The 140,186-nt window shown below is 51.6% G+C and overlaps 4 protein-coding genes and 1 long non-coding RNA gene across 8 annotated transcripts in view; 2 read left to right on the top strand and 3 right to left on the bottom strand.

The window, feature by feature from the left end:
* Positions 1–35,934, bottom strand: part of ASB2 (ankyrin repeat and SOCS box containing 2) — a 43,841-nt gene extending 7,907 nt beyond the window's left edge. For both annotated transcript variants that reach the window (XM_041758369.1, XM_041758370.1), the window contains exons 1-7: positions 35,629–35,934; positions 23,107–23,400; positions 15,143–15,232; positions 12,055–12,221; positions 11,082–11,237; positions 8,841–9,086; positions 5,531–5,702 (exon numbers count right to left, since the gene is read on the bottom strand). In XM_041758369.1, coding sequence (XP_041614303.1) covers positions 5,531–5,702; positions 8,841–9,086; positions 11,082–11,237; positions 12,055–12,221; positions 15,143–15,232; positions 23,107–23,312 — 1,037 coding nt within the window. In that variant the 5' untranslated portion in view covers positions 23,313–23,400; positions 35,629–35,934. The remainder of the gene's footprint in view (positions 1–5,530; positions 5,703–8,840; positions 9,087–11,081; positions 11,238–12,054; positions 12,222–15,142; positions 15,233–23,106; positions 23,401–35,628) is intronic.
* Positions 35,935–48,609: 12,675 nt separating this feature from the next.
* LOC121493610 lies at positions 48,610–51,928 on the bottom strand. The gene is made up of 3 exons (XR_005988513.1): positions 51,768–51,928; positions 49,960–50,167; positions 48,610–49,421 (listed from the first exon to the last, which is right to left on the bottom strand). It is a non-coding gene; the product is annotated as an uncharacterized LOC121493610 (long non-coding RNA).
* Positions 51,929–58,158: 6,230 nt separating this feature from the next.
* Positions 58,159–67,827, top strand: CCDC197 (coiled-coil domain containing 197). Its single transcript, XM_041757775.1, has 9 exons — positions 58,159–58,253; positions 59,426–59,508; positions 60,429–60,472; positions 60,908–60,980; positions 61,141–61,319; positions 63,222–63,332; positions 64,153–64,224; positions 64,452–64,655; positions 67,630–67,827. The coding sequence occupies exons 1-9, from the start codon at positions 58,159–58,161 to the stop codon at positions 67,825–67,827; spliced, it is 1,059 nt and encodes a 352-aa protein (XP_041613709.1).
* A 12,091-nt stretch (positions 67,828–79,918) lies between these two features.
* OTUB2 (OTU deubiquitinase, ubiquitin aldehyde binding 2) lies at positions 79,919–98,867 on the top strand. The gene is made up of 6 exons (XM_041759020.1): positions 79,919–80,050; positions 88,746–88,841; positions 90,244–90,362; positions 94,148–94,232; positions 94,840–95,034; positions 96,009–98,867. The coding sequence occupies exons 1-6, from the start codon at positions 80,048–80,050 to the stop codon at positions 96,213–96,215; spliced, it is 705 nt and encodes a 234-aa protein (XP_041614954.1). The 5' UTR covers positions 79,919–80,047; the 3' UTR covers positions 96,216–98,867.
* On the bottom strand, positions 94,660–119,977 carry DDX24 (DEAD-box helicase 24). Of its 3 annotated transcripts, XM_041759018.1 has the most exons (10): positions 119,864–119,977; positions 117,478–118,194; positions 111,070–111,579; positions 109,826–109,979; positions 109,032–109,547; positions 107,572–107,647; positions 104,849–105,037; positions 103,177–103,306; positions 100,820–101,102; positions 94,660–95,239 (listed from the first exon to the last, which is right to left on the bottom strand). In XM_041759018.1, exons 2-9 carry the CDS (start codon positions 118,187–118,189, stop codon positions 100,831–100,833), a joined length of 2,559 nt encoding a protein of 852 aa, XP_041614952.1. In that variant the 5' UTR covers positions 118,190–118,194; positions 119,864–119,977; the 3' UTR covers positions 94,660–95,239; positions 100,820–100,830. The 3 variants fall into 3 exon arrangements, with proteins under 3 accessions (XP_041614952.1, XP_041614950.1, XP_041614951.1); XM_041759016.1 differs by lacking the exon at positions 94,660–95,239 and having other exon boundaries at positions 100,554–101,102; XM_041759017.1 differs by lacking the exons at positions 94,660–95,239; positions 119,864–119,977 and adding an exon at positions 118,975–119,030 and having other exon boundaries at positions 100,554–101,102.
* Between the last annotated feature and the right edge of the window lie 20,209 nt (positions 119,978–140,186).

The following is a 140,186-nucleotide window of genomic DNA, read 5'->3' as shown; positions in this document are numbered from 1 at the left end:
CCGACCTGGAAGTAAATGTTCCCTGCGGGACAGGATCTGGAGATCAGTCCGTGCAGCCCTCGCATTTTCTAGGGGGGTGAAACTGAGGCCCAGCATGGGGTGGGGGAGAGAGTGAGGTTGGATTGGAGGTGGTTGGCAAAGCGAGGTCAGCGTGTAGGTGTTCAGAACCTACGTGCAGGGCCGGGCCTTTCTGTGATGTTCCACTACCCTGGCCCCAGGGAGGGACCGTGTTGGCCGCCCTGCCACAAATCATCACTTTTTTCCCCAGCCCTTGATGTGGGATGGAAGGTTGGAGGAGGAAGGTGACCCCATGAGAAGGGCTGGAGCCTCCCTTACTCCTCCCACCGGCAGGTCCTAGGCCCACAGCACTCAAAGTGTCCCTCATGAAGAGAAACGAAGGTGCCCACTGCCCAGGGGGACCGTTGGTGCCTGCCAGGCTCCCTGCTCCCCCTCCCCCCTTCCCCAGCACAAGGGCCACACCTACCCCCAGACCAGAGCAGGCCCAGCTTAGGGCTCTTCCAGAGAGGCCTCAAGCAGCAGCTGGGCAGGTGACCCTGGCCCCTGCCTTGTGTTTGGGACACACCGGTAACTGAAGCCAACTTTCCCTGTCCCAGGCAGCCTCACTCTCTTTTCTCCAGGCCCCAGGTCCCTACCCAGGATCCTGATTTCCTCAAGGCTGTTGCCCTGGCTCTGGTGTCCTACCTGCACTCAGCCCAGTGAGAAGGACTAGAGCAGAGCACTTTGAGTCAAAGGACACTGCTGTCCTGAGCAGTGTGGGGCCCTGCATGGGGCCGCGGCCCTGGGTACACCACCAGCACTGTCTCTCAGTGCTGAGCCATCTGAGGCATGTCACTCGACCTCTCTGAACCACATCTGTAAGGGGTCGTTATCACAAGAGTGATGATGATGATGATGGTGGTGGTGGTGGCCACCCTTTAGGGAGTCCCTATGAATTGCTGCGAGCACTCCCCGCTCCTGAATAATATTGCTGAGCGTTTACTCTGTGCCAGGCACCAAAGTGCTTTACAAGTTTACCTCATTTATCCTGGAAAGGACCCTGTGAGCTAAGTATTTTATCCCATTCACTCTTCCTAATAGCCCAGCAGCGTGGGGCGGCCTGGCCCAGGTTACAAAATACAATTTAATGATACCTTTCGCCGAGGCTGCTTTTGAGGATAAAATGAGGTCACGCTGTTGGGCACATGGTAGGCACCCAATACGCGGTGGCTGTCGGTGTCTTGACCACCACTGTGACTGCAGCGCGCTTCCCTGCTACACCAGACATGCAGGCATTCTGGGTCACAAGGTCATGGTGGCGTGACCTTTGTCAGCACTGGGTGGAAATTCCATTGCAGACTAGACCTTCACAAGGGAACCAGTCACCCACAGATGGCTCGGTTGCCAAAATCAGTGTTCAGCCTGCCATGCACATGTGTGTGTGCATGTGTGTGCATGTGTGTGTGTGTGTGTGTGAGAGAGAGAGAGAGAGAGAGAGAGAGACTACCTCTTCTCTGAGCCTGGGTGATGCTCCTCCTGGGGCCAGAAAAGGCTCTACCGTGGAGAATCTGTCTGAGGGCCTTCCCAGGGCTATAGTGGGACTCTTGCCCACGAGGGATCCTTCTAAGGGGAAGTGCGCAGCTTACCCCAGAGGTCCTAGGAGCTGGAGCAAGGGAGGAGCTTCTCCGTGAAGGAGGAAGAGCCCAAACAGCAGAACCGGGTGCCCTGCTGCATGAACAGGTGCGCCGAGGGCTCTCTGGGCCTTCAGAGACTGGAACCTCACCAAGGCTGCAAACCGCCAGCTCCGTCACAGCTCAGGACGGCTCAGGGAGGCCCCACAGTGCAGACTCCTGGGCTCTGCCAACCGGAGCCTGATTCAGCAGGTCTGGGGCGGGGGCCCAGGAGGTGTTGCAGGTGACCCGTGTGCCCCACCTTGGGAAACTTGGATGCAAACCTTCATCATTTTCCTCCAGAAGATACAGGCAGTAAACCAGTTTCCTTTGGAGGATGGGCATGGGTAAATGGGTCCTGTGCCCACAATTCCCCCTCTGATTCTCTTGGAGGCCTCAAGCTTTGAGCTTCAGGTTCCCTTTCAGCCAATGGGGAGACTAACTTGCTCGTGAATGCGCTTTATAAACTGCGTTTTAACTTACTGTGTTTACTGTTGTTTCTTCTACCTTTCTCCAAAACAAGTGTTAAAGTGGCTTGCAAAGGTGATATAAATTAGAAGTAAAAGAAAAACTATAGTTGAAAACTAGGACGTCAGAAATGAGGCCCAAAAGGCCAGTCTCTGTTATATGCCAGGCACAAGACAGACTCTAAGATCCTGGTTCTCTATGGGGCTGCCTGGTGAAATCATCTGGGCAGCTTTTAGAGACCCTGAAACCCCAAAACCCCAGCCCCAGCCCAGACTGCTTACATCAGAATCTCTGAGGATGAGTAAGGGCCAAACATTAAGAGTTTTAGAGCCTCTGGCAGTGGTGGTGGGGCTTCCAGTGTGTAGCCAAGGCTAAGAATCCCTGGTCTTGGTGCTATTCTAAATTTAGTTTAAAGGAGTCATGGGGCATCTGGTCTTGTCCAACACAGTTTCTTAACAAATCGATGCTTGATGTTGGGTTTTAATCTCATACTGTGCCTTTGCTAAACTGGAAATGAAGTACAAGGTAAGGTGTGCCTTGGAGGTGACTTGGGTGTCCTCTAGGCTCCCTTCTCAGCCATGCCCGAATGTCACACCCTCTGGTTAAATGTGCTGTAGTGATGGCACCATCTGGTGAACCCTGAGACCAACTGCTGGGCGCTGCTTTCCACGCCCTAGACAGGCAGGGTGTTTTGGCAGGTGGCGGAGTGTGGAACGCCTATGGAATGTCACATCAAATCCCCGAGTAGCCTATGGGAGGTCAGCATGGACAGGGCCATTAGTGCCACATGCCCGAGGAGTGAAGTGCCCAGGGCTTGCCTGGCCATGGGCCTTGCCAGGTGGCAGGAGCTGCTGCGAACCCAGCTTTAATCCTTTGTTGGGCAGCCCTCAAAAGTGCAGGCCTGGCCCCTCTCACCCTCTCAGTCTTGGGGAGCAAAGGGAAGTGGAGCCTGGGAATGGAAGGTGAATGACCAGGGAAATCGTGTTGAGAGTCATGAATCCAAAGAAGATTGGGAGGAACACAAACTGTCCAGAGAGAACCAGCCTAGCTCCCTGGCCAAGCTTAGGCACACCCAGTGCTCCTTCAGCGTACCCTCCCGCTGGGGCCAGACTGCTAACTTCAGGGACCATGTGAGGCATTCGGGTGTGACCGAAGGATGCCAAGGGACAGTGCCAGCTCTGCCACTCTGTGGCAAGCCACTTCCCATTTCTCTCCTCTGCAAAATCAGGGCCTGTATTACGTCAGTGATTCCCCCGAAGGTGTGGATGGCTGTATCTGCGTGGCTCAGGGAGCTCTTCACAGGTAGAAGCTTAGGCCCCCTCCCTCCTGGCGATTCTGGTTTAGTGGTTCTGGGATGCGTCGTTTAACAAATAGCCCAGAAAGACGGTGCTGTACAGGCAAGTGTGGGGGTCCAGGGACCCTGGAGACTTCAAGGGCCAGCCCCTTCCCTCTCCTTCATTCTTTGGATCTCTCCCACTGGGTCATGCCTGAGATAAACCACGTCTGCTGACTGATGCTGGATCTTTCTGGGGTTGAAGAGAAAGAATCCATCTTGCCCGGCACCACTGCCTGACGTGGTGCTTTCTTCCGTCTATTGGCTGAATGGAAAAATGAGGGAACGTGCTCTTCCTACCTAGGAGAGCGTGAGCGCACCGACCTGCGGGGTACCTGCTGTGTGCCGGGCAGTCTGCGGGGTGCTTTACTTCCATTCCTTAGCCGTGTATATCCACTTCGCTAACAGTCCTAACAACAACCCCATGAGGCAGGTGTAACTGTCCCCCATTTTGCAGAAGGAGAAACTGAGGCTCAGAAGGGTTTAAGCAATGGGACCAATGGCTTCAAACCAGGGGAAATTCAAACCCAGGTCCGTGTGCCTTGCAGCCTCCTGCTCTAGGGTTCAGGGAAGGCGGGGTCTCCTCTGTGCATGTAACCTCGGGGAGGGCTTGTGGGCAGGGCATCTTTGGTTGGCCATACGTGCAGACAGCCTGCAGAGCGGGGCCTGGGGTCCCGGGGGGTCTTTCTCTTTGTCTCCATTCCTCTCTGCGGGATGCCACTCTCACCCCTATTTCCATCTGCCTTAGCAAACACAGCCAACACCCCCTAACGTGTACAATCTGTGTTCTTCCCTCTTCTCTCTACCTGATGGCAGGTAGATGGGCAGGTGTTGCCCAGACTGTGTCATCTGGGGTGCGCTGGATGGAATTTTATGTGAAAAGCTTTCCTTATTAATTGTAAATTGGCAATTTTGGCGATTTAACCGTGTGATGAATGTTTCCTTTTGAAACCAAATTCATTTTATGTAAACATATCTTCAAAAGAAAACACCCAGCGGTGAACGTATAGGTGCCTAAAATCAGGAAGGAGGTCTGTGAGTGGTCAAAGTCTGGAAAGCACTGGTGGAGCGGCTGTTACAGAGCCCTGTCATCCTTCAAGAGCAGCTGGGGTTCTGCGTCCTTCAGGGATTCCTCTCTGAGCCCACCAGCTAGTGGCGATGCTGGGGTATGCTTAAGAACCAGCTCTTCGGGAGCAAAGGGGACCCTGATATGTTGCACTCACCAATTTCCGTGGCGTGAATACTCTTGCTATGGCCAACATCAGGCTGCCCTGGTGAACAGTCGGCTCCCGTGAGCTGGGACGAGCCAGCTCCAGCACACCTCTGCTGCCAGGCCCCACTAGTCTCTCTCCTCTAGGACTGCCACAGAGCTCAGCTCTTCACGCTCTTTCATGATGTCATGAGTCCATGTGCCTGTGTCTGTGTCTCCCCCTTGCCACCAGATTGCCCCCTGAGATTTAGGCTTCTTTTGTTTTGCTCAAAGTGCCCAGCACATAGTAAGTGCTCAGTAAAGGCTATCTAGCTATTATCATTGGCACTATTTGTGTTATTGTATGGTTGGTACTATTCCTATTATTCTGTGTATCCCCTGCATGCTAGCTAATTGCCTGAGTGGTTATCTTTGCATCCCCCCAAAGAAATAGCCGCTAGTCCAGTCTCATATCTGGCCCCCCTGAGTGCAGTTCCTGTAGATGTGACATTTGTAGCAGGTGAGCTCTTGCCATACAAGATGTGGGACCTTGGGCAAGTCACTCACCTCTCTGTGTCTTAGCTTTCTCATTTGAAGGGATGAAGAGAATAGTATCTACCTCCAAAGATTTGTTAAAAGGCTTGTTAACAGTAGAGTGGTCAAGAGGGTGAAGGAAGTTAATAATGTAACGTGCTCTAGCTTGCCACCTGCTGGAGAGTCTCCTCCTTTCTACCTGGAAGGTGCCCCTCACCCGGCCACTCCTGGGCCTCCCTGTGGGAGGGACGCTTGCAGCAACCCCCCCACCCTGGCCCGCACCAGCAGTGTAAGTGTGGCGGGGAGCCACGGAGCACAGGTGGCGGCGCCCGGGCTGACCTGTAGTTGCCCTTCTTGGAGGCGATGTGCAGCGGGAGCAAGCCGTCTTTGTTGGCCTTGTTGGCGTCGGCCCCTTGCGAGAGTAGAAACTCCACCACGTCCTCGTGTTCATTCTTGCAAGCCTCGTAGAGGGCCGACGCGCTGTCACTGGCTTGCGTGTTGATGTCAGCACCTGGCCAAGGAGAGGCAGATCAAGGAGTGAGCGTGGCGGTCCCCGTCCAGCACTGTGCCAACCACTGGTGATGCATCGGATCGCTTAAGAACCACTCCTGTCTGCAACAGCGAGACCCAGGGGGTCTCAGTAAATGCTGGCATTTACTGAGCACTTACTATGTGCCAAGCCAGCACCATGCTTTACGTGGTGCTCTCTCTTTGAGTCCACAGGAGAGTTCATGCAGGGATCCCTGGGTGGCTCAGTGGTTTGGCACCTGCCTTGGGCCCAGGGCATGATCCTGGGGTCCTGGGAGTGGGTCCCACATTGGGCTCCTTGCAGGGAGCCTGCTTCTCCCTCTGCCTGTGTCTCTCTGTGTGTCTCTCTCTCTGTCTCTCATGAATAAATAAATAAAATCTTTAAAAAAAACAAAACAAAAACAGAGTTCATGCATTGGTCACAACTCTTGTCTGCATGTAGCGGACAAGGACACAGAAGCACAGGCGACCTGCACAACTTGCCCCAGACCACCCAGCTCATAAGTGCAGAGCCAAAACTTGAACCCAGATGGCTTGACAGCAGAGGCCCCTGCAGATGGTCTGATGGCAGAGGCTATGATGCTCTTCACCCTTGCTCTCCACGTCAAAGTGATCCGGGGCCTGTCCTGAGGAAGCCCCTGGGCTCTAGGAGCACGCAGAGCCCCCTAATAAGGAAGGAAAGGCTACCAAAACTTTATTAATAGGGATTTGTTCTTCTCTGCCTTCCATGGCAAGGAGTAAGAGAGGGGTTGCTTCGGGTGTCCTCCGCAGAGGGCATGAGAGCGTGCTGGGAGGCGACGAATCAACCAGGGACACCCTCCATCAGCCTCGTCTCCTACATCTTCTCCATCTCCTGCTGGTAAGGGAGAGACCCATGGGTTTCTCTGCAAAAAGAGGTACGGTCTCTTCACCAGTCCCTCCTTCTTCTGGAAGGAGATAGAGCTGAGACAGTACCGAAGTGTCAGTAAGAGCTGAGATCACAAAGCATCTTTAACCACAGCTCCGCTCCGCCTGGGCGTTCTGCTTATCTCAGGCTTTCTGGTAGCTTTCAATTTTGGTAACTGGCTTCTGGTCTAGTGGAAAGTGCACACAGGCTTTTGCAAGAAACAAGAACTAGTTGAAGTTTCTGTTTCAGGGCTTACAAGCCCTGTGGCCCTTGGGTGGCCCTCAGGGGCCACAGTTTTCCCATCTGTTGACCAGGAAAAAATAGTACCTTACTTCGAGGAGTAAATAAGATAAAATACGTAAATATCTGCTGTGGGCTGGATGCTTGTGTCCCCTGAAAATCCATATGTTGAAAGCGAATCCCCAGTGCAATGGTATAAGGAGGTGGGTGCGAAGGTTATGAGGGTGGAGTTGCCTTCTGAATGGGATTAATGCCCTTATGAAAGAGACCCTCAAGGGCTGCTTGGCCCCCTTTCACCATGTGAAGACCCAGCGAGAAGGTGGCTGTCTATGAACCAGAGATGGGCTCTCACCAGGCAACAAATCTGCTGGCACCTTGATCTTGGACTTCCCAGCCTCTGGAACTGTAAGGAATAACCATGTGCGGTCTCTAAGCCGCCCAGTGCGCGGTGCTCTGTGATAGCAGCACGAACAGACCAAGACCATCTCCTGCACGGTGTCTGGCATAGAGAAGGTGCTCAGCAAATGCCAGTTCTCCAGGATGGGGGGAGCGGGGTGCAGAGGCTGGCTCTGCTCTCCACCCTGAGGGAAAGTCAGCCACCAGGTCCAAGCTCTTGAGGTCAGGCTCCCTGGAAGCCTGGACCCCACCAGCAAAGCCACCCGCTCTCCCAAGAAAAATATTTGGGTTTGAAAAGGGACTCAGCCCACAGAGGGAGCAGACCTTGACTCAGACTGTCGGCAGGAGAGCCGGACAGATGTTCGGAGCTGGCCCGTGCCCCTTGCTGGCTGAGCATCCTCCCCTCTGCCAACCCTCCTTGCCTGGGCTCCCAGGACCCTGCCTCTGCCCCTTTGTTCTCAAGCTGGTCAGTCCAGATGTGTCCCTGGCTGCTAGGAAGTGCCCTGGGTTTGTTTTCCCATCTGTTAAGGCACGTGCTGAGTAAATGGATGTTTATTCAAGTAGAGTCCCCCGGTGATGGTTCTCGAGGCCTGCGGTGGACACAAGAAGCATGCAGCCTCGAGTCGGATGCTGTGGTCGCAGTCTAGGCTCTGATTGTGACTGATCGTTTAACCTTTCTGAGCCTCAGTCTCCTCATCTCCCGAAAGGGATGAGGACACCCCCCCCAACCTCATACAGCTATGGAGAAAATCCCATTGGCTTAGTCCATGTTCACGCTCAACACAGTGTCTGGCACACAGTAGGACCTCAACAAATCCCTTAAACTCAGCCCAAGGGTCTGGTTTACCCCTGGCCTCTCTGTGGCTAGAGAGGGAGGCTCACTCCCCATGGAGAAAGAAAGAAGAAATCCAGTATTGGGGAAGAACAGAATAATGATGCTCTTTAGCCAGAAGAATGTCTGCCATTGTCACGGGGTCTCTGCAATGCAGGCAGTAGTATTTTATTTTCTCCCATTAAGTGACTAAGATGTTTTCCCCAGGCAAAGAATGCCAAGATCCGGGTTCAGATCCCAACTCTTCCGCTACTTCACTGTGTGACCTTGGACAAATCACTTTCCCATCCCTGGTCCCTGGTTTCGTCACCTGTAAAATGAGGAGGGTGACCTAAACGTTGCCTGAGGTTCCTTCTGGCCTTAAAGTGTGACATGGTGGAAGGAGAAGTGTCAGGAGCCTAAGAGTCTGGCTTGTTCCACCACTAATTTGCTACGTGACTGTAAATAAGTCACTTCCCCTTTCTAGGCCTCAGATTCCTCATTTGTAAAATGAGGATGTTGGGCTAGATTAGAGGAGGCAAACATATGGCACGTGTGCCACTCCCCCCTCCACCCCAGGTTTGTGCCGAATTGCAGGCGTCGCTGGTGGATCTCAGCACGTCTCCCACTGAGCCTAGACGCAGCCTCTGAATCCTCAACCCAGCGCTCCCAGGAGATACTGTCACTCGATCAGAGTATGTCCGCAAGGCGACACCTAAACTTGCCTCCCCTGAGACCTCTGTGCCCCTTCCCCTCTGCTACACGACCCAGGGACCCTTAGCACTCACCGTACTTGGCCAGGAAGCGTAGGGCGTCCAGCTGCCCACTCTGGGCAGCCACGAACAAGGGGGTGATGCCGTAGGCATTCTTGGATTCTACTTTGGCGCCTCTGCTCACCAGGATCTCCATGACCTCCAGGTCGTTGCGAGAAACAGACTCGTGCAGAGCTGTCCAGCCTCGGTTGCAGCGGTGGTTGGTGTCCGCGTTGTACTGCACCAGGATCCTCACTGCCTCCACGTTCTTGCGCTCACAGGCTGTGCCCGGGGAGAAGCCAGATGGTCAGCGGGGCCCTGGCAGGACCTGGGTGGCCGAGACTTCGTTCCTTTATTTGGCCGTTCCCCCATTCATCCATCAGCCACTCATTCAACAAATACCCACTGGGTCCAGACTGAGGTCCAGTCCCCGCATTTTACCTGGGATATACACCTAAAATAATAGTAATCCTAATAGCAGTAATTGCCGAGGTATATAGCACTGATTGTGGGCCAGGCACTCTGTTCCAAGCACCTTCCGTGACCAACTAACAGAATTCTCCCAATCACCCTTAAAGGATGTAGTGTTATTATCCCTTTTCACAGAGGAGGAAAATGAGGCAGAGAGAAGTTAAGTGACTCGCCCAAGGTCACACAGCTAGTGTCAGAACAGGGATTGAAGCTCAGGCACTCGGGCCCAGAGTCCTTGTCCCTTGGGAGATTCCAGGGCATCCCTAACTCGTTTCCCTCTGCAGCGCTTCCTGCTTTAGTTCTTCACGTTGCCAGCATCAGAAGAGGAGGAGTGTGGTCATACTCCTGCTCAAAACCCTTCCTCAAAGCCCCCTCACTTAAACTGAAGTCAAATATGTCTTCTGAGGACAGCTCATCAAGTCTTCTCAACCTGCTCAGACGTCCCTGTTAAGCCTCATCGCTTGCGAGAACCTGCTCTGGTCCAGGGTTATCACCAGGGAGGCTGGGCTCTTGTCCAGATGAACCACTTCTTTGAGTTGATCAGGGGTGGTTGCGAGAAGGGACCCCAGCAAAGCTCCCTAACCCCCTTGAAGTCGTGGTTTCCTCGCCTGCAAGCCAGAGATCACGAGACCTTCCTGAGAGGACCCTGTGGGAGCACCAGGTGCGTGGGACACTCTAGCATGGTGCTTGGAGTGTGTGCAACACCAGGGCCGAAGCTGTGGCTGAGCATTGCCCAGTGTTCTGGGAGCTCTCTCTGGGACACCTGCGTCTCCAGACGATGGCTCTGGTGCCCAGGCAGATGTGGCTTCAAGAGACACTTCCACCACGGGTGTGCAGCAGACCCGGCTACCAGGTTCCTGCTTCCCATGGAATGTTCCAGGTCCTGGATACTAGGCACCTGGGAAAATGGGGGCTTTCTGTCGGTTTTCAAAGTGTAAAGGTCCTATCATCTTTGTAAGCCCCAAGGCCGATTGCTTAAGCATGTAGACGTGATCTGAATGCCTTATAATGTCATAGTTCAGAGTGTGCTGTTGGCAACTCGCTCCCTGAGTTTAAATCCTGGGTCTGCCCCTTGATGGAATATGTGAAATCCTGGGTGCCCCGTTTCGTGTCTCTGTAAAATGGGGATACTTCCTATGTAGTGCCTGTCTCATATGTAGTTGGATATTAGGGTTAAGTTAAAGAACAGTGCCTGGCACATAATAAAAACTCAGTAAATGCCAGTTATTACGATTATTCAGATTTTGACTCTGGGCACTTGCTAGAGATGCCAATGTCCTTGGATGATATATTGAATGAGCAAGGGGTTTCTAGGTTTTTTTAAACATCCCAGAGGTACACATTTTCTTTCATACCTCTTTGCCTCTGCCTCTGCTGTCCCCTCTGCTCGTCCAGCTGATAACTGCCTCCTGTTCCAGCTCAGCTCAGGCATCCCCTTTTGTGGGGGCTCACCCCTAGTGTTAGAGCCCTCCCCCATGCTCCCAGGTGCGTCATGCCAAGCTCTTTGCTGCCATTAGCTGGCTGTTATGTTGTCTGTGTGTCTGTGTGCACTGGACTGGGAGAGCGCATGGGCACCGATCATATCTTTTTGTTTCTGGGCCCTCAGGCGCTCCTCAGTGGGCCTGGCTCATGGGAGGACTTGGGAAGTAGGGCCCGAACAGGTGCATGAAGGAACGACTCAATTATACAAGTTACACACCTGAACAAGACTGCCCCTTCAGAGGAGACCCCTGGTTGGGATGGGGGGAGCAAGTGCTCCCTACTCTCTGGGCCCTTCCCCAGGGAAGCCCACCCTGGCGGGCTCACCTTTGTAGAGCGGTGTCTCTCGGGACTTGTTGGAGATGTCAGGCTCAGCCCCAGCCTGGAGCAGAGATTGGAGGCAGTCCAGGTGTCCCCTGCACGTCGCCAGGTAAAGGGCCGTTTCCTCCTGCAAAGTGCGCTGGTCAATGACTGCCGGGTATGCTGGGGAGAACAGATGGGAAGTTCACAAAGGGGGAAGATACCCCCTCCTCCGCAACACAAAGGTAGCCCCAATTTCCGTCCAATTCCAATGACAGACCTGTGTAGCATCCACCTAAATTTACCACCCATCCTCTTGGCCCTGGACTCAGTCGCTTTCACAGGACTGTTTCAGCTTCCCAGTCGTATTAACTCAGCTCAGATGCCGCCTCCTCCGGGGAGCCTTCCCTGGTTGAGGCCCCTCCCTCTGTGAATGGCCCTGTCCTTCCCTTGAACCCCCAGCAGCCATGGCCAGAAGGTCTCTCTCATACATCTGTGCCTGCCCTAGCGTGTGGTGGGCTATCTGTGGTTCCTGCTGCTTCACGACAGAGCAGAGGTAGCTCCTGTCTGCAGGTGCCACCCTTCTCATCTGGCTTGGGGGAAGCCAAAGCTCAGAGAGGAGGCATGATTTGCCCAGGTTCCCACAGCTGGGGTGGGGGGGATGGCCTTGGCGGGGCATAGGCACAGCTGTGGTGTTTTCCACACCAGATCAGCCCCTGGAACATTCTGGAACAAGCTGGCAGTGGGTCTCCCAAAAGAGTGAGCCCTCCCTCATTCCTTTTCTAGGAATTAGGCTCTCCTGTCCCAAGAGGCCTGGAGAGGTGACAGCAGGGTGGGTGGGGACAAGTCACTTCCTTCTCCCAGCTTGGGGTGATATAATCTTGCCTTGTACCCCGCCCTCTAAGAATCTGAGGGGCAAAGAACACAAAGCTCCAGAAGGAAGGAGTTGCTGCCCTCTGAGTCCTGTCGCGCCCCTCACTGTACCTGCCTGCCACCTCACCTTGCTGCAGGGTCTTCAGGCAGCTCAGCTGGCCGTAGTAGGCCGCCTCGTGCAGCGGCAGCCAGCCTTCCTTGTTGGGCTCTGCAAGATTCTTCCCCGACTTGATCATGGCCTTCAAGGCCTCTTCATCACCTTCCTTGATGGCCTTCAGCACAGGGTCCACAGGCCTGTGACAGCAAGTGGCAGGTCACTCCTCGGGACCGAAGCAGGGCAGAGGTGGGGCAGGCCAGCCTCTCTCCCAGAGGGGAAGCAGGGCTACAGGTGGCCCCGGGGGCGATGCTAGCTGTGGGACCACGTGGTCCTGCTTGTCCCTGCTGGTCTGGAACAGGTGCACAGCCCCCCGTGGCCAGTGTCCTCCTCAATAAGGAAAATAATCCTTCCTAACCCATGTGGGTGTACCCTGGAACTCAGCCCCAACCTTGGCCCTGACCTTGGCCCCTCCAGCTTATCCGTCCATCAGCTATCCATCACTGCTTCCTCAGGCCTGTCAGCCTCAGCCTGCAGGCCCGGGTCAGCCTCTCGCTGCCTCTGATCGTAAGGCCTCCTGTAACCTCTGGCCTGTACGTGTCCTTGAATGGCTACTTGACTGCTGTCTCCCCACTGGACTGTGAGTTCCAAGAAGAAGGGAACAGTGTCTTTATTTCTTTATTTTTCTTTCATCTCTTATGATTTCACTCTTAGGGCCCAGCTCAGTGTCTGGCCCATAATAGGTGCTCAAAAAATATTTGTTGAAAGAGAGAGAGAGAGACAGAGAGAGAGAGAGAAAAAGAAAGAAAGAAAGAAAGAAAGAAAGAAAGAAAGAAAGAAAGAAAGAAAGAAAGAAAGAAAGAAAGAAAAAGATCATGGGTGAGAGGGAAAAATTCAGAACCTAGGATCCCCAGCAATTATTTCCACTCCTTCATTCCTTCTATTTCTCAAAAGATGGCCTCTCTCCTATTAGCATTTTGCTTGTTTCTTTGGGAGTTTTGAAAAATATCTTGCTCAAAACCTTCTTTGCAATAGCCTCCTTTGAGCATTTGGAGGACACACTGGCCTTTAAAAGCCACCGTGCGGGCTCTGATCCAGCCTTGCCAGTGTTCAGTCCCCCTGTGAACACCCATGGACCAGGGGTACTTTCATGCCTTTAGCTCCAAGCGGGCGCTCTGCAGGAAAAGACTGCAGAAATGGGGTGAAACACGGCAAGCTCACTCACTTCCACAGATGGAAACTGAGGGTCTCTTTTAGACAGAGCTCCTCGGTGGCCAAAAGAGAATTAGGGAACCCCTCGGTCCCTGCGGCTTTCATCTTCACCCCTAGATGCTTTAGCTGCTGAAGGACTTACATACTTGAAGGATTAATAAATTTGAATTCACAGTTTAAAACTTCTGAATATCAAATAAATAAATAAATAAATACATAAATAAATAAATATAAAACTCCTGAATATTGAAAAGATTCCGGGGCTCATGTGAATGATAACTTCTTTGCTACTTTGTTCACTCATGCACTGAGCTGCCTCCCCCCCACCCCCATCCTTGAATCAGTGAGGACCAGGACTGCTGTCATTCCCACATCTACTCCTGGCGAATGTTCTGCATGAGTGGTCCCATTTCCCAGATGGAGAAGGTGAGGCTGGAGGCAGGTCTCGCTCCCGGGGCTCTCACCCACGTCAGGGGCCAGGATAGGCTCGGAGGGTTTATCAGGCCAGCCCCTTTACCCTCCCAGCTGCTTCCTCCGTTGTGAGCGGCACTTCCTCCTGCCTCTCAGCCTCTCTGGTTATTAATAGCTTCAGAGCACAGATGCTGGTTAAGTTACAGACCCGCGAGCACCATGGGTAACTACCAGATAAGCCCTGAAGTCCCCATCAACGCCCTCACTACCACCTTGATGAGCTCTTCTCCCGAGCGGCCAGAGCAGCCCCCGCTGGTGTCAGGAAAAGCCCCAGTGGGGTAGGTATCCCGTCTCCCCCAGAAGGTCTCCTGTGGGACCCCCGCTGAAGTGGAAGAGAGGAGGGCTGGCTGTTCCTGTGGACTGAGGGGTGCGCGGGGTCACGAGAACACTGCCAGGACCTGCCGCCCAGCCTGGGTCTGGTCCAGCTGTGGCACAAGGACCCTGAAGCTCTCGGGCGCACCCGGGGCTGCTGCTCCCTGAGTTCAGCCAAAGCCCCGCCCCGAGGGCTGGGGAGGCTGCCAGGGGGTGTCAGACCCTTGGAGACCAAGGAGCCGGACGGGACCCTGGAGGCCACTCTGTCCCCTGCGACCCTGTTTCACGGACAGGGGAGATTTAGAGACGGACAGCGATTCACAGGCAGCCACACAGGAGGGGGCAGCGGCGCAGAGACCAGAGCCTGGGGTCCCCCTTTTCAGACCCTCAGAATTTTACCCCCAGCACCAAGGAAGTGGGGGCGACAAGGTTTGAAAAGAGCTGGGAAGAGACGCAAAGCACTGGCCAGTTGCCTCCTTCTCTCTCTAACATAACTGGAGCAAGGAGATGGGGGTTCTGAAGAGGGGGCCCCTTTTTTTGCTCTTAGCTGTTTCTGGAGTCCGTATGGGGGAGCCGGGAAGGGCAAGCACAGATCTCTTTTCCAAGGACGCACCTAGCCCAGCCCCCTTGGGCGAGGCAAACAGAACCCCTCCTGCAGCTTGGATTAATTCTGGATTTTACCACCTGGCGTGGAGCAAATAAAAGCAATGAAGCAAAACAAAACCCATGGGTGTGAGCGTTGTGGATATGCCCCGTATCCCCAAGGTGACACACGGGGGAACTGAGGTACAGGGAAGGCATGGCTGACTCATCAGCTTCAGCCCCGAGCCCCTCTGGGCCTCTGGGATCCTGGGGCCGTCTCCCCAGGGGGCTGCTCCGTCACCTGGGACCCACTCCGGGGCATGGAGGGGTTAATCACAGACCTTGAGGAACTGAGTCTGTGAGCGCTGAGCCCAGCTCAGCAGGAGCAGCTGGGGCTCAAGGGGACACACCTGAGAGGTCCCTCCAGAACGCGCCCCCCTTCCTGGGCCCTGCGTGCCTGCGTCCCACTCCCCGCCCCCCACGAACCCTAGTTGGAAGGGTGAACTTGGAAGGTCTCGGGGGGCCGGGCCGGGGGGTCACTTACGCCAGCTGGGAGTTCTTGTATTTCTGCATGACCCCTTGGAACAGCCCCTTGGGGCCCGAGGCGGGCGGGTTCTCGGGAGGCACCGTCGACCTGGAGGGTGCAGGGCAGGAGTGAAAGAGGGAAAAATACTCTGCATATGAGAAGCGGGTCATGGCCGGAGGCAGGATCGGGGATGGAGGGCTAGCGAAGGGAGACCGAGACAGACACAGGGCTCAGAACCAAAGCAGATGGCCGGGTCCTCTCTGTGTGCTGGACACAGCTGCTGTGTCTCCGGATTATTTTTGGCCCTTGGAGGAAGCCCTGGGAGATTTAAATGACCATATAAGACAACAATGAGGTTAACCTCATCCCCACCCCCAGGCCCCCTCCCCAGCCAACCACGCGGGAGGCAGATACGAAGCAAGGTGACATTCTTCACCCGGGAGGATGTGAGAAGGGGTCAGCAGCAGGTCCCTGGATGAAAGGGGTTTAGCGTCCGGCCGGCCAGGCTGGGTCCCAACGGGGATGGGCAAGAGGTTCTTGGAGGTTGTGGGGGGACAGGGGAGCATAGCTGGGAAGCCAAACCAGGTCTGTACTCCCACCTCCACCTGGCCGGGTCCTGGTCAGAGGGGCCTGCCGTCCCAGAGGCAGGAACTGTAACAGTTCAGAAGTTAGAGCACAAGGCCGTCACGGCCAGGACGAGGAATCAGGATGACACGGGTTCAAATCTGGACTCTGGCACTTTCTGGCCACGTGACATCAGACAGGTTGAACTTTTCTGGGCTTTAGTTCCCTGCATGGCCCAGGGTAGGAAGACTGAAGAGGCTGGAGCCAGTGAGCTTAGCTGGGGTCTGGGCATAGGGGTGTGCAGCGCGTGTCCACCATTGACTGGATCGTTGTTTTGCTTCTGTGACCCTGTTTCCCACCCCCTTGGGCTGTGGTAAGGACGGGAGGGGGTGAAAAGAGGTGTGGCGGTCACTCCACATATCAGACTGATGAGGGTGACCATGCAGATGGGACCACGCATCTGGCAGCTCGGGCCCTGGTGCCTTGGACACCCCTGCAGGCCTGGTGTCCTGTGCCCCTCGGGGTGCCCTGTGGAATGGAGGAGGACATCGCTACTGGGGACCAGCGCCCTGGCGCTGCTTAGAGGGGCCAGAACCTGCAGGTTTTGTGGCTATGCTCAGCGAGGCCAAGTTGTGGGGAAGGGCTGAGTGGGCAGAGAGCAGGAAAGAACACCGACTGCTTTGCTTCAGCCACCTGGGGGCAGGGGGACCGCCAGGTCACCATCCTTGGCATCGTGTCCTTGCCTTCCTCTGTCCCCCTCTCCGTCCCCTTGCCGCTAGCCACTGCCTCCTGAGCACCATGAGCCTGAACATGCCCTGCGTGGGCTCATTTGTTAGTCCTCTGGAGTGGGTGCCAGTGTCCCTGCCCTCTATAGATGGGGACACTGAGGCCCCACGAGGTGGGTGGCCACGCTGGGCTCACATGGAGCTGCAGCTGGGAAGGGAGCAGAGCAGAGCACACTCTTGTCGGTCTGCAGAGCTCCTGATGCTGTCCCCTCCTCCATGGGCCTGGGGTCCTGCTGCCTCCTGGTCCTCTTTCTGGCTTATCGAAGGCCTCCCCTCCGGCAGGCCCTGCACCTGTGAACAGGCCCCTGCCCTGCTTTGTGCCTCAGTTTACCCCTTTGCAGGGCGAGGAGGTAGGACCGGGGGGTTTTCATCGTTGCTGCTGTCACCGTGGAGCCTTTGTTGAAATGAGCTCACGTGAGAACTTTGCGTGTCAAACAGATTTAAGAGACCACATCCTGGGAAGGGGGTGCAAAGCCTGGCCCCAGCGAGGCCCCACTCCTCCACCCGGAAAGGGGAGCATGCTCGGGGTGGTGGAAGGCAGCCTCGGGCCAGGCTCAGCTCGCAGTCCCCACCCCGTGGTCTCGACGAAGCTCTGGGTCTCAGTCCTCACAGGACCCTGGGGTGCCGGCCACCCACACCATGGCCCATGTGTGTGGCCTCCTGTCACTTACTGTTTTTAGGATATTACTAGCAAGGTGATAAGCCCCTTAAAGCCCACCCCATCACCCTAAAACCAGGACTATCTCTGAGGGCAAAATAACAACAGCAAGACCAGGCCAGTGAGGCTGGTAGGGGTGGCAGCCATGGTGCGGGGATGTCCCTCCCGACTGTGCAGGGCATCGCCTCACTTGCATGCTGCCCAGCAGCTGGATGGAGGCAGGGGTTGTATTGTTCCAGCTTCGCAGAGGCAGAAGCAGACACCGAATTGCCCTATGCTAGCACCTGAGATGCAAATCAGTAGGACACTTTGGTTGATCCCCAAGATGTCTGAGGCCAACAGCCAGCCATAGGGCCACCAGGGAACGGGGGTAGAGAACAGGAGCTCCCCTGAGAGCCCTGCAGTTGGTGGTGAACTTGGCATTAGGGGCAGCCAGGGCGGGTGCCCAGAGCAGCTGAGTGCTGAGCCTGGGCCTGGAGGGGGAGCTAGTCCGGTCCAGGCTGCAGACCCCACTTCCCCTCATCCCCCCAGCCTGAGCAGGGGATTCCCAGCAGAGAAAACCACCACGGCTGAGTCATCAGAGGTGAGAAGAACCTGGCAGGATGTGGGCACAGGTCATGCCCTGGAAGAGGCCCAGGTAGGGCCCTTGTCCTTCATGTGGGCGGGCAGATCGAGGGGGTCAGGGGTGCATCACTGTCACCCAGCTCCCCACAGCCCTGTCCTGGAGTCCCGCTGGCCCCTACTTCAGATGTGGGTCAGGCTCGGTGAACGTGGGGAGTCCCCTCATTTCTCAGTGAGCTGCTGGCCCCTGGAAGGACAGACATTACATGGGGCTGGACCTGGCTGAAGATGGGAGGCAAGCAGGTCTTCTCTCTCTCTTTTTTTTTTTTTAAAGATTTTATTTATTTATTTATGAGAGACACAGAGGGAGAAGCAGGCTCCCTGTTGGGAGCTCAATGCAGGACTTGATCCCAGGACCCCGGGATCATGCCCTGAGCCCAAGGCAGACGCTCCACCACTGAGCCCCCCAGGCGTCCCAAGCAAGCCTCTTAATAGGGGATGAGAGCTAAGGGACACGAGTCTACCTCACGCTCGCCACCCTCTATTTGTCCTCTCCTCCGGTCCTCACACTAAGCCTACATCAATACGGGTGACAGAGGACAGTGCCCGGCACACAGCAGGCACTGGATACATTCAAATAAATGAAACAGAACAAACAAAAGCCTTCGAAAGGGTAACATCCCAACTGGTGATCTTGGTGTTGTGGGGTGCCGTGGCAGGACGTCAAATTCCAGGAGAAGCAGCCCTCAACCCTCCTGGGTAAAGAGAGGGAGAGCTCACGTGGTCTAGCCACCTCCACCCCTATTCCCACCGGTCTCTGAAATCAGCCTCCTACCCACGGGCCAATCCATTCTTTCTGGGGCAGCCAGAGAGGAGTCCCATGTAGAGGAGAACGTGAATTCCAAACTGCAGCAACTTCTGCTTCCCACCCATTGCCGAGATTTGTTGAGTGCTTGCTCTGTGTCCAGCCTTGTGACACGGGCACATGGCACAAAGCATCTCATGTCCTCCTCTGTGAGTCCACTTAGTGAAGGAGAGTTAATCCGGCTCCCTTTTGCAGAAGAGAAAACTGAGGCTCAGAGGTTTGCTTCCTCTAGCTCGTGTAGCGAACTCCTGTTCATCCTGCAAAGCCCACCTGCTCCACTAAGTGAGTCGATCCTCTCTGTGTCCCTCTGAAACTGAAGGCAGGCCTCCCTGCTGCGCCCTTCCTGCTGGGTCATTATGTACATCTGGGACCCCCGTTAGACTGCAAATTTGGGGAGGGGAGGGGTGAGGCCTGGTTCACACCCAGGTTATGAGAAGGCAGCTGGCACGTCGGAAGAGCGAGGTAGGTATGGGTGGTTTAATGTGAATTATTTGCAGCTGTGCACTCACCAACCCAAACAAGTTCCTACTCTGTGCTTTCTTCCTTTGTCTTCTTAGAAATATAACCTTAAAAAAATTCAGAAGTTTAAAGACTGGGAAGACCCAGCTTCCTGGGCCCACTCTGTCTGGTCCATCAACATACCCCTTGGGCTCCCTGTTTCATGACTGCATGAACCCTACATCTCCTTGGGATGGGAAGCTGGGTCTGCCTTTCAGGGAGCCCTCAGTGTGAGGCCAAGCCTTGTTTCTGACTTCATCCCTTACATTGTGGTAGGAGAGAAGCAAATTGGAAGAAATGGCTTTAAAAGGGCACGTTCTGTTTTCTCCGGGTCGCTGATGTGGCTTTTATTTCTAGGATCCCCAAAGCTTGGTTGACCTTTATGTCCATAGCTGCCATTTTGGTCACGAGATGATAACAATAAGTTGTATTTGTAGAGCATTTTATTGGTTTCAAAAATGCATTTCTTTGCCTAAAAACATTTCTCGGGCACCTACAATGATCCAGGCTCTTTGCCAAGCACTGAGGTTGCAAAAGTGAGCAACATGTGCTCTCTGTCCCCAAAGAGGTCATATAGTATAGTTGGGGATGCTCTCAGGAGGCCAGATAATGCCTCCCTTAGAGTGGCATGAAGGCTTGCCCATGAAACAGGCGGTCATGAGGTGGGCATTCCGGGGGCTCAGGGAGGAGGTGGGGGAGGCGGATTCAAGCTGTGGGAGGTGAGGAAGGCGCCAACATTTTACTTGCTTTGCAGAACAACACTGCAAGTTGGGCTAGGCAAGGTTTCATGGTGAAGATAAGCCTGCGGTGCTCAGCAAGGCTCAGTAACTTGCCGAGGTCACACAGCCAGTAGGTGACAGCGGAAGGATTCGAACCTCCAAGCCCACTTCTCTTTCCGCTCTACTCTGCTGCCTCTTCATTCACTTTATTCACTCATTATCCGCTCACAGCGATTTGATGATGTCTGTGGGGGGCCGAGTGCTGTGTTCTAGACAGGAGGCTTCACAGGAAGGAAGATGGGTGAGGCCCTGCCCTCATGGTTAGAACAAATACATAGAAACTTCAAGTCGTAGTCAGGGTGATGAAGGAAACGTCAAGAGAGCAAGGAAGGGGGCGACCTGCGTGACCTGGGAGGGTGCTCAGGCGGGATTTGCTGAGGAGGTGATTTTCAATCCACGACAGTGCTGGGGACATGTGTGATGTCGTGTTCCTAAACCTTGCTCCAGGTCTCTGGATGGAAACAAAGGATGGGTTTGTTTCCTACTGGGTCCTGTACTTTCTGAAAGGCCGTGACTGGGAATGTGAGCACGAGCTGGAGTGTTTCTTGTCCCCGGGGACCCTGAAGGTCTGTGGGTACGAGGAGGCTGCAATGAGACCCAAACCCACTTCAAAGTGGAGGAGGGAGAAGAGGCATCTGCAGTATGGGCAGAGCTGGGTACGTGTCTGAACCTGGCTCTGTTCCTGGCCCTGCTGAGTTAGCGGGTGTGTAAGACGGGTACAGAATGTCCTCGTGGGACGCCTGCGTGGCTCAGTGGTTGAGCATCTGCCTTTGGCTCAGGGTGTGATCCCAGGGTCCTGGGATCGAGTCCTGCATCGGGCTCCCCACAAGGAGCCCGCTTCTCCCTCTGCCGGTGTCTCTGTCCCTCTCTCTGAATAAATAAACAAAAGCTAAAAAACAAAAATGTCCTCATTTCGTGGCTTCTGTAAGGGTTCACTGAATGGCTGTGTGCTGGCCACATGGGAAACACTCAGGGTGCATCTGGGGGAGGAAGGATTGGCTTCCCCAGCAGGACCCAAGCCTGCCCTTCTTCCAGAGACGGAAGGGAAGGACTGAATCTGGGAGGTTTTAGCTCCCATCCACAGTGAGCGGATGCAGGCTGAACCCCGTCCCCTACATTACTTGTGCCTGGAATTTAGGTGAGGGTTGCATGACCCTGGGTAAGTCATTTCCCTTCTTTGTGAGCCTTTTTCTCAGGAGGCTGGATCAGCGTTTGTGTCCCATGGTGGGTCTCTGCTTCCTTACCCACCGGAGGAAGGAAGAGATCAGGACCCGGACCCCATGAGCCAACTCAGTGCTAACATCTTTGAGTGTCCCCAGAACTCCACAGAAAGCTCCCACACTGAGGAGAAGGCTGCAGATGCCCCGGGGGTGGGGGGATGCCCTTCTTTCTATCTGATCCCCTCCTGAGAAAGAGGAACTTGTGGTCTGGCGTGGGCTGAACCAGCCGGAACAGGAACCAGGGCCTCCCAGAGCACCGGCCACGAAGAGTCCTTGCTCTGAGTCCTCGCTTCTGTTTCTCAGGCTGGGTTCCAGAATGGGACCCCCTTGGGGCCAACTCCGTAATCTGGAGTCTTCCTACTTCCTCCAGCCGCCCAAGGAGGCCGCCTGCCTTCCCCTTTAGAAGGGGCTCCTCAGGGATGCCTCAGTGGCTCAGTGGTTGAGCATCTGCCTTCGACTCATGACATGATCCCGGGGCCCTGGGATTGAGTCCTGTATCGGGCTCCCCATGGGGAGCCTGCTTCTCCCTCTGCCTGTGTCTCTGTCTCTCTCTCTCTGTGTCTCTCATGAATAAATAAATAAAATCTTTTTAAAAAGTAAAAAGAAGGGGGCTCCTCAGTGTGGGGCATTCCAGATATTTGCATCATCTGCCTGGCAGAAGAGGTCGAGCCTTAGTGAGAGCCAAAGTCACTTGGGGAGCGCCTGGTGGGTATCATCAGGGGACAGGGCTGGGATGCACCACCACCCACTTCATCCCTGCCAGCTGGGACTGGACATTGGAGATGGTCTTATCTCTTGTTGCCAGGAGAGCTTAAGAGACTTGCCCAAGGCCTCAAAGCAATCAGCTGGCTGCTGGAGACAATGAGATTTTTTTTTTTAAGCCGCCCCCAGTACCCAACCAAGAGCTGGAACTCACAACCCCAAGAACCTCACACTCCACTGGCTGAGTCAGGCAGGTACCCCTGGAGACAATGAGATTTGAGGCATGTCCCACGGCCACACAACACCATCATTTCAGCAATGCCCACCCCTTAGCCCACCCACCCCCACATACATACCTGACTTGGACTTAGCGCTGAACAAAAGCATTTTTAAATTTATATATTTCCTTTCTAAGAGCACGTTAAGATCCAATGCGTAATGGCCTCTCTGGCTTCCACCTCCGACAAAGGAGGTACCCTCTGGATCTGTGCTGTCTAGTATGGTAGCCACTGGCCACGTGTGGCTAGAGAGCCGTTGGGATGCACCTAATCTGAATTGAGATGTTCTGCGAGTGCAAGACACACACTGGCTTCCAAAGACTTGATTTGACAAAAAGAACATAAAATCCTCATTCATAATTTTTATATTGATGACATGCGGAAAATGAGAATAGTTGAGACCTAAATTACTTTCACCTGTTGGTCTTTACTTTTTAGTGTGGCTGTTAGGATACTCAAACTTGCACATATGGAACTCCAGGTATGGCCCGCATCCCATCTTTAGGGGCGCAACACAGGGCTGCCCTAGGTGGCCCTGCCACTGGGAGGATGAGGTCATGCTGAGACAGGGGAGCCAGAGCAAGGAGGTAGGGTGGCTTGCCCGGGCAGATGTCACCTGCTTCTCAGACATGTTTTCCCAGGGAGGCTGCTAGATAGGATTGAGAGCTCTGCTTGGACTCAGAACATCAGCTCCACCGCATTCAAACATAAAGCCAGTGGTACAAAGCAAAGCCGTGGGTGATGCAACCCGATTGTTTCCATCTCTGCAACACCATCTACTAGCTGTGCGATTTGGGACTACCTCTTAGCCCTGAGCTTTTGTTTCCTTGTCTATAAAATGGGAATATAGCATAGAGGTTCCTGGAAGGTCTTCGAGAGGGTTAAACAAGATGAAGCGAGTAGAGCACCTACCGCGGTGCTTGGCCCACCAAAGCTCAGATGGTTTGGATAAGAAATGTAAGTCATTAAGGTGTAAACACGCACCCTTACAGACCAGGAGACTCTGGTCTTGGATGAACAGTGTTCAGGATCTACATCTCACAGGTGTCCTAGTTGGCCTCTCCTTGCTCACCTGGTCCACGGGTAGAAATGGGCAGGTTGGCGGTTGACACATGTGGACGCAGTGGCCTCAGCTGTGGTCGGGCCCCAAGTCTTGTCAGCCAGGCTCTGCTCAATGGCCATCTGGACCAGCTCATCCTCGCTCAGGCTGCTATACAGGCTGTATTCCTCATGCCCAATGGCACGCTGTCTGCCCCGAGCACTGATCTCTGTGGTCATCCTCTTCTGCCTCCCACCTCGGCCACCAGAAGAGGCACTCCGTGGGGGTGGGAGGGTGGGGGGCGAGGAAGCGGCAAATCAGAAGGCCCTGCAAGGAGATCAAAACCATCTTGGTCACTAACAGTTTTGTAAGGGAGTTAGGTTTACCATCAGGGAAGACTGTGCTTTCCTCTGGCAAGCTCACAATCAATTTTTATCCATTCATTTTTGTCATTTGATCCATCCAAATACCTATTTATCTACACATCTATCCATCCACTCGTCTACTCATCAATCCATACCCATCTCTCTCACCCTCCATCCAGTTATTCACCCATCTGTCCGTTTATTCATTCTCCCTTGTGTCCATCTGTCTACCCACCCACTCAATCACCCATCCACATTTGTCCATTTATCCAATGACCTGATCATCCATCCATCCAACCCCTGATCTATCTGCCCATTTACCTGTCCATTTATCCATCCACCCTCCCATCCATCCACTCACACCTCTAACCACCCAACTAACCATCTGCTCATCCACCATTCCTTTTGCCATTCCAGATAGCTTGTCTACACATGTGTTCACGCTTCATTAACTGAGAAATTACCTACTGAACACTACTATGTGTCAGGCACTCCTCTAAACACTGGTGATACAATAATGATGCCAAAGGACAAAAATCCATGTCTTCGTGGCGCTTACACAACAATGCTTACATTCCTTTTTCCAGTCATCCAGCAACATCCTATTCTAGCGTTTCTCCTCATCTCTGTGCTGTGCTAGGGCTAAGAATGTAGAGATAAATCAGACACGAGCCCGCCGCTTCAGTTTGCACGATCTACTTAAAATCAATTGTTAAAGTAATTTGCCATGTTAATAATGCCAAAGACTCCCTTCTTTAAAAAAAATTTGCCTCAGGGAGAAATGAACTTTGGTTGAATCCACTGATTTTAGGAAATGAGGTAAACTCAACTAAGCCTGGTTTTTGTTTTGACTGGCTGACATGCACTGTGACTGTAGGTCAATGGTTCTTAGCCCTAGCAGGACATTAGAACCACATGAGGCCATTAAAAAAATACCCAAAATACCAGTGCTATAATTTGGTTTGTTTGGCAAATTTTCACCCCCCATTCCTTGGAGGCAGGGTATCCTCCACTCCCTTTCCCATTGAGATTGGGCTTAGCCATGTGACTTTCTCTGGCCAGTGAAGGAGGTTGGGGGCACCATAAAGCAGCCCCCTGATATGTGCTTGTGCAGTGAGGCTTGCTCTTCTGCATCGCCAGGATAAGAGCTCCCCACTGGAACCACTGGGCCCCAGAGTGAACCGACCTGGGGCAGCCTGAGCCCAACCTGCACAGAGGAGCCCCACCTGGCAGACCGTGCAACCTGAAGCCTACGTCAGCACCCCCGCAGTGACCTGCAGACCCAAATCATGACAATAAATGCTTATTTGGGGTGCTTTGCTACACAGTACCCTTGTGGCTCTAGTTAACCTGTGCCCAAAACGCTAGGCCAGGCACTTCACAGAGGATACCCAAATGGCCAACAACCAAATGTGAGGATGCTTGACTTTTTAACCGTTTAGGAGGACACTCCAATTAAGATCCCAATATGACACCACTGTGTGTCTACTCAACAGATTGGTTCAAGTGGAGGGGCGCCTGCGTGGCTCAGTCAGCTAAGCGTCCTATCCGACTACTAATTTTGGCTCAGGTCATGGCCTTGGGATCCTGAGATCGAGCCCCAAGTCTGGTTCCTGGCTGGGCGTAGAGCCTGCTTGAGATTCTCTCTCACCCTCTCCTTCTGACCCTGTCTCCATCTGTACTTGCTCTCGGGGGGAAAAAAAATAAAAGAATGGCTCAAGTGGAAATGACAAGGAATAGCAAGTGTTGGGGAGGATGTGAAACAACTGGAAGACTCACTACCACTGGTAGGAATGTCAAATGGTACAACCACCTTGGAAAATTGATGGCATTTGCTAGAGCTGAACAAACACATCCCATGACCCTAAAGTTCCACTCAGCCCCGTGGCCAAGAGAACCATGTACATGTATTCACCATAAGATGAGTTCAAAAACATTTCATAGCAGTGCTATTCATTATAAAACCACGTGGAAACTACCCACATGTCTATCAACGTTTGAATGGATTCCTACGTTGTGGTATAGTCACATGACAGATAGTATGCACCAGGGAAACAGACAAACCAGCACTGCTCCCAGGGTGCATCTCACACACCAGAGTGAGCAAAAGAAGTCAGGTAATAAGGAGCATACACACATGATTCAATTCATATAAAGTTCCAGAACAGGCAGGTGAAGCTAAGGGGGTAGGAGTCAGACCTTAGGTGGCTGCTAACTGGGAGGGGACATGAGGGAGACTTCTGGGGAGCCAGTCATGCTGTATTTCCTGATCTAAGTGGTTACACGATTGGTTGGCTCCTTTTGTAAGGAACGTGGTTAGATATGATTTGTACACTCCTCCATGAGCGCTTTACACTGCGATAACACACCTATTTAAGAAGTAGGAGCGCCTGGCTGGCTCAGGCAGTAGAGCAAGTGACTCTTGATCTCGGGGTTGTGAGTTCAAGCCCCACGTTCAGTGTGGAGCCTACTTAGAGATAATAATTTAAAAATTAAAAATAATAATTAAAAAGTACATAAAATAGATTCTAAAGGGTATTGGTGCTTGGACCCGCTCTCAGACCCATGAAGTCAGAGTCTCTGGGAGTGTGGCCCAGCCTACTACAGCTCTTTGAAAAGCTCCGCAGGTGCCTGGAAACCACCACTTTGAGGAGGATCAATCATAAAGCAGGAGTAGAGGTGGGACACCTGTTGTGTGAGGATGGGGCAAGGGGTAGGACCTGACACCTGGCTAAGTTCTTGGTAGATATTTTTCTAATTCTGGTAACAGCCCTAAGAGTGGCAACTCTTGCTCCATAAGGCACCAGCCGAGTTATTATTAAGCAGATCTGGGCTTTCCAAACACGGCCAGAGGAGGCTGCAGGTCTGAAGACAGCGGATCAGCAGCATGGGGCGTCTGGGACTGGTGATTCTGTGCCCTGCCTGTGCCCAGGCTGGCTCAGGCCTGAACTTCCTCCTGCCCCCCTCAGCGGAGGCCTCCATGCGATGTCCCAGCCCCATCCAGCCTCCGTCCCCTCTGTGCCCCACACCGCAGACCTTACCAAGGCCCTCCTCTGCCTGCGCCCATTGTCTGGACCCGCCGGCCCTTTGAATCTGGTTCTCACTCTCGCTTCACCCTCTGCCCCCGCACACCTGATCTTCCAGGTAAGGCGAAGGCACACCTTTCCCCCAACCCACCTGGAGCTCCCACCTCAGTGCCCTTGCTTGTCCTATGCCAGCCTGTCTCCTTCCTTTCGACACTCTCAGAATCCTTTCTCATTCCCCAACGCCCAGAGCAAGTGCATCTTCTTCCAGAACATCTTCCAAGAAGTGTTCTGCTGCTACAACTTCTCCCTCTGGGCTGTCGTCAGTAGTTCATATGTGCACTTGACCCTGGGTCCTCTTCCTAAGGCATAGGGAGGCGAATACCTGGTTAAAGTTTACCACAACCCCTGGATCCCCCACCCAACAGCCAAAGACAGTGGAACCTGGCTTTGTTCAGGCAAGACTGTGTCCTCTCCCATGGACCAATCATGATTGTTCCGAACCCATTGGAACAATCTCACCCCTTTGGTCAGTGACTAGTTTAGGGTGGTTATATAACCTAGTTTTGTCCAAAAGGCACATAAAGAAAATTCTGCTGGGGCCTCCTAGAAACAACTGTCCTTTTCCTAATAAAAGAGAGAGCAGTGAAGAAAATAAGTCCTTGCCTACACCCCTGCTTCGTACTTGGAGGACTTGATGCTTGGCGCAGGGGAACAGTGCTGGTACAATGAGTCTGACAGAGTGAATGGTAGGTCCTCGGGGTCTTTCATCGTATTGTTGATCTGCTGAACCAGAGCTGGTCCACTGACCGTGGCCTGCTTGTTAGGCAGAGACTGAAGATCCTTCTGGTTTTCTGATATATGTAGTCAAAATCATCTTAACACATGATTCTCAGGTCTGGTCAAGAATCTTGAGAACGTATCATGTCTGTCAGAAGTGCTGGTGTCCAGTGCCTGGCATGGCATTATGGTGCCCCCCTCTGAGGGCATCTGTTCCAGGTCAGGGGGTGGGGGGGCAAAAGGGGAAGAGCACTGGAGAGAGGCAGAGACCTGGGTTATAGTGTCCACATTGATGCTAGAGTGCTGTGTGACCTTGGTCAAGTCCATACTCCTCTCTGGGCCTCAGTTGTCCTATTGCAAAAAGAGATTTGGGGTTTCCAAGTGCTCTTCTAGTTCTTTAGCTTCTGTAACTCAGTGAGACATTTGGTTCATCTTTGTGCTATAAAACCTCAAACTCTCTGTTCCCGAGGGTCCCCTATAGCCACCTTAACAGGTCTACCACATGCAGACATGGGAGAATAAGGAACCAGGTGGGAGTAGAAGGATCTCAGATCTAGATGTCAGGAGCCCAAGGTCTAGTTTCAATTTGCAACTTACTAGCTACGTGACCTTGGTTAAATCATTTCTCCTTGTTGGGCCTTAGTTCCTTTATCAGTAAAAATGGGAATGAGACAACCCACATCACCATGTTACAGAAGCCATATGTGCCCTGAGGCAGTGGCTGGGTAGGAGGTAAAGCAAGCATTTGACAGGAACCCCTCCTGCCCCTCACCCCCAGGCAGCCCTTGGCCCTGCAGGCTGGCATGGGCTGATCAGAGGCATAAGGACAGCACTGGCTACCCCCTTCCCTGACCAGATGCCTGTGGACGGAGCCAGTTAACAGTAAATCTCCTACAATTCCAGACTCAGCAGGCCCTGCCCCACGGGTCTGAGGGCATCCAGAGACTTTCCTGCTTGTTAGCCATTTCATGGCATGGCCCTGACAACAGCTCTAGAAGGTAGGATGGTTTTCTGTTGAATTGACATTAATTCTTCTACACCTCCGCTCCCTCTGAGAGGACCTGATGCCCCTATGTGATTGCTTCCATTTTATAGATGAGGCAGTTAGGGTTGGAGGAGGGGAAGGGAAAGGTTTGCACATGGACAGAGAGCTGGAAAGCTGGGATTTGGAACCCCAGGGCTCCTTCTGGGAATTCCAGGAAAACAATCCAAGCAACTGGCCCACACCTGGGCTCTGAGCGGGCAGGGGTACCATTGCCATCCTCAGCCAGCCCGGCCACCTGGCCTGCACCTGTGCACTGAGCCCCCATTCGGCTCTTGACCAACCCGGAGGAAGGTGCACACAGACAGGTGAGGGAGGGAGATGACCTTAGAGAGACCTTGAAGGAGAGGGTCTCTGCCTTGGAGAGGGTGAACTATCCCTCCCTGCCGTGAGACCAGGCATCTCTTGCTTTTCCCACTGAGATCCTCGGCCACTGAGGGTGAGGGTCCTTGGGTGAGTCGTGAATCTTCAGTTCCCACATGTGCAAAATGGAGACACCAGTAGGTAGAATCAAGGACTCAGGCGTGCCCAGGGTGAGCTCCAGGTCCGACCAGTAGTATGTGATACGAGGGGCCTCCCCATCACTGGGCCAGTACAATCGCAGGCGGGCACACCTGCCAAGGACACAGGGGCCCATCTCCTGCGGGGGTGGCTGGGGCTGTCTGGTCGCAGCCCAAGGGGCAGTTCTAAAGCAGCCTGTGGGGTCAGCTTGACCAAGTTCAAGTCCCAGTTTTGCGGGTTATTCACTCTGTGATCTGGAGAATCTCAGATTGTCCATCTATGAAGTGGACATAGTGAGGTTGCCTTTGTCATGTCAGAGGGAGGGGCGGTATCCTGGGCGATGCCCTGTCCTTCCTTCGGCCTCAGTTCCCTCCTCTGCACGCTCTGCACGCTGCCTAGCTTGATTTCTGAGGCCTCTGCCTGGGGCTGGGCCACCTTCTAGGCCAGAGTCCTGGAGAGAGGCCAGCAGTCCCTAGGGACCCTTTAGGAGGCTGAAGGGGATAAAAAAAAAAAAAATCCTTTCCCAGAGAAAGCAGGAGGCCGGTGGCTGTGCCCAGGCAAGCGGGAGGCCTGCAGAGGGAGCAGAGTTCAAGGGCAGCCAGTCCAAGGCCTGCTTGGAATGGGAAGACCAGGGCCACCCCTAGGGCCTCTGGGGGCTCCACCATTACCTCCTTTGCAGTGTCGCAAGCATTGACTCCAGTGAATCATCGGACTAGGGGGCCTCTGTAAAATGGGACGACAGTGACTGCGACAGTTCCTTGAGTTAGCTCGGGCGAAGCACACAGAGCAGTACTGGGTCTATCCAGAGTCAATGCTCCTTTAAGCTGGGCCTCAGTTTCTACATCTGTGAAATGGCCATAGAAAACATGGGCCCTTTGAGGGCTGTGCCGAGGATTAGCATTGGAAAAGTGGTCCTTCCTCCCCCCTACTGCCTGGTTCCTTCCCTCCCCACGAGTCCTGGCCAGCTGACAGCCAGGGTCTGCCTGGAAGACGGCAGTGGGGCCAGGCTCCTGTGCATGGATGGGGTAGGGTCTCCAGGGCTCTCTGGGGGCTGCAGGGGGACGAGTGGCTCCCAGACATCTTATGGGAAAACTGATGGTGGGGGCATGGCTGGGAGGGCAAGAGGCAAGGAGAAGTGACGGCCGTCCTCCGGCACACCGGGCTCCCCCTTAGCCAGGGACCTGGGTCGAGACAGTGAGCCTGGACGAGCCCCTTCCTGTCCTCAGGCTGTGTGTGGACGGAGCGCTGCTCATCCGCTTTCCCATCCCTCTTGCCTGTCACCTGGCTAGTCATTCTTCCAGATGCAGTTCCAGCATCTCCTCCACCAGGAAGCCTCCTTGATCTGATGTCTGAGGCCTGCTCTGGGCCTATCCCCACCCCCCCCCACACACACACACACAGAATCCAGAAACTTCTAAGTTGCAGGACTATGTCGCAATCTGTCATGAGCCCAGGATACAACCCAAGGTCCCTTACACAGTAGATGTATATTAAATGCTGAATGAATGAATGAGTGAATGAGTAAGCGAATGAATGAATGTCAAAGCTTGGAAGCACAGCTGTTATGGAGAAGATCACCATGCCGGGCAGGTGGTGTAGCCTTTGGTGTCCCACTGGCTGGGTCTGACCCTGGCTCTGCCTGCTACCGGCTGTGCCTCACTTGGCGCATCTGTAAAATGGGGACGGGAAGATAATGCAGCCCGCAGGACTGTCGCCAGCTGAATGAGGTAACACATTCACAGTGGAGAACAGCCCTCGGCACGTGGCCAGTGGCCCATGACAGTCAGCTAATGTCATGCAACAGCTCTCAAGATACTGTGATTCTCTGCTCTGAGTTACTCCTGCTGGGACCATCCTTGGACCCGGCTCCCAGCCTCCCAGCCTCCCAGCCTCCCAGCCTCCCAGCCTCCCAGCCTCCCAGCCGGCGGTTTCCCAGGAGGCTCCCTCCTCACGGGTTTGGATTCCCCTACATTCTCCTCCGATTCTCCTACATTCTCCTCCGTTTGAAAAGAGAGGCAGCAACAGCAAGCTGGCCTTCTCTTGCCAGCTGGGCTCAGGAGGTGAAGCCGTGGCTGGGGGTCCCCAGCCTGTCCTGGGGGGGTGACCTGGGACCCCACAGACCCCTCTGAGCAGGGGCCAGGAATGGGGTCAGCGCTGGGAGGGAAGGAGGGAGTGAAGGAGGGGGAGGGTGGGAGGGGTCTCCAGGTGTTCCCCAAACCAGCCTGGGTGCAGGATGGCTTCTGCCCCCTAATGCCACACCTCTGCTCCCCCTCCTCTCTTCCTGCTCACGCCTTCTGCTGTCCTAGGGGCTTGCAAGGAGTGACAACCCATCCGTGCACTGTCCTCTCAGTCCCAGGCTTGAATTATACATTGGGGGGGGGGGGGCGCCTACGAATGATAGTAGCGGGTGTTCAGTGACACTTAGTTCATTTACCAGCTCCGGGCATGCAGTAGGTGCCACGGAAGTACTCCAGGTAGGGTCCACATGGGTCTCTCAGGTGTGGGAGGGGAGCGTGGACCATTCAGCTTAGCTCTTACATGATGCACTGCTGTTCGGACCCATCTATCACCATAGGTCCCAAGGGGTGTTTGCCGAACACCACACACCGCCTTCCCTCGTGAACATTTATGGACTCACATGCGTTGTTAGTTTGAGGCACGAGATAAATCTTCGGTAGGGGTTTTGGTCCCATTCTACAGATGAGGAAACTGAGCCATACCAGGGAAAAACTGACAAGGAGGAGACTAGGGGCTGCCTCTGACTTGATCCCTGTCCTCACACCATATAACCGACAGCAGAGTCCTGGGCTGGTTCTGTGGGTTTGAGGAAGGGCCCGAGTCCCACTGAAGGCTTGACCCTCCTCCTCGCAAAGTCCAGTATGTTTCTGTCAAAACTTCTCTCTAGGATCTGCCGTTCCCCCAGGCTGCAGAGGGGCCTTAGAAAATCTATGGAAACACTTCCAGCTGGAGGGCTCGTGGCTGTGAACCATTTAAAATGTTCTCTCCCCTTCCTGGGTCTTACTGTTTTAAGATCCCAACCATAAAAACGTCTGACACTTGTGGTCTTTTTCCTGCACTGCACCATTTGACCCTCTCAGTACTGGCGGGGCTGGGGTAGGACTCTTCCCATTGTGCAGATGGAAAGACTGAGTTGCAATTGGCTTGGTGGGTTGAGAATGGGCCTCTGCCCGTTTTCATCAGACCCTCTGACGCACATATTCAGGGCAGTGGCCAGGGGTCACTTACTCCGGAGAAGAGGTGAGCAGCCTCGGGGAGATGGGGAGTGGGATCCAGACCACCTTGCTTGGGCCCCAGGAGGGGCTCAGGTCAAAGCCCCAGGGTAGGTTTTTGCAGTGGGGCAGTGCTGGCAGGCCTCGCAGCTGCTGGGAGTCTGGCCCTTTTGTTCAGGCTCTAAAGATTCGAAGAAGCCCCTCCCGGCTCTGCTAATCCCAGACCCTTTGATGCCTGCTTACAAGCTCCTGGCTTCCCCCAGGCCAGGACTTTCAGGCTTCCCAGGTTGGGCCAGGATTGCTGGGAGTTACTGAGGGCAACTGCTCCGGGCAGCAGTCCTCAGCCACCCCCAACCCCCAATACAGGCACTCTCCCCATTGTATGGAGGGGAACCTGAGGCCCCAGGGAGATGTCTGCACTGGCTCAGGGTCACCCAGTTGGGAGGTGAGGACGGAGATTTGAACCTGTCCAAAGCTGGCTGTGCTCCCCCTCGGCCCATGCCCCCGGACTCTGCACATGGGATGGGTCAGGGGCGCCTGGGACTGCATCTGTAGTGGAGGTGAATACCCCCTGCTGACCTGAATCTCTGAATCGTGCATCGCTCCCAGGGACCCTGGCAGTGAGTCTCTAGGTAGTTGATGTGTTGGCATACACTGAAGGAGCCACCCAAAACAGGAGGAGAGAGGGTGAGGAGGAGGGAGGTAGGAAAAACAAGGAGAAAAAATCTTTCTTCTGTTTTTTTTTTTTTTTTTTTTTTTAATGTGGAAAAACACTCTTTCCCAGGGAGACACGTCAATCCCACGCAGGCCCAAAGGTCTGCGATCTGAGGCATTGCCTTGAGCAGCTGCTCCGAGAGGCATCAACGAATACTTCTATTTTATTGCTTTGGGCCTCAAGTGATCGAAACTCCAGGTCTGGGTGCCTCAGCCTCCCAAATGGAGGGTTCTCACCTGCCCAGCCCGCCCCTCCACACCCCTCCTGACCCTCTCCCTGTCCTTCCCCTGCTGTAGCCAGGCCCCTCAACAGGGCTTGGCCACATACAGGTTGAGGTGCCGGATTCCAGGTCCCAGTTTCTGCCTAGGGCTCGCTGAATGCCAGGGGGCCATCTGTGGGGGCAGCCTGGGGGATGCATGAGGAGGGGCGGGGCATCTGGTGCAGGTCTGAGCCTTTGCTCCTTTCCCTGGGCACCAGGACAGGTGGGTTCTGGAAGCTCCAGCTCCAGGCTGCAAAGTGGGAAGGTTTAGCAGGACAGGAGAGTCCTTCCAGCCTGGCTCCTCTCACCTGGGCCCAACCTCAGGACTGGCTGGAAATCTCTGAATTGGGATCACACCAACAGCTTTCTCTTTTCTGTTTTTTCCCCCTGTCTCCTGCCTTGATTTCCATCTTTTTCTCCTCCTCTCTTTTTCCAACCCTCTGCTTTGTGTCCCTTTCTTTAAAAAAATCAGGCAAATTAGGAGTCAGTTCACTTTTATATCAACACCACTTCTCCAGAACATTTCCCTCAGCTGCAGCACTCGTAAGGGCCTCACTGATATTCCCGGGCATTAATTAGTCCAAAGAAGGGGTTAAGGATAATAAGAAAAACCAGGCCTGTGACCACCACCTCCTCTGGGCAGCCTGACCCCCCTGCAGCTCAGACGTGGAAGGACATTGGGCGGGTCCAGAGATATTTTTGTGCCTCCTTTGGGAAAACTCTCTTGGATAGATCTAGCCTGTCCACAATATGCGGGGACCTTATGATACCCTGACTGTGCCAGGGACAGGTCTGTTTACTGCTGGGCTGGGCCCCAAGGGGGCCATGGCCTTGAGTGTGGACGCTGGAGGCCAAGAGGCCAGGATCTGATCCCCAACTCCCAACACCTCCTAGCTGTCTGGCTCCAGGCAAGACCCTGAACCTCTCAGAAACTCAGTTTTCACATCTGGAAAGTGGGAGTAACGATCACGGCTAACTCAGGATGCCCTTGAGAAGAGTCCACGAGAGCAACTGCCTGAAGCACGGGGCCAGTGCCTGCCTCACAGTCACTGCTCACGGGGACTGATGGCCACGTTATGAATTGTAAGGTCCCCGGGGGCAGAGTATCCCAGGACTCACAGCCGGGTCTGTTTGTGCAAGAGTGGATGATGCAAACAAGAACAGCGCCAGGCGGGGGCCGCTGCCAGCTCCCAGGGGAGGCCGAGCTGTAAACAGGCCTGCCACCAGCTGTCGGGACCCATCCAACTGTTTTGGAAGTGACTGGAGCATCTGCCACTGGCTGCTGGCTGTGCTCTGCCCCCGGCCTCTGCTGCAGAGGGCAGGGAGTGTGGTTGCTCTGCTGGCCCCAGCTGCCTCTGCCTGTGCCCTGGGGCTCTCTCCACCCCTGTCTCACACCCCAGCTTTCCCTTATGTGAGGAGAGCTCTGCTGTCCTTCCTGCACAGCGGGGGTGGGGGATTGGGGTGGGGGTGGGAGGCTTGGCCTCCCCACGCCTCATGTCTCCATCCTTTGCCTGGTTCTCTTCCCCCACCCCCCTTCCAGGCCATTCCACTGGTTTTCGAGGAGCCACCTGAAGTCAGATCCCACCTGCACCACCTGAAGTCAGATCCCACCTGCACCCCCTTTGCTCAAAAACAATCCAAAAGTGTTCCATCCTCTTGCCTGGCCTGGTGGGAGCTGCATCTCCCTCTGGCTTCCCTCCTCTCCCTGCCAGTTTTGCCCCCACTTCTCAGCCTCATGACCCTTTGTTATAGCCACTGTGCGTTTTCCACTGTCACCCCAGATCCACCCTGACTGCTGACCTTTGCCCAAGCTGCCCTTCCACCTGGAGGGCCCTTTCTCTGCCACTCCGCCTGGGGACATCCACCCAGCTTTTCAAAAGCTATCTCCTCCCTGGATATGTCCTCATGCACTCTCTGTCTCTCTGTCTCTGTCTCTGTCTCTGTCTCTCTCTCTCTCACACACACACACACACACACACACACACACGCACACATGCGCACAGGGGCTGGTCTCCCATCCCGGCCCTCCTGAAGCGCATTGTTACATAACATTGTCTCTCATTCTTTACATTGCATCACAGTCTCTGCAGACTAATTAGCTCCCCTGAGCCCCAAACAGTTGCAGGTACAGCTCACCATGCCCCTGCCTGCTCTCGCCCCACAAAACTGCGCACGCAGACGCACTCCAGAAACGCCGCAGCACATTGATGCCCACGTGCATAAACCTAGCTCCCTATTCACCTGACCTAAGAGCCTTCCTGAAACTCACCTGTCCCCTTCAGTTACTGCCCAAGGCCCACGGAACCCACAAGAGCTCCACTGCTAAACCCGACCCGTTTCCATGTTTAGAAGTGCACAGCGGGTGATATTCTGAGCCGAGCGTCCTCCAGGAGAATGCATAAGTGCGTGCGTACCGGCTGATTCTCTGTCCCCCCAGGTCCAAAGTGGAAGTCCCCAGCATGCTTCATAACCCAAGAGACAGGAGAGACAGAGAGAGAGAGAGAGAGAGAGAGAGAGAGAGAGAGAGAGGTGCAGGCAAGTAGTCTTGACGATGAGTCACAGACAAGCAGCGCAGTGGTTAAATCCCAGCCAAACAATCTTTCTCGAAGTCCGTGGAAGAAAGTTGAAAGCATGCATTACCTGTTAGGCTCTGAAACAGGGGCACACAGTTCAGGGGTACTAAAAAGGGTTTTCTTGAGGGTGTCTGAACTCAGAACATGCTCCCTGAGTTTTCCTTCTGCCCTGGCCCTGAGGCTCCTGGCTCCTCTGCCAGGCAGTTCTGAAATGCTTTCCTTTGAAGCAGGGAGTTTATTTCGGGCCCACCGCATGACCAGCGATGGCGAGCCAAACTATAAGATGTTGTGCATCTCGGATGTCCTGTTTGGAGATCGCCCGGGGGAGGCCGCCCGCCGCCCGCAGCCCCTCCACGGTGCGTCAATTAGGGACCTCGCGGCAGAGAGCATCTCGGAGCACGTGACGTCCTCATCCGTGATCCTTGACACGGAGGCCATATATGGGTATGTTTCTGGAACTCCCTGGGAGGGAGCGAGAGAGGAGAGAGATGGGAGGGAGAGAGACACAGAGAGGGGGAGGGAGGGTGGGCCGCCAGAGCTGGGAGCCCAGGAGACAGAGCGGGGGATGCTGGGGCCCAGGAGAAGCAGGGTGCAAAGAGGTGATGGAGAGGGAGAAGGAAGGGCAGAGGTGCAGGAGGGGCGGGCGTCGGGCATGCATGCGAGAGGAGAGAAGAAGAGATCATGGGGGAAAAGAGGGCAGCAAGGGGAGAGGGACCCTGGGATTATCCCAGGATGGAAAGGGGAGCGTGGGAACGCAGAGACAGAAGAGGGAGGCCAGGGGAAGGTGGGGGGGGCAGGGAGGCAGGGGATGAACAGGAGGAGAGGGAAGGAGCCAGAGGGGAGTGTGTCTGGGTTGGGAGTAAGCAGCTTGGGCAGACCCCTGCTGAGCGTGCCCCCCCCCCCAGAGCCTGCTTGGAGGTTCAGGGATGCCAGGGATGCTAGGGTGGGGCTGCGCTGCAAAAGGCAAGGCAACAGATACGCAGACAGACAAACCAGCACGTGCACAAGCCCTGGCAGCCGCACCGGCGGAGGGAAGCCTTCCTCCAGGGCCAGGGAAGAAAGCCCCTGTTTCCGGAATAGATCGAATGGCACAAAATGTCACGGGCACAGACAACACCCACAGACACACTCACTGGGCATCCAGGATGCTCCTGGCACGCTGCCAGACACTTGCAGCCCCACAGGCTGGGGTGAGGGAGGGGGCTGGGAATGCCACCTGGTCTGTTCTTCAAATGGAAAATAATTTCCATTTTAAAAGCCCGTTCCCCGTGGAGGGTATTGGGTTTATGATCCCATAGCGTGATTTCTTATCAAGCCCAACTCAGGAGAGCCTTGGGATGCCTTTACAGCCTCTTGGAATATTCCACCTGGAAATAAATCTCAGTGAAGGCAGGGTACCCTGGGTTCTGGTGGAGGTTCTGGACGTCTGACCTGGTGCTGGGGACCGGAGGACACGGTCAGTCCCGAGCTGTCTCCCAGCTACTTGCTCTGGCACCTGCCAACTTATGCATCATCCCAGCTGCCCCACCCCCAGGCTGCTGAGGTTGGTGGCCCCTCAAGGTTAGCTCATGCTCAGCCCCTGCCAGACCCCTGTGCCATGGTGAGGGTGTGAGAGAAGGGCAATGAGGGGCCACCCAGTTCTCTCTACCGTTTGGGGATTTTCCTCGGCGGTTAGAGGTTCCAGTGGATCCCGTGGAGTGCATCCCTGTGGTCCTGCTGTTTCATGGGCTCCCCCGGGGGTGGGGCACAGGTCCCTCTGCTCTCTATCCAGACCCCCTCTCCAGACTTGGCCTGGGAGGGGTGGGCAGTGGGCAGGCACAGCATCCCTTCTCAAGTGGCCCCTTGCCTTACCTCTCCCTCCCAATCCAGACAAACCTCTTATGGTCGAGAGAGCTAGAGAAACTCACAGTCCAAATCCTGTTGCCTTATGCCTTCAATCAGTTTTTGAACATCAAGAGCCTAAATTGTGGGTAGAGAGTCACAGGGAACAGAAAGTGCATTGGGTGTGGCCAGCAGGGGCAGGGGCTGGCCAGGCACGCTTCCACTAATAAATGGCATCACTGCTCGGTGGGAGGATGGGGTAACTGGGTGACGGGCATTAAGGAGGGCACGTGATGTGATGAGCACTGGGTGCTGAAAGCAATGGATGAATCACTGACCTCTACCTCTGAAACTAATGATACACTAAAGGTTAACGAATCAAATTTAAATAAAAATGCATTCTTAAAAAAATGGCATCATTTTTCTGTACCCACACAACCTTCCTGGCACGTGCTGTCATCACCCCCATTTCACAGATGCGGAGACTGAGGCTCAGGGGGTTGGGGAACTTGTCCGTCATCTCATGATGTATAAGAAACAGTTTAGGTCTGAACTGCAACTGCCTGATACAGAAAGTAGTGCCTTTAGCCACAGCTACCCACCGCCCCCGGCCACCCACCCCGTGTAACGGGGAATCCGCATGTTGGAGCAGAACAAGGAACTAACTCCACAACGTTACGGAGGTAGGTTGGTGAACATTTGCTTTTACCCTGATCCTGACTCATCGCAGCTGAGAGGCTTGATGCTGTGGTCAAAGTCCACAAAGCCCAAGCCAAAGACAGGTTGGCCTGTCTGTTGACACCACAGGCTGCTTCTCTGCAGAACAAACAGGCTGGGCTGACGCGACAGCTCCTGCCTGGAGCTTTGTAGTGGAATCCTATTAAACCTGCATCTGCCAGAGTCTACCCTGGAGATTCTTTACTATTATTATTATTTTATTTTTTTAGGGAGGAGACAGAGAGAGTGGGGGGAAGGACGGATTGGGGAGAGAGAGAGAATCTTAAGCAGACTCCCTCTGAGTGCAGAGCCTGGCACGGGGTTCAATCCCACGACCCTGAGATCATGACCTGAACCGAAATCAAGACTCAGATACTTAACGGGCTGAGCCTCCCAGGCGCCCCTCTACCCCAGACATTCTTATGAATTCATCCGAGTCAAGGCCTGAACACTACTGATTTCTTAAAACTTTTTATTAGAGCATTACATACACAGAAAAAGTGTACCTATGTGTACAGCTCAGTCGAATTTTGCAAACGGAACACACACACGGCCTATCCCTTCCAGGCTTCTCTCCTTGTTTATTTTAATCTGAATTCCTATAAATAGAGGTATGTGTACGTGTGTATGCTCGCGGGCATGCGCACACGTGTGTGCATACATGTGATGGGGAGGCCGCTCATAAAGCCCTACACCTAGCAGGGCCCAGAGAGGACGCCAATGCCAGCACATTTCCCTATGACAATGACACCTCTTCCAGGAAGGAGAGAAAGAGGGAGGGGGGGAGAGGAAGAGTCAGCTAAGCAGGGAGGAGGGAGCTGAGATGTGGGTCAGTGCCAAGTCCTGGGACAGCTCTGACCCAGCGATGGAATATCACCTGCTAAAATAAACACCCCCGTGGCCTTGGCATCCTGGCCCTCCGCCCTGGCTGCCTCTTGATATTAGTTTATTTTGGTTTCAAGAGATGAGGAACAGACAAGAGTCCAGTTCTCAACCTGGACAGCATCCTAAATGGGAGGGGTGGACAAAGGGCAGACAGCAGGGGTGGTGGGGCCCATGGAGGCCAAGTCCCGGGAGGGAGGAAGGCAGATCTATGGAAAGGGAAGGAAGGGACCAAGGAGAACGCAGAGCCACATCCCAACTTCTCTTCCTTTCTTTAAAGTGGGCACCGTGTCCTCTGATGTGTGGCAGGTTGTACTTTCCTCTGGACCAATCCGGATCCCCTCACCCTCCCAGGTACATGGGCTCCAGGGAGAGAAGACAGGCCACCTTCCCATTTCTAGAGAGTGGAGTCGGGACAGAGCCCTTACCCCTCAGGAGAAAGGGGCAGGCCAGCCTCATGCCCTATCAACACCCTACACATAGGGGTGACACCCACTAGGATGAGGGCTCCGAGGGACCGGTCAGTGGCTGCCTGGTTCAGCCCTGTTCTCTCCAATGTCCCACATGCATGTAAGGGGAGGAATAGTGGGATCTTACAAGGGTTCCCATCAAAACGAGCTGATCTGTGGTACAAGTCCAGGCTTGGGACACGCTGCTCCTGAAGCCGGCTGGGGCCTTCCTGAGTCACAACTGACCCTTCACACGAGAGTGGTCAGGACAGAAAGAAACGGCAGGACCGTGGGCTCAGCCAGCCTCACCGCTCCCTGCTCTAAACCCCTCGTGCAAACCAGCAACCATCCCCGGCTGGCGGCGCTGAGCTACCCCTGCTCCGAAGTGCAGAGTAAGGGGATCCCTGGGTGGCTCCGTGGTTTAGCACCTGCCTTCGGCCCAGGGCATGATCCTGGAGTCCCTGGATCGAGTCCCATGTCGGGATCCCTGCGTGGAGCCTGCTTCTCCCTCTGCCTGTGTCTCTACCTCTCTCTCTCTCTCTCTCTCTCTCTCTCTCTCTCTCTCTCTCTCCGTGTGTCTCTAATAAATAAATAAATAGAATCTTAAAAACAAAAAAGTGCAGAGTAAGGCCATCTTGCACCCTCCTGGCTTTCAGCTCCTGGGAAAGACCCTTCGGCTGCAGAAACCCCAGAGTCCAGGACCATCCGGGTGAGGGTTCTGACTTTCTCCAGTGGATGTCTTGACCCCCGGAGGGTGTCCCGGGCCTGGTAGGAGGGGGTCCCAAATGGCTGGGATCTGCTTGGCCAACCTTGTGCAGATGGTATCTTCCTTGTTGGGAGATGCCACCCACATGCATTCCCAGTTAGCACCACACCACCCTGTCTCCAGCATGGGAACCAGTACCAGATAATCCCCGCCTATTCCTCACCTGCTGCGGGATCCTGGCCACAGCCCCACACCTCACTGAATCTGTTTCATCTTCTGGGAAAAAGGAGAGAGATGACTCCACTTTCCAATGGCTATTAGGGGGTGAGATGAGATCCGGGGCTCAAAGAGCCCACCTGGGGCTCAGGACTCAGGAGATGATGAGTCCTTAGGACTTCTTCCTCTGTACCTGCTACCTGCAGGGGGCTGTGTGGGAGGCGAGGGCATCTCTCATGGCCAGATGAGCTCAGGCAGCCGGTGGGCCTCATTGGGCTGATCCATCCCAGAGGCTGCTGGCCCTATTAGCTGGTCAGGTCATGTGGCCCCCTCCAGAGCCTGGTCTCACTGGGCCTGAGTCGCCCTTGGGAACTCAGAAACAAAGGTAAACCCGAGTGAGCTGCTGGGAGCAGGTGTTTTATGAACATCACTGTATCCAAAGGTAGGAGAGAAAGGACTCTCCCAAACAAGACCAGCACGCAGACCCTATCACCCATCCTCTTTCCCAGGGATGAGCCACTGGCTGTGTTGGACGCCGTATGCCCTGCTGGCCGCAGCAGCTCCTGGCTGCCCCCTCATCATCTGGCCAGAGCTGAGGCCAGATCTCAGACCCATTCCTTCTATAACTGCAGTGAAGAGGGTAAGGCAAATGCCTCTCAAATGCAGTCCCTGGTGCCGCCACTCTGGAGGCAGAGCTCACGGGGAGCGCGGTGGCTGCTGCACACATGCAGCTGTTACTGATTTGGCTGCTGAAGGGCAGTGGCCTGCTCCCAGGCGTCGGTTTCACCCCGGCCCTGCTCCCTGGGGAATCCAAAGTGGCCAGTGATGTGACATTACAAGGGTGTCAGCCAGCCCCGCTGCTCTGGGGATGTTCCTGGGTTTGCTGTGAGGAGGAGGGCAGGGCTGGTGGGTGTGATGGGTGTGAGCTGGTGGGCAGGGGGTGGACCTGGTGTCCCGCTGCACGGCTGCCCCTGAGGGAAGAGCCAGCATCCCACTGTCACAGGTGGGGGCTCAAAACCCTCCTGGGACTTACCCAAACTCGGTGACGGTGACACCTCCACCTGCTAGCCCCTGTCCCACACAGAACTAAAAGAGCAGAATAGCAAAGAATGTTGGGAAGGGAAGGTCCTAGGGGTTCCTCTGCTCCAGCACCCTTTTCCTGAGGCTAGGAAACCAGAGCTGGAGAGCCATAGGAGCTGCCAAGGCTTTGCGGAGGCCACAGCTTCCAGAAACACACTCCCGGCTTCCGCACACCTCCCTCCCAAGCTGACAGTAGGATCTTAGCGGTTGACAGTCACGTTGTGCTGCAGACACTAGCACCCAAGTTGTTGGGCAAATGGGCAGGAACCCGGCCACAGCAGAGGGAGACGAGCCCGGAAGGCAGGCTGGGCCTCCTCATGAGCACATTTAAGCTGCCTGCTGCCCCCTGGAGAATCCCAGAAATGCTCGGGTAGGAGGATGTGGTTTATAATAGACCACAAGCCCCAGCGAACAGCCAGTGGCTTCAAGCACGGGCAGTCTGGGTGTCTGTGTCATTGCGCCTCGTTGTTCCCACTCCAAGGGGTCAGGCTGGGGCCACTCCCAGCACAGGACCACTTGTAAGGTGACTGCCCTAGATCTCCCGGCAGAGCCCAGTGGCCAAGATCCAGACTCTGAAGTCATCCGCCAGCTCCACCCTTGCTGGCTGTGTGACCTTGGACAGCTTACTTAAACTCTCTGCGCCTTGGCTTCCTGATTTATAAAATGAAGGAAAAATGACGGTACAGATATCTTTTTCTTTTTTTACGATTTTATTCATGAGAGACACAGAGAGAGAGAGAGAGAGAGGCAGAGACACAGGCAGAGGGAGAAGCAGGCTTTCTGCGGGGAGCCTGACGTGGGACTCTCTCCTGGGTCTCCAGGATCATGCCCTGGGCCGAAAGCAGACTTTCAACCACTGAGCCACCCAGGTGCCCTTCAGTACCCAAATCTCATAAGAAAGTATATCTTTCTTAGAACAAGACTTATAAATGTTAGTGGTTGTTATTAATTTAAACTTCCTTGTAGAGACAGAGGGGATGGTGGTTGGCTGGAAACAGTGCTTCTTACCTGGGGACAATTTCCTCCCAGGGGACATTGCTAATTCTTGGAGACATTTTTGGTAGCCACAGTTGAAGGGGCATTGCTACTGGCATCTAGCAGGTAGAGGCCAGGGATGCTTCTAAACATCCTACAAAGCATAAACATTCAAACAAAGAAACAAACACCTTTCACAGCACAGAACAGTCACCCCAATGTAGAGTTAACAGTCCAAATGTCCAGGACGCCTGGGTGGCTCGGTGGCTGAGCGTCTGCCTTCGGCTCAGGTGGTGATCCTGGGGTCCTGGAATCGAGTCCCACATCGGGTTCCCACGGGGAGCCTGCTTCTCCCTCTGCCTGGGTCTCTGCCTCTGTGTGTCTCTCATGAATAAATAAATAAAATCTTAAAAAAAAAAAAAGTCCAAATGTCCACGGAGCTGTGATGGAGAAAGCCTGGCTTGCCATGGAAAAAAAGCCAGTGGGTCTGCACTGAGCAGATGAGGGGAAGAGGCAGGGGTCTCCCCTTCGTTCCTGGGGGTGGCTTTGGATTCCAGGAATAGCTGCCATCAAGAGGGTCGGGGGCTTGGATTTCAAATGCCTTTGACTGTTATAGGAATGGTGCATTAAACGGGCTCGTAAACCAGCCCTGAAGATCACCAGCAGAGGGAAATGCAGTTGCTGCTTGAGTAAAGCAAAAGGAACAGCCCTGGTGATCATCATGAGGTTGGAGTTTCTCCATTTAGCAGGAAAGGGGGAACCCTAGGTGGGTCTCAGCTCTGCCGGCCAGACTCCTGCTGGCCACTGGTGCCGGCAGACACACGCACGCAGGTGTGCCAACGAGGCTCAGCTCACAGGCATGCTACACCCACAGAGCTCACATTCTTCAAGTGAAGAAAAGAGGTGTGCTTAATCCACCCGCTGGCACGACAGCTGGTAAATGAACTAGTCCTGTAAAAATATTAACTAACTGTTGAAGTCTCCTGTTTTCTGAAAATACGGTCCATATCTTTTTTGGTGTGTGTGCGTGTGTATGTGTGGGGCGAGAGGCACCCGACACAGTGAAAAGAGCTCAGACCTAGCCATCAGCATGCTGGTCTTGGCTCTTCTGGAAAGTTCTGTGTGACCCTACACAAATCGTTCCCCTCTGGAACCCTAATGGGAGAAAAGGTGCTGTTAAGATACAGGCACCTCCCAACCCTGGAGGGTCTGTGAAACCAGAATGGGCAGCGACAAGTCGGTGCACCCATGTTATCTTTGTTCTCTGGGATCAAGATTTCTACTTGTCACTGGAATTCAAATCAAGCCTACATTCGGATTTTCAAAACAGGAATAAAAAACTGGGATAAAAATGATTCTGGAAGGTCTCTGAGTCCTGGGATTCCTCTCGTCGCACGTAATTTCCAATGATGGCTGTTGGCCAGAGTTTAGTTAATGTGTTTGCTGCTGGTCTTTGCACAAAGGCACATTCCCACCCATGCACACTCACAGTGTTGGACGTGACCCCCCCCCCCAGGTCCCCTGGGGACCCCTGGCTTGAGCAGACCCTGGGAAGGAGGGTGTGAGTTGTTGCACACCCTGGTTGGGGGGTGACCATCCCCATTTCACAGCTAAGTAGGTGGAGGCTCAGAGACTTTAAGATACATTCCCAAAGTCACTCAGTACAGGGTTCAGATTTTCAAAATTCCTCTCTCTCTCTCTCTCTCCCTTTGTCCCCTACTTCCTGGTTTCCCTGGCACCCCTGATGCCGGCCAGCATCGGCCCCAAACTGCACTGTCATAGCTCCTGGCCTGGCCCCTGCAGAGCGTGTGACCAGGCACACCCCACGGCCGCCGGGGTGGGGGGCAGCCTCAGCTACAGGGCACCGCCAGCCGCTGGCCGCCTGGGCCCGGAGCCGACTTCTCTGTTGACGCAGGGCCTGCTCTGTGGCCCCTGCAGGCGGCCAGCTGGCCCTTCCCTCGGGGCCCCTGGGCCTATATTTAACGGCAGAGCCTGGCCCGACAGGATCGGGTGTCTTGTGCTTTGCATCCCAGCAGAGAATCTTCTGCGGGCTACGGTGCCCACGGCCGGCCGGGGCTCGTCTGGCCGCTCCCCCTGGGAGAAAGGCAGATCCCGAAGGATCTAAACAGGCCCCAGTTCATGCCTGTTGCTCGGTTGTCTTGATGGGGACCCTGAGGCCCCAGTGACCAGCCTCGCACACCTTCCTCGGCCGCTCTCCTTGCTCCATGCCCTCAGCCTCGCCCCACCTGTCGGCACACTCAGGCCCTTGGACCCTCTTGGATTGAACGCCTGTTCGCTGGGGGCAGAGCAGGAGTGCGGGCGATGCGGGTGGTGCTCTGGAGGCCCCGCTGAGCGTCATGCACACGAGGCAGCCGATTTCCCCTTCTCCCAGCAGGCCCTTCTCACTTGTCCCTCGGGAGTCATTACTAGAACCTTCTTCCGGGGGCAGAAGGCTGACATGAGTGAGTCACCAAGAAAGCCTAGGACAGTGGCTGCCCAAGGCAAGTGCTTAGTAACTGTGACTCCTATTTCCATCGTCAAGGCACAAATTAAATGCCACAAGCCCTACTAAGAGCCAGAAGCAGGGTCAGCTGCTAGGATGTACAAGCCCTACCTGTTGGGAGGCACAGACTCAAAGACGGGGCAGGGGGTAGAGAGGAGGAGTGGGGGGAAGAGGCGGGCAAGGAGGAGAGGTAGAAGGATGAGTGGGGTCAGGGAGAAGCAGTGGGGGAGGGGGAGGGGAAGGGAGGAGGAGTGAGGGGAAAGATGGGATCAGGGAGGAGGGATGGGGCCAGGAGGAGGGGTGGGAAGAGGGATGGATCAAGGAAGAGGAGTGGAAGAGGGGTGGGGGCAGGGAGGAGAGGTGAGAGGAGGCATGCATCAGGGAGGAGGGATGGGAAGAGGGATGGATCAGGGAGGAAGGGTGGGAAGAGGCGTGGATCAGGGAGGAAGGATGGGGCCAGGAGGAGGGGTGGGAGGAGGGATGGATCAGGGAGGAGGGATGGGAAGAGGGATGGATGAGGGAGGAAGAGTGGGAAGAGGGATGGATCAGGGAGGAGGGATGGGGCAGGGAAGAGGGGTGGGAGGAGGGATGGATCAAGGAGGAGGAGTGGAGGAGGGGTGGGGCAAGGAGGAGGGGGTAAGGGAGGCCTTCCAACAAAGCCCATGCCTCTTGTCCTGACTCTTGGCAGATGAAGCGTATGCAGGTGCCCAGGTGGGTGCCCGGCACCCAGGCGGAGGGGACCACCTGAGCCAAGGCCTGTGGCACTGAAGCCCGTGGCCAGCTTGGCCACCACGGGAGACGGAAATGGCCACAGTGCGGGCTGTGGGAGAGGGCGAGCGTGGGCTCGAGGCGTTGGCAGGGCTGGAGCAGGAGAGCTTTGTGAGTCATGCCAAGGGCTTGGACTGTATGGGGGGCAGGGGAGAGACAAGGGGAAGTGGGGGTTTGGGGTTTTGTTTTGTTTTGTTCTGCCTACAAAAGACAGACCTTTCCCGCTGGCTCATGTATCAGCCCGAGGTCAGCACACAGGCTGGCGGGCTGCTCAGTGCCCCAGCTCCCAGGTCGCCAGCTGCTCCTTAAAGCCTGTCACTGTCGGTCCGCATGTTGGAGGCAGGGTTGCCATGGGTTCCAGAATTCTGTGGGCTGGGAAGACCAAGATCCAGATGCCCGCCGCCCCACATCTAGGGAGCCCCCACTCCTAGCTCGTGGAGGGGTGCTTTTTCGTTTTACCCTCACTTGGCAAGAGCAGGTCGGGGAAGCAGTGCAGAATGAGTGTCTTTCCTTTCATTCCTACAGCCCAGTGCAAGGCAATGGGGGATGGGGGGGTGGGGGCTGAGAAAGGAGGGAGGGGGAGGGATGCAGGGAGTGAGAGAGGGAGAGGTGGGGGGACAGGGAGCCAGCTGTCTTTGTTGGGAAATACCTGGGTACAAGTGTGGGGTGGAGGTGACTCCGGCCTTCGGACCTTCGGAGAAGGGGGAGGAGGAGGAGGGGGAGGAGGAAGAGAAGGAGGAGGAGGGGGAGGAGGGGGACCTCTGCAGGACAGAGTGGAGAATTAGGGCGGAGGCAGGAGGGCCACAGGAACAGGCGGTGTGCAGGACCAGCCCTGCACAGGTGACCCTCCACCCTGCCTGCACTTCCCAGGAGGGCCAGCTGGGCTCCCGGAGGGACGGTGCTGGGTCTGCTGGGGGCAGGGTCCAGTCAGGTGGAGATGGCAGGGGGCTTGGACGGTGGGAGAGCACGGGCCCACAGTTGGTAGGAATCTCAGGGGAGGGTTTGGATGCAAGGGTCCTGAGCATCCCGTGAGCTTGGAGCCAGTCACGGCCACGCCATGCAGCTGAGAGGCCCCGTGGACATCTGGCCACACGTGCTCGGCCTCCACTCTGCGCCTCTTGCCAGACTCTTAACAGAGCTTCTGGAGGGAGGATTGGGGCCCGTGTGTGGTATCTGTGACTCTGTCCCTGTCCCTGCCCATCTTGGCAAGGAGTGGCCTCTGAAAGCATCATCAAGGGGACAAAGCCCAAGGGAGATTAAGAAACCCTAGTTGCCTTTTCTAGACTGAGCTGGCCTCCTCGGTTGCGGTCAGGTCCGCTCTGCCTCCTGTGCCCAGCTCCGTGCCCGGCAGGCTGGCAGCTCTGCCCAAGCCTCCTTGCCCTCTGGCTTTTGACTGAGTCCAGCCAATGGGAGGCCAGGTGGGCAGGACAAGAGAAAGAGCGCAGGGTAATCATTTCTCCAGCCCCCCCTCTGCTTGGCACCACGGTTCTGTCAGGGACTCCATCCTGTCCCTGCAGGACGCGGCACCTGTCGAGCTGGACTCCGGGTGCCTTGCTCTGTCCTGGTGTCCTTGACGCTGCCCACACCTCTACCAGTGGATTCCTTCTCTTTATTTATCTTACACTTGTGCCTGCGGAGTTTTGTAGTTGGGGTCATCAGCTTCCCTTTGAGTTTCACATAAGCAACAAATACTTTTAGTAGGAGTGTGTCCTAAATACGGCGTGGGACACACTTACGCTACACAATTCCTTGCTGTTTATCAGAAATTCGTATCGACCTGTATGTACATCTTGTCTTTTTCTTTCCAAAAAATCCTACTTGTAGGGCCCCCTGATTGGTACACTAACATGTCCCTCAGGTCAAGGGGGCATTTCTAGCCCCCCAACTAGAGGAATAAGTGAGTCTGCACCCCTTAGACCCTGCCATGCAGAGACGGGACTAGGGGCTGCTTCTTTGTCAAGTTGGGGCAGTGGGAGGCTGCCCTGGGGACCAGAATGTAACCTAAAGATGAGATCGACCCAGACATCTCCCCACTTGCTGGCATCAGCCCCTAAAACGTCCCCAGGAGCACAGAGAGGCATCCAGGTCCTTGCTCCCAAGAGCAGGTCGTGGCCATTGGCAGTGACACAGCCCGATTCTCAGCAACTTTGAGGTCACAGCAGAGCCCCAAGGAGGTTGGCAACCGGGACAAGGACATTTGGAGGGAGAGAAGCCATTAGAAAGATCTGGAGTCCTCCTGCAAACTGTCGAGTGGGTTTGGAATCAGGGTTTGAACGCTCTTTCTGTGATTCTGGGCCTCAGCTCCCTGGGAATTAAATTAAGGACTTGCTCATGGCCCTCAGACAGCGAAAGACAGGGTCAGGGCTACACTGAGGGCTGCCCACCTCCCAGGCCTACCCTCTCGTCCTCTGAATTAGTCAATAGTTGTTGCCGTAACATATCCCAAAACACACAAAGACTCACACACAATAGTGTGTTCCCCGCTCTTGAAAATCCACACGCAGCCGCTATTCTTCATCGACATGTGGCTCTCCGCCCAGAGGTGGTTCAGGGACCCAGGGACCCACAGACCCATGTCTGTGGGTGGCTCCGCCACCACGCGTCCCCGCTGCATGCACACTGAGATGTAAGCAGAGATGGCATGAAAGGTGACACACGGAACATTCTACCCCTGGACCTGGAAGTGTCAGACACTCCTCCTCACGTGCTGTCCTCTAGCCCTCGGTCCCCGGCCTCTTGTCACTTCAGCTGGGCTGGGAAATGTTTCCTGGCTCTGTTCCCAGGAGGAAGGGGAAACAATTTCTGTGACAGCCAGAGGCCTCAGCCCCCCACTTCCTGGCCCCGGGAAACCACACAACTGACAACACCGGGGGGCGGGGGGCGCGGGGAGGCCCCAGGAGAAGGTAGCCCCAAAGAAATGAGGCCGTGGTTCTTCCTTTGGATCCCTCTGGAGCCAACTAGGATTCGAGTTTACACGGTGTATGTGGGGAGGGAGGGCACAAAACGTGGCCGGGGGTGGGGGGGAAGGGGAGCAAAACAGAAAAGGAGGGTCAAGGCGTGTATGGAGTGGCCAGGGAGGGGGGCCCAAGCAGGGTACCTGCCGTGTCTGCAACCTCCGCCAGTTTACAAGGGCCATTTCCACTCAAGTGGCCCCTGGACGGGACAGGCAGGAGTCAGCTCCCAACCTGCAGCCTTGTCCATCACCTGCACCCTGGTCCCCTGGCTCCCAGAAGCGGGGTCAAAGAGCCTGCAGTGTGGCCAAGGGATGAGCACTTGACTTGGAGTCCACTGACCCAGGTAGGCTGCATCCTGGCTCGTGGCCTTGGGCAAGAACGTCATCTCTTCTGAGTCCAGTCCATGTTCTGTTTTCACTTAATGACACTCCCGGGGCACCCACTGAACATGTGGCCTTGAGTGTGCTGGACTCTGAGAACACCGCTGAGCCCCCACCCCCTCCGGGCTCACAGGTACTTAACAGCTCCGTGCCACGGCTGCTTTTTAGGAAAACAGGTGGGTGGGGGTCTGAAAAGCAGATAGAACTCCCAGTCCGTTCTTGGAGGGCAAGTTGTGTTTCTCTGCAACCGAGCATCTCACCAGAGCCTTGTCTGCGGCTGGGACAGCGTGCATTCCAGCAGGTCCCCGTGCTGGAGGCGCCCCAGGTTCCGCCGGGAACATGGGTGTGCTCACTGCCTCTCTGCTGAGAGTCTGGCGAGGGGAGATAGCTGGGTGCCTCCGTATACTGCCTGGTGCAAAATGAAAATGCAAGCCCCGTGTTCAGAGATCAACAAGATTGCAAGGCAGCAACAGCAGAGCACGAGACTAAGCATCCCTGAGCGTGGGCCCCTGCGCGCCTGCACCTCCGTGAGATGTTGCTGCAAAAAAGCATTTGTGAACTGTGAAGTACGGGGTGGGAGAGGCTCCTGAGGGGAGCAGGAGTCTGAATGAGCACGTGGATTAGTGGCACCCGCCCTAAGTCCGAGCCCCGAGTCCTGGCCCCACTCTGGGGTCAGACTGTCCGTCCTCAAAAATGGCCAGCTGGTCCTCCGACCCTCCGAGCCTGGGGACCCGCTGCCCAGCCCCGCACCACCCCCTGCCCCGGGAAAGCGCTGCTCAAATGAGGTGCCTCTGTGCATCCAGAAGCTCCCAGGGCCCCAGCGTGCTCAGCGGGGCTCATGGATGTCCCTCCTCGGAAGCCCCCGGGATTTCATCTGAAAACGCTCTCTAGGCTTTGGGATGCCTGGAATTGGTAGGTTGAATGACGACCTTGAAACCCCCACTGACCTTCCTCCTCATGCCTGGGAGGTCCTGAATGCCCCCCAATCCAGCCTCAAATTCGTATGATGTTTCCTGTCCAGTCCAGAGGTTCCGTAGTTCAGAAGTTGGGGTTCTCGGCATCTCCTAGGGCTGAACTCAAGGCCCAGGCTCTTTCTGGCGCCACTGGGGAAGAACCTGCTTCCAGGGTTGTTCAGGTTGCTGGCAGAGTCGGTTCCTGGAAACCACAGGACTGAGGTCCCATCTGCTTGTCACCTGTGGGCCCGGGACTTGTCCGGCTCCCTGGTCTTTGCTCCATGACCCCTCCATCTCAGCCAGTGAGGACCTCCCTCACTTTGAATCTGTCTCCTACGGCAAATCTCTCGGGATCTTCCTCTAGGGGCCTGAGAAGTTTTCCAGGGCTCCTGTGATTAGATGGGATCCCCCGAGGAGCCTCCCCTGTCTCAAGGGCCACCGATCGTAGTCTTAGTTACGTCTGCAAAATCACGAGGGGGTACCCCATCATAGTCACAGTCCCAGCACTGGGCTGTGGGGCCAGAGCACCATCTGGTCTCCCCCTTCCCTCCCCACCCACCCCCTTTCTTCCTTGCTTTCAGGTCGTGGCACTGTCCTGGCCGCCACCTCCTCCTCTCTCGCTGCTGCTCCTGCTTGGTCTCCTGCACCATGTCCCCCTTCCCCCACCACCATCAGCACTTTTATGAACATCAAGACTCCCTTAAAAAAAAGATACACCCCAGACGGGGACACTCAGTACCCCCATTCCAAGGCTTAGGGCCTTGACTCCCAAGCTCAGCAAATGGAGTCACTGCCCTGGGGTCAGGTAACCCCCTGGGGGGACTTTGGAAAGCGCTGGGTCTTGTCCACAAGGAAGGTCAGCTCTGATGGCTGGGGGTGAAGATGCGGTGGGTGACCCAAACAGGCTGGCGCCTTTTTCCAGCTTGGCTGGAGCGCATTCAAGAGAGGGCCTGGCCTTCACCAGAAATGGCTGTGGCCCCGAGTAGCACAGAGGCCAGATGTGGGAGTGGCCGGGCCCCAGGCAGAGTGACAGTAGTGGCAGCTGGTGTTTGAGCACCTTCTACGTGCTAAGCTTGTATGTCTATCGGCTTATTTAGTTCCCACAAGTACCTATGAGGTCGGTACCATTGGTAACCCCATTTTACAGAGGCTCAGCGAAGTTAAGGGACTTGCCCAAGGTCAGACAACCCACGCGTAGAGCAGAGCTGGGGCCTTCCTTCAGGCTCCTGACAACCGGCTCCATCTGTCCTCCAATGTTGTTAACGTGGTTGTAAGAGCCAAGGGACTGTGTGGGGGAGCGGCTGAAGCAGGACCAAAGGAAAGACGCTGTGGGACACACGTGTGCACCCTGCATAAGGAAGAGCAGATGTTCTGGTGGTCAGAGTGGCCCAGAGGTGGACAGGGCTACCTTGGGAGGGGATGAGCTGCCTGTCGTCAGATAGATGCAAGTGAGGAGGCCACTCTCTTTTTGAGGCTCTGATAATAACAGACCCTGTACCAAGTGCCTTCCACTCAGCCATCTTCAGACCCTAATAGCTGTGTCACTTAGGTACTGCTGTACCCACTTGCAGATGAGGAAACCAAGGCTCCAGGACATTAAGTGACTCTGAGGGCTCTGCAGGTGGTTAGTGGGGAGCTCTACCTATACCCACAGGTCTCCTGAGCGCCTGCCGGGTGTCCAGTACTACTCCTCTAGAGCCTGAGGCTCCAGCGGGGACACTTTCCCACCAGTCCTGGCCCCCATGGAGATCACACTCCAAGGATAGACGATCCAGAGTAATGAGAACTAAAATCGAACTTACCAAGAGTGAGGGGGAGACCAGAGGTACGCCGGAGTCAGGGTTGTTCCACAGTCAGGGAAGGTCACTGTGAGATGGTGGCACCTGAGCTAGATCTGAAAGGCAAGGAGGAGAAAGCACTCGCAAGGGCTAGGAGAACAGCGCTCTGGGCAGAGAGAACCACAGGTGCAAAGGCCCTGGGGTGAGTCCAATGTGGGAGGAATGGCCAGAGGGGACCATTTAGGACCTGGTCAGCCAAGGTTTGAAGTTCATTTGTAGTTGTTGGAGGATTTAAAAAAAAAAAATTATTGGGCAGCTCCGGTGGCCCAGCAGATTAGCACCACCTTCAGCCCAGGGCATGATCCTGGAGACCTGGGATCGAGTCCCACACTGGGCTCCCCCCATGGAGCCTGCTTCTCCCTCTGCCTATGTCTCTGCCTCTCTCTGTGATTCTCATAACTAAATAAAAATCCTTTAAAAGAAAAAAATAAAAAAATATTTATTTTAGAGAGTGTGTGTGGGTGGGGAGAGGCACAGAGGGAGAGAGGGGAACTTAAGCAGACTCTGCTGAGCATGGAGCCTGACGCAGGGCTTGATCCTGAGATCATGGCCTGAGCCGAAACCAAGAGCCAGATGCTTAACCAACTGCACCACCCAGGTGACCCTGGAGGACTTTAAACAGTGGTAGCTTTAAACCAACCCGTAGCAGCTGGAGAGCCACCTGTTAAATCTTCAGGACTCTTGCAAGCAGGACAGTTAACTATTCGCAGCTTAAAATCAGCGGTGGAGGGAGTAGTTTACACCATGGAGATTGGCAAGCAAATTTCCAGCTTTGCCCCCTGGGAAGCTCAGAGTTAAACTTTTGCCTGCGTAGCACTAGTTTGGAGCAGAGAAATGGGGAGGTTAGGTTTGCCTTTGGAGGGGAGCCCTCTACTGGGTGGAGAATGGCCTGCAGGGGACAGAGCCCCGGGATGGCCTGCAAGGAAGGCCTGTGCGTCCATCCACGTTGGAGAGAGGAGAGTGTGGACCAGGGTGGGCCAGCGGATGGGTTCCAATGATTCTGGAGGCAGATCCGATAAGCCTTGCTGACAGGACCCTCATCACCGAAGCTCAGAGCAGGGAGATGGCCCGGCCAGTGGCGCTCCAGGGACGTGGAGGTGTGATTGGATCCGGGTCTGCGGGCCCCAGGCCTACTCCGTCCCCTGCGCCTCAGTGTTTCCCCGTGTTGCCATGAAGATTCTTGCTGGGGGCTGAGAGGACAAGCTAACGACATCCCTGGCTGCCCGGCAGAGCCAGGTGCCTGAGGTCGAGCAGGCCCTCCCCACACCTCTTCTCGGGAGGGCGGTTCCTCCAAGATGCTGCAGGTGGGAGTGAGGGGAGCCGGGTGTCAGCATCACAGACATTGGAAGGTCCGGCCTCCCCTGGGTATCCAGGGGCCACGGCCAGGGTCTGCGTCCTCCCTCCTCAGAGGGCCCAGCCTTCAGAAAGCTGCCCAGAGACGGTGTCAGGGGGTCCCAGGACCTGCTGGGGGTGACCGCCCCGCTCAGGGACCTGGGCCCTGCCCTGGTGCCGGGCAAGCAGGAGGGCGGAAGCTGGGCTGGGGGCCTCAGAGGAGGAGCCGTCATAGCACTGCTTCCTGGGCCCTGAGCTACTCTGGTTTTTTGCCTCCTCAGTACCTCGTGTGGGAGGCCGGGGATAGGAATACATCTCGGAGACCCTGTCTCTTTTTTTTTTTTTTTTAATTTTTATTTATTTATGATAGTCACAGAGAGAGAAAGAGAGAGAGGCAGAGACATAGACAGAGGGAGAAGCAGGCTCCATGCAGGGAGCCCGATGTGGGATTCGATCCCAGGTCTCCAGGATCGTGCCCTGGGCCAAAGGCAGGAGCCAAACCACTGCGCCACCCAGGACCCAGGGATCCCTCGGAGACCCTGTCTCAGTAGGGGAGTGGGACACTGAGAAGAGCCAGGTCTTAGCAAAATTCAGGCAAAACCAATAGGCCACGCTTGTTTTCCTTGCTCCAACCCTACAGCCACGCAGGTTCACACACACTCCACAGCTTCCCTGAAGCCACTTTGCCAGCCAACCCCGGCCCCAAGGCTCTTAGAAAAGACTCCTGTGCTAGGGGGTCACCACCATTGTCGCAACCTGGAGGCAGTGAGAAGGGAAGGACAGGAGCCAAACTAAGGCTGATTGAACACCTACTATGTGCCAGGCACTGTGCTGCTTGCTGTTCTCGGAGTTACGGTCATAGAAAAATTTCCTCTCACCTCCTGCCCCTAAAATAAGCCCTAAAAATCTCATCTATACCCTCCTAGACTTTCTTCCATGCACACACACATAGGTTGTTTTGACAAAAATGAGATGATGCCAACTGTTCAATGTAGATGATGTCATTTTGTTCTAGGTACTATAATTATCTCCACTTTACATTTATTTTTTAAAAAGATTTTATTTATTTATTTATTCATGAGAGACAGACAGAGAGAGAGAGAGAGAGTGAGAGGCAGAGACACAGGCAGAGGGAGAAGCAGGCTCCACTCAGGGAGCCAGACGTGGGACTCGATCCCGGGTCTCCAGGATCACGCCCTGGGCCGAAGGTGGTGCTAAACTGCTGAGCCACCCAGGCTGCCCTTATTTATTTATTTATTTTTAAGATTTTATTTATTTATTTTGAGAGTGAGGGCACAACGGTGGAGAAGAGGAGAGCCAAGGAAGAGAGAGAGAGAGAATCTCAATCAGACTCCATGCTAAGCGTGGAGCCCAAGGTGGGGCTTAATCTCAGGACCCTGAGATCAGGACCTGAGCTGAAATCAAGAGTCAGATGCTCAACCCCAAGGCGACCCTGCACTTTACATTTAAACCAGAGGCTCGGAGAGGTTGTGTGCTTTTCGCTGCACAGCCTCAGTCTGCATCCTGAGCATCACCCATGCACGCTGGGCAAGGGCTGGTCTTGTCCCTACTGGGGGCATTTGGGGCTGTAGGGCAGGCAGGGTTGGAATTCTGGGCAGGAGGCCTGATCTGGCCATCGCGTTGGCTGCCCTGGGAGACTTAAGCTCTGGGGTCAAATTCCATTCCATTCCAGGAGTCCTTATTAAGGCCTTAAAAATGGGGTTCTATTGCCATTTAATTGTGGTTCTGCCCATAATGCGCACCCCCAGTCCCAAGGTTGTCAGCTATCTGTACAGACAGCCTTGTCTTGGATTTTCCTCCCTACAGCACAGGGGAGAGAGGAGGTGTGTGTGTGTGTGGGGGGGGGTCCCTGCCTTTCTCCACCTTGATCCTCTTTTCTGGTTTAAAGTTCCTTGCAGCACCATGAATCTGCCCCTAATCAGGGAACAGTGGGGTCTGCAGCCTGTGGGTGAGCGTAGAGGTGGGGAGGAGAAGAGGAAGAGCCAGAGCCCAGCAGAGGCTGAGGCAGGCTGGGGGTGGAGTTAACTAACAGGTGCTGGAATCTCGAGACCTGAGTTCAAATTGTCGCCGAGCGCCTACGCACGGGCCGCGCTCAGAAGACCCCAGGCCCTGGTTTTGTGTTCCACCACTGCTGTCTTGAAGTTCTTACTTTTTTAAAATAAGGAGCCCGTCCCTTTCAGGTCGCACTAGGCTCCATGAATTATGTAGCCAGCCCTGCCACCAGGTATTAGCCATGAGCCTGGGCAAGACCTCAGTGTTGGCCTCTGCAAAATGGAGCCATGCTGCTAGTGCCTTGGATGATCTTTTTTTTTTTTTTTAGATTTTATTTACTTATTCATGAGGGACACAGAGAGAGAGGCAGAGACACAGGCAGAGGGGGAAGCAGGCTCCATGCAGGGAGCCCAATGTGGGACTCCATCCCAGGACCCCGGGATCACGATCTGAGCCCAAGGCAGATGCTCAATCACTGAGCCACCCAGGTGCCCCCTTGGAGGATCTTTCTGAGAAGTGAGAGACTCCCAGCAAAGCACCAGGCAGCGGTAAATCCATGATAGTTTTCACTCCCTGGACATCATGGCAGAGTCGCTCTTTGGGGCCTGACAGGGAGAGAGGTTTCCAGAGCCCCGGCAGTCTGTCTCCCAGCCTCGTGTGGGTGTGGGACATTTGAGGCCAAAAATAAAATCCTTACGGGAAGCAAATTGTTCCATCAAACCCACAACCCCCTGCCTGTGGCCATCCTGGGTCAAGTAGTTTAGAGCCCTAAGTGAGCGGTCCTAAGGGTTTTTGAGCCTGGGAGAGATGAGGTGGCCAGGCAGCTCCTGCATCTGCTTAGGGCCAGGGGAGGGCAATTGTCACCCTCACACGTGAAGGCATGGGGCCCAGAGAGAGTTAATGGGGGTCCCTCTGGGAGCAGCCCCCCTCTCCCCATGTCCTAGCTTGGGGGATCCCCACTGGATCGGTATCCAAATCCCAGCAACCCAACCTCCCAGACTCTCTGGAGTCCCGCCTTCCTAGATTAACAGCTCAGCTCAGCAATTTCCCAACAGCGAAGTGGTGGGCAGGTGTCTCTTGGGCCTCAGTTTCCCCACTGTGAAAGAACAGCTCGGGCCTCGTGGCATGCCACATGACATTAGGCCCTGCACGGGAAGCCTTAGGAGTGTCCTGACAGATGTTAGTCTCACCTCCGCTGAGCCCGGAGTTGCCTCCAGAACGCCCATCTGACCGTGCCCCTCCTTCCTTCAGCTGTTTGTCGTCTTCAGGATAAAGTCCAAGCTCCCTGGGCTTCCCTGAGCCTCTGTGAGCCAAGCACCTGCTCAGCACCCATTTCCCAGCCTCCCGCCATCCACCGCCTGGGGCTTGCTCTGGGCAACTTCCAGCCCCCAGGGCAGCACCTAGGATGTGACTGTCGGTCAAGCCAGGGGGCGGGCACATGACCAGGCTCAGCCAACTGGCTGCCTTCTCTAAGGCCCGGATTCTTGGGGGTAGGGAAGCTGGTTCTGCTGACTCTCCGGGCAAGCCCAGACCCCAGACCTCTGTGCTTACGACCAGCATTTCCCCTGCGTGAAGCCAAGGCCAGAACCAGGCCCCGCTCACCTTCGTCTCTCCGTTGATGCTCATCAGAAGTTTGAGAGGCTCTAGAACCATGGACGACAGACAGACACAGCTCCCTTGAGACCTGCTCGGGGACTTCTGGGCTGGCGGGGCCTGTGTGCCCCTGCATCGACCCCAATCCCTGCCCCTACCCGGTACCCTTTCACCTATGACCCCAGCCCCCGTCCAGACTCCTCCCTCCTTTGCCCTCACCCTGGTCCCTCTCTGCCCCAGCCTTCTTCCCAATGAAACCCCTGCCTCAGGCGATGACTCCCCAGGCTGCCCTCTGTAGGGCTCTGACTGAATGGGGGCCTTTCTGGGGGGAGGCCTGGACAGCTTATAGTTGGGGCATCAGGGGGTGGGCAGCTCCCCCAAATGCCACAGACCCAGCAGGGAATGGGGCTGAGCCATAAGGCAAGGGCAGGTCCCAAGTTGAGGACCTGAAGCTTCCTTCACCTTGCTCTGCCCCGTGCCTGGGCTGGGGATGGATTATGAGGTCACAGCCCAGGGGTAGCTTTGTGCTCCTGGAGCCACTAGTGAGTGCAGTGGGGCCCCTGCTCCTTCCCCGTGCTCGTGTCCCCAGGTCTGATGCTCGGACCCAGAGCTGACCGTGCAGCCCCTCCCTCCTCTCTCTGCTCTGTCCCTGTGCTGGCCTAGCAGGTGGCCAATGCATGGCAGGCTTAGGGAGACTTTCTTCTCCTTTGGGCCATAACTGGGAACCAGACCTAGGCAAGCGGTCCGGGAGCTCTCTGCCAGGCTGTGCGGAAACCAGCCGTTAGGTAGCAACCTTCCAGCCGGACCACGAGCTCATTCAAAGCGTCTGTCTCGGCCCCCACGCAGCTTTGCCGAGCTCTGCACACGCGAGTACGTGATGTTGCTGAACGCACGAATGGGTGGAGGCCGGGGCTAGGACAGGGACGAAGCTCTCCTCCCCACGAGTGCTGCTTTCCGAGCCAGCCCCCAGCCCTGGCCCTGGGACCGTCTCCGGAACACTACTGGAAATCACCTGTTGGAAGTCCTGGGCGTCTTGGCGCCCTTAGGACTTGTGGTGATGGGGTCGTCCCAGTTACAGGGTGGCCAGCGCAATAACGCCACTACAACAAAGGCAAATCCGGCCTCTCCAGGGCTGGGGGCGTAGCTCAAAGACCCCAGACATTGGCCTCAGTGAGCCTCAAGTCCATATCCAGTCCTGCTGTATGTCCCTGAGCTGGTCACCAGCCCCCTCTGAGCCTCTGTTTCCTTTTCCATGAAGTGGGGATGTGACCTGGCTTCCGGGGGACAGCCGCGGAGATCGGGAGAGAAAGGGACAACCGCCCTGCCGGTTGCCACTGCTGTCCCTCCTCTTCCCACCTGGCCCACGTGGGCCCCATCCGGCAGTGGGACAACGGTGGTGAGGGGCGACGCCGTGGCCATGGACACCTACCAGGGGGCTGGCCCCAGAACTACCGGCGACAACGACAGGGACCTGCAGGTGCTGTTACAGGAACTCTGGCGGCTCCAGGCAAAGTACGAGACGTGCCAGGCCCCGCTGTGCCCCTGCGCCAGGCCCAGTACCACCCACAGAGGGCTAAGGGGCTGGAACTGAGCAAATGCACCTGGGGGCCAGGCAGGGAGGGGACGACGAGGGGTCGATCCCTTGACATAAACAGGAGGGACAGCGGTGGGGAGGGCAGTGGGTGGCTGGGCTCCTGCCCCTCGAGCTCGGACGCTGTGGGCTTAGTCTCCTGTCACAGAGGCAGGCCTGCCGGTGGCCCTCCCCTGCACCTGTCAGCTCAGCCCCTCTAAAGTCAACCCGCGAGGCTGTCCCCCCTCCACCCCTGGGTCCTCACCCCTCAGGCAGCCTGTCAGCTTCGGGCTCCCCATGAAAGCCTGAATCAGATACAAAAGGCTGTGTCTCTGAGCAATTTTATGGAGAAAAGGTCCAACTCTGCCATCAGATTCTAGTAGGGCTTCCAACCCCATTGAGGCTTAGCACCGTGGTGTGCAGGGTCCACATGGTATTTGTGGGACAAGATGGGTTTTCCCAGCCTTCTCCAGGACCGAATGGGTACAGTCCAGTGGGGCCCGAGAGGCAGAGAGGCCTGCCTTGGGGTGCTGAGCAGTCACCCCCCACTTCCCTGGAGGCTCAGCCAGCTGGCCAGGGCGGGTCCCGCTCTGCCTCGGCCCTTGACCGCTGCTCTTGACTGAACTCAGAACAGGCGGCCCACTGGGGACTCGGCTTGCTCGGGGGCTGGCCTGGGCCTGCACGGCTGGGCAGCAGCACACGGTCGTCCCCCCACCTCGGATCAAGGGCTCACTATGTCCTGGGAGCCCCGCGCGTGGTCTGGGCCAGCCTGAGAGGGAGGGGCTCTCCTTACTGTCCTTACAGACCCAAGCACAGGGGTGAGGTCCCTGGCCAGGTCCCACCCGAAGGGCTGGACTCCACCCTCCCCGTGCCCCTTCCTCATGGCCTGACCATGGCAGCTCTTCCTTCGAACTGTGGTTCAGTTTACTCACCAGGAAATGGGGTGGAGAGGCTTAGGTCAGCAGCCCATGGCCAGGGGTGGGGGTTAGAGGCCCGGCCAGCGCAGGTCTACACAGGTGATCCACGGAGAGTGGCCTTGCAAGAGGTCACGGCCTGGGAGCCCCCAAACCACGTTCCTGGGTCTGGCTCTTGCTGTCACGAGATGTCTCTGCAGGCAGAGGAGGCTGAAGAGAGAGGTGGAGAAGCACAAGCTTTTTGAAGACTACCTGATGAAGGTCCTTGAGAAAATCCCCAAGGGTACGTATGGCCCTTCCTCTCCACTGCCGCTCCAGCCTTGGGACCAGAGTGAGCCCAGACTCCGTCTGCAGAATGAAGACCCACGGAGGCCGATGCCGCGGGGGTTTGAGGGGCACAGGTGCTGAGCGAGCCACCAACGCTGCCGGGGGGGCCTGTGGCGAGTTCCCCAGGTCCCGGTTTCTTGCTCTGTGACTAGGGGAGCAGCACCTGTTGTGCGGGTCGGACGAACTCATCCTTCATAAGCCCGTGCTGTGGATCACGACCCACTAAACGCTAGCTACGATTGCTATGATTTTGCGTGTCCTTGGTTTTGTTTTTTGTTTTGCCGTTATCGACAAAAATTGCACGGACACCAGAAATGGGCTTTGTGTTTTGTTTTATCTTGATTAGTCCCGGAGCCTGCTGTTGTCAGTGCCTAGAAGCTTGTTAGGAAAGGGCAGGGGAACAAATATTATTATTTTTTTAAAGATTTTATTTATTTATTCATGAGAGACACAGAGAGAGAGAGAGAGAGGCCGAGACGCAGGCAGAGGGAGAAGCAGGCCCCATGCAGGGAGCCCGACGTGGGACTCCATCCCGGGTCCCCAGGATCACGCCCTGGACTGAAGGCAGCATTAAACCGCTGAGCCACCCGGGCTGCCCACAAATATTATTTTTATTATCATTATCTCAACATCATCAACAATAACTATTCCTGCTTATTAACTATTTACTTTGTGGCTAAGCTCTTCAGTAAGTATTTTTTTACCCCTCTGTATGAGCTTCTGAGCCCTGTGTTACCCAGGCTCAGAGGGGCTAAGGAACTTGCCCCAAATGCCCAGCCAGGAAGTGGTGGCGCTGGGTCTCAGACTCTGGTCTGACATCAGAGCCGCTGTGACAAGTGCTATGGAGATGAGAGGCCCCAAAACTCTGTCCTGAAGCTCAGGAAGGCTTCATGGAAGAGGCGGCCTCTCCTGGGGCGCAAGTGAGTTCAGCGAAGGGGAATGGCATCACGGGCGCAGGGAACAGCACACATGTAGGCCGGAGCCACAGCCCTGCGTGGTGAACTGAGGGATGGCGAGTTCCAGTGGGGCACCAGGGCCTGGCAGGGGTGCTGGGAGATTTGATTAACATCAGGAAGCTTTGAGCACCAAGCCAAGCCAAGGAGGGGTGAAGGCTCCGGGTCAGCTCGGCACTCAGGGCTGCTTCTAAGGCAACCTCATAGTACGGGGCAGGGGGCTTCCTAATTTGGCAATTCAACCCTGCTCAACCCATCCAGGATGGGTTTCCTCCAAAGCTGGGGACCCTGTCGCTCACGACAGCAATAATTCCTCTCCCCGTCTTTGCGGGCTCCCACTTTCTCCTTGGGGACGGTGTCACTGGGCATCCTGGCTCTAGAATCTGGGTTCTCCGCTGCCAGGTGGCCTTTCTCTTGAAGAGGCAGGAGGTGGTGATGGTGCTGAACAGCTGCGGACGGGTCCTGCTGTCCTGGGGTAAGCCCTGCATGGGCTGCCTGGCACCTCTCAACTGTGGGCTCCAGCTGGAATTTCAGGACGTAGGTCCCATCCACGTCGTGGGCATCACCCCTGCAGGGGACAGGTGAGGGCTGGGCTGTCTGTTACCACCCATCCCGCCATGGCCCTGTCTCCACAGGTCACTACGAAGGGGAGGAGCCAGATGAGGCGCTGGTGGGGACCATGGTGGAGCATTACGAGAAGCTCTTCATAGTCAGCCAGGACGTCCAGAAGCATCTGGAGGCCCTCTCCGAGATGAAACAGGTCATCTGCCAGAGGCTGGAGTCTCTAGAGGAGAGCCACAGGGCTCTTATCCCGGTAACAGCTCTCCGAAGCCTGGTCCCTTGCCCTGAGGCCATAGAACTGGAGACAGAGGGTGGCCCGTCCCTCTGCACCCCGGGGAGGCCTTGGAGCAGCGGTGGGCTGCTGAGAGGGTCTGGGTGGGGCTGAGAGGTGACACTCCAGAGCCTTGTCCTGTTGCCCTTTCTCTCCCTACCTTTCCCCGTCTGCTGGCTGGCTCGGGGTTTCTCCAGAAGCTTAGCTTGTTTCAAAGGCGTTCTTGGTGGTAGAAAAGCCCCGAGTCCTAGATTCAAACAGACCAGTTCGCGTTCCATTTCGGTCTCCAGCTGCATGATCCTGCGCAAGTGTGGACCCTGTCTGAGCCTCGGTTTCCCTATCTGTCACATGGCAATGCAACCTAGTTAGTAGGTGGCCATGAGCACTGAACACCAGCTGTACCAAGTAGGTGCCCTGAAGTCCCCCCTCTCTCCTTTTTGGTTAATCTTAAAATAAATAGAACTTGCACCAGGAGGCCTGGGCATTCCAGCCAGGAGAAACTGCCCAGGCAGAGGCCTGGCAGGATGACCCTGCGTGTTGCGACTGGGGCCTGGGACCACCACGGAGGGGAGGGGGCAGGCTGAGGGTGGCTGGGTTCTTGCCAAGGGCCATTTCGCGATGTTTGCGGCGAGTCTCTGCCCCCTGGTGGCCGCACTAAACACCTACAGCACTTTGCACCTGTCTCCCTTGGGAGAACCGGACCCTTTAGGGTTGGGCGGGGCAGGGTGAGATGCACTTTACCTGCTTTTTTGCCTCATTTAAATCTCACCCCAGGGACGCCTGGGTGGCTCAGCGGTTGAGTGTCTGCCTTTGGCTCAGGGCCCGATCCTGGGGACCCGGAATCGAGTCCCGCGTCGGGCTCCCTGCATGGAGCCTGCTTCTCCCTCTGCCTGTGTCTCTGCCTCTCTCTGTGTCTCTCATGAATAAATAAATAAAATCTTTAAGGAAAATAAATAAATAAATAAATCTCACCCCAGCACCTGAAGATAAGTGCTTTAATTCCTAGGGCTGAGACAAGGGGAGACGAGGGGAGCATTCGTTGGATCCCATCTTTATTTAAAATGTTAATATTTTGTCCCTCATGGAATTTTTGTATTAACTATGAGTCTTTAAAAACTATGATTTTTCTATTCATTGGAGAGAGAGAGCAAGAGAGAGCACAAGCAGGGGCAGAGGCAGAGGGAGGAGCAGACTCCCTGCTGGGGAGGGGGCCCAACACGGGGCTTGGTCCCAGGACCGCAGGATCATGACCTGAGCCGAAGGCAGATACTTTACCAACCGAGCCACCCAAGCGACCCTAACTTTGATTTTTTAAAATAAATGTTGGATTAAAATATGATTTATCTTAATTTATCTTCGTTTTAAATATAAGCTGAGTTTTCGATACCACCTTAAATTTCGCATCTTAGACGCAGTTGCACCCTTCTTCCCACTTTCCAGGGGAGGAGACTGAGACGAGGAGAAGTGAGGACACCTGTGTATGTCCCATGTCCAAACCCACCCCACAGGGCCTCGCTGGGGTTGCAGCCAGCACAGCCCAGTGCAGAGCAGGCTGAGCCATGGGAGGCCACCCACAGCCTTGCTCGGTGGTACCCTCCAGGCAGCCCCCCAAGGCCACAAGGGGGGGAGACCCTTGGCTCTGGTTATGGGAGGAAAGGGGGCTCTGGGGGGGCGAGTCAACATGCAAACCCCAGTGAGCCTGGACGCCTTGTCGGGTATTTCCTGATGCCTTGAACAGCTGGAAGATCCAGAATTTCCCCTCTGCCCACCCTCACCATGGCTCAGACCTCCCCAGGGCAGTGAGCACCTGGGTGGGGGCAGCAGGACCAGGCCCAGGGCAGATGTCCCAGCTGTGCCCGGGTGACCCAACCTCTCCCATCGCAGAGCCTCAAGATCCAACTGTGTCAGCTGCAGAAGCGGTGTCACCACCAGCAGAAGCAGTGGCTGCAACTGGAACACCGGGTCACCTCCCAGAAAGACATGGGCAGCTACAGTGTGAGTCCAGTCTGCGGGATGGGGGTGGGGCAGGGCTGGGGGCTGCTGTCTCCTCAAGAAGCATCACCCCCACCACACGCAGATCACACACCCCGCTTGCCTCGCCCTGGTGACTGCTTTGAAGGGGCTTCTCTAAGATGGGGCAGAGATTACAGTTGGGAAAGCTGAAGGCACAGAGAGTTTAGAGCCAAGCTCTGCCAAGAACCAGAGCTGGGATCCCCGGCCCAGTCCCAGAGCCTGGCCTATGCCGGGTGCTCACCCAGTCCTCCTGTGGTTAATGATAGGACAGTGGCATTTAAGTGAGTGGTTATTATGCACCATCGCCAGTAATGGTTAAGTCTCTGTGATCATCACCCGGCACAGCTTAGCCCAGGGCCTACCCTGGGATAGGCACCCCCCAACGTGGGTGGGTTCTTACCTGTTATCTATTTCACAGATGAGAAAAGTAATGTTCACAAAGGTGATGTCATGGCCAAAGTTCATGACCAGGGGCCAGGATTTCTGGGCTCTCCAGCTGCTCCTTCCTGGCCTTTGGAATGGGAACAAGTTACCCTCTGGCCCCTAGGTCCTCACTTAAACCAGAGCCTGTGCCCTCCCAGGCCCAGGGGCTGCTGGGAAGACACCAGGGCCAAGGCCGGGGGTGCACTCCACCGGGACAGAATGTGGGCAGCAAATGCAAGGCCCTCTCAGTCCCCGTGTGATCCTAATTTGGAAGACAAGGGGGTTGGGGTCTACATGTTGCCGACCTCCAGCCAAGGGGCTTAGAGACAGAGTGGATTGGCCACTGTTTATAGAGCCCTTCTGGATCTTTCTCTTCAAGATGGGAAGCAAGGCCGCCACCACTGACCACAGCCCTGAAGACCTGAAGTCTAGGCCTCCAGTGCTGCCCAGAGTGAGGGGCTCCGGGTTCCTCCATGACCCTTCCCAGCCCCTGCCCCAGGTGTGGACCACAGGTGTATCCAGCCAGGAGGACCCCTGGGAAGGTCATTCAATGTCCCTCATGGCTGGGAGAATGCTCAGGCCCTGACCTGGGAGGGACTCATCCAAGGCCCTTGGGGTGGGGGGCGGGGGATAGAGCACAGACTGGGATGAGGAGGTGGCTTCTCCTGCCTGAGCAAGCTGGGGGTCAGGGGGATGCTGGGAGAGGACCAGAACCTCCTCTTCCTCCTCCTCCTCTTCCTGCTCCTCTTCTTCTTCCTCTTGCAGAACCAGCTGCTCAACTACGTGCAAATGGCCATCGACAGCATGGTCTGGCAGTGTTCCCCTCCTGCCCGCAGCACGCCCAGGACCATGGGCCTCTTCTCTAAGCTTGACCTGATTCAGGTGAGGACTCCCTGCCGCCCCAGGCTGGCCTCCAACCTTGGCCTATCCCGGGGCTCAGCCCATGGTGCATTCGCATTCAGCCCCCAGGAGCCTGTCCCTCCATGGCTACACGGGCTCCTGGGGCAGTAGCTCTTGAGGTCTCTATTAGTCACTCAACAAACTCGTAGTGAGCTCTCATCTGGTGGAGGATCAAAGGAAGGCGCAAAGGAACTGCCGCCCAGCCTGGCCTTCCTCTGTGGCCACACCCTGCACATCACACACACGGACATTCATGCGCTCTCTGTACACCTAACAGTACATGTGAAGCACCTGCAGACAAACATACTGAGATGCCACGGGGATGGCCCCACATTTACACTCCCATGTGTGCTCTGGGAGGCCGCAGTTCTGTGACTGAGGGAGCCTCTCTCTTGCAGGGTCCTCAGTTGAAGGCTCAGACTCTCGGTTGAGTTCCCTGGGCTTCCCCGTCTCACTGCCCCCACCTGCCCTGTGTCGATGCTTTGGCACAGGGGACATGTTGTCACACTGGCTTCCACTGACCACAGAGCATGTCTTTCTTTTCTTTTTAATAATGTCTTTACTGGGATACAATCCACATGCCATACCATTTTCCCTTTTATTTTTATTTTTTTCATTTTCCCTTTTAAAGCATAAACCTCCACGTTTGCGTTTTTGGTTCAGTCAGAATCCGGCAACCATCACTACTACCCAGAATATTTCTTCACCCCTAAAAGGTACATTCTGCATCTGGTTTCTCTCACTTGGCATAATGTTTTCAAGGTCGATCCATGTCATAGTATGAATCAATACGTCATTCCCTTTGGGGGCTGGATAATATTCTGCTGTATGGAAACACCACATTTCCTTTATCCATGAGTTGATGGACGTTTGGGTTGTTTGGGGGTGTTTGGCTATTGTGAGTAATGCTGCTGTGACGTTTGTGTCCAGCTTTTAGGGTGGACATAGGAGTTCAGTGGTCTTGGCTAGATACCCAGGAGTAGAATTGCTGAATCGTATGGTGACTGTATATTAAACATGTTGAGGAACTGCCAAACTGTTTTCCAGAGCGGCTGCACGATTTCACAATCTCACGATGAAGTGAGGGTTCCAGTTTCTCTACATCCTGTCCACGCGGGGTATCATCCGTCTTTTGTAATTCAGCCATCCTAGGGGGTGTGAGGTTATATCTCACTGTGATTTCGCTTTGCATTTCCCTGGTGACTAATGTTGTTGAGCATCTTTTTTTTTTTTTTTTTTTTTTTTAGTTGAGCATCTTTAATGTGCTGATTGGTTATTTGTATCTCTTCTTTGAAGAAATGTCTGTTCAAATCCTTTGCTCATTTTTAAATTGGATTATTTGGGTTTTTTTAATTGTTGAGTGCTAAGATATATTCTAGATAGAAATATTATCAGATATATGTGTTTGCAAATATTTCCTCCCTTTCTGTGGGTTGTCCTTTCATTTGGTGCCCTTTGAAGAACAAGAGGTTTTCATTTTGATGAAATCCAGTTGAGCTGTTTTATCCTTTGGCTACTTGTCTTTAGGCATTGCATCTAAGAAACCATTGCAAAAAAAAAAAAAAAAAAGAAACTATTGCAAAAGCTATAATCCAAAGTTGTGAAGCTTTACGCCTAAGTTTTCTAATAAGGAATTTATAGTTTTTGCTTCAATATTTAGGTTTACAATCTATCTTAACTTGTTTATGGTATGGGATAGCGGTTGGATTTCATTCTTTTGCATAAAGATACTCAGTTGACCCCATACCAACTGCTGAAAAAAAACTATCCTTTATCCCTTGAATTATCTCTGCTGCCTTGTCAAAAATTAATTGACTGCCAATGTGAAGGTAGATTTCTGGACTCTTAATTCTATTGCATAGGTCTAAATGTTTATCCTATGCCAATACCACACTGTCTTGATTATTGGAGCCTTGTGGTAAATCTTGAAATTGGGAGATGGGAGTCCTCCAACTTTGCTCTTTTTTTTTTTTTTTTTTTTGAGGTGGTTCGACTCTTCTATTAAGGTATGTTTGCATCATAAGCAGAAGCTCAGTGGCTGGGTGGGTTTCAGGCATGGTGTGACCCAGGCTCACTGGCTGGGCTGGGACTCATCCTCTCCATACTCTGCTGTCGGCGGACTTCAATATTGGCTTCACATTCTAGGTCGCAATTTGCTCTCCTTACTTGAGGCAGGCTCAGTGTTGATGTTCAAACCCAGGATGTTCGGTTCCTCTGGAACACGCGGGGCTGTGTCCCTGCCCCAGGGTTGTCATAGCAACAGCCAACAGTCAGCAAGCCTGCATCTCTGTTGAGAAGGACTTCTCACGAGCTCTCAGACAGCACCAGGGCTGCTCCGCGGCATGGCTCCAGGGACACCATTCACATCGTTGGCATCCCCTGGGGCACAACTCATGTTATTCATATTCACATTGTGATATGAATGATGTAGTTTTCAATAGGGGCACATTTGTCTAAGTAGTCACAGTGCATTAATTTCATCTTCCTCCCAAGAAAAGGGAAGAAATTACACGGTGATGTCAAGGGGTGCCCTGGGTCTCCTGCAACAATCACTCAACTAAGACGTATTGAGTCGCTCAGCATTGTGCTAGGTAAAGAGTTGGAGATGGATGGTCCTTATGAAAAGAATGCCTCTCAGAGAGGGAAGCTGAGGGCAGTCAGGGTGGGCTTCCTGGAGGAAGCAGTGAAAAGAGGCAAGCAACCACATTCCGGAAACCACACCAGAACTTTGACTCCGCCATCCAGCTTGGGCACCCGTGGGCTGTGCTGCTCCAGGTAAGTCGCTTAACCTCACTGAGCTTCAATTTGCTCATTGGCCAAGTGTCACTGATACCATACCCTTTGCAGGATGCTTGTGAAAGTTAAGCAAGGTGTAGGTCACCTCTGATGGTGCTTTGGTCCTTGGGGAGGGGTGTCAAAGCACCAGCAGGTGAGAGAGATCTCTTTTTCCTCCCAGGAATTTATGTTGGACAAAATGGAGACAATGAGATTTATCTCACTGCTCATGGAACCCAGAGTATGCTGGTCAGGGGACAGTCTCAAGGACCCCAGAAGATACCCCAGATCCTTCGGGAAATGCCCAAGGGATCAAGACTCGGTTCCCAAAACCCCTTTTCCAGGCACCCAGACTTCAGACTGCTCCAGCCCGCACTGACCCAGCTAGTGGCCATGCAGGCCCTGCCAGCATCATGACCATCTTCTTACCTGTCCAACCTTCTTTTCTCATTACAGCACCCCCAAGTGGGCAGGAGTCAGCCTTGGGGGTGGGGGTGGGTGCTGTTCCCTGTCCTGAGGGATTAGCAGGTGTGGAGGCTGGGAATGAGGAAGGGGTGTGTGTGTGGGGGGGTGTTCCCTGCTTGGACCCAGCAGCCAGGTGGGAGGTCTACTTCTGGGAGCCAGGGTCACATGCTCACAGTGATCAGTGGGTCTAAGAAGAGTTGTAGATAGATCCCCAGATTTTAGGAATATCCAAATCAAATTCTCATACAGAGCCACCCAGGGCCGTAGGATGCATGGGAGCTGGCCTTGCCCACAGCAGCCTGGGGAGCACAGTAGATGGGGGACTGAATTTTCTGCTGGGGGCATCTCATCACTGGTTCTCAGAAGCTGAATACCGAGTCAGATCTGCTGCCTTCCTGAGAGTCCCAGAGCTGCCTAAAGTGAATGCTGCTCTCAGGTAGACGTTGGCCAGGCAAAGCCCTTCCCCAGGCTGGTTTTGCCACCTGTAGGATTGGGTGAGAGGGTGTCTAAGGGAGTCCCCTCCCCAGTCTAACATTTTTAGGTCAGTGTCAGAAGAGCTGGGTCTGCATGGAAGACACTGGTTTGGTTTTATTGTGTCACTGGTGTAAAATCCTCCTAGCAGCCCCTGCAGCCCTGGAAAGAATTCAGCTCTGGAAGTCTGCGTTGGTTTATCGGTTTGGGTAAAAGGGGCCAGTTACGAGCAACTGATGAGCTGCCACAGTGGTCAGCAAATTGACTTTCAAAGAAGAGTTTCAGAAAAGATGCTGCTATGCAGTCAACAAACACAGAAGGTCTCTGTTTCTCAGGGGTTGCTGGGAGAGGGGTCAGGAAGCTCTGAGGGAGGGAAGGTGGGAGCATGAATGGGTTGTAGCTGCCGAATCAATCAGGGAAGCTACGTACGTATAATAAGACTGAGTGTGGCCGGGTCTCTACGTGCAGCTTCACCAAAGGAGAGCCGAGGAGGGACCTTTGCTTCGAGTTCTGACCTCACAGGCCTTTGGAGCAAAGTGAACATCTCAGGTCGGGCTCCAGTCAGGTTTGAGAAGGCCAAGGTGGTGGGATGGCTCTGAAGGTCAAGCGAACGCAAGGGGAGGGTCTTCCAGTTTGGCCAGAGCATGAAGAACCTGACTGGTGGTCTGAGAAGGTGGACTGTAGACCCCTCATGGGGTCCATGGGCCAGGCTCCGAGGTTGGGGCTTGGGTCTGGAGGCCACATGTAGGGGTGCCTTGGTCCACTTGGGCTGCTATCCCAGAAGCCCGTAGACCAGGGCTTCACACCACAGACATTTACTTCTCATACTTATGGAGACTGGAAGTCCCAGACCAAGGCCCTGGTGGGTGGGTTGCATGGCGAGGGCCCACTCCCTGTTCTCAGATGGCCATATTCTTGTTGTGTCTTCACGTGGTGGCAGGGGCGAGGCAGCTCTACGGGGTCTTTCTTATCAGGGCACTAGTCCCACTCATGGGGGCTCCACCTGCAGGACCTACTCACCTCCCAAAGGCTCCACCTCCTAACACACCAGAGGTTGGGATTTCATCACGTGGATTTGGGACTGGAGGACTCAAGTACTCAGTTCCTCGCAGGGAGGCTCCCACCTTCTTAACCTTTCCCGGTTCTCCCTCTGCCACGACAGTCTGCTCTCCAAAGAGATCTAAGGCATCCCATCAATCCCCTGTGATGTGGGCATGTGCTAGGCCAATGGTTCTTCGATTCCAACATTCATTGGGAAGACTTGTGAAAACACAGAGCGTGGCCCTACTCCAGGTGCTTCTGATCGAACAACCTGGGGTCTTAGAGGCCTGAGGATTTGCATTTCTAATGTGATTCCCAAGAGATGCTGATGCTGTAGGTGCTGGGATCACTTTGGGAACTGCTGCTTTGGAGGAATAGCAAATCCCAAATGCCTAAGCCAGCTCTGCTCCTCCCCCTGACCGGACTTCAGTGTCCCATCTGCATGACAAGACTGGACCTGGCAGCGTGGGAGCACCACCCCCACCCTGTCTAACCTCCCGGGTGGCAGGGGACATATACCTTTCTATAGGCCCAGGGCATGGTTCTCTGGCTTCCTGTCTGTTCCAGGTGTGAGGACACCTGGGGTGGGGGGCTGTTGTCCTCCTGCCCCCTGCCATCCGCACGCTGGGCACTGGGTGTGCATTTGGAGGTCTACTTCAGGTATTTTGTCACACTCCTCAGGGAGGGAAGAGGATGATCAGAACAGGTGCCTGGGGTGGCAGTGGCCTGGCCATCAATCTACATTTGCAATGGGCAGCCAGGTCTTTCAGGAGCTCCCAGCCTCCACTGAGAGGGGCTTGGGTCATGAAATAGACGGATAGGGTGCTGGGCTTGGCGATGCTGCTGCAGGCAGGTACTAGAACGCCGGGGTTTACCCTTTCTGGTCTTTGTGGTCAGACAGAAAGCTATCTCAGCCCCAACCCTGTACCTTTAAAGTGCTTTTTCTTGGGTTTCATGTTAGCTGGAGAAAGGCCTTCAAGTGCATTTGGAAAAAAAAGCAGGGGTCAGGTACCTGATGAAATGTCACCTCATCTGATTGCCCAATCAGATCCTGAGACCCCAAGACCCCAAGACACCAGGTGGTCCAGGGCTTGGACACTTTGTGACACGGTGAGCTCATTACCTGCCAACGGATTCCAGCTTTAAGTAACTTCAAGTGTGAGAAAAATTCTTCCTCCACACCATCCTGGGAAAGTTGGTTTATTGGGAAATGGTTGGTGCTGAAAAGCTTGGACATTTGGTGGGAAAATAAAATTATGTCCTCTTTCTAGACTATACACAGTGGGACGTTCCAGTTCCTTTGAGTGGTCGCTTTCCAACTTCCACATCATTGAAACTACTACGACAGTCGCTAACCACGGAGATGCCTGGAACTTATTCTGGAAAGTGCTGGTTCTGAGGTGGGGCCCAGAAATTTGCATTCTTAGCCAGGCAGTTGCTATGGCAGTTTCAGGTGGTTCCAGGCAGGAACTGGGCAGTTCCAATGAGATGGCTCTCCCAGCATAGGGTGAGAAATACCGGGTGTGCAAATGCCCAAAAAGAAGAAAATCTGGTCTGTGTTGCCCTGCTCTTCAGTCAGGAAGCACTTTGGAAGCACGAAAGCCACAGAAGTGATACCTGAAAATAATTTGACTACATAAAAATTAGAAATGCATCTACCTCAAGACATATCAAAATATCTGAGGACAATAAACTGGGAGGAAATGGTGATAAATTGGGGATCCCTGGGTGGCTCAGCGGTTGAGTGCCTGCCTTTGGCCCAGGGCACCATCCTGGAGTCCCGGGCTCAAGAACCATGTTGGACTCCCTGCATGGAGCCTGCTTCTCCCTCTGCCTGTGTCTCTGCCTCTCTCTCTCTCTCTATCATGAATAAATAAAATCTTTTTTAAAAAAAGAAATGGTGGTGGTTTTGATATTTAAAAAGCTCTCACAAAGTAAATGACCACTGTTCATATTCAGAGAATCACAAAATAAAAATGGTCTATAAACATGAAAAATATTTCACCTCACTAAAAAGATTAAACCATTTAATTTCTGCTGGTAAAAAAATTTAAGCTAATACACTAATGCTTGTCAGATAGGCTGCCAAAAGTGCGATAATGTTTACACAAACTTTGGAAAGCAATTTGATTAGAGGTCCCAGGAGGCTTTGAAAAATGTTTATGTCCTTTGGCTCAATGATTTCAAGCCAAGAAATTTAAGCTAAAAAAACAAACAAACAAACAAAAACGGAGCTACTTGGTTCAAAAATGACAGCGAGCCCAACTCAACTTGGCTTAAGCCAATAAGGGAATTCACTGGCTTATGAAACTGAAAGGCCAGGGACCCTAGGTTCAGGTCCTGCTTGATCAGGTGGTCAGTGTCCACAGAATTCTGTCTCTGTCTCTGGGCTCTACTCTTCTACACCTTGGCTTCATTCTCTGGTTCCATGTAAACGACCTCCACCCTGCATCCTCCAGAGTTGAGGTCAGAGGAAGAAACAATGTCCCCTCAAAGTCTCAGGGCAAGTCCCACGGTTCATTGTGATGGGTTCGCCTTGGGGCAGGTGCCTCTCTTTAAACAAATCCCTCATTGGCCAGGCTTAGGCTGTGCATCCATCCTTAACTAATCTCTGTAACTAGAGGGAACTACATCCTCTGATTGGCCAGTCTGACTCAAATTTTTGAGTTTAAGTGAGGTGCAATATCTTTTATGGCTAGAGTCCTTCCTCTGGAGCTGGTGGTGGGTGCCACATGAACTACATGGGTTGAATGAAGGGGAGATATGGTTCTCCCCAAGGGACACCAGGCTACTGTGATCACGGGGTGGTGGGACCTGAGGCTGGGCGGGCAAAACCCAGAAATGCCCATTACAGATGCCGGCAGAGTGTTTAGACAAAGATGTCCACCACATTGTTATTTATAATAACCAAACTGGAAAGAACTGAAGTATCTCAGAAAAAGAGCTCAATAAGTAATGCCCAAACTTTATGATTTTATAATTCTGCAGCCATGCAATTACATGTTTTCAAAAATTGTAGAAGGAAAAATAAAGGATGTAAGTCAAGTGGGGGAAAAAAAAAAAGCAGGGATTTAAAGAATAGAATTTAAGCCCAACTTGGTAAAAAAAAAAAAAAACTATCGGAATTTGAAAAACAGAACATAAGCCAAATTTGGTCAAAATTATATAAAAGAGTGGAAGGATATGCACTAAACCAGTGCTTATCGGTGAGAGGATCATGATCCTCGGGAGGAGGCAGGTGTTAATAGCCACCTAGTGCAGCAGATTGAATCAGGGGTCCCAAGTTTTCACTGTCCCGCGGTGGTGTCCACTTCCACACTTTTGCCGGACGCTCTTGGTGGGCATCTCTCTCTCTCTCTCTTTTTAAAGATTTTATTTATTCATGAGAGACAGAGAGAGAGAGAGAGAGAGAGAGAGGCAGAGACACAGGCAGATGGAGAAGCAGGCTCCGTGCAGGGAGCCCGATGTGGGACTCGATCCCGGGTCTCCAGGGTCATGCCCTGGGCTGAAGGTGGCACTAAACCACTGAGCCACCCAGGCTGCCCTCCTCTCCATCTCTTGATGATGGGTTGGCCATGTGAATCGCTTTGGCCAATAGGATATTAGTGGGTTATGACATAATCAGAGGCTTAAAACATGATCCCCCCTGGCACCCTCACCCCCCGCCACGGGCTTATCATCAGTGAGCTCTGCTATGGAGGGAACGTACCCCTAGGAACCCCTTGATTCTAGAGGGATAAGAGCCACATGGAGCAGACATGGCTCCAACACACAGTTTGGCTGCACAAGAATCATTCAATCCTCAGCCAACCCTGAGCCAGAAATAAATGCTCATAATGGCAAGCCAGTGAAGCTAGCAGCGGCTGCTAGGTACACCTGCACACTCCTTCCAACGCCGTTGTCTCTCCAACCCAAGGATCACCAGTCGACCTGATGGGCGTGGATTGTGTATCTGAGGGGTGCTGGGATGCTCGGTGCACCAAAAGAGCTGTTTTGCCATGATGATGTGGCTTTGGATCCTAGGACTCTACTCTTTCATTTTCTTCTTTATACTTTTGTGTATTTTTAAAAAGATTTTATTTATTTATTCATGAGAGACACAGAGAGAGAGGCAGAGACACAGGCAGAGGGAGAAGCAGGCTCGCTGCGGGGAGCCCGATGTGGGACTCGATCCCGGGACCCTGGGGTCACACCCTGAGCCCAAGGCAGATGCTCAACTGCTGAGCCCCCCACTTTGGTGTATCCCTACACTTCGGTGTATTCTCTGGAGTTTCTGCAGTGAGCATGGTGCACTTTTATAACTGGAAAAAGAAAGCTTTACTGAAAAGTTGGGAAGATTAATTGGAAACTAACTCTTCTTGGCATCTCATAGATCCTCCCTTTGGTGTCCCTGAGAAAAAGGCTACCTGCCAATTTATTCACCTGCAGGGCCATCTTCAGGACTGAAGCCAGTGTTCTCAGCCCCCTGACTATTGCCTTTCGTCCGCGTTTGGGGACTCTGGCTCTGAATTAGTTTCCACTGGTCTCTAGCCTTAGTTTTCTGGCTCCATGTTACAGAAGGGGAGGCTGCAGCTCCGCGGTTAAGTGGCTGGCCCAAGGCGACACAGCCGCTCAGTGGAGGAGCGGGGACATTAGCCCCAGTCCACGGGCTCCAAATAGAGCTGCCACCTAGAAGATGAACGAGTTTTCATTCTCCTTCAGCAAGTAGGAAGAAGGTGAGAATCAGGAGTCGGAAAGCCGGTCCGAGAGGAACGTGTCCTCAAAGTCCTTCTGGGAGGGACAGGGTTTTTCTAAGACAACCGAAACGAATACTTTAACTCAGAGAGGTGCAGTAACTGGCTCCAGGTCACACAGCAAACAAGTGGCGAACCCAAGCCTGGCTGACCTCAAAGCTAGGGCACTTTTCCTAATTCAAGTTTCTAGAACTTTCCCCCAAATGCCTCTAACGGCAGAGGAGAGTGAACCCAGACTTTCGGGGACCTGGTGCTCAGGCCTGAGGGGAACGGAGCAGCTTTGCACTTTTGTTTCATCTGAAAATTTTTTAAAAGCTGATTCGCATTGTGTTTCATAATACGTTATTCATATATATATATATATATAAAATCATGTTTTCTACCTACAAAATATCTTTGAGGACAGCAGATGCTCCAGGGGGCTGTTCTGTGTGTCTGCTGTCCTTCCAGTTCTGGCTGGCGGAGCTCTGGGGTGTCTGTAAGCACAGGCTCCCCAGAGGCCTAAGGAGTTTCCAGGGATCACCCAGCCCTGAACTTTTCTATTTTTCATGTCCTGGGAGATGGGATTCATGGGATTTGTTCGGGCACCGAGCTCTGCTAACAGCCCGTGCTGTCTCCTGCCGGCTCTCCTACCTGTCGCCTGGGCCAGCAGATCTCGCGTCACCCTGGACCCTCCCTCCTGCCATTCTACACCCAGCCCACCACCAGGTCCTGTCCACACGGCCTTCTCCCGACACTGCACACTTCCCTGCTCTATGGGCCCTGTCCTAGTCCCTGCATGCCCGTCTCCGGCCCGGAGGACCACAGCAGCACCTGCCACGAGCCCCCTGCTCAGTGTACTGTGGTCACCTGGTCCCTGCCCTCTGGGACCTTACCCAAGGCAGGCACACAGGAGGAGTCATGCCCTGTGATCAAGGGTGGGCCGGGAGTCATAAAGTGCTGAGAAAGAGACTAATGCTGGGGGCATGGAAGAGGACAAATGACACCTCCTCCAACCCATCCTTTAGATTTCAGCTCAAAACTCACCTCCAGACAAGGCCAGAGCCCTCAGTTACCTGCTCCCACCGTACCCTATCCTCTTTCTTTCCAGCACTTGCCAGAGTTTGCAATTAGACATTGTCTTGTGTGGCTAAAGCAATAGAGAAGACGGTGGGGTGGAAGCCCCACTGGGCCTCCAACGGGGGTCTGAGGAAGTGATGGGGGGGTCACCCACACGGTTCCCCAGAGATACAAGTATCATTAATCTCATTTCATAGAAAAGTGGACTGTGGCTAAGAGCAAGAGAGGCTGTATTAGTCATCGGAGGCTGCATAACAAGTCACCCCCCAACTCTGCTGAAGATAATGAACATTTATTACCTCCTTATTATTCCTGGGGTCAAGCATCTGGGCGGGGCTGGGTCCTCTGGCTCCAGGTCTCTCCTCTAAGCTTCAGTCCAGCTGTCAGCCAGACCTGTGGCTTCATCTGAAGGCTTGACCAGAGGAGAATCAGCTTCCAGGCTCATGCACGTGGCCACTGGGAAAAGTTCCTCACAGGCTGTGGGACTGGGAGCCTGAGCTCTTCACTGGCTGCTGGCTGTTGGACCACCAGGTGGCCGATGACAGAGAAGGGGGAACAAGCAGGACAGAAGCCACAGTCCTACTCTCAGAGGTGGCAACTGGCCACTGAAGTCGAGCCCATGCTTGAGGGGAGAGGGTCACAGTGGTGTGAACACAAGAGGCAGGTTGCTAGAGGCCGTTAGAGGCTGCCTCTCACAGAGGTCACAGACCTGCCACAGGTCTCCTAACTAGGACACGTCCAGGAGGTGGGCTCTCTGCCCCCTCCGAGGATGGTGAGGCCAGGGCTGGGACTAGCAGCGCCCACCAAGCCCAGGGCCCCCACCCTGCCCTGGCCTCAGCTTCCTGTGAACCATACCCACTGCTTTCTCCTCCCATGGAAGCAGGGAGCCCTTCCCACCCAGCCCCCCGAGGCTGCGGGGGTACAACACTTGCTGTCTGAGCTGAAGACATGTTAGCTTTCAGAGCCCAGGCCTGGGGAAGCACACAGGTGGGCAGCTGGCTGGAAACCTGGCCCATCTACTCCTCTCCGGGGGCTGCAGGCCGTGTTTAATCTGAACAGTGAGCAGAGACTTGGGGGAGCCCAGCCTCACAAAAGGATTTCTCTTCTAGATTTCCTTGTCTCACATTTCGGAAGCCCGAGCAGCCCGTCGTGGGACTGGCTCCCTGGAACCCTCCTGCAGGGTCCAAGAGAGGCCACATGCCTTTTGTGGTCTAACTCGAGTTACCTCTCACCGTGTGTCCCCTCTCCCCGGGCTGCCTGGTGGAAAGTTAAATCTCGAACATTTGCGGGGTTCCCTCTCCATCCTCCGCCAACCCGTTGGGGGTTGTGTGGTCCTGCGCAACTGGTTCAGTGCAGAGTCATTGGTGGTGACGTCCCCGTGAGAATGGAGGCTGAGTGAAGGCAGCGAGTTTTTGTCATTTTTGTGCACAGATGTGCATAGTCGGTGCCAGTCACGCATCTGCCTGTCAGATGTGCAGTAAATCTTTGCTGAGTGTTGAATGAATGGCCTTGGGTCCTGTACCGCCCCCACCCCCGACCTAACATACACTGTGCTTTGAAGGAGGGCACAGAAAGGATCTTTGCCAGGTCGGGATCCTGTGTTCCCTTGGGCGGTGCCAACAGGTGACAGGACAGTGAAGAGCGCCCCTTGTTCTGGGACACCTGCTTCCACCGCTTCCCAGATTCCAGAATGTTCTCTCCCTATTCAGTCAGACCTGCCTACCCATTCTCAACTCTCCCAACTTTCATTGTTTTTCTTGGAAATGCCTTTTCTGAAAAATAAATGGTTTCTCCTCATTCCTGCCCCTGGGAGTGGGAACCAGGGCAACCTGCTACCTCCAGGGCTGGCCGGCAGCTCCCAGGGGACAGGCGTGGGGGAGGGGAGGGGACTAAGTCCAGCTCTGATTTTTCCTGATCTCCCCCATCAGGGAAACAACACACAGGTTTGCACCTCAAGCTTTCCAGCTCAAAGTTCCAGGCTCTGCACGATAACGACGGGGTGGGAGCAGCCTGGAGGGCAGCGTTGGGTTGTGCAAGGAAGTAAAGCACTTGACAGGTCGCCCGGCGTCCTGGTCCCCCCTGCACAGCGCTGGGGCTGGGGTTCACAGGGCAGGGAGAGTGTGGTCAGTGTAAAGAGCAGCAGAAAGATGGGCTTCCGCCACCAGCTCCTGGCCGCACGGTGTAGCCACCTGAGGTCCCAGCTTTGTCTCACTGATCTAGCAGAGGGCAGACACCCCCCCTTGCAGGTGCACAGGCACAAACAGCCTTGGACCTCCTCCCTGCCACGTGCAAGTTCTTACCTTGTCCCCCTCAGGCTCCATCCCACAAGGATGAACGAGACTCAGGCCCCTGCAAAGCCCACATATTTTGGGTACTTCCTGGATACTAGGCACAGTGTCAAGTGCTTTTCAGGGTCAGCTCATTGAGTCTTTGCAACCGACCTTTGAGGTAGGTACCAACACCCCCACTTTACAAACAAGGAAACAGAGGCACAGGGAGGTGTGGCTTGCTCAAAAGCTATTACATGGGAATCATGACACAAATACTCTTGATGCCACTGCCCACACCTGTAATTATCATGTCCTACTGCCCCGGCCAAGTCACAGCCACAAGGGACCAGCACCATAGAAGGTCAGGGACAGGGGCTCCATGGGGCAGGCCCTGAAAGGACTGTTCACATTTTCAACTCAGACTCCACCTGAAAACCAGCTAGACTCTTTCTTCCTTGGAGAGCTTAGATGGGTTAGGAATCAGGAGATTATAGTTTTCCCTGCTCATTCCAGCTGCAGTAAAGGATAGAGTCCATTACGCATATATGGAGATTCTGGGTAAGATTTTTTTGTTTGTTTGTTTAAAATATTTTTTAAGTATTTTTTTTAATTGCTCCAACTGTCCAACCCTCTCAATAAGAGGGGAATCAGAGGCCCAGAGAGGGCCTGGAAGTCGTCTGAGGCCACGCAGCAGTGAGTGGCAGAGTCTAGAGCCGGTCTGGAGCCCAGTGTTCCCTGGGAATTCCAGCCCGACGCTCCTTCCAAATTCGGGATGCCAGCTTAGCTTGGAGCTGCTGTGGCCTGGGGAGGGGAGGAAAGTGGACCAAGGGCTCGAGGCCTAGTATGGCTCAACACAGGGCTCCTAGAAGCCTCAGCCCACTCAGGGTCCTCCTCCCGGAGGCCCTCAACGCCTCAGCTGTGAGCTTGATCAGGGCTAAGCCTGTGCCCTCCCTTCCCCAGCAAAGACTCGTCACCTGCTCTCTGTGGAAGCACACCTGGCTCAGGTATTTCCACACGGAGTGAAGCCCAGCACAGCTTTCAGTGAGCACCGGATGAGGAGTCAAAAGTCCGGGGAACCAGCCTGGCTAGGCCACTTTGTCGCTGAGCAGCACTGGGCTGCTTCTCTTACCTCTCTGACTCCCTTGGCTATAAAAAAAAAACAAGGAGCAGAGCCCTCCAAAAGCAAACAGGGCGTGGTGGTACGCACCCTCATCATCACATGCATGGTTCCTCAGCAGAATGAGTTTGGAACCAGCTCCAGAGTCAGGCTGCCTGGGATCGAATCCCAATGTATGGTGGGCGAATTTGGGCAAGTACCTTAAATGTCTCTGTGCCTCAGTTTCCTCATCTGTAAAACAAGGATTATAGGGATGATAATAAGGCAACCTATCCCTGTAAATTAGTTGTCAGAACATTAAGTAGGATGATACAGGTTGAGAGTTGAGGACAGCGCCTAGTACACAGTGAGTGTTCAATAAAAACTCATCTTTGTTGTTCTCGCTCCTCCAGCTACGATTAAAGCCTAGATTCCCTACGTAGTAAATGATGTGCACTTGGAAGACACAGATGCTTGTTTGTCCAAGAGTCAAGCCTGGTGCCTGGGGCAGGACAGTGAGCATGGGAATGGGGCAATTGCTTAACACACGGACCTGGGAGTTTTGACACCTGTAAATTGATGCATGGAATGCACTGGAGCCCCCCCCCCTTCCCCAGAAACCCTCCCTCCCCCACTGGAAGCATCTCCTGGGGAAGGGGGGCAGGGCTGGTGAATGAATCTTTGAAGGATACATATTCCTGTGTTTGATGTTTTGTAATAATGAGCTTGTATGCAGGCTGAGTCACCAGACCTGATTTACGTCTGTGCCACACGTACGCAGCCTTAGGATTCCAGAGGCACAGCATCAACAATCCTGGAAATTCATTCACTCAACAACCATTAATTGGGTGCCTGCTAACCGACTGACTCATGAGTTGGAAGTGGGTAAAACATTACTTAGAAGCTACACAAGGGCAGGCAGGTAACTTGATGTTATTGGGCACGTGTTCCCCAAGCACCTGTCCTCTGATCTGGAGCAAACTATACTTACGTGGCCTTGTTGAGAAATTAATGAGAGCCGACTAATCTTTCAGGAGGCCTCAATTTGCAGTTTTGGTCTAAAGCCCTTCAGCCTTTACAAATGAAGCCTTTCTGGGTCGGGCTAACTCCTTTGCTAGTTAAAAGCTTTCTGTGTCTTTAAAAGGGGGCGGTGCCCTGTCAAATAAACCCTGAAGCATAGGCTGAAGGCGCGTGGAGTCCCACCCACTTTCTGTGACGTCCTGCGTCCCAGCTGCTGATTGCCCGCCTCAGACGTCAATCGCGGGGCGTGCGTCTCGCTGGGACACAGTGGAGGTCTAGCCCGAGGTTTGCGGAGCGGTCGGGTGCATTCTCCGCTCGCCCCCGCGCCCTCGAGGCCCCCGCCGCCCGGCCCAACGGCGGAGCCAGCCGGTGGCTCCCGCGGCGCCCTCCCGCACCGGATCGCTGCCCGCTGGGGCGGGACCTGGCCCGACGGCTGCGGCCACTATGGTCAGTGGTCGTGGAGGGGGGCGGGGGGAGGGGAGCTGGACGGGGGGCGCGGGGGGCGGGCTCGCCGCCGGGGCGCCTGTGCGCTCGCGGGTCGGGGCACGGGCGCCGGGCTCAGCCCCCAGCGCGGGTCCCGGGGCGTTCGGACCCCTGGGAACGGGGAGTCGCCGCGACGGGTGCTGGGGGGGGGTCCCCGTCCTCCCCGGGGAGGCCCTGCAAGGCCCGAGGCGCGCCCCGCCGTGCCCCGTGGACGCCCGGCGCGGGGACCCAGCCTGGGCTCCGGGCCCCGCGTCCGTGGTGCGCCCGCCCCCGTGTCCCCAGGGTGTCGCCCCGACGGCGCAGTGTAGGCGCCCTCGACGGAAGGGAACCGAGAGGCCCCGGGGCTGCGGGTCGCCGTCTTTGTTAAGTAGCCGCGCAGTGGGCAGCTCCCCGCGCCACCCCTCCTCCCCAAGCCCCGCAAGTGACCCAGGAGGTGCAGGAGCCCCGGGGTGGGGGGGGACGTCCTCTCCATCCCGCGGATCAACAGAGGTGTGTGCTGTTGGGATGCACATGGAGAGGCGCCTCAAGTTGCAAGCACATGAGTTAGGGGGCCGCGGCGGAGGCCGGGGGAACCCTTGATTCAGAGTACGGGAGCAGAAACGGCCCCAGAGCCACCCTGGGCCAGGCCGACCCTGGAACTTGCGTGGGAGGGGAAACTGAGGCCCAGATAAGCAAAGGGCGGGGACTGATTGTGGTAGTAGACCTGGGACTTGAACGCAGGCCTCTGGACTCCCAGTCCAGTGCTCCTTGTGTTACATCAGACCACCTTGCAGGTGGTGGGGGGAGGAGCCGGGCACCCTGCGAGCAACGGAGCAACCTGGTGTGGCGACTGCCTGAAACCCTTTAATCCTTAGCCCCCTGCTCCAGGGAGCCTGTAGAGTGTAGGGGCTGGTGGCCCTTACGGTGGCTTGGGGTCATACAGCTCTGAGTTCAGATGCCATCTCCACCCCTTGGAAAGCCAAGAGGCTTTGGTTGGGCTGCCCCCCACCCCTAGCACTACTTGGCGCATCTGCACAGCAGGCACTGTGAGGGCCACATGAGGTGACGCCCGCGGAGCGCCCGGCCTAGGTAACCAGCTACAGCTGCTCCTGTGGTACCAGGGTCCTGGAAGTGGGTGCACACGCATGCCCCGTTCTTCTTGGTCCCCTCCCTCTCCTGTCTGCGCAGGGAGGTGGTCCATCCCTTCAGGACGCTCCTGGGCTGGCGCATGGGTCAAAGCCTGGTCACGGCCTGGCACGTTGAGTGTGGCACGAGCAGCCAGGGCAGCTAAGTCAGGGCTGCCCCGGACAAAGCAGCCGGCTGCTGGGGTATGGCCCAAGGCCTCTGGGGCATCTGGAAGCATCAGCTTCCTGCTTCTACCCAGTGCCCCAGGGTTTCCCTGGCTCTGCTGCTCCTGGAAGGGGGCCCAGGTGTTTCTGCATCCATCACCCACTACGGAGTGGCAGGAGCTGGGGTAATAATGAGTTCAAAACGCCACCCTGGAGCCAGAGGCCACCGTTGGGAAGCTGAGAACAGGGCAGGGACGGTGGCGACGAGGACCTGAACTTTTGGTCTCTGTGCTAGACAGTGAGGCCTCTGATTCCACCTTCCCCACTGCCCTGGACTCTCAAGACCAGAAGTCAGAGGGCAGATGGGGTCAGAAGCACCAAACCTTCACCCTGTCAGGGAAGGCTTGGGGGCCTTGGAGAGGGGTGAAGTGGTGAATGCACTGAGGAGGGTGTCTGCCTGGGAATCACGGGGTGGGGCAGGGCCGCGCAGGGTCTGCTGGCATTTACTGAGCACCTACTGTTAGCCACGTACTGTGCTATGTGGCAATTTTTATGTTCCTGCGTGGTGTGAATGGGGCTATGTGTGCGGGGGCAGCAGAGGAGAGGAACGTCCTTGGGAAATACACCATCTTCTTTCCTCTTCCATTTCAAAGACACTGGGCTAAGCTAGAGGCCTGTGGAGAAGGCACAGGACCCCCTGGGAGGGCAGAGGCTGCCACTGGCTGGGCTGTAGGTAATAAGTGTTCACTCAAAATCCAGTTAACATTTGGTGAATACATGAGTGTGAGAGGTGAATAGTGAAACCACAGGGCCCTTCCGTGCTTTGTTATTTTATTTGTCAAACAAGCCCCTAGTCATCAGGCCCCATGATGGGCAGTGATGAGAAAGGTGAGGGGCCTAACCTTGCTTAGGAGCTTGATACCTGTTGGTCAAGACAGAGCTGGATGCAAGCAATCCCTGAGCTACTGATCATGGCCTAAGAGGCCTGACTGAGGGCTTGGGGAGCACAGCAGAAAGCTGGTAGTCGCTGAGGGTGCAGGGAGTATCAGGGAAGGCTTCATGAGGGAGTCTTTTGAATGAGGTTTTGAAGCATATGTAGGAGTATTCAGGAAGGACTTGAGGAAGGGTGCATTCCAGGCAGGGTGGGACAGTGTGCTTAAAGGCATGGAAACAGGGTCAAGAATGGAATATTCTGGGAAAGGTCTGTGTGGATGCAGGGAGCTCAGAGGAGGGCGGGGAGATGAGTCTAGAAAAGTAGGGAGCGTCAGGATGTGCTGAGAAGGGCTTCAACATGCTGTGTTGTGGGCTTTGAATTTTATCCTGCCGGTGGGGATGGGGTGAGGACTGTAACAGACTTCTGACAAGTACGGGGTGGTTGACTTGGATGATCTCCCTGGCGGTTTGGTGGACACAGGGTTGGAGGTGGCCAGGCTGGGTGATGAGACTGGCTCATGCATTTGTTCATTCACCCATCCACTCAGTATGCATTTTTGGAGCATTACTGTGTGCCAAGCACTGGGGATTTGGTCTTGACAGGCATGCACAAATACCTGCCCTCATGTTGTTGACATTCTAGCAGAGGGACAGACAGATTGCAAGGAAATGAGTGAACCTACATGGCAGCCGATGTGAAGAAATAAAGCAAGTCAAGGTAGTGGGGGAGGGGCAATTTTACACAGGGCAGTCGGGGAAGACGTCTCTGAGGAGGTGATGCCACCTGAGTCTTAAGAGGAGCATCCCAGGCAGCAGGAGCAGCATGTGCAAAGGCCCTGAGGTAGAAATGGGGATGTCTTGTTGGAGGAACACAAAGAGGGTCATTGTGGTTGGTGCTCTGGGAGGGTAAGGTAAGCGAGGCTGGATGTCGTAGAACCTGGGAGATTGTCTTCAAAACGTTGAGTCTTTTCTTTAAGTGAGGGGAGCCACTGGAAAGAATGGAAGAGAGTTGTGTCCTCCTCTGGCTTATGTGAAGCTGCCTGTGCTGGCTGCTGTGGAGGATGGTGAGGAAGGGGGGCAGGGGTGGAAGCCAGGAGATGGGTTGGGCTGATGCTATTGCAGGCTCCCTGAGGGCAGAGGGTGGCGACTCTGGCCTGACCCAGGAGCAGAGTCGATGGAGAAGAGAGGAGTGCAGGAGGGGTCCTGGGTTTGGCATGAGCTCTGGCTGGATGGAGGGGCCTTTTGGGGAGCTGGAGACAGCTGGAGAGGAGGCAGATATGGAGCAAGAGAGCATTTGGGGCATAATAGTTGAGGGGATGCTGCTCAGACATCCCGGTGGCTGTTTAAAAGTGGGAGCTTTAGGGCCAGAGATGAAAATCAGAGGGTCCTTTAGAAGATGCTGTAGGAGTCCAGACATCAAATGAGAGGTGGCTGGGATCTGAGTTCAGAGTCTCTGCAAAACTAGCCAATAACTGTGACCCAAAAGGGGTGGAAGCCCAGATGCAGGGACTTCCCTGTTTCCTTATCTGCACGGCACAGAAGGGGCATGTGGTGGGGAGGGGCAGGCTGATAGCTCCCTGAGGATGTCCACACCTAATCCCCAGAACCTGTGAATAAGGTCCCTTACATGGCAACAAGGGCTTCACTGGTGTGGTGAAGTTAAGGGTTATTGAGATGAGGGCCCTGGATCACCCAGGTGGGCCCAATGATGTAATCACAAAGGTCCTTATAAGGGAGGGGGGGGGCAGGTGGTGGTGGTGATGGAGGAAGAGGTGGAGGTGGAGAAAGAGGGGGGAGGAGGAGGAGGAGGAGGAGGAGGCAGGAGGGTTAAAGTGAGGAGCTGTGATCCTGGAAGGAGAAGGATCGTGAACCAAAGAGCACAGGTAGCTTCTAGAAAGTGACAAAAGTAAGGAAATGGGTTTTCCCCTGGAGCCTCCAGAAATGCAGGTAACAAATCTGTGTTGTTTTTAAGTCACCGAGTGTGTGCTAACTTGTTATAGCCCCAATAGGAAACCAGTTCAGGGCACTAGGTCTTTCCAAGATCCTTTGCCTCCAAGCATTTTGATCACTCATCAGTAAAAAAAGTGATCATCCTATACATCCCTGTATTCTATACATCCTCTCCTAATGTAGCCCTCGGCCAGCCTACCTCCCTCTGAGGCAGCTCCACCAGCTAGGCTGACCACAGGCTGAGTCAGCCTCGTTAACCAGGCCCAGTACCCCAGAAGCCACGACTCACCGCGTGGTCTGACCTCAGGCTACCAGCTCCTTCACGGTAGAGTCCAGAGTTTCCAGGGGTCACCCACCGACAGGGCTCAGAACCTGGCCAATCTCCTCTCATCTCCTCTCAGAAGGTCCCTGTCACTTCCCAAGGCTTCCTGGAGCTCCAGCCCTGGTCTTGCCTGCCTGGAGCCAGAAGGATCTGGGTTGGGTGAGCCTGGCGTTTGGGGGGTCTGAGGCTGGTGGAGCAATGCTTGAGGCTACGTGGCCAGGTTACCAGTCTGCAGAGAGACTTTGGAGAGACTACCAGAGGAAATTGGGGAATCTGACTCTCCTGCATTTGGAGTGGGTGTGGACTCGGGTTGGGATCAGTTGCAGCACACCAAGTGCTTTGATTCCTGCCCTGGCTCTGAGGCTGTGGTAGGAAAGCAGTCCAGGCTCTCCGCGAGGAGGAGGAGGACACAAACCTGGTCTGAATGCCAAGCCCACCTGCTAGTGCATTTCTCACTTTGAAATATAGGCCTCGACTTAACCTGCTAAATGCCCCTTCCAAGCAGAGTTGCCAGCTGCCTGACTTAATTAGCATCTATTTGCAAACCAGCAATTAAAGACTAAAATCCTTTCAGGTGGCCTGATTAGGGCCAATGGGACATTGTCAGGCTTGTCCTTTCAACATCCTGGAAATTTTCAGGCACAATTAAAATAAAATAAAATAACAAAACACCAATTAGAGTCAGCCAATATCAAACCCAGAAAGCCTTGTACCTGATTTATGGGCCAGTAAACTGAGGCCGTGCCCAGGTTCTCCGTGGAGTTTCAGATCCTCGTTTTCCCCCAGAGCTGTGACCAGGGCTGTGCTGCTGGGGACAGGGACCAGGACAGGAACCTCAAGCTGATTTGGGCCATTCTGGAAATCCTGGTCCCCCTCCACCCCTCCCCCAGCCCCATAAGTACACTTGCGACCACTAAGGGGGCCTTGGAGCTGCCGGCACCTGGGGTGGAGGAAGCCAACCAGGGGAACCATTTATCAGGAGGGGTAAATCTTAAAGTAGTATTAAGTGAAGCAACGTAAAAAGGCCATGACATCTGCAGAATAGTATGTAATGCACATTTAAAACACGTGCATACGTAAAACAACTCTGTAGTTTTAAGAAGACCAGTACATTCCACGTACATGAGGTCCTTAGGCTAGGCAGATTCAGAGAGAAAATAGAATGGTGATTGCAGGGTCTGGGGGTGGGGTGGGGAATGCAGAGTTAATGTTTAGCCGGTAGAATGTCAGGTGGGGTGATGAAAATGCTCTGGGGACAGAAGCTGGGTGATCGTTGCACAACTGTATGTGTACTTAATGCCCCTGGACTGTACACTTACAAGTGGCTATGGGAGTATATTTTATATTTTACCTCAATGAAAAGACAGGTACACACTGAAACACGTACCACAGGGACTACCGATAGAGGGTGGGGCACGGGGACAGGGATGAAGGGAAGCCAGTGTTGACAGCAGGGCTCTCGAACCCCGAGTGTGGTGAGCGCCACCCTCAGTGGCTGAGAGGCACCCCGAGCTGCTTTTTAATATTTTTCCTATAAATTTAATAGCCTAAGGAAATTTGCCCCAAATGCCAAGTTTGATTATGGCAAGTGGAAAACCTAAACTGGCTTTCCTGGTCCAAGGTGGGTGTCCCTTTCTATTAACATTCTCGTTTTGACTGCTAATGGTGCTTTTCTATCATAAGTACTTATCCTTACATCATTCGGGTTAATTCCCTAAACTCCTTTCCACGCCTCCACTATATCCTCTCTGAAGCAACTGAATACACCTAACTACATGTCCTCCCTCCCCATTGTTTGGTTGGGCTTTGTTTGGGGCAGGCCAGGGATAAGCAGCGTTAAATACCAGTTGTACTGCTTTTTAATCCACGTTTAGAAAGACCCAAGCCGACGTTTGCAGTCCACTGTCTATAAAACGAGACTTTTGTTAGTGAGGTGGGTAATGGGACGCTGGAAGGAAGTGAATGTGAGCTAGAGGGTTCTGTAGAGCGGGCGCACCTGCTGTGTTTAAACACACCTGAGTGTCCCCTTGCCTTTCCCTCAAAGCAGCAGAAGTGGATTTTTTATTATGAAACTTATGGGGTCCTGTGGGTAACTGTTTTACTAGCACATAGTAGTAAGAGTGCAAAATTGCATACCAGCAGTTGTTATGCTGATAATGGAAATCCTCTATGATTTAGCAAAGATCAAAACATGTTAACTTTTCCCTGCTCTTGTCATGTCCAAGCTGAAGTGAGGAAGGAGGCTGACTTAATTTTGCAGAGAAGGCTGAGTATGGAATGGAAGCTTCCAGAAATGAAACCCAGAATCTCTTCCCCCACCAACAAGCATTTGCATCCCTGTTCCCTCTTTTAGAAAGCCTTTTCCTCCTGTTCTTGGGATGATACATTCATCCTTCTCCACTCAGGTTTTTCTCTGGGAAGTTGGCCTGACTCCCCCAAATTCAGGAGAGAGCATGTTTGGGGCCACCAGAAAGGGAGAAAAGGAATAAAAAGTGTGAGTTCAGGGGAGAGCCCAAGCCTGACTTGGGTGGGGTGGGGCAAGCAGGGAGTCCTTCTGGATATGGTGGCTTTTGTTTGTTTAACAAATCTCTCACCCTCTGCTCTCTTCCATGCCTTATGATGGGCCCTGGGGCATCAGGTAAATGGAAGGCCTCAGTAGTGTGACAAGCTGTCATCCGCCGAGGGAGGCCTGCGTGGCTTTGGTGACGTTGATGGCAGGGAGCATCCAACCCCCCAGAAATGCCCCCTTCCCAGTCAAAGCTCCTCTCATCTGTCCTGGATGCTGGACACAGGAATCGGAGCAAAGAAGCTCATTGTCAGATAGAAGTTTGAGTCCAATGTAGAGATGGGCAGCCCTAGAAGTCACTTACACCTCATTGTGTGATCTTGTGGTCCAGCTCTGTGCTTCCAGTGATGAACTTTGGTGAAATCTAATCATCAAAAATCCAGACATTTTTCCAGGTGGAAAGGAGCTTGTAACATCAAAGCTCCTCTGTGAGCCCTCAGCCCTAGCCCTCAGTCTGTGAGGAGGTGGAGAGGCTGCCCAGGAAAGGCCCGTGTGGTCAGAGGCATAAAGTGAAAGTGGTGAGCTCTGACAACTCTGTCAAAAATGATAGCAATAGATGGAAAGCTTTTCTATTCACAAAAATCCCAAGTAACACCAACCTTACAGCTGTGCAATGTTGAATAACTGTCTCCTTGGGTTGTGTGCAGACACCAGGCCCACTTCTCTTAAACTAAATGACATGTGGCTTTATTTATTTATTTATTTATTTATTTTTTTAAATTTATGATAGTCACAGAGAGAGAGAGAGAGAGAGAGAGGCAGAGACACAGTCAGAGGGAGAAGCAGGCTCCATGCACCGGGAGCCTGATGTGGGATTCGATCCCGGGTCTCCAGGATCGCGCCCTGGGCCAAAGGCAGGCGCCAAACCGTTGCGCCACCCAGGGATCCCGACATGTGGCTTTAATGCCAATTTCTCTTCCATTGCTTTCATGCTGTGATCAGAGCTGTTCTAGGGATGGGTTGGAGGCAGGGGTGCATCTGCCATTTGGGCACTGGGCAGGAACAGTTTGAGACAGAGAGGAGGCTGGTAGGGAGTTGGCTGTTAAAACAGAGATGTCTCCTGCCCTTTCCCTGGCCCCGAAGCCACCTCCTGCCATGACCTGCTCCTTGTGGATTTCTTCTCAGCCCTCCAGAGCCCTGCCTCTGGGCCAGGAAGCTTATCTCTGGGTTGGAATGGATCCAGGCTCCAGCTGGGCTGCAATATGGACTTTGGCCGGTAGGTGGTACATCCACCAGATGTTCTAACCTCTATTTGCAGATTGTCAAAAGGTGGTTTGTGCAGGCTGGAAGTTTAGGTATTGTTGGCAAATAAAAGAATGAATGAGTGAGACAGGAAGGGCAGGAGACAAGGGGATACCTCATACTCCAGCATGAAGGCTCACTAGGTTCGAGGAGTTATATCCTAAAGTGAGTCCATTCGGAAGTTACAGGATGACATCCCTAAAGGATGGGGCCGATCCTGACCAGGGAACATGACATCCAAGATAACTGGTAGTGTGCCCTTTGTGGATAGGTAACATTTACTATGTCATGTAACTAGCAGTTGAGAGGCTTTCTACCTGGTGGAAGCCCATCAGTTGCTTTGAAATTGTCACACAGCTTTGCTTCCTTTTCTTTCAGAGTGAAACATCTTTCAACCTAATATCAGAAAAATGTGACATTCTATCAATTCTTCGGGATCATCCTGAAAACAGGATATACCAGAGGAAAATCCAGGTGAGATGGAGGTTTGCAGGGGAGAGGATCTTGGAGCAAATGTGCTGGAGCTGGGATTGGAGTCAAAGGTACCACTTTGAAGGCAGAGTGGCTTAGCATTGGGGCCGGGCTCCCGGGCAAATTAAAGGAATCCCACAATATTTTCATGTTGGGTATTTGCCTTAATGAGAAATCTTTTAATTGTCAAAAATATATGTATACGTATATATTTATATAGGGCTTTTTTAAAGCTAGGTACTATCCTAAATGCTTCATATACTCACTGAGATCTCATGACAAGGTTGCAAATCAGTACTTTTATATCCACATTTTACAGCTGAGGAAACCGAGGCACAGATGCTAAATAGCAGGCCCACCATCCTACAGCTAGTGAGTGGACAAGCTGGGGTTTGGAGCAGGCAGCCTGATCTCTAAGCTGCATCCAGAACCACAGTGCTAGGGCATCTCTCAGTGGGGAAGAGCCACTCCAGCTGAGCTATGCAAAAGAGGAGTTGGCCAGAAGGGTGCAGGGACAGCTCACAGAACCAGGGCAGCAGGAGGAGCCTGGGCTCTCTCCATCTCTGGGGGCAGCACACCTCTGCTTCCTCTGCTCATTGGCAGGACTATCTCCTGCAGCCACAGGGAGCACTTCCTGGGGCAGGAGCAAAGGCTGGGCCATAGGGACTCGTGTACCCTGGAACCCTCTCAGGAGGTAAGATGGGGTTCCCAAGGAGCATGACCTTCCCTGTTGGCCTGCCTGAGATGGGCCCCATTAACTCCAAGCCTTGTCATTGCTGTGATGGGAGCAGGGACTTCCTGATGCCCATGCTCTGCTCTCAGAACGCTGATGGTAACCCCATGAGGCAGCCAAGGGGACTCCAGGGCGTTGCAGAGATTGGCAGCTAGGAGCAGAGTGGAGGTGAGTGGCCTGGGGAGGGCCACACCTTTTGAGCAATGTTTGAAAGACTGGCCAGACCACGTGGTTATGTCTGAGGTGTCCTTTTCTAGAGGCTGCAGACTCCTGGCCCACTGCTCAGCCACACTACCCCTGCGCCATGCACATCACTTTTGCTCCTCTCAGTGCTACTCCTCCTGGAAGCCTTCCTAGACTTCTGATGCCACTGTTCCAAGGCACTCCCATGCTTCCCGTCTTGTCCTAATTGTCTAACGGTCCATTTCCCCAGACTGTAGACTACCTGAGGGTGAGCCTTGACCTGTCTGTTCAGCACTGGGTGCTGCCACAAGGACAGGCTCGGCACAGTTTTACATTTGTGTGATGAAGGATATTTGGGAGACTGTGAAGGGTCAGCCGGCCCAAGAGCAGGGAGCAGGTGCTACCTGGGGGAAGGGTGGGCCCTGGCCCTTACAGGACTTAAGGGGTGATGGTGTTGCAGATGTCCACATTTCCTTTTCTGCCCTTCAGGAACTCAGCAAAAGGTTCACCGGGATCCGCAAGACCAAGGGGGATGGGAACTGCTTCTACCGGGCCTTGGGCTATTCCTACCTGGAATCCCTGCTGGGGAAGAGCAGGGAGGTCCTCAAGTGAGTGGGGGGCATGTGGGACCACCGGGTGGGCTGGGGGGAACGGCTGAGTCTCCCAGAGGGGGTTTCCTAGGCACAGCCTGCCAAACCTGGGGAGGGGACAGCCAGGCGGTTGGGAATGGAACCAGTGACCTCATGGGTGCCATTGCCCTGGCCTGAGTGCGCCTAGGTGGGTTGCCTTGGCTGACTTTTTGAAGACTCACTCCAAGGAGAAAAATGAAGCTTTGCCCATTGTGAATAATTTTAGTTGCCCCTGTTCTTGAACGTGTGTAACTGGGCATCTGCCCATCTACCCGGGTCTTGACGTGATGCCGAAGGTTCCTCTCTGTCCAGCTGCTGCTTCCTGGAGCAGTCCTTTAGGCCTCTGCATCTGGGCTTAGGCCAGGGCTTCTCTGGTGTCCCCCTTCGCTCAAACCGCCTGGATCTTGGTGAGGGTGGTCCCAATTCAGTTGGTCCAGGGCAGGCTTTTGTGTCCCTCCCGAGCTCCTGGGAGATGCCGCCACTGCCGGGTCTCAGACCACACTGTGAGCAGCAAGGAGCTGAGAGATGTGCTTCTTGATCTTGGAGCTCTCACTGCCCTGAGAGGATCTGATGAAGGCCACCGCCCACACATGCGGGAGCAGAGCAGAGTAGCCCAAGCTCCCAGAGCCCTCAGGCTTGATCCTTGGACCCTGGTGCCGGAACTACTCTGCAAGGGCAGCTTTCTCAACAGCGGCACTCCCCACATTCTTGTTGTGGGGCTGTCTGGGGCCTTACAGGGTGGTTAGTAGCATCCCTTGCATCCACCCACTAAATGCCAGGAACATCCTTCTCCCCAAGTCATGACAATCAAAAATGTCTTCGGACTCAATCAGGTATCTCCTTGGTTGGGGAGCAAGTCAACCCTGGTTGACAACAGCTAGGTTAAGGCCATTATCTCCTGTTCAAAATGTAGATTCCCTCAAAAGGGACAGAAATTAGGCCACCTGTTCCTTATTTGGAAGGAACCATTCCTGAATGACAAACTGGCTGAGTCTCTTTTGATGGGAGAGTCACCTATCTGTAGTCACCATCCTCCCCCATCTCCCCACAGCTCTGCAGAGTTGAGACCGCACAATCCTGGGCAGGGTTTTCCCCCACTACCCGTATCCCGCAGAGTTGGGCCATGTCGAGGTCTAGGGCTCTAAGCCTGACCTCACTCTCTTGCTTACTTGCTGTGTGACTTTGGGCAAGTCACCCCACCTCTCTGAGCCTCCGTTTCTGTGGAAGGTGGGTGAGTTTGCATACACAAGGTGTTGTGGGTGGTGCTCACAAAGCCCAGCCCATGTGTCTGTACCAGCCCTGCATGCTCATTTCCCTTCACTCCAGCACTCCTTACAGGGCAGTGTCCCTGCCTACAGTCTTCACCCAGCAGGGCACCACACAGACTGGCCCCAGGGATGTAGCAGAGAACGAGACAAAACCCCCCGTCTGTGGAGCAGACATGCTAGCAGGAGAAGACAGTATGTGAGGTGTCAGGTGGTGATAAGCGTTGTAGGAAACACCAGGCAGGGAAGGTGGCCAAGTTGTCCAGGGCTGGGGCAGGAAGTGTTGCCCCAGGTGTTTAAGTAGGGGTTGGAGGTAAGGTCTATAGCTATAAAGACCCTGAATTTCAGCCTGAATGAGACGGAGCCCCTGAGGGTTTGAGCAGAGCATTGCCTGGCCTGCTGGCTGGTCTCCACAGGACAGACTGAAGGAGGCAGAGCAGGGAACACGCTCAGGGAAAGGAGAGAGGATAGTGACCAATCCCCCTCCACTCCCGCCATGAGCAGGTAGGGGTACTGACTGGATTCCAGATTCCTGTAGAGGGGGCATCAACAGGACTCATTCACGGTTAGGCGAGGTTGGCATTACCCCATGCTGCAATTTGAGTACACTGAGCCTCAGGAAGGTGACAAGCCTTGCCCAAGGTCACCCTAAAGCTGGCATACAGGGCAGCCCGGGTGGCTCAGCGGTTTAGCGTCACCTTCAGCCCAGGGACGCTCCTGGGACGCTGGAGACCCTGGATTGAGTCCCATGTCAGTATCCATGCAGGGAGCCTGTGTCTCTGCCTCTCTCGAATAAATAATTTTTTTTTTTTTTTTTTAAAAGCTGGCATACAGCAGAGAGCCTTACCCCAAGTCCCAACACCATCCTCCTCCCCTTCACTCGCCTCATCGGCTCAGAGTTCTGGCCTAGGCTTTTGCCTCTCACGTAGCTGGGCCCGCGTGCTGCGCCACAGTGCCTGGTATAGGGGTCAGCAGTCACTGGGAGGAAGCAGTGTGGGAATGCAGCTGCTGAGGTCCAGGGAGGCCAGGGAGAAGGGGGCCCAAAGCCTGAGAGCAACCGAACAGCAGGGCTGCCAACTGCTGGTGTGGTGTGTTCCCCACACCCGCCCTGGCCAGAGCCAACTTCCACCTCCTGCTTTAGATGTTTGTGCTCCGCATACACCACCCCTCTCCTCACCGGCCCCTCTCCTGCAAGGAGGCACCTGAGCCTCTCCCCCTCTGGCCTAGAGTTCCTGGTTGAAACCCTCTGCCTGTGCCCCACTGGGAGTCTAGCCTCCCTCCCCAGGGGAGGGACTGCAACTCAGCCAGTGCCAGCCGTCCCCCAGAGCCTCTCTACTTGGTCCTTCTTGCACCAGCTCTTACCCTCCCCTCCATGGACCAGTCACTTATTCTGTTTCTCATGTCAGCTGCTAACTGTGTCTTGGGGCCAGGGGCTGATAGGGCTCCTTGCGGGCCTCTGACTACCATGACTGCTCTTGGAAGGGAGCTGTGCCATTAGGGGCCTGCCACGGAGGTAGATAGGGCTGAGCCAGCACTGACAAGAGCAAGGGCCACTGGACCCAGGTGTGAAAGGAGGTCAGTGCTGGCCAAGGTTTAACGGCTGTGGGACAGGGAGGCCTGACTTGTGTTAGCCCATCCTGTGGTTTAAATACTCCTGTCACAACTGGTTTTTCAAGCCACCATCATGGGGGTCACTCAGCAGGGATCAGGGAAGAGATAAACATATGCTACAGCCCAGTCATATCTCCACCATCACACATGACAGACATATGTAACCTCAAGAGCAAAGATAATTAGGAAATGGAGTTTTAAATATTTAGCTTTGTGTTGTAGTATAATTCAAGTAATGGTGTTTAACCCCTGACTGGCAAAATCTTGAAAACTGAACAATTAGCTCTTGTGAATAGGTAGAGGGCACTGGTTGAGGGGACAGGGTGCTAAGGAGTGAAACACAGACGGGGAGTGAGTGGCTGTGGGTGGGAGGGAGGCTTAGAAGGGAGAGGAAATTGGGGAGCTAGGCAGGGGCCCTCCCTTGGATGTTTGTGCTGAGGAGCTGTGTCCTGAGGGAGGAGACTGTGCTAGGTCACTCCAGAGGTCCTTGTGGAGAAGGGACTGGGAGCAGGGGAAGGCTGAGCATGGCCCTGGCCAGAAATGATGATCACATGGCAAGAACCACGGGGAAAAGGAGGAACAGAGTTCAGAAACCTTTGAAAGGTAGAATCAACGTCTGGGAGGGAGTAGTGATTACCTCAACTTCCTAATCTATGAACTGGGTGTAACACCCCCTTCCTGGGATTGTATACACTGGGGAGGAATAGAAAAGTCTGTGTGTGATCCACAGGGAAGTGCTCTGAAAGGGAGAGAGCAGTCACCTGGTAGTGGCACAAACCTCAGGTGTGGGGTGCAGTGGGTGTGAGCGGGAGGACACTGACTGTCACAGCAGTGCTCCATCATCATTTCTCCATGAGCCATCAGTCTCAGTCTTCCTTCCCCCTTCAGGTTCAAAGAACGTGTCCTGCAGACCCCAAATGACCTCCTGGCTGCTGGTTTTGAGGAGCACAAGTTCCGAAACTTCTTTAATGCTGTAAGTTAACCTGGGCAGGATGGCTGAGAGTCCAGGTCCTTCCATGCTGGCAGAGCAGATAGGAATGGGCACTGGCTGGAGCCCCTCACAGCCCATGGTTCTGCTGTTATGCCCTTCTTGCTCCTCCCAGCTGGGGGAAGGACAGACAGCTGCTTCCAGCACGTGGGGACAGGACCCCAGGGCCCTGCCCTCCTATTGGGAAGGGGCACCTCCTTTGGGGCAGCTTTCAGGCTGGAAACATCCCCTAGTTTCCTTCATCCATTCCCTCTCCACCCTGCTCCCCTCCCTTATGAAGCTGGTGGGGTTGGAGGATTCAGTTCTGAATCCCAACAACCAGTGATGGAAGGAGACCCCCAAGTGCTATGCCCTAGATAGGATTCTGGGCTAAGGTACACATTGCGGAGCATTTCTAACCCTCCTACTTAGCTTTGGTCCCAGATATTTATTTCGGTACCTCAATTAGAGGACTTAAAAGGGAAATACACATGGAGGGGAGGGTCCTGTGGAGAGAGTCCCATGGGGGAGGGAAGAGAAGGGGGAGGGAGGGGAGGGAGGGGAGCGAAGGTCTTGCCTGTGCCTCCCTCGACTGACACCTGGCGGAGTGCAGTTTTACAGTGTGGTAGAGCTGGTAGAGAAGGATGGCTCAGTGTCCAGCCTGCTGAAGGTGTTCAACGACCAGAGCTCCTCGGACCAAATCGTGCAGTTTTTGCGCCTGCTCACCTCAGCCTTCATCAAGAACCGTGCAGACTTCTTTCGACACTTCATTGATGAGGAGATGGACATCAAAGACTTCTGTACTCATGTAGGTCCTCAGAGTCTCAAGCTTTGGGGACTTAGCTCCCAGCCCTGGGATCTGCTGTATCAATACCCACCTCCTGGGTTTGTACACACAGGGGAGGATGGTGTGTGGGCCGTGGGAAGGTGCCAGGAAAGCCCCTCTCCTCTCAGGAGACTTTAACACCATCATCCCTCGTCAGGGCAGTTGATGTCACGTCTGCATTTGTAATCTGAAGAACGAGATTAGCAAATCAGAAACTGATCCTACTTGAGCTGCCTGAACTGTGTGGCTGTGGGTGTACATCCATCTGAGAAACAAGGGCCCTGTTTACAAAACTGCAGAGTAGCAGCCCCAGAATCACATTTGTCTTAAGATGTGTTATGCTGTATGGTATTTATCTGAAACGGAGCTGCCAACATTTAAACCTTGGGTAGCTTTCCTATCTGGATTTCTCTCAGAAGATCCAACTCTCAGGGCTTTATTCCTGCATGGCAACAATCAGCAGGAGCAGAGTAGCAGCGCCCTGGTTATGTGGGACACGCATGCCAGCCTGCCACCATCTCTCTGTTGCCTCTTCAGCTCTCGGACTCACTCATTCGCCTAGCCCTCTGAAATCCCTTTTTGATGTCCTCTTCCGTTCTGAGATTCCTTGGTTCTGTGCATTAATAAGTCCAAGCTCAAATATTCCTGCCCCCCCCCCCACCCCCGTTTTTGAAAATAGTGTTCTCTTCTTACATATAGCTAGAGTCGGGAATCAAAAAGATCTTGATTCGAGCCTTGCAGTTCTACTGTGTTTTTCTGGTTGCTCTTCCTCACAGGGTTTGTTTCCTCCTCTAGAAATGGGGGATGGAAGTTATCTACCTAATGAGTTGTGAAGACTATTTCCCAACATAGATGCTTTAAAAGACCCAGGGCCATGAAAGCCAGAGCTGGGATTCTCCTGTGTCCTCTGCCAGGCCTCCTCCCTAAACTGAATTTTTTTATTCTGGCCTTGGCAGGAAGTGGAGCCCATGGCCATGGAGTGTGACCACATCCAGATCACAGCCCTGTCTCAGGCACTGAACATCGCCCTGCAGGTGGAGTATGTGGATGAGATGGACACGGCGCTGAACCACCACGTGTTCCCCGAGGCTGCCACCCCTTCTGTTTACCTGCTCTATAAAACATCCCACTACAACATCCTTTATGCAGCCGATAAACGTTGATTAATTTTAGGCCATGCAGTGGAGCCTGTCACCTAACGGGACTGCATTCTAAATGGAACATTCCGGCTTTTTAATTTTTTAAGCAACTTAAACTATAGCTAGAAAATGTACAGCCTTTTGGGCAGAGTCACTGGGAATGAGGCCTACCCATTATGGACTGTGGTAATTTGAGGATCAAATGCTTTCTAACTCAGGGCTACAAAGCCAGAACCCCTGGCTCTGCCCCCAGTTCCCTGAGGCCCTGGGCAAGTCACCTCCCCTCTCTGGGCCTGTTTCTTCATCTGGAAAAGGTATTTGCCAGTGCTCACGTTCTACTGTATAAAAATAGGCCCTCTGGTTTCCTTTCACCAGGGGCAGAACCTCTGTGGGGAAGAAAAGCTCAAGGTCAGCTGTCGTCTGTGACTTACCTGTTCTACAAAAAGGAATCCAGTCCAATCAGCTGTTAGACTGGATGTTGGTGGATGGTTGACTGAAGCATTGGCCAGTTGAGGCCAACTTGAATGTGAGGGCTTCATTCAGCATGGTTCTAAACATTCGTGATGATGGGGGTGTTTTCTTACCGTAACTTAAGGACAAAATAGACTTTTATGCCAAAGTCTAGAAAGGGGCCTTCAGCACCGAAGCTCAAGTTGTTGTGGCCCCTCTCTACCTCTCTCAGGGCCAGAACTGCTTGCCTTTGGGCAGGCCCTTTAGGATTCTGCTGCTAGCCCCACCTGAACAGAGGCTCAAGGAAGCCTGGGACCAGGAAGCTGTCTCACCATCCCCAACACAGCCTGGAAGTAGAACCCAGGTAATCCTCCAGGTGGAGACATAGCACATGCAGCCACAGACATGGATGGGCAGGGCAGACCAGTTTTGCAAGGCTGTCTGTGGCTTCTTTCCCTTTTCCCCACTTCTGCTTGGTTTTGTGGGCTGGCAGGAAATTAGGTGGGAAAGAACAGAGACAAGGCAAGCAAACTGGCAGTGGGGGAGAATTTGGAAACTGCCTGGAAACCAAGAGTCCTAGCTGGCAGCCTCCTTGTTTATCCACCTGAATGTGCCCCTTAATAACTTTGTCACATTGGTGACCCAGGACATCAAAGAGCCCCAGCTGATCTGGGGTACTGCTTGCAAGCTCTCTTCCTCTGTGGAAGGAAATGGAGAATGTAGAAGTGTGGAACTGCCCATGGGATACTTCCCTAACCCAAGGGGTTTTCTCATAGGTTCCATTCTGCAGGGACTTATGACAATCTACCCTGCGATGTCTGCTGCCAGCCAGACTATGCACAGGGACTGAAAGCAGACTGCTGAGGCTTTGTACACAAACAGCACATTTGTATCACTCTTCTGCCTTTGCAAAGACAGGTATTAAGAGTGCTTAAATGGCAGGCACAGACTCAGGTTTCCCCACTGCCTTAGGTGGAATTTAAACCCAAGGGTTCACAATAATTATGTCACTTTTCCACAGGAATGTAAATGCGACCTTGATTTCTAAATTGGTGATGTCCTACCCTGCTCTGGGTAGGAGTGCTAGGATCTGTAACACACTGGGAGGATGGGGGGGAACACTATGTGACTAGTATGTATCAGGATCTCCATTTTCAAACTGAAGGGTATGAACACAGCACCAGGCTGAATGCCCTTGGCTGCTCCAAGGCACTGCAGGATGGCCTGCACCTCCAGCTGGGCTCTCACACACCGCACAGGCAGCAGGTGCCACTTTTCAGCATGTGTTCACAAAGGCAGATTTCTCTTTGGCAGACTGGCTGGAGAAATTCCCTCTCAGACTTCCTTGCTATGCTTCCAGGTCTGAAGCTCACCAGGGCTCCTAGGATCTCTCCTGGGAGGAGGGCCCCCAGTTTAGGCAAATTATGTGCTTCCCCCTTTTTTCCACAAAATGTCTGGTCAAATCCAAGCCATGGCTCTCTGCCCTCAGATCTGAGGGCAAGCACAAATGGAGAAAAGGCAGTGGCCGAATTCAGGAACTTGTTCAAATCATCTGGGGAAGTCCCTGAATGCCAGCGGGACTGGCTGCTGTAGCAAGCATACTTCCTGCCTGGATAATTCTCCACCCACCTCACCAAGCCATCCATCTCTTTCCAGACCAAAAGCAGGGAGGAGAGTTGCTTTTAGAGCCTATCTTTATACCTGCATGTTTATTATTTTCTTTCTAAAGGGAACTTTATAAATAGGACTGTTTAGTGACAACAAACTGTCCATGCTTTTGACTGGGTTCCTATTTTAAACACAAAAGGGAGTTCTGGGGCCAGACTCGCCTAGGTTTGAATCCCACCTTTTTACCTCTTTGAGCCCCAACTCCCACATCAGTGAAATGGAGACAATACCTATGCAGCACAGGATCACTGGTTAAAGTGGAACAGGTTTATGGCTGAGTACTGAGACCTGACACCCAATGCTCTGAATGTGGGGAAACAGAATACTTGCTGGACCATGGGCAAATATCACCTTGGCAGGAAACTAGCTTCCCACATGGGGAAGTATCAGGGGCCGTTAGAAAAGTCTAAGAACCATTCTCACACTGTGCAAAATGGGGACAGGAGCTATGGCTCAGTGGGCGGCTGCCCAGGGTCAAGGGGGGGGGGGCAAGCCCCATTGCTTCTCCCAGCAGTTGGTGGGAACATTTTCCTAGCATTAAAATGGTTTCCATGACAACTTCTGTCCTGGTTTCTTAGTATTTGGTATCCAGCATGCACTGAAAATCAACACTCTCCCACACTGCTTATGTATGTGAATGGATTAGCAGGGGAGAGTGGGCTCTCAGTGGAAGATCTACGTACTCAGGAAGTTCTGCCCATGGGCTGGAGGTACCAAAGAAACCAGAGGAATGGCCAAAGCTTTACCTCATCAAGTCAGAGCACAGAACTGCCTGTGAGGCTAACCTTATCTTTTAAAACCTATCCCTTTATAACACATGACCTCACCAAAAAAGTAAGAGAATTTGCTGCTGGAGGACAATGGCAGGATGTCAGCAGGCATCAGTGGGTCTGTCTGGGCTGTAGCCAGCAGCCTCAGGCTTCTCGTTACTCAGGTGCTAAGGTTCCTTAAGGCTGCTCAAAGCTCCACTGTATCATTTAGATAATGGTGAGTCTCCTGCCATCTTCTACCAGCTGTCACTCAAGAACTCATCTCACAGACTAGGATTGTTTTCTACTGCATTCTTCCTGGTTCACTGGTGACCCTGGGGAGATACTTCCTGGCAATGATGCTACCCTTTTAAAACTGAAACAGTTTTCTGAACATGCACTGGGCCCACAAGGAAATACCACAGTTTTAATCCCAGGTCTGCCACTTGGTGGCTCTGTGATCCTGAGCAAGTCTTAACTACTCAAGTGTCTGCCTTCTCAACCACAAAAACGTATTAGCACTTGCATCTCAGAGGCTTGTTAGAAACTAAATGATAAAATAGACGAAAATGACTAACAGTGCTGGGTATCTGGTCAGCACTCAAGGATACCCGACGCTGAGTTCAGTCAGGCTGTCCTGTTGTGGTTACCCAGAGGGGCTGAGAAACATTGCTGCCATCCTGCCAACCTTGTCAACCATAAAGCCAAGGGGACACCCTTATAGAAGCCCAGACTTAGCTGTGAAGAAATCTACGCTTCTCTGGCAAATTGTGGCTACTCACCTAGACTAACCTAAACAAAGCTGGGGGGTGGGTGTACCAAGAGGTCACTGGTTCCCTCAGCACACATTTATATCATGCTCTGACGTAAGTTCCAGGGCTGTTAAGGGGTGATTTAAAAGCCTATGCTGTCAAGGAGCTCAGCAGAGACTATACAGTGTGCCAAGTGTTATGGAGAGTTGGTAAGCACAGCTACTATGGGAGCCTACCTGAGGACACTGTCCCCTTCAGGGACCTAGAGAACATGTAGCTGTGCTCAAGGATGGAAAAGGCAAGCAGGCGGAGGGAAAAGCTTATAGAAAGGCTCAGGACAAGAGAAAGGACATGTGGGACTGTGGGCAACAACCACTCTGTCACACAGAGTAGGGGAAGGGAGACAAGGCTGGAGAAATTGTCTAGTGCCAGACCCCAACTGCCTCACAATGCCAGACTCTGCATACTGTTACTGGCTTCCCCACAAGTGGGTATGATGTTAAGGACGCCTGTGTTCTCTTGGAACCCAAGGATGGCAATCTCGCAGTGTGGCTCAGACAAGACAAAAGCTGTGAATAGCAGAGAGATAAAGAGCTATTAGGGTTGTGGAGAAAAGTGGGACAAGTGAAGACCTACCACTCCATCCACACTGTCCAGTGGGATCAGATGCACCCCACATGCATCCTGCAGGAGGATTAGGACAACTATACATTCCAGCCAAAAATTCAAGAATAACATGCTGGTTCTGACTACTGTCTTTAATTGAGGAAAACAAGATGAACATACTAGAAGTCTGTACACACTGGGATACAGAAATATATAAGCTGCTGCATAGAAATTTTACTCCAAAACAACACAGATATGCATGAAGTCTCTCCTGTGATGGGGGCTGGCATGGAAGAGGGAGATTTTTATAACCAGGGTTGATGGTGGAGTGAAAGGCAAAGTGGGAAGATTTCCTGTATAACCAGAGAACACAGAAACAATGTGCAGTCACTAACAGACTGACCTGGAGGGCAGTTAATTTGCACTTGTACTTGGCTGCGGTTGTTCCGGCTGCTGCTCTTTTGGCTTCTTTTTCTTTTTCTTCTTCTGTTTAGCGAGGCAGCTCAAAGCAGACTCACCATTTCGTGGGGTAGACATGAGTGTGGGCAGCTTGCCAGACTGAGTTGGATACTTGGTTTTCAGGTCATCTTTGAACAATGGCTGGGAAAGTAAATGGCGCAGCTCCTTCTTCAGGACCTTCATCTGCTTTTGTCTCCTACGTTCCTCTTGCTGGTCAGTTTTTCTTCCTTAAAACACAATACAAAACAGACCATATTTACTATGATTTGTAGAAATGTTTTGTTCTATCTTGATGGATACTTGTGATGAAAAATGTTTTGGAACTCTTGGGGAATCAAGGCTCAAAAGTTCTCTAAAGATGCTAGTATTGGCTAACTTCTAGCACAGTTTGAGAGGGATACTGGGGGGGCGGGTGGGCCACTGGGTCCTTCACTCTATTTATTTATCTATTTATTTTTATTTATTTACTCCGTGGATCAATAATTTACTATGAGTTATGACAATACTAAATTTGGTCAATTATTCATGGACTATAAAGTATTTATAAATGCTACCTTAATTTAAAGCATTAGCCATTAGAACTCAAATATTAATAAAGCTGGTGCCAACTTAAAGGAGGAAAGGAAGGGCACGGATAACGAGGACGGCTGGGGGAGGGGGAGGGCTCCTGGCTGTTACTACGATAATTCCGGTAACGGGTTGTCCCTGGGAGCCCCACTTCTGGGGCAGGCAGAGGTGCGGGGGCTCCTGGGGTGGCCTGGGGATCCCCTCGGAGCGGGAGCCCATGCCCTCCGGAGGGCCGGGCAGAGCCCCCGGTTGCCCAGAGCCTGGCTCCCCCTTCTGTTTCCTGCTGAGATAAGCGGAGTCTTGCCAGGCCTCGCTGGGCACCTCCTTCTACCAGGTGCAGTGCCGCCATTAGCCTTGTCCACCTGTAACACAGGTGGTTCTCGAAGGGGCCACCCAGAGGCCATGGCGTGGAGGGATCCGGTCCTCAGAACAGCAGGGCCCCGACGGGTGGACCCCGCCTCCTTCACTCCATTTAAAAAAAAAAAAAACCCTCTGAGACAGGAATTCTCTCAATTTTATCATCAAGAGCACTTGCTAAAAGGTCACAGAGCTAGCTAGCTAGCTAGCTGTCAAACTGCGATGAAAACCCAAGGTTCCTGACTTGAAGATCAGTTTTCTTCCTACAATTCACCCATTTGCTACTTGCTAGCTAGGGTAGGGTGACCTGACAGGTACAAAGCCTCCAGGAGACTGTAAACACCATCCGGCAGCCCAGCTCTCCTATACCTCACTACCAACACTGTGAATGCACCTGTGGAGGTGGGTGTGCCCATAAGGGCTCCATACCAGCTGGTCCTTAGGAAGTGAAGCTCAAGTCTCAAGCCTGAGCTATCAGGAGGAACAGCCAACTGTCACCAAGCCCACTGGTCTGGTTCCCAGCTTCTGTGTTGACAGAAGCAGACAACTTAAGTCGGCCTCTGAATTTGTTGGCTTTGGCACTCAGATGCCACACTTGTGGGATGGAAAGAACACTGGATCTAACTCTGGTATTGTCAGTTCTAGATTTGGCTCTCACTTCTTAGACTCAAGAGCTTTCTTAGAGCAGGGGCCACACAGATTCATCCGTGAATCCTTAGGCTTTTGCCTATGTTCAGAGTAGGGGCTCAGGAAAGGCCGGTAATGGAGCCATTTCCCTGTGCAAACTGCTGCTCTTCTGTGAGCTTCTGGTTTCCATTTATAAAAGGACAGTAATTCCTGCTCTGTTTATGTCATGAGACTACGGAAGCCACTTGAGATGACGACTGGTGCAGGAGTAACAATAATGATCATAAATAACAATTTAAGATGTATCAAATATTAGTTAGGCACTGGCACAGGCACTTTATTCTCATTAATCAATACATCTTTGCAATAACCCCATGAGGCAAGAATTTATGACCCGTACCTTATAGATGAGGACAGCCTAAGTACAGAAACGAGGTTAAGGGTCTTGAGCTGGTCACATAGCCAGTTAAGGGAATGGACCAACAGTGGCCACAGAGCCTACCCCTCATGTCACTACCTTTCCATATGAGGGAGACAGCTGAAGGCTCCAGACAAATAAGACAGAAGGAACAAAGGCCAAGGGCTGTACGCTTAACTGGGACTACAGCCTGTCACAAAAACAGAAAAGGTATCTTGCTGATTTTAACAGGATCTGTGGTAGTGGCAAAGTTCCAACAAGACAAAAGTTGAAGGAAAAAACAAATACAAAAACAAATGTATTCTTCAAGTCCCATCCAGCCCACCACTCACCCTTATACATCTCTTCTTCCAGCTCAATCTCAAGGGCAGCTGCTGCCTGTTCAATCCAAGAGTTGTGTAGACAAGCCTGGAAGTTCCGATACTCTGCTTTCTCAATCTGTCGAGCCAAATGGATTCGTTCCTGGGGAAAAGGAATAGAGTGTTCATTTGACAGAGCATTCAGGCCTCTGGGAAGCAAGGGCTCAAATACTTTGTGTCTTTAAAAAAAAAAACTCTGGAGGGCAGCCCAGGTGGCTCAGCGGTTTAGCGCCGCCTTCAGTCCAGGGCATGATCCTAGAGACCCGGGATCGAGTCCCATGTTGGGCTCCCTGCATGGAGCCTGCTTCTCCCTCTGCCTGTGTCTCTGCCTCTCTCTCTCTCTGTGTCTCATGAATAAATAAATAAAATCTTAAAAAAAAAAAAAAAGATTAGCTCCCATCAAAATGAATTTGTTCTGGTTCCTGATAAAAGCAGAGGGCAGTCATCACATGAGTATGCACAAATGAAATCACAAGAGCTAGCTTTCCTAACAACAAATCAGGAGAGCCCCACTTGTTGGAAGCTCACCTTGGCTGGACTGCCAGTCTATAGGTGTCCCAAGGGAACTCTTCCCCAGATACCACAGATAGCTTCCATAGGGGAGCTGGGACCCTGACACACTCCAACAGCCCTGAGTTAGGGCCCCACTGTGACTGATCAGAGGGACTACAAACTCACAGAACTGCCTTCCCTTTCTTCCATGTTGTCCTTGCCAAAAACACTTCAACTCTCCGCTCATGGGTGATGGAGTCAGACCACAATGACAGTAAACACAGAAAAAATGGAAGAGATCTTGTAGTGTGAGGGAAAGGAGCCATGGGAAGAAACAGTGGCTCTCAACCCTACTAATGGGAATTCTGTCACCTTCATCCTTCCAAGCTCATCTCCCACCGTATTTCCCCACACAGCTAACATTCCTTCTGAGCCAGAGGAGCCAAAAGTCCCTGAACTCTTCTATGCTTTTGCTCCCCCACTCCTGGAATTCTATTTTCCTCTCTACCACTCCATATGAAAGAGGCTTGGAAGAAACCTCCTCTCCTACCAATATAACCATAATGCCCACCAGACCCATGGTGCTCCATTTATACCTGACCTTCAGCATGGGCTTGGTCTACATCACAAGCCAGTGGACCTCCATGGAGAAAATCCACCTGGCTTTGGTACCTAACACACGGTGCCCATAGTCAGCAGCACCTATTCCGCTGAATGCTTGCTGAGTTAAAATAAAACCAGCAATGGTAGGAATTACTGGCATTTGCTTTACAGATATGACAAAACTTAGTATCTGCCTCAGCAAGACAAGTTGACCTTACTTCCCTACAACTACCAGGTAGCCACACTCACTGTCCTTGTCCAGTGGAGGGAAGGATGGTGGTGGTGGTAGAGGCTACAGGGGCAGGCAGTGAAGGGCTCAGGAAGAAAATTCCTCATGTTTTTGGCCACTCAAGAAAGTCTTTACCCTTCTGCCATGTATAGTATCCCTATTGATTTTTTTTAATTTTTCTTGTTTTTATGACCTCCCTATTCAGCTGTTGGCAGAATCATTAGTTTTCAAGGGTCCTGCTGCCAGGGCCTCACAGCAAGGTGAAAGTGCAGCAGCATTCCTTCCCTCATCAGTACTAGGTTTCTAAGTTTTTTTTTTTACCTTGACCGCGTCCATGTACTTTGTTTGCACAGGGAACAGTGGGATGTCCTCATCTTTCTTGAGGGTTTTGTAAATCTTCTTAAAGTTGATTGCATCCTCAGGCCCAATCAGCATCAGGCTGAGGCCTTCATTGGTGGCACGAGCAGTACGACCACTTCGGTGGACATAGATCTCTGAAGTACGAGGGACCTGCCAGAGGAACAGGGCAATCAAATGCATGGTTATCAGCCAGCATTGCTCTTCTCCTTAGGGTCAGCAACCCAATGCTGGGTCTCTCTCCCTCCCTGCCTGGTAGCCAGAAACCTCTCCAGCACTGTGGACATATTCAACTCTGTTCCCTTAGCCCTCATGTTTCAGGCCCGTTCACTATGCAGTGTCTACCCTCCACACCCCCGGTCCTGGCTTCAGGCCCTCATGACTACTCAAGAGAACAATGAGAGTCACTTATTTTGTCTCTAGGCCTCCCCACTCCCCTTGACCCAGCCCAAAGCTGCCACTGTAATCTTCCTGAGTCAAAGCTCTGATCTTAATTCCCACTCTAACTAAAGAAACTCCACTGATTCTTCATTACCTTTACATGAATGATTGAACATGGTAATCATAACCATTTACTATGTAATTACAACGGGCCAAGCAATTCCAGCACTTTACACTTTACATGTATTATCCCACTTACTCCTCACAAACAAGAACATGAAATACTTTCATGACTATCCATATTATAGACCAGAAAACTGACAGAGATGTTAAGCAATTCCCCCAGGTGAAGAATTAAATACTGGAGCCAGTATCCGAACTGAAGCAGTCTAGCTCCAAAGACCATGCTTACCCCTAGGCTCCATTGCTTCTACTCTAATACATACTGGGTATTATTCACAGATATGATATAGGTGCTGACAATGCCTCCCTCCCGTGCACCCATGGCAAATACCACTAATCTAGCAGTTTTCTCCACTGAACCCAGATAACACTACCAATTCCAATGAAGCTCTAAATACTGCTCTAAACTGTTCATAATGGTGCTAGAAATGCAGTCTCTTAGCCACTCTTCACTTTCTTCCCCCAACATAACCCCTACTTGTAGCCAACTGCCCACTTCCACACCGTTCTTTCCTCCTTCCCTTCTACCTCTATATGCCCAGATCTTCCTCATCCTTAAATGCAAAGCATCTTTTAGAAAGCCCTTTCCAACTTCCCAAACTAGAAGCTACCACTCTCCCCCATATTTTGCAACCTTCTAGTATCTCCTGCCTTAATTTATGGTTGTAGTCATCTCCTCTCCTTTAGTGGGTCTGAGATTTCTCAGGGGACAGAACTGTGTCTTGTTCATCTGGATATTTCCCACAAAGACTGGCCCAGTCTCTTCCCCAAAAATGAAGAAGATCTGCTAAATTGAATTGGCACCCTGAAAGATTTTATTTGAGAGAAAGAGGAGAGAGTACATCTGCATGCATGTGGGGGTAAGCAAAGGGAGAGAATCTTTAAGGAGACTCCCCAGTGAGCTCAGAGGCCAACACAGGGCTTGATCTCACTATCCATGGGATCATGACCTGAGCTGAAATCAAGAGTCATATGCCCAGCCAACTGAGGTACCCTGGTGCCCATACACCCTGAAAGATTTCTTAAACCATGAAGGATCAGAAGGAAGAAATAATAACACCACAATAGCTACCACTTCCTAAGTAATTAACACTGTGCGAGGGGTTTCATCAGCAGGAACTCATTTAATTCTCATGGTAACCCAAGAGGTTAGGCTGCATCATCACTTCCAGTTTACAAATAATGACAAGTGAAACCAGAGATGTTAAGTAACATCTTAACATCTGGGTTAAGATGTTAGCCCAGCCCAAGCTAACAGACTATGAAGCAGGCTATAAGCATTTGAACCTTACAAGGGTAGCCCTGAAGCCTAGACTCCTAACCACCACTCTATGCTAGGATTTGCCAGGTGCATACACTAATATTGTCAGTATTAAGAGCAGCTAACATTTAGTAAGTGCTCAGTGCTCAGGATGTGCCTGGTGTCTAAGCTGTTCACCCATTAACTTATTTTACCTTAATAAGAACTTTAAAAGGGATGCCTGGGTGGCTCAATCAGTTGTGTCTCCTTCAGCTCAGATCATGATCTTGGGGTCTTGAGATCAAGCCCCACAACGGGCTCCCTGCTCACTGGGGAGTCTGCTTCTCCCTCTCCCTCTGCCTTTCCCCACCCTGCTCATGCTCACTCTTAACCTCTCTCTCAAATTATAAAAAAAAACAAAAACAAAACAAAAAAACTTAAAGTAGATACTGTAATAACTTCCATTAAACAAAGACTGAGGCAGAAAGAGATTAAACAGCTTGCTCAAGGTTACACAACAGGGATTTAAGTCTAGGCAGGTCCTATCACCACACTCTTCTATTTCTCTCTACCAGGGTAACCAATTCACATGCTACTATGCCCATTCCATAAAGAAAATAAGACTCTAATCTGCCAATATCAATTAGTTTGCCCAAATCAAAGAGAGAGGGGCTATGTGGTATCAGAAGTGCCAAGGGGTTTTTTGAGAATAAATCTCTTGAGTTTTCCAAAAATGACAGCAGCTAATCAGTCACAAGATGACAGTGGTACTCTGCTGCATTAGGCCTTGAGACCAACAATTCCTCCTCCCTCTTTCCTCCCTTCCCAAACCTTTGCTTAAAACATTTCCCATTCAGTGCAACAAATTCCCTAATGCCCCTACCTGGTAATGGATGACATGCTGGACTTTAGGAATATCCAGGCCCCGAGCTGCCACATCTGTTGCCAGAAGAACACAACTGTGATAGAGAGACAAAGCTCGTTAATAATAACTAATAGCTATCATTAATCAGATTCTTAACACCTACTGAGTATTTGATCCTGATCAAATAAAACATAGAGGTAAACAGACTTGAAAAATGAACTATACAGAGTCCAGGCTACCATGTGACTAAATACAGACAGGCCTATCAGGTGACCCCACCCCAACATACCCATAGGCTCTAAGTGACCAACAGACTACTTACAAGTAGGCACAGTTACTGAAAAAGGGAGAATGCCGTACATGGCCATACTTCCTCATCTTCTCCCTTTAAAAACATCCCCACTTACTGCCTCATTGCAGACAGCCTCTGCTGGCCTGCCCACCCACTCCCTTGTGGTGTATTCAATAAACTCCTATCGCCTTTGTTCTCCCTCAGGTGAATTCTTTCATCACCTGCACCATTGGTTTCCCCCCGATTGTTGCCCCACATTTGGGGGCCCCCACCTGATCAGACAGATGCCCCACTTAGACACCACATAAACCATTAACTTCTACCTAGCAACATTCCCAGGGAGATAAACCAGACACTTGTTCTAGAAACTAATCACCCTGTAACTTGACATTATACTGGACAAAAGTCAACTTAGGCTTAACCTCCAATTCTCAGGCCCTAATCCTGAAAACATGCACACTGCCCCTCGTCATCAGTCTGACCCAAAAGGAGATGCACAATGACAGCACGGTAGGACAAAGCATGAGCTCTGGGTCTGACTGCTTTGTCTGAGGCCCAGCTCTGTCACTTTCAGGATGAGAAACTGTGGGCAAGCTGATCTGCTTATCAATTTATAAAATGAGAATAATGACAATAAATGATAAGTGGTATTAAAGCTAACATTCAGCAAATACATACCCTGGGCCAGACATTGTTCTAAATGCTTTATATGTATAAATTCCTTTAATCTTCCTAACAACCTTCTCCATTAGCTTCTACCAATATACTATTATGCCAATTATGAGAAAACTGAAACACACTGAGGTAATTTGGCCAGCTAGAAGTAGCACAGCCATGGTCCTGATCTTAAGCAGTCTGGTGCCTGTCTGTATTCTTAACCATCAATCTATTTTACTTATCAAGGATGTTAGAACTGAATGAATGTGGTACTATATCTAAAATGACAGTATGATACGTACTCAATTGTTAAGTGTTCCACAAAAGTAGGTACTATTATCACCATTACTTATAAGTAGGAAAGTTTCTGTTGAGCATTATCAGTAACCAAATGCATTAGATGAGAGTAAGCCTGCTTCATGATGTGTCAAAAAGAGCTATCTTCTATAGCTTCCCACCATCTCACCACCATCCTGGCAACCTTGACCTAATGGCTAGAACCTGGGCTCTGGGTACAGGCCTGACTTACTCTTCCAGACGAGCAAACTGCTCCAGGTTTCTCAGCCTCTGCTTCTGGTGCATGCAGGCATGTAGGGTCAGTGGCATGATATCCAGGACTTTGAGGAGCCCAGAGAGGCGTTTGATACATGAGATACTGTTGGCAAACACTAAGGTGCGGCCTGGATACTGCATCAGGAAGTAATACAGATATAAATCTTTCTCATCAGTCTCACAATGAATCTTGGTCTCTGTCAGTGTCTCCACCGTGGCCTCATTTCTGGTCAGGTCAATGACCTTGGGCTTGCCCCGCATACCAATCTTCTGCACAAAGAGGTCAAGTTTGGCAGTTTTGTCAATTTTCTTAGTGTGTTTCTTGTGAAGGATTCGAGCAGGAGCTTGATGTACCAGGGTCAATGTGGCAGAAAAAATAAGCGTCTGTCTCTTTGGGTTGTACTGGGAGTCACCAAGCATCTCTAGCAGCTGTGAGAGCTCAGCAAAGTGGCCTTTCTCAACCATCCGATCAGCCTCATCGACCACCAGGCACCTGCAAATCCAGAGAGATCCACATAACTTGAGGAGTCATTTATATAGCACACTTAACTACCATCTCCACCCTCAACACAGAAATACACAAACACCACCACCACCACCACCAGGGGCTCAATTAATCTGCCTCATGCAAGGTATTCTGAAGGCCAAACTCTGGCTGGTACCACACCATGGCACTTAGTGATAGGGAGAAGGCAGTGCATACACAATCATGTTACCTCAGGCCCACAATAGAAAAGGAAGTGAAAGAGAAGGGGAGGTATTGTCACTTACCTGAGCTGTCTAAGGTTGCTCAAATGAGGGTGCTTTTCTTTAATTAGCTCCCAGAGCCGGCCCGGGGTGGCGACTACAATCTCTGGCTGGCGGTTCAGCATCCTCTGCTGTTTCTGGGTAGACATTCCACCAACCAAAATAGCAGTTTTAATTCCTATAGTACACAAAATAGGAGACCCTGTTATTCAGTTTGGCTGCCTATTTTCTGCCATGGCTGACACAGGCAACCCCAGATTAACAGAGACAATCACCAGGATAGCTCTCCTCTCTTTAGGAGGTGTGGGGGATGGTGAGCCAAAAGACCAAGCCTGGCCTGCCTCTTGGTACCACTCCTAGAAGACATAATCAAGTCTTCTATGGTCTGGGCCTTGCCTAGTTCCCAAACTTCATTTCTTTGTATTCTCTCCCCTTTATCAACAATAGAAGAGCTGGATTTGAACCCAGGCATACATACATCCAAAGTTCCAGGAAAACAGTAGTGTACCACAATGCTGGAAATGATGTCACTCTCAGCTGTGACACAACTCCCTAGAAAGTCCTGCCCATCTCCCTCAATTCAAACTAATATGAGCCTCCTCTAATGCCTATTGTCTGTTCTGTTCTGTTCTCTGGGATGACTTCTTAAGGTATCCAAAGAGGAAAGAAAACACAGGATCATGTAGGTAAAACACTTAGTAAAGTGCCTGGCACATAATAAGAGCTTGGTAAGTCACTGTTGCTTACTATAAAGTTGCAACTGTTGCTGCTATAAAGTTAAAATTCTTAGGGAGCAGCTTTTCCAGAAAGGAATTCCATGAGAAGATATATGTTAGTGCCCTAAGACAGATGTCGCCAAACTTTTTCTTAAAGGGTCAATAGTAAGCATTTTGGCCTTGTGAGCTAAACCTGTCAGAACTACTAACTTTACTTCATTCCTCCATCGTAGTACAATAACCACAGATACTATGTAAATAAATGGGTGTGGCTGCACTTCACAAAAAAAAAAAAAAAAAGGGTACGTTGCCAACTCCTGCCCTAAGCATCCACCACATCCAATAAACTAACTGCTTTGCATCTAGAATGGCAGAGAAATGTGTCATCCTTGGGAGAATGGAGAAAGTGTCAAACAGTTTTCTATAAGGCTTAATTCTCTGGCAGGTAAGAGAGATGTCCCCTTAAGGGAGGAGCCACAGCTCATTCATCTTTGCCACCCCAGCATCTAGGATCCTCTCAGGAAGTATTTATTAAATCGAATGAAACCTCACCTGTAAACTTGGCCACAGCATCAATGTGTTGCTTGACCTGGACAGCGAGCTCCCTAGTAGGAGTCAGAACCAGTCCAAGGAGAGGGCGCTTTGGATGTGCTTTACAAGTGGCCATTTTGCCACCCAACTCTTGCTTCAACCTTCCAGTCTCTTCTTCATCTAGCTTTTCCTCTTTGTCTTCATCCTGTTTGGGGATGGTATTCTTGATTAGGGAAGAAGGTCCTTCACCAGCATCATCATCACAGAAGGGTAGCATCTGGTCTGAGACAGCAGCTGAAGTCTTGACCTTGCTGGGTGTTGCTCTAGCCTTCACTCCAGCTTCACTGGGCAGGGCTTCACCCTCTATTCCAATCTCATCAGGCAAAACTTCAGACTCAGTTCTAGCCTCCGTTCTGGTCTCACCAGGTAATGCTCCTGTGTTACTTACAGCTGGAGTATGTTTATTTTTCACCTGCCACTGGAGTACTGTATGGATCATTGGAATGGCAAAGGCAAGAGTTTTTCCACTTCCTTAGAAGTAAAACAAAGACAAAAAAGTGTGAATCGATAAACACATTTACTTTTTGTCTAGGCATCTTTCTTTTACACAGAATAAGGGAACCTGATAGCCAAGTGCCACCATGACCAACCCAAAGCTCCTCCACTCAGCACAGGTACCCCAACAGCAGTGCAAGCAGAAGGCATCTGGAATTAAAAGCCTGAGAAAAAGTCTAGCAGACTAACACTGAGTCCTGAGGTCACCAATGTGCATTATACACAAAGTCCAAGCACTAAAACTCTAAACAAGTTTTGTCATTATTTTGAAAAAAACACCACCACATTAGGGTGTGGGGAATGGAAATCTATATATAGTTTCCTAAGACCTTTGGTGGAGAAAATGGGAGTAGAAGACAATTTTGTTAGTTTTTGAGAAAATTTAAAATGACCACACTTCTTTCTATGCCTTAACATTTTCAAACTGATTTTTGAATGTGTATGAAGCCCAAATTCATATCCTCTGGGTGGTTAATACAAACAAGACAGCTCAAGTTGAGAATTTAAAGTAGTTACCATGTTATAATCTCCCAGCTAAAGCAAATAAATGATCTCTGGAGGAAGAACCTTTATCATAGGCTTCAAAGAATTCTCACAAGAGGCACATGGGTGACTCAACTCCTGGTTTCAGCTTGGGTCATGATCTCAGTAATGAAATTGAGCCCCAAGTCAGACTCTACACTCACCGCAGTCTGCTGGAGGTATTCTCTCTCTGCTCCTCCCCTAGCTGGTGTGTGCTCTCCCAAATTAATAAAATCTTAAAAAAACAAAACACCTATTGAAAAAAGAATTCTCAAAAGTAATTTTCAAAGGAAAATGAGCAGCTCTCAGTAAAAAAATAACCCACAAGACACTATAAACAAGAATTATAAGAAATAAAAAGATGAAAGGCCCTTAATACTTCAGATAAAACAGTACTTTTCATCAGAAACCAAAACTAGAAGACAGTATCTTTATTTGAAGACATAAAAAAAGAACTGGACAACCTAGAGCTCTAAACTTAGCAAAAATTCCTTTCGAAATAAATGCAAAATAAAGACGTTTAGGGCCACACAAAAGCTGAATCATTTATCATCAGCAAACCTGAACTACAAGAAGTACTAAAGCAAGTCTTCCAAGTAGAGGATGCTACTGGATGAAATTCCATGTCTGTACAAAGGAAGAGTACCAGAAACAGTAATAGTGACATGGGTAAATATGAAAGATGTCTTTTTCTTAAACATATTATTTAAGTTTAAACTTTTTTAACCTTGGAACTATTAAACATAAAAATGTATTTTGGATTTCTAACACATAAAGTGTAGAACAAAAAGCATAATGTAAAGGAGAAGGGAGATATAGTCTTGTAAGATTCTTGTACTATATGTAATATAATACATTACTATTTGAAGATCGACTATGACACGTTGAAGATCTGTACTATGAATCTAAAAAGCAAACACTAAAAGGATGTAACAGTTACAACTAAGAAGATCAATAAAGGAAATAAAATTCCATCACAAAAAACATTCAGCCCAAAAGAAGAGGAAAAACAGAATAGCAAAATAACAAATTACAACTCAATTATTATCAATAATCACATTAAATAGAAACGACCTCAACAAATAATAAACAGCCAGAATGATGAGACAGCAAGACGCAACCTATGCTCTCTCCACAAACACCATTTTATTTTTTACTAGGCTCAGTTTAATATAAAGCATATGATAAAGGATACAAAAAAGCCAAATGAAGAGGCACATAAGACAAGGTCTGGGAAGGTCCCAAGGGCTTCTGTCCCTGTGGAACTGGGGGTGCACCACCCTCTCAGCACAAAGATATGTTTACCAACCTAGAAGCTTCAAGAAACCCACTTTAAATACAATGACATAAGTTAAAAGTAGAAGTGGCATCAGCAGGCTCAGTTGATAGAGCTTGTGACTCTTGATCAGTAAGACAAAAACAAGAGGCATCTAGACTGGATAAAAACTACAGAACATCTGATGTACTCTTTAAGAAACTACTAGATGGGAGGCACCTGGGTAGTTCAGTTGGTTAAGCATCTGACTTGATTTTGGTGCAGGTCATGATCTCAGGGTTGTGAGATCGAGATCTGGGTTGCACAGAGTTGGCTTGGGATTCTCTCTCTCTCCCTCTTTCTCCTCCTGTCCTTGCACTTTCTCTCTCTCTAAAATGGATGAATAAAATCTTTGAAAAAAAGGGAAAAAAAACCTACTTGATGGTACCAAGTTGCAGGAAATAAGGTCAATATACAAAGCTATCACATTTCTATTTTTTTTTAAAGATTTATTTATTTATTTATTTATTCATTCATGATAGACATAGAGAGAGGAGAGAGAGAGAGGCAGAGGGAGAAGCAGTCTCCACACCGGGAGCTCGACACAGGACTTAATCCTGGGACTCCAGGATTGCACCCTGTGCCAAAGGCAGATGCTCAACATTAAGCCACCCAGATGCTCCATATTTCTATTTGTTTTTGTTTTTTTTTTTTTTAATTTTTTTTATTTATTTATGATAGTCACAGAGAGAGAGAGAGAGAGGCAGAGACACAGGCAGAGGGAGAAGCAGGCTCCATGCACCGGGAGCCCGACGTGGGATTCGATCCCGGGTCTTAGCAACAATCTGAAATAGAAAAATTTAAGTTGCCATTTACAATAGCATCAAAAATACGAAATATTTAAGGACAAATCTAATAACCAATGTGCATATACTAAAAACTACAAAAGACCAAAAAAAAAAAAAATGGATATACTACATTCATGGATAGAAAGATTCTGTTTGGTCCAGACGTTATTTGTCCTCAGTTTGCTTTATAATCAATGCAATCTCAATCCAAATACCAGCTGGCTCTCTGTAGAAACTGACAAGTTGACTTGATACAAAGGCAATTTAGTGGAGAAAAAGATAGTTTTTTAAAAAACAATGCTGGATATCCATATTCAGGGGAAAAAAAAGGAACTGTGATCCACACTTCTCACTGTAAACAAAAGTTTACCCAATAAAGATCACAGACTGAAACATAAAACCTAAAACTAGTAACACTTCTAGAAGAAAACACTGGAGAAAATCTTTGTGATCTTGGGTTAGGCAAAAGGTTTGTAGATAATAAGCACATTCGTAAAAAGGAAAGTGATAGTTAGAACTTCATCAAAATAAAGAACTGTTCTTTTGAAAGATACTGTAAAGAAAATAAAAAGACAAAGACACTGGGAGAAAAGAATCCTAAATCACATATCTGATAAAGGGTATATCCAGCATATATCATGAATTCAGTAATAAGAAAACAACAATCCAATTAAAAAATGGGCAAGATAAGAGTGCCTGGGTGACTCAGTCATTAAGCATCTACTTTGGCTCAGTTCATGCGATCCCAAGGTCCTGGGATCAAGCTCTAAGTCAGGCACTCTGCTTATGGGGAAGCCTGCTTCTCCCTCTACTAACTCTCTCTCACAATCTCTAACATACCCAGTATTGGCAAGGACAGGGACCAATTCAAACTCATGACTTGGTGGGTATGGAAAATGGTATAATCTCTTGGGAAAATTCCTAGGAAGTAACATTTATTATAAAACCTAGCTCTTACACAGGTGTTTACCAAACAGAAATTAAAGCATATACCCAAAGACTAACACACCAATATTTATGATAGTTTTTTAAAAGACTTTATTTATTTATTTATTGGGTGGGGAGCGAGCACACACATGCACAGGGGGTGGGGGAGAGAGGGGAAGGGAGAGAGAATATCAAGCAGACTCCATGCTGAGTGTGGAGTCTGATGTGGGGATCATTCTTACCACCATGAGATCATAACGTGAGCTGAAACCAAGAGTTAGATGCTTAACCGACTGAGCCACCACATGCCCCTATTTATGATAGTTTTATTTGCAGAGCCCAAAACTAGAAAAAACAAAAATATCTATCAACAGATAGGTAAACTGTGCTATATCCTTACACTAGAATATTACCAATAAAAAGGAATGAACTATTAGCACTTGCAATAATATGGCTGAATCTCAAAGTATGCTGAGTGAAGCAGCCAAACACTGACCCCCTCCCAAAAGTACATAGTGTATGATTCCATTATATAAAATTCTGGAAAATGCAAATTAATCTGGTGACAGAAAGTATATCAGAGGTTGTCCTGGGGATGGACAAGGAATGGGGCCCAGGAAAGACTACAAAAGGGGCCCAAAGCATCTTTTGGGGGTGATGGATATTCATGATCTGTTTGCGCAGCAATTTGTCCACAGCCCCAAAAGTCCTTGTGAATCTTGGACCTGCAGATTCACAGCATTCTACGGGGATACCCAGTAACAACTGCAGTATGAATCCAAATGTCAGGCTCTAGCCACAGTGGCTGATACAACTTTGCCTCTGCCTCCAGACACCCATTTCCAGGCTTCTGCAGAAACCAAAGCAGTGTAGCAGAATGCTTAAGAGCACACAGACCTAGTCTAGAATTCAGGTACCATTACTTTCAGCTGCGGTTTTAGGGATATTGTCTTTTGTGAGGCTGAGTTTCCTCATCAGTAAGATGAGAATGATGCAACCTCTCTCAGGGTGATTTTGAGAACTGAGTTCATCAATATAATGTACTTAACACAGTGCATGATACATTTTAAATGCTAAAAAAGAGTTCTAATTTATTATTATTACTTCCATCCCCTGAGGCTTCCTTACTCTTCCACTTATATGACTCTTCTACAAGACCTCACCGAGCGTTTTCTGACCACTCTTTCCAGAAACCCAAGGCACAAAGTGTCTAGATGGTCTAGTTCTCTACCATACCATCTAACAGTCACTAGCCATGTATGGCTATCAAGCATGTAGAATGTGGTTACTCTAAATCGATGAGCGTCAAGTTCGAAATATATGTTAGATTTTGAAAACAGTATAAAAATAAGAATTAAAATACCTCAATTTTACATTAACTACATACTGATATTTTTATATAATTGATTAAATACATCATTAAAATTAACTTTTACCTGTTTTTTTACCTTTTTAAAATATGGCTCCTAGAAAATTTAAATCATGTACGTAGTTCATGTTATATATTTATTTCTATCAGTTACTGCTGGTCTCGTTGGACTTAGTTACAAGCAGTACAAGCTCCTCCCTTCAGTTAGTAATTCAGTCTATCGAGGCCTAGTCAACCTATCATTGCTTTATAAAGTGTTAGGTGGCCCAGGGAATGAGGGAACTTTAAATACTGCCTAGACCCAACAGTCACCTCGTGCCAACATCTACCTACAAAATCCACCTAATGGTTTTCTATCACACAAACCCTTCCAATAACAATAAACTCACCAATTCCCAAAGCAGCCCTTTTATCTCTGGACAACTCTTTGAGAATTAGACATTTATTCTTTATACTAATGAAGATCTACCTCTCTAGATGGCTAATCTTAATCCTACTTTACCCCCGAGCCATTTAAGGTGGCTCAAGAATACTAAAAAACCAAACCAAACCAAAACAAACAAAAAAACTACCATTTGCAAGTCACTTACAATGGACTGTGTAAACTTTACTTTGGCATTTACATTTAACCCACAAGGCTAAATAAAAATAAATAAACAAACAAACAAATAAAATAAGCAAGCAAGCAAGCAAGCAAGCAAGCAGGTACCGGCATTATCTCCATTTTATTATAGGACCTACAGGGATCAGAGAGGTAAAGGGATCTGTCCAGGGTACCAATCAGAAAGTGGCAGATTTCAATCCAGAGCTGCTTGACTTCTGAACACCTTCATTCAACATTGCTTTTGTGGTTATGTCTCCAAGCTCCTCTCTCCCCAAGCTACCCAACCCATTAGCAGCCGTAAGTTTGACCCAGAAGCAATCTTACCCCAGGCAGCTAAGGATGCCCTTACCCGTCTCAGCAGCCCCAAGGATGTCCAGTTTGTCACGGATGGCAGGTGCCAAGGTCAGAGCTTGGATTGGCGTGGGTGCAGAGAAGCCTAGAAAGCTGAGTGCTCGGAGAACTGGCTTGGGTACAAATAGATCTTTCCAAGCTGTTACATCTGCCTTATGGTCATGCATTTCAGGCATCCATGTCTTTGCTTTTTTGGGCACCTTTGGAGCAGTACCCTGGGAAGGCTCCAATTTTTTTTTTCCTTTCTTTTTTTTCTTTTTTGGCACAGTCAGAGCTGAGCCTTCTGATACCACCTCCTCTATCTCTGGATCAGGATAAACTGTGCCATCTCCCTGTGGCTGTGGCCCAGCATCTCTGACTTCAAACTCTTTCTGTGCCCTGGTTCCTTCAGTTTCCGTGTCTTTATTCTTCTTCAACTTTATCTTTTTCTTTGAGGAGCTAGACTCTCCTTCCTCCCCTCCTGAAACAGCTTGTGCCTTTCTCTTCTTGGGCTCCTCCTTGGAAAAGAGACTGGAGGAATTTTTGGCAGGGGAGACCAACTGGTAATCTGTCAGTTCCTCAAAGCACACCAAGTCATCCATCTGTCCATCTGCAAACATATTTGGGTCAATCTCCACCTGTTTCCATTTTCCCACAACTTTGATTCCCTTTGTCTGAAATCTGCCATAGCTTGGTGGCTTTGGCCTTGATTTTGTCTCCTTCAACTTCATGGTTGCTGAAAAGAAAAGGAGAGAAGTGTCCCATTAGGTCAGCAACTGCAGAGCACAGGGTTCTGAGGCAACATATATTTTCTGAGCAGCCTACACAGTTATCAGGCCCTACAAAGAAGTGAAGATACAAGGGATACAGAAGATCAGAGAGGAGAGAGATACCAACAGAGCAGGCAAGTTGGCCTGGAACAGAGGATACGCAGAAGATGGAGGGGCACAGACGTGAGCGCCAGATCTGGTTTGGATTCCAGATCCAGTATCTACCACTTGTGTGCCACTGGACAGTGGTGCTCGTTCCTCCCTGAACCTCAGTGTTCTCATCTTTTTAAAAGGGAGAGGGAGGGATCCCTGGGTGGCTCAGCGGTTTAGTGCCTGCCTTTGACCCAGGGCGTGATCCTGGAGTCCCGGGATCGAGTCCCACGTTGGGCTACTGGCATGGAGCCTGCTTCTCCCTCCTCCTGTGTCTCTGTCCCTCCCTCCCTATCATAAATAAATAAATAAATAAATAAATAAATAAATAAATAAATAAATAAATAAATAATAAATAAATAAATAAATAAATAAAAGGGGGGGTAGGGAGCACCTGGGTGGCTCCGTGGTTGAGCGTCTGCCTTCGGCTCAGGTCATGACCCCGGGGTCCGGGGATCCAGTCCGGCATCGGGCTCCCCTCAGAGAGCCTGCTTCTCCCTCCTCCTGTGTCTCTGCCCCCTCCCTCCCTCTCTCTCTCTCTATAAGTAAATAAATAAATATTTTGAAAATAAATAAATAAAAGGGAGAGGGAGCACCTGGGTGGCTCCGTGGTTGAGCGTGTGCCTTCAGCTCAGGGCGTGACTCCGGGGTCCCGGGATTGAGTCCGGCATCGGGCTCCTGGCATGGAGCCTGCTTCTCCCTCTGCCTGTGTCTCTGCCCCTCTCTCTGTGTCTCTCATGAATAAATAAATAAAATCTTTAAAAAAAAAAAAAAAAAAAAGAACGTGGGGAGTTAAGGTGGGCTGGAGAGGCCGGCTTCACTTAGAAGGGCTCCAGCCTGGCCCCCAAGAAGGCAAATGCCCATTCCCGCCATTCTGGCCTTCGCCCGTCCAGCTTTCTCGTGACACTGTACGTGACCTGCAGCACATTTCAACAGAGAGGCCCCTCGAACGGAACCCCATCCACGGTCTCTCCCCTTCCAGAAAGACCAAGGGGCGGCGGGGACAAAGGTAAACGGCAGTGCACACCCGGACCGGCCTGGGGCTGCGGAGGGCGCCTCCGTCTATGTGGGCCTCAGTCTCCCCGCCTGTCAAATGGGGATGACGCCGGTATCCTTCCCAAGGGCGGTCGTTCCACAGACGCAGAGAAGTGACGCACGTCAGCAGCCGCCGGGCATGGCGCCTCGCGGGCTCGGCACGTCGGCGCGCAGGGAGGCTTCACCCACCGCCGCAGCTCCGCAGCGACCGCACGGCACCGGCTTCCACCACGGCGGGGGCGGTCAGGCGCCCGGGGGCGAGCGGCCGGGCCCGCGCCTCACCGCCTCACGCACGACGCTGACAGGCCTGACAGGCCGACGCCGCCGGGCCCGGACGCTCAGGGCAGGGACCCCCGGCGCCGAGGCCGGCTGCCGCCCTCTCCGGGCTCGAGGACCCCACAGGGCCCCCCGGGAGCCCGACCCCGGCCCCGCTCGGGCCCCGGTACTCACCGCGCGGAGATCCCGCCGCGCACGCTTCCACCCCTCCTCGGCTGCGGCGTCCACCGCAGTTCCGGGGCGGGGCTTGCGCTCACGCACGCGTGCGCCCTGAGGCCGGAAGTCCCGCCGCTTCCGGCTAGACCCCGCCGCGTGCCTCCGCGGGCGGCGCTTTTCTGCAGTGCGGCTTGGGAGGCGGAGCGGGGAGAGCTGCTGTGCGGCCTGCACGGGCCCACCTGAGGGCGCCGCTGTGCCCGCCGTGCAGCCTCCGGCTCGGTGCCGGTGCGTGCGCCCCAACGCCTTTCCTTCGATTTATTGTTAGTGCATTGGCTGTCCGCGAATGCGGCACCTGCTGTGTGCCTGGAGCCTTGCAGATGTTTTAGCATCTAATTTACAGCCCAACCAGCCTGTATCAGAGGTGCTGTTTTCTTCGTTTTTTTTTTTTTTTTAATATTTATTTATTTATTTATGCATGAGAGACACAGAGAGAAAGAGAAGCAGAGACACAGGCAGAGGGAGAAGCAGGCTCCATGCAGGGAGCCCGATGCAGGACTCGATCTGGGGGTCGCTAGGGTCACGCCCTGGGCCAAAGGCAGGAGCTAAACCGCTGAGCTACCCAGGCTGCCCCGTGTTGTGTTTTTTGTTTTGTTTTGTTTTTTTTTCCATTCTGTTTTCTCTGGTATTTTCTCTCTCTTTTTTTTTTTTTTTGTTTTTCATTGCTCTCTGATGGTTATTAGGCTAGGCCGGCCCGACTCCAAAATGCCAAGCTGAGCTGGCTGCTCTGTTAAATGCAGAGACATCAGCTTCACGCTAGACAACCACCTTTTCCATGTGGGCATCACCACCCCATTTGGGAAACCTTTCCCATAGGCTGTCTCTGGCTGGTGACCTTGGGAAGTCCTAAAGGAATTCATGAAGTTTAGGTCTAGTGAGCCTCCCCACCCTGCCTTGGAGCCACTATATGACCGAATTTAACTCATTGGAGGGCACCCCGGCCGCTCAGTGGTTGAGCATCTGTCTTTGACTCAGGGCTTGACCGTGGGGTCCTGGGATCGAGTACCCCATCAGGATCCCTGCAGGGAGCCTGCTTCTCCCTCTGCCTGTGTCTCTTTGCCTCTTTCAAGAATAAATAAATAAAAATCTTAAAAAAAAAAAAAAGAATTTAATTCCTTTCTTGAGGGAACTTGACAGTGTGCCCCTAAGAGTATGGGTGCATAAAGCCTTTGCTCCAGCAGTGGTCTGAAGAAGTCTGATCATGGCTAGTGACTGAAGCTGTCCAAATGGCAGAGGGAGGAGGAAGGGCTACATATCTCTACCTGGCAAGACAAAAGTTTCTGTCCCATCCAAGCTAGTTACACACCTTGGAGGACTATAGTGTTGTCCTGACGGAACTTTGCCTTAACAGGGCTACTTGGTGGGAAAAGGGTCTTCAGCAGAGACTGGCTAGAAATAGGGCCCTTGAGGTCAAAATGGGTCATGGTGGAGATCCTCAGTGGAGGTCTCTGGAAAATTGACAAAAGCATCTGTATTAGTCAGAGTTTTTCAAAGGAACAGGGATAATAGGATATGTATATTCAGAGAGGAGTTTGTTTTAAGAAATTGGCTCACTGTGATTATGGAGTCTTGGCATATCCAAACTCGATGAGGTAGGCCAGCAGGCTGAAAACTCAGGGAAGGGTCCAAAGACAGTCAACTAACAGAATTCCTCCTTGCTCAGGGGATGTCAGTCTTTGTTTTATTAAGGCCTTCAACTGGTTGGATGGGGCCCACCCACACTGTGGGAGGTAATATGCTTTACTCAAAGTCCACAGATTTAAATGTTACTCTCACCCAAAAAACACCTTCATGGAAACGTCTAGAATAATGTTTGACCGAATTTCTAGGCACAGTGGCCCACTCTGGTTGATGCATAAAGTTAACCATCACACCATTCTAGGAGAGAAAAGAGTAGCTTTTGTTTGGACACCCTCCATATTGGAGGAGACAATTCTACTGGACAGCCAAGAAAGATTTGCAAACAGCACCAGCTAAGTTAAAGTAGCTTTTTCCCCCTCCATCTCTTATGGCTTTGTTCACTTGACCTTGTAAAGGCACGAAAAGCAGCCATATGAGGACGAAGTAGACAAAAGAGAGGTGAGCAGGGGCAGCCCGGGTGGCTCAGCAGTTAAGCATCTGCCTCCAGCCCAGGGTGTGATCCTGGAGACCTGGGATCAAGTCCCACATCAGGCTCCCTGCATGGAGCCTGCCTCTCCCTCTGCCTGGGTGTCTCTCTCTGTGTGTGTGTGTGTGTGTGTGTGTGTGTGTGTGTGTGTATCTTTCATGAAAAAAGATAAACAAAATCTTAAAAAAAAAAAAAAAGCTGAGCAGATTACCTCTGCTCTTCTCAAGTCTGTATTTCAGAGCCTGAATTAGACCTATGCTGGGGAAAAGGGAGAAGTTATAAATTTGCACGTGAAAGGGAAATTTTGACATCAGAATAGATGGTGTTTTGTATTCATCATTTTTTCCACATTATAAGAGGGTTTTTCCCCCTGACTATTATGGTCAGATATTAAAATGGCATTCTCTGAGTCAGTTTTAGTGGAACTACAAAGAGAAAAAAACATTAAGTGCACAGTTTCCTTGCTCTCCAAAGCAGGTTCCCTGGAGAGTGTCAGACCTGACAAGGAAATCGTCTCCAAACCAGTGTCATGATACTTAGCTCAGTACCTAGTTCAAAGTATTAAAGGATTGAAATTGAAGAGGCGAGAGACAGAATTTCCTTGCAGAACATTGCTTACAATTTGTGGCTGAGGTTAAATAAAGTATAATTTGACTTAATTTATTTCAATAAGCATCTCCTTCTTCCGGATTCCCAGAATGTACTCTGTGAAGTAGAGCACTTTCAACTCTGCAGTAGATTGGGAAATTTATTTTCTTGTCCTATTTCTCCTAGATTACATGCCCCTCAAAGAATTTCCTTCAGCATCCTCTTGGTATTCCCTAACATGCCTAGCCAGTGTCTGGGTGACATAGCGGTTCATAGCTGTTTGTTGAATGAATGAGTGAGTGAGAAAGCCATTGACCTTAGCTCGAGGACAGTTCTAACTTTTGCAGCTGAACCCATTACCAAAAGTGACAACGAGCACTGACTTTGGCATATAGCATCTGCTCAAAGTTCATAGCAGCTTTGTTACAGCCCCATACTAGGAACAACTAAAATGTCCTATGACAGGTAGATGGTTAAACTGTGGTATGTGGTAATCACTTTGTAATATATACATATATTAGGTCATTACATGGTATACCCTAAACTTACAGAAAGTTGTATGCCAATTATATCTTAATAATTCCTATGGTACATCTATTCAACAACAGAAAGGAATGAACTAGTGGCACACACAGCTTGGATGGATCTAAAGATTATTTTGAGTTTAAAAAGCCCTGTCTGCTGGGCATAGATAGAAGAGTCTGAAAAAGACAAAATCTGGGGGACCTGGGTGGCTCAGTCGGTCAAACATCTGCCTTCAGCTCAGGTCATGATCCCAAGGTCCTGGGGTCGAGGCCTACATTGGGCTCCCCACTTCCTGATCAGCGGGGAGCCTGCTTCTCCCTCTCTTATTCCCCCTGCTTCTGTTCTCACTCACTCTCTCTGTAAAATAAAGAAATAAAAGTCTTAAAAAAAATTCTAGGAAGGAGAACAGATTCATGGCTTTCAGAGGTTAGGAAGGAGGGGATGGTTAGAGGTTGAACATGTGGAGTATCTTACACAGAGCTCCTAAATCCTTTGAAATTTCCTAGGTGACAGGAACATCTTTTGTCCTAATGGGATGATTATTAGTGGGCCCCTGGGTGGGGGCTGGTCACCAAAAATGCCAAGTCATGATTAGAACTTTAAGCCCCAATCTTCCAGGAAGGGGAAAAGCACAGAAGACTGCATTGATCATGCTTACTTAAGGAAGCCCCCGTGAAGTCCCTAAAATGTGGGGGTTCCTAGAGCTTCTGGGTTAATAAACAGGAATGCATCCATGCATGTTCTGGAAGGATGGTGCACCCAAACCATGGAACAGAGGCTCCTGTGCTGAGGACCCCATCTTATATAACTTTTCATCCAATTGTTCATTTGTACCCTTTAATAGCCTTTGTAGTAAGTCAGTAATAGTAAGTCAAGCATTTTCCTAAGTTCTGTGAGCCTTTCTAGGGAATTGTCCAACCCAAGGAGGGGATCATGGGAACTCCCAGTGTGTAGCCAAGATGGACAGAAGTTGTGGGTAACTTGGAACCCATTTCTTAAGATTAACATCTAAGGGAGCCAGTCTTGTGGGCCAGAGCCTTTAACCTGTGGGGGTTAATGGCAGTTAGTATTAGAATTAAGTTAAATTGCAGGACACTGAACTGCTGTCCACACAGAAATGGAGCGTTGCTTCATATGGAAAAACCCACATGTCTGGTGTCTGATGGTTGAGTAACTGCAGTACAGAAACTGTGTTTCCAGGTGCCTGCGTGGCTCAGTTGGTTAAGCAACTGCCTTTGGCTTGGGTCACGATCCCAGGGTCCTAGGACGGAGCCCTGCACCCGCACTGGTCTTCCTCCTCAGCGGTGTGTCTGCTCCTCCCTCTCCCTCTGTCCCTGCTGGAGTGCCCACTCTCTTTCTGAAGTAAATAAATAGAATCTTTTTTAAAAAATTAAAAAAAAAAGAACTCTGTTTCCAAATGCTCAACATCACTCTTGGCATCAGGCAAATACAAATCAAAACCACATTGGGATACTACCTCACACCAGTCAAAATGGCTAAAATTGACAAGTCAGGAAATGACAGATGTCATTTGAGATGCGGATGCGGAGAGAGGGGAACCCTCTTACACTGTTGGTGGGGATGGAAGCTGGTGCAGCCACTCCAGAAAACAGTATGGAGGTTCCTCAAAGAGTTGAAAATAGAGCTACCTATGACCCAGCAATTATACTTCTAGGTATTTACCCCAAAGATACAAATGTAGTGATCCGAAGGGGCACCTGCATCCCACTGTTTATAGCAACAATGTCCACAATAGCCACACTATGGAAAGAGCCCAGATAGCTATCGACAGATGAGTGGATAAAGAAGATGTGGTATATATGTATTATATATATATGGAATATTACATATATGGTATATATTCAGCCATCAAAAAAAAAAGAAATCTTGTCATTTGCAACGAACTAGATGGTATTATGCTAAGTGAAATAAGTCAATCAGAGAAAGAAATTAACATGATTTTGATTTCACTCATGTAGAATTTAAGAAACAAAACAGGATCATAGGGGAAGGGAGGGAAAAATAAAGTAAGATGAAATCAGAGCAGGAGACAAACCATAAGAAACTCTTAATCATAGGAAACAAACAGGGTAGCTGGAGAGGAGGTGGGTAGGGGGAGAGGGTAACTGGGTGATGGGCATTAAGGAGGGCACGTGATGTGATGAGCCCTGGGTGTGCTATAAGACAGATGAACCACTGACTTCTACCTCTGAAACTCATAAGACACTATATGTTAATTAACTGAATTTAAATTGAAAAAAATAATTTAAAAAAGAAACTGTTTCTCACTCAGATGGTAAAAGTAACTTACACCTGAGTCTTTTTTTTAATAATAAATTTATTTTTTATTGGTGTTCACTTTGCCAACATACAGAATAATACCCAGTGCTCATGCCCTCAAGTGCCCCCCTCAGTGCCCGTCACCCAGTCACCCCCACCCCCTGCCCTCCTCCCTGTCCACCACCCCTAGTTCGTTTCCCAGGGTTAGGAGTCTTTATGTTCTGTCTCCCTTTCTGATATTTCCCACACATTTCTTCTCCCTTCCCTTATATTCCCTTTCACTATTATTTTTTTTTCCCTTTCACTATTATTTTTTTTTCCCTTTCACTATTATTTATATCACATGAGTCTTCATAATTCATCCAGCACCTTGCCCAGACCTCTGAAGAAGCTTCATGCACCATGCATTAAAAAGTAAAAAACATACACATGAGTACATACACATAAACACAGTATTTGGGTGTCCCTTTACCACCATTTGGTAAGTTGTCTCTTTTACTCAACAATACCTAATGAACAATTCCCCATGTCAAAAAATGTAAATCCACAACTGTGGAGGTACAACATTTTATTTACTTGATTTCTTTTTGTTTCAAACATTTGCTGTCATCAGCAACACCATGATAACCATTCATGTGCTGGTATCTTTTTATGCGTGTCTGATTCTTTCTTTTTTTTAAGATTTTATTTATTTATTCATGAGAGAGAGAGAGAGAGAAAGAGAGAGAGAGAGAGAGAGAGAGAGCCAGAGACACAGGCAGGAGGAGAAGTAGAGGGAGAAGCAGGTTCCACGCAGGGAGCCTGATGTGGGACTTGATCCCAGGACTCACATCCTGGGCTGAAGGTGGCGCTAAACCACTGAGCCACCAAGGGATCCCTGTGTCTGATTCTTAAAATGAATTCTATAAAGCAAAATTCCTGAGTCAAATGGAGTGGAAGCTTTTACTACATGTTTCCGTGTCATTAAGCAGAAAGTACATATCAGAATACACACCACCCAGTAGGGTAGGAGGGTTCACCTCTCAGCCTAGGCTAACGCTGGTTGTTATCAGTCATTTACTTTCTGGAGCAGATTTTGAGGATGTACTCAATCATGTCTGTCTCGTCCCCCGTCCCAGACTCTATGACAGAAAGCTAACCACCGTGTCCTGCATAACACCAGTTCTGCAAATGATCTGGATTGTGCCACACTGGCTCCCCTGTGGCAGAGCTGGAAGGTAGAGGGGGGCAGGTGTGGGATGCACAAGGCTGTGCTTTCACTGCTTTTGCTGCCAAGCACAGTCCCAGGATCCAGTTCTCATCAAGATGCAGCATTTTTCTGGCATACATGACATGTGAGGCAGTTGGGTCACAGAGCCAACAGGTGATCACGGTAGTGGCTGCTGCACTGTTGGTGGTCCAAGTCTTCAGTGTCATTCTGAGGAGCATGTCCTTCCTGGATGTTCAACCTAGAACCTCCTCCTCCTCCAGTCCTGGAGCAATTTTGAAGGCAACTAATTCCCTGGGTTAAAAGCCATTCTGCTTAAGTTAGCTGGAGTGATTTCTGTTACCTGTGACCAGATCCTGACTAATGAACTCATAGGTGCCGAAACACCCACACACTGTTACTTTTAGAAAATTGTTTTACTCTTAGTGAGATTGAACATCTTTTCAAATATTTATTGGCAGTATGTAATTCTCTCCTTGGGAACCACCTCTTCTAGTCTCAGAGTTTCTCTTTAAAAATAGTTGTTGTTAAAAAAAAAAAAAATAAAAATAAAAATAAAAATAGTTGTTGTTTTGTTTTGTTTTTCTTTTAACAAAAAATTGATTAATAAGAACTCTTTGACAACGGGATATTAACCGTGCAGAGATTTAGGCTTTTTTCTCCCCTTGGTAGGTCACTTGTCTCTTAACTTGCTCATGGTGTTTTTAGTACCACACATGGTCTAATGGTACCATCTTTTTTTCCTGCCCCACACATTGGCTTTGAAGTTATCTTCTAGTGACGGAAAACTCAAAGAAACCAATCTGCCTGTTTCTCCCAGTGAGGAATGTTCTTGATGCCTTAAATTCTGCCTAGAAGGTAGAGCCAATACCGATCCTATGGCTGCTCCCACAACCCATCCCTGCAAACCTCTCTGCTGCTCATCCCAAAGACAGTGGTCATGCAGGATCCCAGTGAAGTTGGAGCAGTTTGGGGGTTGTACCAAAGCTAAATGGGACTGGAGGCTATGAGCTGCACAGGACCCTGGGTCTGGCCACCTCCTTTCTCATCTTGCACAGGAGGCAAAGCTCAGGACATTCAAGGATATCTCAAGAGAGGCCTCAATTGCCTCCTGATTCTACCACTTGTTGTATTTCCTGCCTCTCCCTTTCCCCCCAACTTCACATCGAGATGCTCGTTTTCCTGTCTCTCCTTCATTCTTTCATTCAAAACACATTTACCGAGCTCCTGAGTACTGATCCAAGAGAAAAAGACAGAAAAATCTATGCTTTTGTGGGACTTACTCCTTCAGGGACAAGAAACAGTAAATGTAATAACAGGCATACTTTCTGAGTGCCTGTGTGTCACCCGACTAAGGCACATAAAGCTTAATGAACTCGCCCAAGGTCACAGCTAGTAAGGATTCCAACCCAGGCCGGTGGCCAGAGATCATGCTCTTCACCACCAACCCATGCTGCCATATGGGAGTAGGGCTAAGTTCCTTTTGGTTCTGAGTTCTGTTCTCTTTGCATTGAGCTCCCCCATCGAATCGGCTCTCCAGTCTTGGGTTTAGCTTGCAGACAATTTGGCCTGGAACCTGAGTCCCTAGCCCATGGTTCAGTTCACAATTCCCTGGTGATTGGGGATTCCTTCCCAGCTCCAGTTTGCAGTCCGCATTTACTTGTCTGCTGGGTTAGTCCAGGCTGAGAATTGCTGGTGGTGTGCCTGGCCTTCTCTTGGCCAGTGGCAGTAACTTTTCCTGGGGATTGCTGGTATGTTGAGGCACACAGATTTATCTCACTTTATGTAGATAAAGGCTATTGCTAACAGGGATATCCAAAGCCAGAAAGCCACAAAAATTGGTGGGCATGGGTTAAGAACCTAAGACCTATCACCACCACACCCAAAGACTCCTGTGTTAGGATAAGCTGGTCATGGAACAGATGAAACTGACACCACATCGCACACCAGCCTCACAAGAATTTCCATGAAACAGGGTACACTATAAAAACACTATAAAACACCAACCCAGCAGTACATCCCTAAAAGTAATAGTTGGCCCCAAGAAACCCAAATGCTTAGCCAAAAAGATCCTTAAACTCTAAAGAGTAAAATGCTCCACTTTCTGGCACACTTGCTCATTTTATGTCTAAGAACTAGAGTCCCAGAAGCTTTAAGTTTCTACAAAAATGGCGAAATCTTGCTATGCTCATTTTGTACTCTGAGAACTTATCCTGCTAACCATCAGGATGGGGGTCCCAAGCTATGACCAGATTGAAATGCTGGTTGTACCTCATTTTCAGCTAAGATCCTAGCAAACTGCTGCTAGCCCTTGGGGGGAAATTACAATGGTCATCATGAGAAATGTTCCAGTTAGATAAGATCATTTAAGAAGTGGACTTAAAAGTCCCCAAATAAACAGAATGGGATACATATTTTAATGGTTATACAAATCCTCCAAAATTCCAAAATAGCTTTATTGAAAGATGTGTTGCAAAAACTTAATGAAAAATTGGGGGTTCCTGGGTGGCTCAGTTGGTTAAGTGTCTGATTTTTTTTAAAAAAAGATTTTATTTATTCATGAGAGACAGGCAGAGACATAGGCAGAGGGAGAAGCAGGCTCCCAGCAAGGAACCCGATGTGGGACTTGATCTTGGACCCCAGGATCCCCCCTGAGCTGAAGGCAAACACTCAGCCACTGAGCCACCCAGGCGTCCCGAGCATCTGATTCTGATTTTAGCTCAGGTTATGATCCACTTCTGTGCATGGAGCCTGCTTGAGACTCTCTCTCTCCCTCTGCCCCTCTCTGCATCCCCCCAACTCATGCACGCTCTCTCCCTCTAAAATAAAGCCTTTTAAAAAGTTAATGAAAAATTAAAGACGCAGTAGGAAAATCTTTTTTTTTTTAATTTTTATTTATTTACGATAGTCACACACACAGAGAGAGAGAAGAGGCAGAGACACAGGCAGAGGGAGAAGCAGGCTCCATGCAGGGAGCCCGACGTGGGACTCAATCCAGGATTTCCAGGATCACGCCCTGGGCCAAAGGCAGGCACTAAACCGCTGTGCCACCCAGGGATCCCGCAGTAGGAAAATCTTAAAAAAAAAAAAAAAAGTGGGGGGAGCCCTGCGTGGCTCAGCGGTTTAGTGCCTGCCTTTGGCCCAGGGCGTGATCCTGGAAATCCTGGATTGAGTCCCACGTCGGGCTCCCTGCATGGAGCCTGCTTCTCCCTCTGCCTGTGTCTCTGCCTCTCTCTCTCTCTCTGTCTGTGTCTATCATGAATAAATAAATTTTAAAAATCTTAAAAAAAATAAAATAAAGACGAAGTAGGTACTAGAAAGAAAAGACAGTAAGACCCACATAACTCCTACTGCTCCCTCCTCAGTCTAGTTTTATAGAACAAAATTAACTGAGGAAACTTGAAGATCGAATTGGCTTTATTCAAATATTCCTGACTAGGGTAGCATCCCATCTCGCAAGCAGAAAGGGGCTCTGAGGAGCTATATAGGTATGGGAGATGTTTACAGGCAGAAATGGGTGGGACAAGGAAACTGTTAGTAAAAGGAAACAAAAGATTGTTTCAGGCCAAGTCACCTTCCTTTGGGGTTGCAGGGGCAAGTGGCTCCATTAGGATTTTATTGTTTTTCTCTCTCTCTTTTTTTAAAGAATTGAGGAGAGAGGGTGGATAGTGTAAGATCAATGTTTGTCTTTCTGAGCAGGCAAGAGGGGGTGAAATCCGCAGCAACTGAAATAGTTCATCCACAGCATTGGAGGGAAGACAGAGTATATGGATACAGATGCTGGGGGTTGGTGGAGCTGACATGGGGCAGAGAATTATTTTTTGATTGCATCTAACTCCTTCATGAAATAATAAGTAATCATCTGAGAGTCAGTTGGGAGGAGACGGTGGGAGACGCTTTAGGAGAAGTTGAATTTACTGTTGGAATTTTGTAGAATTGCTGGATAAAACAATGCCGACTACTGACCATCTGTCCTTCCACCCAGAAATGACTTAAGCCTCAGTACCCGTTGTGAACATCCCTGAGGAATCCGGTTGGACTCCCCAGCCCCAAATGTTGTTAGAATGGTGAGACTGATGACACTGCATGCATGCAGGAATGCACACATATGATCATACAGACGCACACACACATTCTTTATGTGAATTAGCACATTTGCTGGTGTCGAATGTAGCTGATGGGGAGTGAATGGGTTCCTGAACAGGGCTACGGCTTGCCATCAGAGTGTAGCTGAAGCTAAGAAAAATAACACGTTTATATCACACCACCCATGTTGAATATTTGAATGTAAAGCACAGAAATTTCTTTTCCATCTATTCTCAACACAAGAGCTATAGTGAACCTGATGGTGCCATTTCTCTGTAAGCCTCTGAAATAACTTCCCATTTTATTCAGAGACTAAGACCAAGTCCTTGCAATGGCTTATGAGGCCTCACATGGCTTGGCTCCCTGTCAGCCTCTGACTTTAGCTCCCAACTCTCTCCTTCAACTGCCTGCTGTAGCCACACTGGCCTCCTCCCTGCTCTTCTCATGCCTGGCTCTTTCCCATCTCTGTTCCTTCTACCTGGAAGAGGGGTTTATCTTGTTTCATCTCTCCCGGGCCCTCCTTGCTGGCTTATAAACTGAGGACAGGTACTTTGATCTTGTTTGGGTCTTGCTCTATCTCAGTGCCTGGGTCGGTGTCTGGCTTGATGGGCCTTCCATATAGACTTTCTGAATAGCTGAATGTCCGGTCACTGCAAGGATTACTATTATTTTTAAAACCACCTTCTTGTCTTTTTTAGAAATCAATGCTTATCCTTTTGTTGTATATAACTGATCAGATTTCTTATGGACTTATTATGCAGAGAGTACATCCTATCCCCAAATTAAATGACAAAGCATTTTATATTCGTTGATGGTGGTGGATACAGTGAGCAAATCTCATCTCTATCATAACTAGATTTTTCCCTTGACTGGTGTAGGGGCCAAAGGCAGGCTACTGCAAATGTGCCACTGGGGTATATTGATTATTTTAAATAAAAGTTACTTAAGGAAAAGTAACTGTACCCCCGAAAATATTACTGAACCCATAATCGATCTGCCCACCTCACGACCATTCAGTAAGTTGAGTGATAAGTTGTTGAAGCAAGGTATACAATTTATTTGAGAAAGCCCACTGGCTGAGAAGATGGTGGGCTAATGTTCCAAATAACATCTTACCACCTCCATACAGGGAAGGGATTTTTAAGGTGAAAGGAAGAAGAGGTAAGCCTCAAAGTTTAAGCAGATAAAACAAAGGTTAATTATTATTCTTTTTTTTTTTAAACATTTTTTTAAATCTTTATTTATTTATGATAGTCACAGAGAGAGAGAAAGAGGCAGAGACATAGGCAGAGGGAGAAGCAGGCTCCATGCACCGGGAGCCTGATGTGGGATTCGATCCCGGGTCTCCAGGATCGCGCCCTGGGCCAAAGGCAGGCGCCAAACCACTGCGCCACCCAGGGATCCCATTAATTAAAATTCTTTAAAGGAAATTGTAGGCTCCAGTTGCACGGTTATCTGTCTATCTTGAACAGGTTCCTGATTGTGGTTGCTTGGTTGTCACCTGCTTTTGAGTTGGTGACAGTTGCATTTTTAAAGTTCCTTATAGAGCATTAAATATTGTTGATTGATTACTGGTTATTACCTTGATTACAATTTAAGCTTAGATTGTGTTTGAGAGTTACATGCAGGAACGTTAACATAGTTTGCTCCATGCTGTAGGTCAAGGTTTCTCCTGTATAGATTACCTTACTTTCAAACAATTTGAGGCAGAAGTGGGTGGAGGTGCCTTCAAAGTAGTGGTGGTTTTGAGACAGATCAAGGACTGGACTTGGATCCCCTCAATCCTAACACCCAGTGTTCTTTGATAGTGGAAACCCTCTGCCCTTTGAGTAGCATATCTTGTAGGAATGTGGAAGCAGGATGCTTACCAAAGAGGGAACTCACTGTGAAGCCTGGCTAAGACCCAGCCAAACCAGTCTGCACTAAGGTAGACCCCAATGCTGACTTTTCACCAACTTTTTCCTTCATTATAATGCTAAAAATCATACCCAAGAATGGAGATTTAACATACTAATGAGACATGCAATGCATGACAAATCTGTTCTGTCCACTGCATCTGCATACCCAACTCCTTGTATCTCTTCCCCCTACATGCATAGATGTCACTTCTTTCCCACCTTGGCCTCCTTAAACACTTTCCCTGGACTTTGTTCAGGAAGCCAGCCTGAAGGACCCTTTCCTTTGTACTCTCCTTGATACTTGAGCAGAAGCCCCAATAAAAGCCTTGCCTAGAGGGACACCTGGGTGGCTCAGTGGTTGAGTGTCTGTCTGCCTTTGGCTCAGGTCATGGGATTGAGTCCCGCATCGGGCTTCCTGCAGGGAGCCTGCATGTGTCTCTGCCTCTCTCTCTGTGTCTCTCATGAATGAATAAATAAAATCTTAAAAAAAAGCCTTGCCTAGAACTTTCATGTCACAAGTAAACCATGAAGAAGCACATGTGTGTCTTTTCACAATATCAACTTTATTCAATCACAAATCAAAGTTAATGCAATTATAAAGCAGGTTCAGGATTCTGAACTCAATGAACTTCACTGTGTGTTGGCTCCTTACGTGGCACATAAAGTACAAGACACAAACAAGATACAACAAGAGATAAGAAGTTAATGAACAAGGGGCACCTGGGTGGCTAAGTGGCTTGATCGTCCAACTCTTGGTTTCAGTTTAGGTCATGATCTCAGGGTCATGGGATCGAGCCCCATGTCAAACCCCCCAGGTCGAGCCCGGTGTCCGTGTTGGGCTTCACACTCAGCAGGGAATCTACTTGAAGATTTTTTGTCTCTCTCCCTCTACCCCTCCCTGCGCTTGCCCTCTTGAGCTCTCATGCTCTCTCTCTTTCTCAAATAAATAAATCTTAAGAAAAAAAAAAAAAGGAAGAGAAAAAGAAGCTAACGAACCAAATGTGAAATCAATCCATAAACACACAGTTGAGATGAGGCCTCTGTCTGGTCCTTACTGCTTGGTATGTCCTAGCAGAGGAGGATCTCTGTTATGTTCAGAGATCAACCAGGTGGAGCCTTTGACAGCAGTTGCCTTTTTGATATGGTCAGATGTGAAAGGACGGGCGTCTGAGAAGTCTCCTGGTTTGCAACAAAAATCCTCCCCTTTTAAAGAGATTTAATCAGTCTTGAACCTTGGCCAACCTCTGGCTCTGCTGGTTCTCAGTTCTGAGTGTGTCATCAGGCTGTGCCGGGTGACGTTGATAACTGATATTAGCGGCAGCACCCTTGGCTGACTACATCCCTGCATGATGTGAGTCATTCCATCTTGCTCTCTACATCCAGTTGCCAAAACCCGAGTAACAATTCTTCTACAGTTTTGATTTCCAGTTTCCAGTAAACGAAACCTATCCCGTTGGCTGTGCTCTAGTCAAGAGGAGGTTGTTATAAACATCCAGTCAGATCTTCGGAAACGCATTTAAGCTCAGACCTTGGGGTCTGTTACCCCCAAAATTTGCTTCTGGGTAAGACAGGGAGGGGTGGGCAGGGGCTGCTCTTTCCTGTGGCCTCCAACCTCTGGTCGGTGGTGAGTGGTGAGTGGTGGGTGGTGGGTGGTGGGCCCATGAGTGCAAGGGAAGCCTCTGTGGAACCACTCCCAGAACACTCTGTTTCTCATCAGGTGGGTCAAGAGTCTACACCTGCCCCTTGGCTCTGAGACCCTGGGACAGTGAGCCTTGTTCAAGCCTGGGTGCAAGTGGCCTAGCAGGGGAAAAAGACAAGTGTTAGGAAGAACCAAATTGGAGTCGTTCCAAGCCCAGGCTTTGGAAGCAGCTGGACTTGGGGCAAGTGGTTATTTCCTCATCTATAAAATGGGGAGAGTAAGCTCTTTATTCTCATTATCTTAAGTGAGGATGACATGGGATTGTTGAGCCCAAAGGTCAAGAAAGAATTCTTGAGACGTTTTACTGTATAAAAAGGTGGGTTTTTTCTGTTTTGTTTTTGTATTTTGTTTGTTTGTTTGTTTTTTAATAGCGCAGGGACAGGACCTGTAGGCAGAAAGAGCTACACTGGGGTTGTGACAAGTGACTGATTCTAGGTGTTTTTAATTAGTGGGGGAAATAAATAGTGTAAGTCTCTAAGGAATTTGGAAGCGGGGCTTCCAGGACCTTGAGGAGCCAGCTGCTCTTAGGATAGGGTTACCTGTGGTCCTTAAGAAACCATAAACACTAAGGCATTAAGGCAGTCATGAAGTCCTTGAGGAATATGATGCTGTACACATTTCAGGGATCTATCAGCGGGCTATAAGCTGTAAAGAGATTTAGTTTAAGCTACCTTTCTCTCACCTTTGTTTTCTCATCAAGGGGGTGGCATGAGAACAGGAACCCAGAGCAGCTTGACTATAGGATATATCTCAAAACATAACTGGCTCTTATTACCTGATTCTGGTGCCTTTGAAACTCCCTGCAGAATTTTAAAAAATATTTTATTTATTTAATCATGAGAGACACACAGAGAGAGGCAGAGACATAGACAGAGGGAGAAGCAGGCCCCCTGAGGGAAGCCCAATGCAGGACCCGATCCCAGGACCCCAGGATCACGCCCTGAGCTGAAGGCAGACGCACAACCACTGAGCCACACTGGCGTCCCCATTTCCAGGTTTATATAAGGAAAATGTGGGACAAGGTCAGTTTGTAGTGCAGATGGGCAGTGAAGGTCATTGTCTTGGGGCCAGTCTCAGGGTCTTAACTGCTGGGGGTGGGAGGTAGTTTCGGTTCCCACCATGGGATGCTTTGCCCATCCAGGCTTCACCTGAGTTAAAAGATAAGCTCTAAGAGAACCCTAATCTGATTACACAGGAATACTGAGGTCAAAACGAAGATGTTGCTTTCAGCCCAACATGTGATTCGATGAATACAGCCAATTAGATCTTCAAATTTACTTGGGTTGAATTTTGTTAAGAACCCTCTCAGCAGATTTGACTCCCATAGCTGCTTGTCCCTTTCTGTGCCATGGAATTCATCCAGGTGGCCACCTTAACCTCTTCCCTGGGTTCTAAGATGATGCGTCCAAAGTAATGGCAGTGAGCCTGGCCAAAGCCACCAGGACAGCGTGTGGCAGTGCCCTGGTCGGACTTCTGTCCGGAGGGGCCGGTGGGGGGCAAGGAGGTGGATGAGGAGGAACAAATCCCATTTCTAGCTTTACCTCCTTGGTTTTCATCTACGTGTCCTGTCCAACCAGCCTTTCATAGTTGGGTCTCAGAGTGAGAGCGCTGATGTTAGCGAAATTCTGAAACATGGACCCCTTTGCTTATTAGTTTGAGCTCCCTCTCCAGGCTTTTTTTTTTTTTTTTGAGATTTTTATTTATTTTTTCATGAGAGACACACAGAGAGAGGCAGAGACAGGCAGAGGGAGAGGTAGGCTCCCTGCAGGGAGCTGATGCAGGACTGAATCCCAGGATCCCAGGGTCACGACTTGAGCCAAAGGCAGATCCTCAACCACTGAGCCACGCAGGTGTCCCTCCCTCTCCAGTCTTAGTTATCTATTCTCGCTGTTTATCACCGTCTTTGCCTCTGTTCCGCAACAAGAATTCAACTGAGTAGCTTTTAAAGATGGAATTGTCTTTATTATTTGTTCATGAATTTGGCAGCATCCCAATTAGCAAGCAGAGGGGAGCTCCAAAGGGCTACAGAAAATTAAAAATTTTTAAAGGTAGAAAGAGAGAGAGCAGGAATAAAGCAATGATTAGCAGAGAAACCATTGTTTTAGGCAAGCTCACCCTCCTAAGGGGAATGGAAGGGGCCCATCAGTAAATTTCCTAGTGCTCTCTGGGAAATCCCATGTTGGCTGGTTAAGGGTTGTATTCGTGGGAGACTGACACTGCAGTCAGCTTAGGTATGAAGTCTCGCTTTACACTTGAGGTCTTAACACCATTTGGGGCCTGGGGGTTTTCTTTTTTAAACTACCGCCAAATAACTCTCTCCCTCAAAGTCAGCCTTTTGGATCTGCTAAATATATATTTGTTTTTCATTTATAGTTTTGCAAAATGGTGTTGGCTTTTTGTTTGCATGGATTTTAATTTACATACAGAATAGTGTGCTGTGACCTCATTCTATTGCTTTTTTCCACAAGAACTATGTTTTTGGGATTGTCAGTGTCACAAGGTGAGTATTTAATACTTGCTTCCAGTTGTTGCAAACACTGCCACTTACTTACCTTTAGCTCTCCTGAAGTGGATACCCAGGGTCCTCCCACCTTCCCAGGCATAAACAGCAGCACAGGATGGAATGGGGGGACCAGGACCACTGCTGACCTCTGACCTCTGACCCTGTGCCCTCCCCCTCTGTTCTTTATCAGGACTCACCTTGCCCTCCTTAGCTGCCCTGAGCCAAGCCACGGCTTTCTTGGGGTGCCTTCTGGGGACAGTGAAAGCTTGCCTGCTTGGGATCCCCTGCAGCCACTGCCTTGACCGGTTCCCCACTTGGAGGTAACTGGCCCTGGATAACAGACACCCTTTCTTGTTGGGCCCCCATTTGGTACATGGAAGTGACCAGAAAGTTAAGGCTTGGGCCACAGCCAGCGGTCCTTCCTGTTTGCCAGAAATACAGAAGACTCTTGAGCTTACTGATAAGCAATACATAAAATAATTAGGACAGCTAGATTTTATCAAATGCTCTGGCATCCTAGTCATTGTGCTTAGCACTTGACATTTATCAATTGCTCGATTTTTTTTAAGATTATATTTATTTATTCATGAGAGACACAGAGAGAGAGAGGCAGAGACACAGGCAGAGGGAGAAGCAGGCTCCCTGCAGGGAGCTGATGCGGAACTCGGAACTCGATCCCAGGACCCCAGGGTCACGCCCTGAGCTGAAGGCAGCCACTCAACCACTGAGCCACCCAGGTGCCCTCTATCAATTGCTTTAATTGCCATAACCACCCTAGAGGAAGGTATCATCCTCCCTGATTTACAAACGAGGGAATGTTGGGCAAGGGGGACCCTGGGCAGGGAAGTGGGGTTGCTCCCAAGCCTGGGACAGGCAGTAGAACCAAAGGGCTGAGGTGCTGGTCAAGGGAGGAGACTTCAGGACAGAGCAGGTTCTGGACAGCTCGGAAAGACCAGGCCACCCTCCCCATGGGAGACAAGAAGGGGAGCCGCACAGCAGCCTAGCAGGGGAACAGCACCCCTTTCCCATGGGTCTTCTCTGTACATTAGGACCCAGATAGGCCAAAGCTGCTGGCCAGCCTGGCATCACCTTTCCTGCCAAACGGTAACGACAAGCACCAAATACCTTCTAACCGGGCTCTTGATTCTTGAGTCTCTGACTCCATTACCCTACCCAAGTGGCGCCTCTGGTCACTCAGGGTTTGGCTTTCACCTTTTAATTTCCTTTTCTATCACCCCGAGGCTCTCTTGGGGAGCTGGCTGAGTTCTTGCTCTCTTTTGCTGTCCTGGCCTCTATGGCTACAGCAGACCAAGACCTCTCTGCCTGCGTCCCAGGCACCCATGTGGTTGGTTGGAGAGCCAGGCCCAGGCACACCTAGATGCTGACTAGTGGCAGCAGGGAAGCAGTGCCAAGTTCTGATCTGACGCATCTGCAGCAGCTTCCCAGAGGAGGGGGCAGCTGGTGAGGACTCAAGAATTGGAGCATTGATTCATTCAAGCTTGGCTCTTAAGTAGCATTCAGGTGTTCAACAGTGCTCACCCGGACTTGCCAGGCAGTGCCAAACAAAGCACATCTCTCTCCATGAGGATTTATTGCTCTCTGGAAAGATTTGCTGGACAATAGGAGAAAGTTCCATAATCTCCCACTAAGAAAACACTGACCCTGAACTAATAGCCATGTTCAGGGAGCGTGGCACCTGGTTCCTTTGCTTGGACCACACCACCAAGCCCTAAAGCACCCAAGAAGGGGTGTGGCGGCAGCATGCCTGCTTTCCCACATCCGTAGGGACGTGTTTGTTTTTTGTCTGTTTTTTAAAGATTTTATGTATTTATTCATGAGACACACACACATACACACACACACACAGAGGCACAGACACAGGCGGAGGGAGAAGCAGGCTCCATGCAGGGAGCCCAAGGTGGGACTCAATCCCAGGACCCTGGGATCACGCCCTGAGCTGAAGGCAGACAGTCCACTGCTGAGCCACCCAGGTGTCCCTTGCTTTTTTTTTTTTTTTTTAAACAAATCAGACTTGGAAGATAGAGACAAAGAGACAGAGAATTTCTCATCTCCCCCAAACAGCCCCCACCACCCAATCTGCAGAAGGTTTGAAAAAACAAAGCAAACACTGTGTGTGATAACCGGGTTTTCTAGAACAAGGACCTCAAACCCTGTCTCCAGATAACTGGAGGTCAAGGCATGCAAATCCCTTTGGGGCAGGTCATTTGCATCTGGAATCAGACTCCCCAAGCAATCCTCACCGAGCTCAGGGCTGCGGGGCTCCCTCCCCCCCCAAATCCCCCTTGTCTGAATGAAGCAGAGAGGCATCAGGTGAGGTCATTTCTTCCCATCTCCCAACATGGGCAATGCCCTCCCCATAGGTGGGCTGTAGGCTCAGGGAACCAAGGGGAGGGAGGCCAGTGTGGATGCACTCACAGAATGTTCTTTTGGTTTCTAGCCAAGATTGCGGCAGCTGTGTTAGGAGGAGGTGAGTCTCTCCAGAGAAGGGGTTCAAGTTCTTATCTGACCCCTGAGCCTGGGACCTGGCGGGGGCGGGGGGGGGGGTGGCAACCATCCTCATCCAGGCCCAGGTCTGCCCTGGACTCATGCAGATGATGGGAAAGAGGTGGATCGATGGAGATGGGCAGGAAGCCAGATACTGGAAACAGACGAGACGCTTGGAACGAGGAGTGTCATGGAAACTCCACATGGAGGAGTCCCCGTAGGGACCCCATCCCTCTTTGCAGGGCGTTCACTCTGTGACCTCGTGTGTGTCTTTGAACTCTTTTGAGCTCCTGTTTCCTCCCATGAAAAATGGGCCAATATTGCCCATTCAGTGTTAATTGTGAATGTTGCATAAGATGAGACGCGCATGGAGTTTGAACATAGCAGATGCACGGAAGAGACACCGCTGACTCAGTGCCCCCGCGTCTGGTGGCTTCTGCGCTCTGTGGTGACACCACGGAGCCCCAGAGTTGGGAAGCAAGCAGAGTTTGGAATGTGCCCCTTACTTACACTAGTCCCCTGGTATTAAGCCCAGAAGCTTACGCACCTCTCCTTGATCCTGTGGAGTCTCACTAAGACAAATCTGAGCCCCAGGAGACAAGCGACTTTCCCAAGGAAGGTCCTGTGGCAGCAGATCAGAGCCCACAGGGCCCACAGGCCCTGTTCCTACTCACCTCACAGGGCCTTCCCTCCACCTTCCCCACCTAGTTATTCTCCTCTTATTTTTTTTTTAAGATTTTTATGTATTTATTCATGAAAGATACAGAGAGAGAGGCAGAGAGGCAGAGGGAAAAGCAGGCTCCATGCAGGGAGCCCAATGCGGGACTCGATCCCGGGACCCCGGGATCACGCCCTGGGCCGAAGGAAGGTGCTAAACCGCTGAGCC

This window comes from Vulpes lagopus, chromosome 6, assembly GCF_018345385.1.
Source record: "Vulpes lagopus strain Blue_001 chromosome 6, ASM1834538v1, whole genome shotgun sequence".
Classification (NCBI taxonomy): domain Eukaryota; kingdom Metazoa; phylum Chordata; class Mammalia; order Carnivora; family Canidae; genus Vulpes; species Vulpes lagopus.
Note: the sequence above shows the minus strand (reverse complement) of the source record. Positions and strands in the feature narration are given on the sequence as shown.

Coding starts and splice junctions, on each gene's coding strand:
- DDX24 (XM_041759018.1), bottom strand. CDS start 118,189: ATGAAGTTGAAGGAGACAAAATCAAGGCCAAAGCCACCAAGCTATGGC. Junction 109,548..109,825: donor AGCAACCTTAGACAGCTCAG/GTAAGTGACAAT, acceptor CTGGATTTGCAG/GTGCCTGGTGGTCGATGAGG. Junction 105,038..107,571: donor AGCATGTCATCCATTACCAG/GTAGGGGCATTA, acceptor TTCCTCTGGCAG/GTCCCTCGTACTTCAGAGAT.
- OTUB2 (XM_041759020.1), top strand. Junction 88,842..90,243: donor TATACCAGAGGAAAATCCAG/GTGAGATGGAGG, acceptor TCTGCCCTTCAG/GAACTCAGCAAAAGGTTCAC. Junction 90,363..94,147: donor AAGAGCAGGGAGGTCCTCAA/GTGAGTGGGGGG, acceptor TTCCCCCTTCAG/GTTCAAAGAACGTGTCCTGC.
- CCDC197 (XM_041757775.1), top strand. CDS start 58,159: ATGGACACCTACCAGGGGGCTGGCCCCAGAACTACCGGCGACAACGAC. Junction 60,473..60,907: donor CGGCCTCTCCTGGGGCGCAA/GTGAGTTCAGCG, acceptor CTCCGCTGCCAG/GTGGCCTTTCTCTTGAAGAG. Junction 64,225..64,451: donor GGCCTCCAGTGCTGCCCAGA/GTGAGGGGCTCC, acceptor TGCCTGAGCAAG/CTGGGGGTCAGGGGGATGCT.